The 144,179-nt window shown below is 33.1% G+C and overlaps 2 protein-coding genes across 2 annotated transcripts; one reads left to right on the top strand and one right to left on the bottom strand.

Moving 5' to 3' along the window:
- The first annotated feature begins 16,355 nt into the window (after positions 1-16,355).
- LOC139868476 (uncharacterized) lies at positions 16,356-16,796 on the top strand. Its single transcript, XM_071856811.1, has 2 exons — positions 16,356-16,491; positions 16,606-16,796. The coding sequence occupies exons 1-2, from the start codon at positions 16,356-16,358 to the stop codon at positions 16,794-16,796; spliced, it is 327 nt and encodes a 108-aa protein (XP_071712912.1).
- Positions 16,797-52,908: 36,112 nt separating this feature from the next.
- Positions 52,909-119,748, bottom strand: LOC139868475 (uncharacterized). Its single transcript, XM_071856810.1, has 5 exons — positions 119,464-119,748; positions 96,967-97,044; positions 53,304-53,490; positions 53,057-53,190; positions 52,909-52,956 (listed from the first exon to the last, which is right to left on the bottom strand). The coding sequence occupies exons 1-5, from the start codon at positions 119,746-119,748 to the stop codon at positions 52,909-52,911; spliced, it is 732 nt and encodes a 243-aa protein (XP_071712911.1).
- Between the last annotated feature and the right edge of the window lie 24,431 nt (positions 119,749-144,179).

The following is a 144,179-nucleotide window of genomic DNA, read 5'->3' as shown; positions in this document are numbered from 1 at the left end:
GGATAATTGTTGCGATTATTGTTGTAATTGCTGTTGTTGTTGTATTGGTGATTCTTATCACCGTTTTCCTCCCACTTTCTTTTAACTTGCTTCACATTGGCCTCTTCAGCAGTCTGTTCTTTAATTCTTTCTTCAATTTGGTTCACTAGTTTGTGAGCCATTCTACATGCCTGTTGTATGGAGGCGGGCTCGTGTGAACTTATATCTTCTTGGATTCTTTCCGGTAATCCTTTCACAAACGCGTCGATCTTCTCTTCCTCATCTTCGAACGCTCCCGGACACAATAGGCACAATTCTGTGAATCGTCTTTCGTACGTGGTAATATCAAATCCTTCGGTTCATAACCCTCTAAGTTCTGTCTTGAGCTTATTGACCTCGGTTCTGGGACGGTACTTCTCGTTCATCAGGTGCTTGAATGCTGACCACTGTAGTGCGTACGCATCATCTTGTCCCACTTGCTCTAGATAGGTATTCCACCATATTAACGTAGAACCTGTGAAGGTATGCGTAGCATACTTCACTTTGTCCTCTTCAGTACACTTACTTATGGCAAACACCGATTCGACCTTCTCGGTCCATCGTTTCAATCCGATCGGTCCTTCGGTTCCATCAAATTCCAAAGGTTTGCAGGCAGTGAATTCTTTGTAGGTGCATCCTACACGATTTCCTGTACTGCTAGATCCAAGGTTATTGTTGGTATGTAGCGCAGCCTGTACTGCGGCTATGTTTGAAGCTAGAAAAGTACGGAATTCCTCTTCATTCATATTCACGGTGTGTCGAGTAGTCGGTGCCATTTCCTTCAAAATAGTCAAATGGAACAAGTTAATCATACAGAATATTAAGAGTAGTTAATAGTATTTCGTAGCATAATATGAACTCATTTATAAAAGCTTTTTCTTCATATTAGCGTTTTATAAGTTTAAATTCGGGTAGTACCTACCCGTTAAGTTCATACTTAGTAGCTAATATACAATTCAACTACTACAATTCTATATGAAAAACTGATTATAATAATATTTCGCGTTCAAACTTTTACACAATATTTTACAAACTTACAATACCGCTTATTTTACATATAGCATGAAATATAGCACACAATAAATTTGATACAAGATAGGTGTGAAGATAATTCTAGCTAGTACACAAGTCGTTCAGCAAAGGCAATAAAGACACGTAATTCATACGTCCAGAAACAAGTCATGCATTCTGGTTTTACTAGGACTACTTCCCATCCTTGGTCTTGTGGAACATAACCGTTATGGCCGTTGATAAGACAGCGTGTTGTAACGTCGTCAAAGGGACGAGGGTTACGTAATGTCCAACAGTCCCGTAACAATCTAAAAACCTCATTTCTTATCCCAATTACCGACTCCATCACTTGTGGAAACGTTTTGTTTAATAGTTGTAGCCCGATGTTCTTGTTCTCACTTTGGTGAGAAGCGAACATTACTAATCCATAAGCATAACATGCTTCTTTATGTTGCATGTTAGCCGCTTTTTCTAAATCACGAAGTCCAATATTCGGATATATTGAGTCAAAATAATTTCTTAACCCGTTGCGTAAAATAGCATTTGGGTTCCCTGCAATATATGCGTCAAAGTAAACACATCGTAACTTATGGGTTTCCCAATGTGATATCCCCCATCTTTCAAACGAAAGTCTCTTATAAACCAAGACATTCTTGGAACGTTCTTCGAATGTCTTACAAACTGATCTCGCCTTAAATAGTTGTGCCGAGGAATTCTGACAGACTCTAGACAAGATTTCATCAATCATGTCTCCGGGTAGGTCTCTTAAAATATTGGGTTGTCTATCCATTTTGTGTTTTTAAACTGTAAAATAGACAAGAGTTAGATTCATAAAAAAAATACTTATTAATACAAGCAATTTTTACATATATCATAAAGCATAAGCACGCTATATTACATATATTACACCACACGAATACAACTATCTTATTCCGACTCGCTCGTTTCTTCTTCTTCGGTTTTGGTTCATTTTGCCAAGTTTCTAGGGATATATGATGTTCCCCTAATACGAGCCGTCGTTGTCCACATTGGTTTAGAAAAACCTGGTGGTTTAGAGGTTCCCGGGTCATTGTTACAACTTAAGGACTTCGGGGGTCGACGATACATATAAAGTTCATCGGGGTTGGAATTAGATATCTCTATTTTTATGCCCTTTCCCTTATTATTTTCTTTTGCCTTTTTAAATTCAGTTGGGGTAATTTCTATAACATCATCGGAATTCTCGTCGGAATCCGATTCATCGGAGAATTGGTAATCCTCCCAATATTTTGCTTCCTTGGCGGAAACACCATTGACCATAATTAACCTTGGTCGGTTGGTTGAGGATTCTCTTTTACTTAACCGTTTTATTATTTCCCCCACCGGTTCTATTTCTTCTTCCAGTTCCGATTCTTCTTCCGGTTCCGATTCTTATTCCAGTTCCGACTCTTCTTCCGGTTCCTCTTCGGGAACTTGTGAATCAGTCTACGAATCATTCCAATTTACATTTGACTCTTCATTATTATTAGGTGAGTTAATGGGACTTGTTCTAGAGGTAGACATCTATCACATAATATCAAACGCGTTAAGAGATTAATATATCGCATAATATTCACATGTTAAAAATATATAGTTTCCAACAAAATTTGTTAAGCAATCATTTTTCAAGTAAACATGGTCGAAGTCCAGACTCACTAATGCATCCTAACCAACTCGATAAGACACACTAATGCAAAATTCTGGTTCTCTAAGACCAACACTCTGATACCAACTGAAATGTCCCGTTCTTATTGATTAAAAACGTTCCATATTAATTGATTTCGTTGCGAGGTTTTGACCTCTATATGAGACGTTTTTCAAAGACTGCATTCATTTTTAAAACAAACCATAACCTTTATTTCATAAATAAAGGTTTAAAAAGCTTTACGTAGATTATCAAATAATGATAATCTAAAATATCCTGTTTACACACGACCATTACATAATGGTTTACAATACAAATATGTTACATCGAAATCAGTTTCTTGAATGCAGTTTTTACACAATATCATACAAACATGGACTCCAAATCTTGTCCTTATTTTAGTATGCAACAGCGGAAGCTCTTAGTATTCACCTGAGAATAAACATGCTTTAAACGTCAACAAAAATGTTGGTGAGTTATAGGTTTAACCTATATATATCAAATCATAATAATAGACCACAAGATTTCATATTTCAATACACATCCCATACATAGAGATAAAAATCATTCATATGGTGAACACCTGGTAACCGACATTAACAAGATGCATATATAAGAATATCCCCATCATTCAGGGACACCCTTCGGATATGATATAAATTTCAAAGTACTAAAGCATCCGGTACTTTGGATGGGGTTTGTTAGGCCCAATAGATCTATCTTTAGGATTCGCGTCAATTAGGGTGTCTGTTCCCTAATTCTTAGATTACCAGACTTAATAAAAAGGGACATATTCGATTTCGATAATTCAACCATAGAATGTAGTTTCACGTACTTGTGTCTATTTTGTAAATCATTTATAAAACCTGCATGTATTCTCATCCCAAAAATATTAGATTTTAAAAGTGGGACTATAACTCACTTTCACAGATTTTTTTACTTCGTCGGGAAGTAAGACTTGGCCACTGGTTGATTCACGAACCTATAACAATATATACATATATATCAAAGTATGTTCAAAATATATTTACAACACTTTTAATATATTTTGATGTTTTAAGTTTATTAAGTCAGCTGTCCTCGTTAGTAACCTACAACTAGTTGTCCACAGTTAGATGTACAGAAATAAATCGATAAATATTATCTTGAATCAATCCACGACCCAGTGTATATGTATCTCAGTATTGATCACAACTCAAACTATATATATTTTGGAATCAACCTCAACCCTGTATAGCTAACTCCAACATTCACATATAGAGTGTCTATGGTTGTTCCGAAATATATATAGATGTGTCGACATGATAGGTCGAAACATTGTATACGTGTCTATGGTATCTCAAGATTACATAATATACAATACAAGTTGATTAAGTTATGGTTGGAATAGATTTGTTACCAATTTTCACGTAGCTAAAATGAGAAAAATTATCCAATCTTGTTTTACCCATAACTTCTTCATTTTAAATCCGTTTTGAGTGAATCAAATTGCTATGGTTTTATATTGAACTCTATTTTATGAATCTAAACATAAAAAGTATAAGTTTATAGTCGGAAAAATAAGTTACAAGTCGTTTTTGTAAAGGTAGTCATTTCAGTCGAAAAGAACGACGTCTAGATGACCATTTTAGAAAACATACTTCCACTTTGAGTTTAACCATAATTTTTGGATATAGTTTCATGTTCATAATAAAAATCATTTTCTCAGAATAACTACTTTTAAATCAAAGTTTATCATAGTTTTTAATTAACTAACCCAAAACAGCCCGCGGTGTTACTACGACGGCGTAAATCCGGTTTTACGGTGTTTTTCGTGTTTCCAGGTTTTAAATCATTAAGTTAGCATATCATATAGATATAGAACATGTGTTTAGTTGATTTTAAAATTCAAGTTAGAAGGATTAACTTTTGTTTGCGAACAAGTTTAGAATTAACTAAACTATGTTCTAGTGATTACAAGTTTAAACCTTCGAATAAGATAGCTTTATATGTATGAATCGAATGATGTTATGAACATCATTACTATATTAAGTTCCTTGGATAAACCTACTGGAAAAGAGAAAAATGGATCTAGCTTCAACGGATCCTTGGATGGCTCGAAGTTCTTGAAGCAGAATCATGACACGAAAACAAGTTCAAGTAAGATCATCACTTGAAATAAGATTGTTATAGTTATAGAAATTGAACCAAAGTTTGAATATGATTATTACCTTGTATTAGAATGATAACCTACTGTAAGAAACAAAGATTTATTGAGGTTGGATGATCACCTTACAAGATTGGAAGTGAGCTAGCAAACTTGAAAGTATTCTTGATTTTATGTAACTAGAACTTGTAAAATATATGAAGAACACTTAGAACTTGAAGATAGAACTTGAGAGAGATCAATTAGATGAAGAAAATTGAAGAATGAAAGTGTTTGTAGGTGTTTTTGGTCGTTGGTGTATGGATTAGATATAAAGGATATGTAATTTTGTTTTCATGTAAATAAGTCATGAATGATTACTCATATTTTTGTAATTTTATGAGATATTTCATGCTAGTTGCCAAATGATGGTTCCCACATGTGTTAGGTGACTCACATGGGCTGCTAAGAGCTGATCATTGGAGTGTATATACCAATAGTACATACATCTAAAATCTGTGTATTGTACGAGTACGAATACGGGTGCATACGAGTAGAATTGTTGATGAAACTGAACGAGGATGTAATTGTAAGCATTTTTGTTAAGTAGAAGTATTTTGATAAGTGTATTGAAGTCTTTCAAAAGTGTATAAATACATATTAAAACACTACATGTATATACATTTTAACTGAGTCGTTAAGTCATCGTTAGTCGTTACATGTAAGTGTTGTTTTGAAACCTTTAGGTTAACGATCTTGTTAAATGTTGTTAACCCAATGTTTATAATATCAAATGAGATTTTAAATTATTATATTATCATGATATTATCATGTATGAATATCTCTTAATATGATATATATACATTAAATGTCTTTACAACGATAATCGTTACATATATGTCTCGTTTAAAAATCATTAAGTTAGTAGTCTTGTTTTTACATATGTAGTTCATTGTTAATATACTTAATGATATGTTTACTTATCATAGTATCATGTTAACTATATATATATATCCATATATATGTCATCATATAGTTTTTGTAAGTTTTAACGTTCGTGAATCACCGGTCAACTTGGGTGGTCAATTGTCTATATGAAACATATTTCAATTAATCAAGTCTTAACAAGTTTGATTGCTTAACATGTTGGAAACATTTAATCATGTAAATATCAATCTCAATTAATATATATAAACATGGAAAAGTTCGGGTCACTACATCTCTGTCGCGATACCTTCGTTGACAAGTCTCCTGATTTGTGCCGCTATAGATACCTTCGGAGGCATGATCTTCAACACAGAAAAATACACCAGGTCAGTGTCAAAACAACGCTATATATAAAAATATACTAGCAATGAGTAGTGAAGACTAGTAAATAATAATAATACGAAGAGATTCTTAGTAGTGAGAAGTAGTGGTAAGTAGTACTAGTAGTGGCAAGTAGTAACAGTAGTGACACTAGTGACAGTAACGATAGTAGTGACACTAGTGTTATGTAGTGATAGCAGTGGTAATGGTATTGGGTAGTGACAACAGTGATAATCATAGTAGTGTTCCTACAACACATGTAATTATCTATCACATAACATCGAGTAGTTAAATATGTAATACCACACAATATAAAGGTAAGTAATTATTCATAAATGATAAAGTAATCCACCATAATCAAAAAGTAATACAAAAGTAAAAAATCCAACCTAAATAAATGTTAAGTACTAATAGCCCGGTTTAAACCACCCGGTAAGTCTTACGCAAAATTAGTGGGAAGAATGATGAAGAATGAGAAGAAGAAAGTCCTAAGTCAAATGACTCCTTCACTTCTTCCCCTGCCTAGTGTGAAAAGCTAATCCATCACCCTTATTCTTGGTTAGAGCTGCCTATAGCTCAGATATCCTAGAAGCCTGTATTTCATTCAGCTTTTCTTGCGTGAGAAATCTAGCCTCAATCTCATACAGGTACTCATTCATAGACTTCACTTTTTCATGTAATCCCTCGATCACTTCGGGATGCGGGTAAACTTTTATGATATCACTGAGAGCATCCACACGATGTCGTATAAACAGGTTCCATTTGTATGGATTAAATCCATAACAAGAATGTTAACGGGATGATTAGGCATTGGGGCAGGTGCAGGGTTATCAGGTGCCAGAGCAGGTGCAGGTGCCACACTTGAATTGTTTGAATTTCCTGATGAATGCGTCATATATCTCAGTAGTACAAGAACAATTTGAGAAAGAAAATCAGTTAGATACAAAGTATAATCAATAAGTAATCATATAGTGACTAAGTTTAGGTCATAGTACAGACTCGCTAAAGTGTTCTAATGACTCGATCAGATACACTAATGCAAATCCTAGTTCCCTGTGAACCGTTAGCTCTGATACCAATTATAACACCCCGCCAAATTCCCATCTGACAGCGTGTTAATCATAGTACCCACAGTAACAGTTACGCCCTCTAAATGAGACGTTTCAAAAGCATTCGCATTTAATTTTATTAAAATAATTGACTTTAAGTCAATAACCAATAAGTAATACTATTGTGATCGTAACCACAAGCCAATAGTATTATACAAATGCAAAAGTTTAAATGCGAAAGTAATTAATGTCTTTATTAAATCATGCTGACTCCACTGCCAGACCAAAGCATCAAACAAATAGCGAAAGCTAGTACCTCTTATGGACCTGAGAACAAAACACGCAAAAACAGGTCAACAAAATTGTTGGTGAATCTACAGGTTTAAGTATGTAAAACAATATCAGAAAAACAGTATTCAGAAAAATAGTTCATTTGCATTTGACCACGAGATTTCAATAAGCATAACACAACGTTGCAAACAGTACATAATCCATGAGCACTTGAATACTAGCATAAAGATCTGCGTATAGTATACACTACACTTATCCTTTACCCCATAAAACGTATACACTTGTTCGAGCATACATAAAGTTCAAAGTAAATGCGCCACAGTTATAGTAGGGTGAGGTTTGTCTAACCTAACGAATCCGTCCATCTAAATTGTGCCTAACCGAAAGTAATAAAAGTATTCAAGCCAGGGGCTTTGTGAACAATAAATCAATAAGTATAATGGTACTCATGTCAAACGTAAAAACATTTGAAAAATGTAAATGTAATCAGCGTGTATTCTTATCCCAGAAAAAAATATGTAAAAAGTGGGACTGTAGACTCACCTTTGAAAAGCTCGGTATGAAAAGTAAGAAAAAATAGCTTGTACGGTTTACGGCCGAGTAATGCAACCTAGATATTCGTGTTTAGGTTGGTCAATAGATATATCATATATAATATCTACTTCATAGCGTAAGTGGTCCTATTTCTCGGACCGACGCGTTTCAATGTAAAAGTCAACACATAGTCAACTAGTTCAAGCAAGTTAACAAAAGTCAACCAAAGTCAAACAAAAGTCAAACTTGGTCAAAGTGGTCAACCAAAGTCAACACCTCAGTAGTTTCATGTCAAATCTTGGTCAAATAATCAAACTTGGTTCATATCATGCATTTTCAGTTTCGGTTTCAAGTTTCATCGATTTCCGACTTCGTTGTCATACCGCATGTTAAGTAGTGTGCAAGTAAAACACATATACAAATATGACAATCAAGTTCCACTTAAGACATGTAAATGTTCAATAGTCATTTTATAACCATTCACAAGTTCAAAATTATATCCTTAGCATGAAACACATAATCATATTCACAAAATACGTTGCATGAAATAAGTTTCAATCTGCGAATCAATCGCAAAATGGTCATAACCGGAGCTAGGAGCATGAAAATCAAGAAAGGTCAGTGGATAAATTTCAAGGACAAGTTAAACTACCACATATCAAAAGATGAGATGATTTGGTTTAGCCAATTAGTACAGTTTATTCCGACATGTCAAGCATTCTGTTTCAGTCCAAATCAGTAGTTTTCAAAACTTTGGCTTCATTGTGCATAATGTATCGGGTTTCAAGGTTTTCCATAAGCTAGAATTTAGTCACATATCATATAAATTAAAAATATCCAGAAGATCAAGTCCTCAAACTACTCACAACTCAACTTATAGGGCTAAAGGTGCATACTTAACAGATTCAGACAGAATTTAGGTTATCATTTTCGCACGCACATTACGCAAGCTACACATTACGCAAGCTATACAAATCCAAATAACAAAAGGCCTAGATGAAAAGCTATCTAAAACATATGAATTTTACAGATATGCAAAGACTTAATTCAATATCACATTTAAAATTGATTCTAAAATCTGTTTTAAGCTATCGAGCAAACTAGTTTTGTCAAGAACATTCGTTTAGGCATAACGTGAGCATTACAACTCCAAATAGCATGATATCCTAGTCCAAATTGAATGTTTCTAAATTATCTACACAATGGTGATCATTTCATAACTCAATTCCTTAATAATTTTTCCATAATTCATATTAATCACAGATTCGTCAACAAAACTTCATTTAATCATAACTTGCACATACGGTAACGAAAATAGGAAATTCCAAAGCCTAAATTTATTAATTTTTCGAGAGGATTCTAAAAATGTAATAATATTTAACATTCAACAAATTTAATTTTCTGTAACCATGCAAAACAAATTCGGGATTAACCCTAATCACATCAAACGAACAAATTAACGCAAGTAAATTACATGTACGCATATAGACTTGAGCAATTGACATCATACACTATGAAACTTCATCAAAATCAGATTTATAACAATTAAGGTTCATAGAATTATACCTTTGATCACGAAATTACTTATACCAATGTGTGGCTATCAATGCGAATTACAATTCTCGTGTTGAAGGTTTAATCTAAAAAGCACAATTTGATGGTGTTGTGTGTGTGATGATGATCGACAAACATGAGCAGGGAGGGAGGAAGTAATCCGCTGTGTGATGATGATCACATGCATAATATTCGCCTCACAAGTTAAAAACCTTTTAACTTGATTTTAATTATGTTTTGATTTTTGTTGTCACATGGCAAATTATACACAATCACATAACATATAAAATCCAACCAAACAAAATAAAACATAATAAGTATGTGCATAGCCTCAACCGATGAAAATCCTATGCTTGGTCTCACGAGCCATTATGAGAACCAAGTGATCAACTAAAGGGAAAATCACAAACGTAAACCCTAGAAGCTCCCACTTGCGTCAAAATCTCATGATGACCAAATGTGCTCTTTTACCGCATCTCTTACATCTTTTGTCAAACGACTTTACTGCAAGTGTGTCATGCTGGTCAAGTTCCGTTCACTTCAAGTCTTTTATTCCATCATGGAGGTTACATTTAATTAAAAAATTAAATACAACTAAACTAGAATTGTAAATTACATAATTGGCTCAAAATGGCCTCCCAAAATAAAAGATTAAATTACATCAATAAATGGCCACAAAACAATGGCATCCATACAACTACAAACATTCAAGATCACAACACATACACACGGTCTAGGTTTTCATCGGCTATGCACAAATATATCATCATAATAATAACATGATCATGACAATAACTATGGCTTGCTCCATAGCACAAGATGCATGTCTTGGCAATGGATATAAAAAAATAAAGCATGTAAATTTATACACAAGCCATTCACAAAACAACCACTCATGAAATTACTAACCGTGTAAAAATATAAGAGGCTCTTGATACCACTGTTGGTGATTTAGGGTTTTAAGAAAACGATTTTCTAATTAATTATTATTATGTACCTTCATATAATAATAAGAATAATTTAAGCGGAAGCATATTAATTATATTAATAATAAATCACCAAAACGGATCCATATGATTTATACGGTTAAATAAATAAATAACAAGGGAGTTTAAAGATTATACCTTTCTTGAAGAATCGGATTGAAGGAGGAGAAACTAACAACCAAAAGTATGATTGTCTCTAGGGTAGTCCACACTACACTTCGAACAACGTCAAACGGATGTGCTAGTCCCGTCTATTGGTTATTAATGCCCAAGACATAACTTATGTCTACACTACTAATAACATATGAACATATAGGGTCACACACAAAGAGAAATTATCTACCAAGTATATATTCAAATGTGATTTATATATATGATTAACCATAATTTGTATGATAACATTATTATTTGGATAAAATAATTATGTGTAGTGACGTATCAATATATGCACATAGTCTAGTAATGTTCCACGTAACATTTAAGAGTGTATGTTATATTTGTTTGACAAATATATGCGACAAATGAATGGATTAAGTTAAAGAGGTGGCCATGTCATAAACACCTTTACACACCATCTTTGCATATGGAGTTGATGGAAGAATAAACTTTATGATATCATTTTGTCTAGCATTTGTTGTTAGCTTTTGCTTTATGTTTTTTAAGTGTAGTGACACTTATTAAAAGGCTAATCAACTTACATATGCAATATACATATACGTGCACTTAAAATGAAATAGTGCAAGCATTTTCTTTCATACTTCTTACATACAAATTACTTTCATATAACTCTTTTAAGTTACTAAAGTGTTAGTTGTTCAAGTAAGATAATTAAAAGTAAAAGGATAGTAGATTGTTCTTCATCCTTTTTCTTATTAGCGGTTGAGAAGGACTAGCATCCATTTGGTATTGAAACTTTGCTCAAGTGTGGATTACCGATAGAGGGAGGCTACTTTGGTTCCTAAATTCTTAGCATCCATAACTTCTCAAGTTCAAAGTCTTCAAAGGTTGTAGTCTTTAAACTCACTATTTATTATTTAGTTTTCTTAACAACAAGCAATTGGAACCTTGGTGGGGAGTTTTTGAAAGGTTTAAAAATTGTTGTACATTCCGCTGCTAAATAGTTTAATGAAATTTCATACAAACCGCTTCAGTCTAAATTGAATGTTTCTAAATTCTCTACACAATGGTGATTAGTTCATAACTCAATTCCTTAATAATTTTTCCATAATTCGTATTAATCACAGATTCGTCAACAAAACTTCATTTAATCATAACTTGCACATACGGTAACGAAAATAGGCAATTCCAAAGCCTATAGTTATTAATTTTTTGAAAGGATTCTAAAAATGTAATAATATTTAACATTCAACAACTTTAAGTTTCTGTAACCATGCAAAACAAATTCGGGATTAACCCTAATCACATCAAACGAACAAATTAACGTAAGTAAATTACATGTACGCGTATAGACTTGAGCAATTGACATCATACACTATGAAACTTCATCAAAATCAGATTATAACAATTAGGGTTCATAGAATTATACCTTTGATCACGAAATTACTTATACCAATGTGTGGCTATCGATGCGAATTACAATTCTCGTGTTCAAGGTTTAATCTAAAAAGCAAAATTTGATGGTGTTGTGTGTGTGATGATGTTCGACAAACATGAGCAGGGAGGGAGGAAGTAATCGGCTGTGTGATGATGATCACATGCATAATATTCGCCTCACAAGTTAAAAACATTTTAACTTGATTTTAATTACGTTTTGATTTTTGTTGTTGCATGGCAAATTATACACAATCATATAAAATATAAAATCCAACCAAACAAAATAAAACATAATAAGTATGTGCATAGCCTCAACCGATGAAAATCCTATGCATGGTCTCACGAGCCATTATGAGAACCAAGCGGTTAACTAAAGGGAAAATCACAAACGTAAACCCTAGAAGCTCCCACTTGCGTCAAAATCTCATGATGACCAAATGTGCTCTTTTACCGCATCTCTTACATCTTTTGTCAAACGACTTTACTGCAAGTGTGTCTTGCTGGTCAAGTTCCGTTCACTTCAAGTCTTTTATTCCATCATGAAGGTTACATTTAATTATAAAATTAAATACAACTAAACTAGAATTGTAAATTACATAATTGGCTCAAAACGGCCTCCCAAAATAAAAGATTAAATTACATCAATAAATAGCCACAAAACAATGGCATCCATACAACTACAAACATTCAAGATCACAACACATACACACGGTCTAGGTTTTCATCGGCTATGTACAAATATATCATCATAATAATAACATGATCATGACAATAACTATAGCTTGCTCCATAGCACAAGATGCATGTCTTGGCCATGGATATAAAAAAATAAAGCATGTAAATTTATACACAAGCCATTAACAAAACAACCACTCATGAAATTACTAACCGTATAAAAATATAAGAGGCTCTTGATACCACTGTTGGTGATTTAGGGTTTTAAAAAAACGATTTTCTAATTAATTATTATCATGTACCTTCATATAATAATAAGAATAATTTAAGCGAAAGAGTATTAATTATATTAAAAATAAATCACCAAAACTGATCCATATGATTTATACGGTTAAATAAATAAATAACAAGGGAGTTTAAAGATTATACCTTTCTTGAAGAATTGAATTGAAGGAGGAGAAACTAACAGCTAAAAGTATGATTGTCTCTAGGATAGTCCACACTACACTTCGAACAACGTCAAACGGATGTGCTAGTCCTGTCTGTTGGTTATTAATGCCCAAGTCATAACTTATGTCTACACTACTAATAACATATGAACCTATAGGGTCACACATAAAGAGAAATTATCTACTAAGTATATATTCAAATGTGATTTATATATATGATTAACCATAATTTGTAAGATAACATTATTATTTGGATAAAATAATTATGTGTTGTGAAGTATCAATATATGCACATAGTCTAGTAATGTTCCACGTAACATTTAAGAGTGTATGTCATATTTGTTTGAAAAATATATAGGACAAATGAATGGATTAAGTTAAAGAGGTGGCCATGTCATAAACACCTTTACACACCATCTTTGCATATGGAGTTGATGGAAGAATAAACTTTATGATATCATTTTGTCTAGCATTTGTTGTTAGCTTTTGCTTTATGTATTTTAAGTGTAGTGACACTTATTAAAAGGCTAATCAACTTACATATGCAATATACATATACGTACACTTAAAATGAAATAGTGCAAGCATTTTCTTTCATACTTCTTACATACAAATTACTTTCATATAACTCTTTTAAGTTACTAAAGGGTTAGTAGTTCAAGTAAGATAATTAAAAGTAAAAGGATAGTAGATTGTTCTTCATCCTTTTTCTTATTAGTGGTTGAGAAGGACTAGCATCCATTTGGTATTGGAACTTTGCTCAAGTGTGGATTACCGATAGAGGGAGGCTACTTTGGTTCCTAAATTCTTAGCATCCATAACTTCTCAAGTTCAAAGTCTTCAAAGGTTGTAGTCTTTAAACTCACTATTTATTATTTAGTTTTCTTAACAACATGCAATTGGATCCTTGGTGGGGAGTTTTTGAAAGGTTTAAAAATTGTTGTACATGCTTCCGCTGCTAAATACTTTAATGAAATTTCATACAAACCCCTTCAGTGGTACAAGAGCCGCTTTTGCATGTGTTAAGAAACTTATGTTATATACAATAAGAACTTGTTCTTATTATTAGAAATGAACAACATTTTTTTTTCTAAAACGGAAAAGTTATAGATTTCTAAAATGCAACTTAGTTATTTTATTTGCTACAACCATTCCTTTTACATGTATGTATGGTTAAAGAAGTTGCTATATATATACTAGTTGATATATTAAGTTACATGGTGCATAGAAAGCCTTTAGACCATTTTGTAATGTTTAGTTGTGTTGAAATTCGATTGGGTTGTAAATTATTCTTTCATTTATAATGGTTTGTAATAATTTTATTTTTCATGTTTTGTTTAATTTTGAGATGTAAAAGTATTAGTGTAGACTTGTATATTTTATCTATAAAAATGTAACAAGACATGAAGAAAATTCAAGATGTAGTTCTAAGCAATTTTGGAGCCATTTGCAACACCAAATGTTGACTAGGCAAGTGGGAGCTTCAAGACATCACAATGGAGCATGGATATTTGTTATGTCCTTAGATTGACCCAGTCCCTTCGTTTGGCTCACGAAAACTGATTAGGAAAAGGCTTGGCTATGCACCTATTAATTGTTGTGTTTATGTTTGTATGTTGCGTGTTTGAATATAGGATATTTGCATGCTATAAAATAATTTTTTTTAAACAAATCAAACACAAATAAGAGTTTGGTAAATTTATATATAATTTTAAAAATGGTTTTTCGTAAAATTATAAAATGAGTTTTAATAAAAAGGAGTTTTTACATAAAGCTCAAAGTTAACATTGAAATTATGAATTTTAATAAATTATGAATTTAATAAATTTAAACCAAACTCTTGTATAAAGTTTTAAATAAAATGAGTTTTATTAGCAACTAAAATTGGTCTTAAGTTAACGCGCTCAATATATACATATTAATATAGTATATTAGTTTAAAATTGGACACGCCGTGAGTGACTAAAATAGAGATTCTATAAACTCAAGAGCAACATAAAAAATATGATTTTATCTAAAGTATACGTATAATATATTGTTGAATGCATGCAACAATTATTATACGAAATGTTTTGTCAAATTGAAATAATATAAAACACAAAATCCCTTTTAAAATGTAAGTTTATGCCATCCTTTTTAAGACACTCGCTTGTCATATGTACGTCATTGTGGAGAGAGCATCAGCCAACTACCACGGTCGTCTTGTGATTACCGAGATGGTGTTTCGCGATCCCCATGACAGTCTTGGACCGAACACCGTTAGTTTTAAATAGGACAACTTAATTGGTGCTTCTTGTGGAGAGAGCATCAGCCAAACACAAGATGCCCAAGGCATAGATGGGATTAAACATACCAGTTGACAATTGTTGTTAAGGATCCCATTAAGATATAGAAATTGTATTAGACTTGCAATTGGTAATCGCTACCTACCTTGTTGATTTAAACTTAGTGGAGAGAGCATCAGCCAACCACTCAAGGTTAAATGTAACTTGATTCTAGCCTTTTACAAATTAATTTTTCATAAGAAATTTAGGGTAATCAATTATTAAAGGATCAAATATTAAAATACTAAAAGAACTTTGTTAATTTTGTAGATGTCACCCAATGCAACTACACCCGTTCACCACCTTTCTCTAAGATCTGTCTTAGAGAAGGAAAAACTCAATGATACGAACTTCTTAGACTGGTATCATAATTTGAGAATTGTTCTCAAAGTCGGAAAGAAGTTGTATATACTTGATGGACCCATTCCCGAGGAACCCCCTGCTAATGCCACTAAGAGCATCCGAGATACTTGGACTAAGCATGTGGATGACTCCACAGAGGTAGCATGCCTCATGTTAGCCACCATGATTCCAGACTTGCAAAAGAACCTGGAACATCATGATGCCTTTGAGTTGCTTAAGCAGCTAAAGGAAATGTTCCAGCAACAAGCTAGGAAACAACGCTTTGAAACTGTCAGAGCGTTACACGCATGAAAGATAACAGAGGGGACATCTGTAAGCTCTTATGTTCTAAAAATGAAGAACTACATAGATCAACTTGAGAGGCTTGGATCTCCATTGGTCCTGAGTTGGCAATAAACTTGATCCTCAACTTACTACTAAAGTCATATGACACGTTCATCTTGAACTACAATATGAATAATTTGGAGAAATCTATCTCGGAGTTGCATTTAATGCTTAAGATTGCCGAGAAGAATATTCCATCCAAAACCTCTGAAGTCCTCATGATTCGGGAAGAAAAAATCAAGAAATCACAAGGCAAAGGCAAAGGTAAAGGCAAACCTAAGAGTCAAGGCAACTACAAAGGCAAAAAGTTTGTCCCAAAGGATTCTGTCTAGAAGAAAGAAAAAACTACCAAAGATGCCACTTGTTTCCATTGTGGAGAAATTGGTCATTGGAAGCGAAACTGCCCGACTTACCTTGCAGAGCTGAAGAAGACAAAGGCTAGCAATGCTAGCACCTCAGGTATCTATATGATAGAACTATTTGCTTTCTCTAGTAATTCATGGGTATTTGATACTGGTTATGGAACTCACATTTGTAATAATGCGCAGGGACTAAGAAAGATTAAGTAGCTAAAACCAGGCGATTCTAACGACCCGTCCTTGTCCATCTGGACGAATACATTACATTTGGTTACATCGCGAGGTACTTGACCTCTATATTGAAATGTTCCGTTCTTATTGATTAAAAACGTTCCATATTAATTGATTTCGTTGCGAGGTTTTGATCTCTATATGAGACATTTTTCAAAGACTGCATTCATTTTTAAAACAAACCTTTATTTCATAAATAAAGGTTTAAAAAGCTTTACGTAGATTATCAAATAATGATAATCTAAAATATCCTGTTTACACACAACCATTACATAATGGTTTACAATACAAATATGTTACATCGAAATCAGTTTCTTGAATGCAGTTTTTACACAATATCATACAAACATGGACTCCAAATCTTGTCCTTATTTTAGTATTCAACAGCAGAAGCTCTTAGTATTCACCTGAGAATAAACATGCTTTAAAAGTCAACAAAAATATTGGTGAGTTTTAGGTTTAACCTATATATATCAAATCGTAACAATAGACCACAAGATTTCATATTTCAATACATATCCCATACATAGAGATAAAAATCATTCATATGGTGAACACCTGGTAACCGACATTAACAAGATGCATATATAATAATATCCCCATCATTCCGGGACACCCTTCGGATATGATATAAATTTCGAAGTACTAAAGCATCCGGTACTTTGGATGGGGTTTTTTAGGCCCAATAGATCTATCTTTAGGATTCGCGTCAATTAGGGTGTCTGTTCCCTAATTCTTAGATTACCAGACTTAATAAAAAGGGGCATATTCGATTTCGATAATTCAACCATAGAATGTAGTTTCACGTACTTGTGTCTATTTTATAAATCATTTAAAAACCTGCATGTATTCTCATCCCAAAAATATTAGATTTTAAAAGTGGGACTATAACTCACTTTCACAGATTTTTACTTCGTCGGGAAGTAAGACTTGGCCACTGGTTGATTCACGAACCTATAACAATATATACATATATATCAAAGTATGTTCAAAATATATTTACAACACTTTTAATATATTTTGCTGTTTTAAGTTTATTAAGTCAGATGTCCTCGTTAGTAACCTACAACTAGTTGTCCATAGTTAGATGTACAGAAATAAATCGATAAATATTATCTTGAATCAATCCACGACCCAGTGTATACGTATCTCAGTATTGATCACAACTCAAACTATATATATTTTGGAATCAACCTCAACCCTGTATAGCTAATTCCAACATTCACATATAGAGTATCTATGGTTGTTCCGAAATATATATAGATGTGTCGAAATGATAGGTCGAAACATTGTATACGTGTCTATGGTATCTCAAGATTACATAATATACAATACAAGTTGATTAAGTTATGGTTGGAATAGATTTGTTACCAATTTTCACGTAGCTAAAATGAGAAAAATTATCCAATCTTGTTTTACCCATAACTTCTTCATTTTAAATCCGTTTTGAGTGAATCAAATTGCTATGGTTTCATATTGAACTCTATTTTATGAATCTAAACAGAAAAAGTATAGGTTTATAGTCGGAAAAATAAGTTACAAGTCGTTTTTGTAAAGGTAGTCATTTCAGTCGAAAGAACGACGTCTAGATGACCATTTTAGAAAACATACTTCCACTTTGAGTTTAACCATAATTTTTGAATATAGTTTCATGTTCATACTAAAAATCATTTTCCCAGAATAACAACTTTTAAATCAAAGTTTATCATAGTTTTTAATTAACTAACCCAAAACAGCCCGCTGTGTTACTACGACGGCGTAAATCCGGTTTTACGGTGTTTTTCGTGTTTCCAGGTTTTAAATCATTAAGTTAGCATATCATATAGATATAGAACATGTGTTTAGTTGATTTTAAAAGTCAATTTAGAAGGATTAACTTTTATTTGCGAACAAGTTTAGAATTAACTAAACTATGTTCTAGTGATTACAAGTTTAAACCTTCGAATAAGATAGCTTTATATGTATGAATCGAATGATGTTATGAACATCATTACTACCTCAAGTTCCTTGGATAAACCTACTGGAAATGAGAAAAATAGATCTAGCTTCAAAGGATCCTTGGATGGCTTGAAAGTTCTTGAAGTAGAATCATGACACGAAAACAATTTCAAGTAAGATTTCCACTCGAAATAAGATTGTTATAGTTATAGAAATTGAATTAAAGTTTGAATATGATTATTACCTTGTATTAGAAAGATAAACTACTATAAGTAACAAAGGTTTCTTGATCTTGGATGATTACATGGAATGGATTTAGAAAACTTGGAAGTAAACTTGCAATCTTGGAAGTATTCTTGATTTTATGAAACTAGAACTTTTGGAATTTATGAAGAACACTTAGAACTTGAAGATAGAACTTGAGAGAGATCAATTCGATGAAGAAAATTGAAGAATGAAAGTGTTTGTAGGTGTTTTTGGTCGTTGGTGTATGGATTAGATATAAAGGATATGTAATTTTGTTTTCATGTAAATAAGTCATGAATGATTACTCATATTTTTGTAATTTTATGAGATATTTCATGCTAGTTGCCAAATGATGGTTCCCACATGTGTTAGGTGACTCACATGTGCTGCTAAGAGCTGATCATTGGAGTGTATATACCAATAGTACATACATCTAAAAGCTGTGTATTGTACGAGTACGAATACGGGTGCATACGAGTAGAATTGTTGATGAAACTGAACGAGGATGTAATTGTAAGCATTTTTGTTAAGTAGAAGTATTTTGATAAGTGTCTTGAAGTCTTTAAAAAGTGTATGAATACATATTAAAACACTACATGTATATACATTTTAACTGAGTCGTTAAGTCATCGTTAGTCGTTACATGTAAATGTTGTTTTGAAACCTTTAGGTTAACGATCTTGTTGAATGTTGTTAACCCATTGTTTATTATAACAAATGAGATGTTAAATTGTTATATTATCATTGTATTATGATATATAATATATCTTAGTATGATATATATTCAGTTAAATGTCGTTACAACGATAATCGTTACATATATGTCTCGTTTCGAAATCATTAAGTTAGTAGTCTTATTTTTACATATGTATTTCATTGTTAATACACTTAATAATATATTTACTTATCATTTAACATAATTAACCAAGTGTATCAATATCTTAATATGATTCATATGTACCTAGTAACACGTTGTTATAACGATAATCGTTATATATATCGTTTTCGAGTTTCTTAAATTGATAGTCTCATTTTTATGTATATAACTCATTTTTAAATACCTAATGAGATACATACTTATAATAAAATCATGTTAACTATATATATAACCATATATATGTCATCGTATAGTTTTTACAAGTTTTAACGTTCGTGAATCACCGGTCAACTTGGGTGGTCAATTGTCTATATGAAACCTATTTCAATTAATCAAGTCTTAACAAGTTTGATTGCTTAACATGTTGGAAACACTTAATCATGTAAATAACAATTTCATTTAATATATATATAAACATGGAAAAGTTCGGGTCACTACATATATGATACATTTTACAAACATTGCATTCATTTTTAAAAGACAAACTTTCATTACATCAAAAGTTGACGGCATGCATACCATTTCATAATATATCCAACTATAATTGACTTAGTAATAATCTTGATGAACTCAACGACTCGAATGCAATGTCTTTTGAAATATGCCATGAATGACTCCAAGTAATATCTCTAATATGAGCAAATATACAGCGGAAGATTTCTTTTATACCTGAGAATAAACATGCTTTAAAGTGTCAACCAAAAGGTTGGTGAGATCATTAGTTTATCATAATCGATCATTTTCATCATTTTAATAGACCACAAGATTTTCATTTCAATTTCTCATAAATATACGTCCCATGCATAGAGACAAAAATAATCATTCATATGGATTGAACACCTGTTAACCGACCTTAACAAGATGCATATAGAATATCCCCTATCATTCCGGGACTCCCTTCGGACATGATAAATTCGAAGTACTAAAGCATCCGGTACATTGGATGGGGCTTGTTGGGCTCGTTAGATCTATCTTTAGGATTCGCGTCAATTAGGGTGTCTGTTCCCTAATTCTTAGATTACCAAACTAAAAAGGGGCATATTCGGTTTAATAATTCAACCATAGAATGTAGTTTCAATTACTTGTGTATATTTCATAAAACAGTTATAAAAGCAGCGCATGTATTCTCAGTCCCAAAAATATATATTGCAAAAGCATTTAAAAATGGAGCAAATGAAACTCACCATACTGTATTTTGTAGTAAAAATACATATGACGTCATTTAACAAGTGTAGGGTTGGCCTTGGATTCACGAACCTATATCGTTTATATGTATATTAATACATATAATCGTAATTGAACAATTTCACATATTATAACCTATTTTATATATTATATATATTTAATTTGTGTATATACATTTATAACGAATAATATATATTTATATAGTTATATTAATATATATTTGGTTAGTATTATATTAAAAATACTTAATTTGTTATATATAAATGTTTATATAAAAATGTTAATATGATTAATACATACTTAATGTAATATTACTAAATGTATATTTTTATATACAAAGTGGTTATTTGGTAACATAATATCAATAATAGTAATAAAAGTTGTTTTTGATTATAATGATAATAATACTATTAATAATAATAATTATAAAAATAATGATTTTACAAATAATAATAATACTAATATTTATATTAGTATCTATAATGATAATAATACTACTAATAATAATGCTAATACTTATAATAATAATAATAATAATAATAATAATAATAATAATGATAATAATAATAATAATAATAATAATAATAATAATAATAATAATAATAATAATAGTACTACATGATGATATTATTTAGTAATATCAAAAAAATGATAATAATATTAATCCTATTATTTATTTTAACATAATAGCGACAAATATTAATAATAATAGTAATAATAATAATAATATATTTATAATAATAATAATGATAATAGAAATGAAATGAGTGTATACCTCTTTGGAAGCCTTTTCAAAATTTTTTTTCCCCACACGAGACTCGAACCCACGACCTCCCGTTAACCACACAAACACCTAAACCACTGGTCTGCTGGTTACTTCTCTGTATTATCTCTTACACATAATTGCTTTAAGCTGAATCTCAGCCCAACTATCCAACAAACACAGCCCAACACTTCATGAGCCCACCATTTAACTATCTTGAAACCCATATAACAAACCCATTTTAGTAGAAGCCTGGTTAGGATTTGAAAGCCCAATGGTATAAATAATTAAAAAGGTTTCGGTGTTTATACTAGGAAACATAAACTGCAAGTGGGAATAAAGATAGCTCTTCATCACTTTCACTTTTTTTTTCTGTTGAGTCGCCATTATATCATCACTATCATCATCAACCATAATCATTGGACATCATCTTTATCATTATCACAGCATCTTCATCATCTAATCATTAACCTTATTCGGTTCGTTATCACAGAAACCATTATCATCATAACAACACCCATCATCAATACATCCGTAATATTAACATCACAGAATCGTCATCATCTTCATTAACCCATATCAATTTCTTCGAATCACCATCATCTATTTCAGGTATCATCATCGTCTCCCTCGCTATCATTCAGCGTTATCATCATGACTCATATCATCATCATCCTTATCGTTCGTAACATTAACAGAAATAATAAAAAAAAATATTTTTCGCAGCGGCAACAACAGTAGCAGACATGGTGTTGAGTTTACAGCTCGTTTGAAACAAATACATGAAAAAGAAATAAAGAAAGACAGGAAGGAAGGCAGCAGCCTATTTACGGTCATGGCTAGGGTTGGTTTACAATGGCCCGTGGTGGTGTTTTGGGTAATGAATCACTATAGAAAACAGTAGCACAGGAGACTGAAACAGAAATGAAAGTGAGATGGGTGTCAGTTATAAAAATTAGAAGAGAGAGCGAAGAGAGAGATGGTTGATCATAGGTGGTGATGGTTTTGGTTGTCACAAAGAGGAATTGTAGAGAGAGAGAGTAGGGTGGCGAGGTTGGTGTTTAGGTGGTTTGAAGCTGCAGCTAAAAGAGAAAAAAGAAGTAGCGGTTTTGGAGTGCTGTTCGAACGAAAAAATAGTAGAAACCTTCAAACGAAACAGAAACATTTAACAGCTCTAGCTGTGATTTTCTTGGACTGCATTTAATCAGAAAAATGATATCAACGTAGCAGTAAAAGCTGAAATTCGCAGGTGGTTTTTATGAGCTCACGAAGGAGAAATCATGAAAGAAGGAAGAGAGAGAGAAACGGCTTGGTGGTGTCTTCCGGAGACTCATTGGTGGACGATGGGTGGTGTGGTTTAGAGGTGAACCGGTTACTAGCAACAAGAGACCGTAGGTGGCGGTTGATAACACCTATCGGTTAATGATGATAGTGTTGTTTGATCGAAACAAGGAGTGTACCGGTTGTAAGTAATTAATCGATCAAGATGGAGGTTGTGATTTAATGATATCGATCAAGAAAGGTTTCATGGGTTTTAGAGGAAACAACTTAGGTGATAAAAATATCAATGAGTGATTGAAATGGTACATATCTAAAAAGCAGGAACTAACACAGAAAAGGCCAAATGGTGAGATCGATTAATTAAAATTAAAGACTAAAGTTTGATTTAGACAGAAAGAAAATGATGAGAAGTAGCCAAATTAGGCTGGAGAAAATGGCATCAATAATAGATGTATTATGGAAAAAAAGTGATGTATGAGTTGTAATCAAAATAGAAACGAAAACATGTGCTGGTAGTGGTGGTTTCCTTTTACCTCATCCCAATAAGTATATAATATATATATATATATAAAATAATAAAATAAAGTAATAATATAATACTTATTTTTAATATTAATGAAAATGAAAAAGAAAATAAAAATAAAAAATAAAAAAAACGTGAATTCATTAGCTGTCATGAATTGTTGATTTAAATTCTCTTTCACGGACTAGTTTTCGTGCTTCATTGTTAAACAGTGGCGGATAAAAGTTTCTAGAAAAATCTCATATTTTTAAAATTACTATATTTATTTATTTTGGTCATTATTGTATAATGTTCGAGCATCAACTCTTAATTAAAAATTACATTAATTATTCACTCCCAACCCCCAAGTAAAATATAAAAAAAATTTAATATTCAACAAGTATTTTCTAGATATATTTTAAATAAGCCTATTATTTATATAACTCATTTTTGGATCACTGTTTATTTTAAAATAATATAAGTTTGAATTTATCTTGTGTAATACCCATTGAATGGCGATTGAGTGTTACTGTCGTTTACTAAATAGATTCAAAATCACAAAATAAATATTCTCATACTTTATTTATATATATAGATATGTTGTAAATAATAATTATTATAATATCATATCTTTATCTTATTTTACATAATTAATTTTTAATACAACAACATATAATATTTAAAGTTAATTTCCAAATTATTATATTTATATATACATATATATTTAAATATACACAAATCTATTTACAATTATCTGTTCGTGAATCATCAAAATTGGTCGAAGGTCAATTGAATAGATGAAGCAGTTCAAAAATTTTGAGACTCAACTACACAGGCTTTGCTTATCGTATCGAAATCATATAAAGATTAAGTTTAAATTTGGTCGGAAATCTCTGGGTCGTCACAGCGATTTGGTATTGCATGTTGTCAACGGAGCACATGTTGCGGTCATAGCAATAGGCATTTATGAACTTTTATTACCAAATGGCTTGTACTTAATATTAAATAATTGTTATTATGTACCTAGTTTAACTAGGAACATCATTTCAGCTGCACGATTGTATGAATATGGTTACTCGTATGCTTTTTCTAATGGTAATATTTCAGTTTTCAATAAAGATGTTTTTTTATTTTGAGGCACGCCCTCACAATGGCATATATGAAGTTGACATACAAGATTCATCCAATAATAGTTCTATGTATAACATTAACACCAAAAGATCCAATTATGACTTGAATCAAACTTATCTATGGCATTGTCGTCTTGGTCACATAAACAAGAAATGCATAACTAAACTCCAATCTGATGGAATTTTAAAATCAACTAACTCTGAGTCATTTGATGTATGTGAATCTTGTTTAAGCGGGAAGATGACAAAGGTGTAGTGACCCGAACTTTTCCATGTTTATATATATTAAATGAAATTGATATTTACATGATTAAGTGTTTCCAACATGTTAAGCAATCAAACTTGTTAAGACTTGATTAATTAAAATAGGTTTCATATAGACAATTGACCACCCAAGTTGACCGGTGATTCACGAACGTTAAAACTTGTAAAAACTATATGATGACATATATATGATTATATATATAGTTAACATGATATTATGATAAGTAAGTATCTCATTAGGTATTTTAACAATGAGTTATATACATAAAATTGAGTTTATTGAATTAAGAAACTCGAAACGATATATATAACGATTATCGTTATAACAACGTCTTACTAAATACATAAGAATCATATTAAGATATTGATACACTATGTTTAATCATGATAAATGATAAGTAAACATGTCATTAAGTGTATTAACAATGAACTACATATGTAAAAACAAGACTACTAACTTAATGATTTCGAAACGAGACATATATGTAACGATTATCGTTGTAACAACATTTTAAATGTATATATATCATAGTAAGATATATTAATATATCATAATATCATGATAATGTAATAATTTAACATATCTTTAGATATAATAAACAATGGGTTAACAACATTTAACAAGATCGTTAACCTAAAGGTTTCAAAACAACATTTACATGTAACGACTAACGATGACTTAACGACTCAGTTAAAATGTATATACATGTAGTGTTTTAATATGTATTCATACACTTTTGAAAGACTTCAAGACACTTATCAAAATACTTCTAATTAACAAAAATGCTTAAAATTAAATCCTCGTTCAGTTTCATCAACAATTCTACTCATATGCACCCGTATTCGTACTCGTACAATACACAGCTTTCAGATGCATGTACTATTGCTATATACACTCCAATGATCAGCACTTAGCAGCCCATGTGAGTCACCTAAAACATGTGAGAACCATCATTTGGCAACTAGCATGAAATATCTCATAAAATTACAAAAATATTAGTAATCATTCATGACTTATTTACATGTAAACAAAATTACACATTCCTTTATATCTAATCCATATACCAACGACCAAAAACACCTACAAAAACTTTCATTCTTCAATTTTCTTCATCAAATTGATCTCTCTCAAGTTCTATCTTCAAGTTCTAAGTGTTCTTCATAAATTCTATAAGTTCTAGTTTCATAAAATCAAGAATACTTCCAAGTTTGCTAGCTTACTTCCAATCTTGTAAAGTGGTCATCCAACCTTAAGAAATCTTTCTTATTTACAGTAAGATATATTTCTAATACAAGGTAATACTCATATTCAAACTTTGATTCAATTTCTATAACTATAACAATCTTATTTCGAGTGGAAATCTTACTTGAACTTGTTTTCGTGTCATGATTCTACTTCAAGAACTTTCAAGCCATCCAAGGATCCTTTGAAGCTAGATCTATTTTTCTAATTTCTAGTAGGTTTATCCACAAAACCTGAGGTAGTAATGATATTCATAACATTATTCGATTCATATATATATAAAACTACCATATTTGAAGGTTTAAACTTGAAATCACTAGAACATAGTTTAGTTAATTCTAAACTTGTGCGCAAACAAAAGTTAATTCTTCTAACTTGACTTTTAAAATCAACTAAACACATGTTCTATATCTATATGATATGCTAACTTAATGATTTAAAACCGGAAAACACGAAAAACACCGTAAAACCAGATATACGCCGTCGTAGTAACACCGCGGGCTGTTTTGGGTTAGTTAATTAAAAACTATGATAAACTTTTATTTAAAAGTTTTTCTTCTGGGAAAATGATTTTTCTTATGAACATGAAACTATATCCAAAAATCATGGTTAAACTCAAAGTGGAAGTATGTTTACCAAAATGGTCATCTAGACGTCGTTCTTTCGACTGAAATGACTACCTTTACAAAAACGACTTGTAACCTATATTTTTGACAATAAACCTATACTTTTTCTGTTTAGATTCATAAACTTAAGTTCAATATGAAACCATAGCAACTTGAAACACTCAAAACGGATTTAAAACGAAGAAGTTATGGGTAAAACAAGATTGGATATTTTTTTGATTGTTGTAGCTACGGGAAATATTGTAACAATTCTATTCAAATCATATCCTGACTAACTTATATTGTATTATACATGTATTCTAATATATTATGTAATTTTGGGATACCATAGACACGTATGCAAATGTTTTGACATATCATATCGACCCATGTATATATATTATTTGGAACAACCATAGACACCCTATATGCAGTAATGTTTGAGTTAGCTATACAGGATTGAGGTTGATTCCAAAAATATATATACTTTGAGTTGTGATCTAGCCTGAGACGTGTATACACTGGGTCGTGGATTGATTCAAAATAATATATATCAATTAATTTCTGTACATCTAACTATGGACAACTAGTTGTAGGTTACTAACGAGGACAGCTGACTTAATAAACTTAAAACATCAAAATGTATTAAAAATGTTGTAAATATATTTTGAACATACTTTGATATATATATATATATGTATATATTTGTTATAGGTTCGTGAATCGACCAGTGGCCAAGTCTTACTCCCGACGAAGTAAAAATCTGTGAAAGTGAGTTATAGTCCCACTTTTAAAATCTAATATTTTGGGATGAGAATACATGTAGTTTTATAAATGTTTTATGAAATAGACACAAGTAAATGAAACTACATTATATGGGTGAATGATCGAAGTCGAATATGCCCCTTTTGCTTGGTAGCCTAAGAATTAGTAAACCGATCTACTAATTGACGCGAATCCTAAAGATAGATCTATTGGGCCTAAAGAACCCCATCCAAAGTACCGGATACTTTAATACTTCGAATTTGTTTTTATCATGTCCGAAGGATTTTCCAGAATGATAGGGGATATTCTTATATTCATCTTGTTAATGTCGGTTACCAGGTGTTCACCATATTAATGATTTTTATCTCTATGTATGGGATGTATATTGAAATATGAAATCTTGTGGTCTATTATTATGATTTGATAATATATAGGTTAAACCTATAACTCACCAACATTTTTGTTGACGTTTTAAGCATGTTTATTCTCAGGTGATTATTAAGAGCTTCCGCTGTTGCATACTAAAATAAGGACAAGATTTGGAGTCCATGCTTGTATGATATTATGTAAAAACTGTATTCAAGAAACTTATTTTTGATGTAATATATTCTTTTTGTAAACCATTATGTAATGGTCGTGTGTAAACGGTATATTTTAGATTATCATTATTTGATAATCTACATAATGCTTTTTAAACCTTTATAGATAAAATAAAGGTTATGGTTGTTTTAAAAATGAATGCAGTCTTTGAAAAACGTCTCATATAGAGGTCAAAACCTCGCAACGAAATCAATTAATATGGAACGTTTATAATCAATATGAATGGGACATTTCAGTTGGTATCCGAGCGTTGGTCTTAGAGAACCAGAAATTTGCATTAGTGTGTCTTATCGAGTTTGTTAAGATACATTAGTGAGTCTGGACTTCGACCGTGTTTTCTTTAAAAACGATTGCTAAACACTTTTGTTGGAAACTATATATTATTAACATGTAAATATTATGTGATATATTAACCTCTTAATGTGTTTGATATTGTGTGATAGATATCTACCACTAGTACAAATCCCATCGATTCACCTAATAATAATGAAGAGTCGAATATATTTTAGGAAGATTCACAAATTCTCGAAGAGGAACTAGAAGAAGAGGAACCGGAAGAGGAGGAACCGGAAGAGGAGGAACCGGAAGAAGAAGAGGTTCCGGAGGAAGAAATATTGATACATATAGTAAATCGGTTAAATAAAAGAAAATCCTCAACCAACGGACCAAAGTTAATAATGGTAATGGTGTTTCCGCCGAGGTAGCAAAATATTGGGAAGATTAACAATTTTCCTATGAATTGGATCCCGATGAGGATTCCGACGATGTTATAGAAATTACCTCGACCCAATTTAATAAAGCAAAAGAAAATAATAAGGGAAAAGGTATAAAAATAGAGAAACCCGATTCTAACCCCGATGAACTTTATATGTATCGGCAACATCCGTATTTTCTAAAATGTAACAATGACCCGGGAACCTCTAAACCACCAGGTTTTTTTAAACGATAGTGGAAAACGACGGCTCGTATTGGAGGAACACCATATATTTCTAAAAAATTAGGAAAACGAACCAAGTCTGAAGAAGAAGAAACCAGTGATTCAGATTAGGGGGTTGTAATCATGTTGTGTATTATATGTATTGTAGTGTGCTTGTACTTTTATGTTCTATGTAAAAATTGCTTATATTGTTTGTTAATTATCTTTTACGAATCTAATCCTTGTCTATTTTACAGCATAAAAACAAAATGGACGTTAAGGGTAGACAACCGAATATTTTAGAAGATCTACCAGAGGATATGATTGAGGAAATCTTGTCTAGAGTCGGTCAGAATTCATCAGCACAATTAATTATGGCAAAATTAACTTGTCAAACATTTGAAAGAATTTCCAGAAATGCCTTAGTTTATAAAAGGCTTTCCTTTGATAGGTGGGGTATATCACATTGGGGAGACCGTAAGTTATGCCGTGTTTTCTTTAAAGCGTTAAATGCGGGGAACCCAAATGCAATTTTATGCTACGGGTTAAGAACCTATTTTGACTCAACATATCCTAACATAGGATTTCGTGAATTAGAAAGAGCTTCTAACATGCAACATAAAGAAGCATGTTATGCTTACGGGTTAGTGATGTTCGCTTCTTACCAAAGTGAGAAAAAGAACATCGGATTGCAGGTTTTAAATAAAACCTTCCCACAAGTGACAGATTCAGTAGTTGGGGTGAGAAACAAGGTTTTTGGATTATTATGGGGCTGTTGGACATTACAAAACCCTCGTCCTTTTGACGACATTACAACATGCTGCCTAGCCAATGGTCATAATGGTTATTTTCCACAAGACCAAGGATGGGAAGTCGTCTTAGTAAAACCAGAATGCATGACTTGTTTTTGGACTTATGAATTACGTGTCTTTATTTCCTTTGCTGAACAACTTACGTATTAACTAGATTTATCTTCAAAACTTTCCTGTATCAAAGTGTACTATATTTCATGTTATATATAATATAGCGATGTTGTAAGTTTGAAAAATATTTGTATGTGATATATTATTATAATCAGCTTTTCATATGCAATTGTAGTAGTTGAATTGTATATTAGCTACTAAATATGAACTTAAAGGGTAGGTAGTACCCGAATTTAAACTTATAAAACGCTAATATGAAGAAAAAGCTTTTATAAATGAGTTCATATTTTGCTACGAAATACTATTGACTACTCTTAATATTCTGTATGATTAACTCGATTCAGTTGGCTATTTTGAAGGAAATGCCACCGACAACTCGACACACCATGAATATGAGCGAAGAGGAATTTCGTACCTTTCTTGCTGCAAACATAGCCGCAGTACAGGCTGCGCTACATACCAACAATAGCTCTGAATCTAGCAATGCAGCTAACGACGCAAGAAATTTTGTAGGATGCTCCTACAAAGAATTCACTGCCTGCAAACCTTTTGAATTTGATGGAACCGAAGGACCAATTGGATTGAAACGGTAGACCGAGAAAGTCGAATCAGTGTTTGCCATAAGTAAGTGTACTGAAGAGGACAAAGTTAAGTACGCTATGCATACCTTCACAGGTACTACGTTAACGTGGTGGAACACCTATCTTGAACAGGAGGTAGGACAAAATGCTGCTTACGCACTACCTTGGTTCGCATTCAAGCAATTGATGAACAAGCAGTACCGTTCTAGAAACGAAGTTAATAAACTCAAGGCAGAACTTAGAGAGTTACGAACACAAGAGTTCAACGTTACCACATATGAACGACGATTCACAGAATTGTGCCTATTGTGTCCGGGAGCATTCGAAGATGAAGAAGACAAAATCGACTCGTTTGTAAAAGGGTTACCAGTAAGGATTCAAGAAGATGTAAGTTCACACGAGCCCGCTTCTATACAGAAGGCAAGTCGAATGGCTCATAAACTCATAAATCAGATTGAGGGAAGAATTAAAGAGCAGGCAGCTGAAGAAGCCAACACGAAACAACTCAAGTGGAAGTGGGAGGAAAACGGTGAAAAGAGTCACCAGTACAACAACAACAACAATTACAACCACAATCGCAACAACTATCCCAACAACCGCAACAACAATCGCAACAATAACCGCAATCCTAACAATAACTACAACAAACATCCCACCAATAACAACAACTACAACAACCGTTTCAACAATAATAACAATCCCAATAACAACCTCAATAACAACAACGGCAATAAAAAACAAAAACAACCATGTCATAGGTGTGAAGAAAATCATCAGGGGTTTTGCACGACATTTTGCAACAGGTGTAAAAGAAATGGTCATAACGCGACAAAGTGTGAGGTCTACGAACTAAAGTTTAACAAAACTAAAGGAACAAATAATGTCGGAACAGGTAATGCCGAAACGAATAGTGTCGGAGCAAGTAATACCAACGCTGTTTGTTATAAATGTGGAAAACCAGGCCACATTATTAGAAATTGCCCGAATCAGGGGAATACTAATGGGCAGGGCCGTGGAAGAGTTTTCAATATTAATGCGGCAGAAGCACAGGAAGACCCGTAGCTTGTTACGGGTACGTTTCTTATTGACGATAAATCTTCTTATGTTTTATTTGATTCGGGTGCGGATAGAAGCTATATGAGTAGAGAATTTTGTGCTAAATTAAGTTGCCCATTGACGCCTTTGGATAGTAAATTTTTTCTCGAATTAGCAAACGGTAAATTAATTTCAGCAGATAATATATGTCGGGAGAGAGAAATTAAACTGGGAGATGAAACGTTTAAAATTGATTTAATACCAGTCGAGTTAGGGAGTTTTGATGTAATAATTGGCATGGACTGGTTGAAAAAGGTGAGAGCAGAAGTTGTTTGTTACAAAAATGCGATTTGCATTATGCGTGAAAAAGGAAAACCTTTAATGGTGTACGGAGAAAAGAACAACGCGAAGTTAAATCTTATTAGTAGTTTGAAGGCGCAAAAACTAATAAGAAAAGGTTGTTACGTCATTTTAGCACACATCGAGGAAGTTAAACCTAAAGAAAAGAACATCAGTGATGTTCCCGTCGCAAAAGAATTTTTTGATGTATTTTTGAAAGAATTACCGGGATTACCCCCACATCGATCCTTTGTATTTCAAATAGACCTTGTACCAGGAGCTGCACCAATAGCTCGTGCTCCATACAGACTCGCACCCAGCGAAATGAAAGAATTACAAAGTCAGTTACAGGAACTTTTAGAGCGTGGTTTCATTCGACCAAGTACATCACCATGTGGAGCTCCTGTTCTGTTTGTCAAGAAGAAAGATGGTACATTCAGGTTGTGTATCGACTACCGAGAGTTGAACAAACTTACCATCAAGAACCATTACCCATTACCAAGAATCGACGACTTATTTGATCAAATACAAGGCTCGTCGATTTATTCGAAGATCGATTTACGTTCTGGATATCACCAAATGCAGGTGAAAGAGGATGACATTCCGAAGACTGCTTTTAGGACGCGTTACGGTCATTACGAGTTTATGGTTATGCCGTTTGGATTGACTAACGCACCAGCTATGTTCATGGACCTCATGAACCGAGTGTGTGAGCCATATCTTGACAAGTTTATCATTGTTTTCATCGATGACATACTTATTTACTCAAAGAATGATCAAGAGCACAAAGAACATTTAAGAAAAGTGCCAGAGTTATTGAGGAAAGAAAAACTGTACGCTAAGTTTTCAAAGTGTGCATTTTGGTTGGAAGAAGTTCAATTCCTCGGTCACATAGTGAACAAAGAAGGTATTCAAGTGGATCTGGAAAAGATTAAAACCGTTGAAAAGTGCGAAACCCCGAAAACTCCGAAGCATATACGCCAATTTTTAGGACTGGCTGGTTGTTACAGGAGATTCATCCAAGATTTTCCAAAATAGCAAAACCCTTGACTGCATTAACGCATAAAGGGAGGAAATTTGAATGGAAGGATGAACAAGAAAAAGCGTTTCAATTGTTGAAGAAAAAGTTAACTACGGCACCAATATTGTCATTACCTGAAGGGAATGATGATTTTGTGATATATTGTGACGCCTCAAAGCAAGGTCTCGGTTGTGTATTAATGCAACGAATGAAAGTAATTGCTTATGCGTCTAGACAACTGAAGATTCACGAGCAGAATTATACGATGCATGATTTGGAATTAGGCGCAGTTGTTTTTGCATTAAATACTTGGAGGCACTACTTATATGGGGTCAAAAGTATTATATATACCGACCACAAAAGTCTTCAACACATATTTAATCAGAAACAACTGAACATGAGGCAGCGCAGATGGATTGAATTGTTGAATGATTACGACTTTGAGATTCGTTATCACCCGGGTAAGGCAAATGTGATAGCCGACTCCTTGAGCAGAAAGGACAGAGAACCCATTCGAGTAAAAGCTATGAATATAATGATTCACACTAACCTTACTACTCAAATAAAGGAGGCGCAACAAGGAGTTTTAAAAGAGAGAAATTTAAAGGATGAAATACCCAAAGGATCGGAGAAGCATCTTAATATTCGGGAAGACGGAACCCGGTATAGGGCTGAAAGGATTTGGGTACCAAAATTTAGAGATATGAGAGAAATGGTACTTAGAGAAGCTCATAAAACTAGATACTCAATACATCCTGGAACGGGGAAGATGTACAAGGATCTCAAGAAACATTTTTGGTGGTCGGTTATGAAAGTCGATGTTGCTAAATACGTAGGAGAATGTTTGACGTGTTCTAAGGTCAAAACTGAGCATCAGAAACCATCAGGTCTACTTCAACAACCCGAAATCCCGGAATGGAAATGGGAAAACATTACCATGGATTTCATCACTAAATTGCCAAGGACTGCAAGTGGTTTTGATACTATTTGGGTAATAGTTGATCGTCTTACCAAATCAGCACACTTCCTGCCAATAAAAGAAGATTACAAGATGGAGAAGTTAGCACGACTGTATTTGAAGGAAGTCGTCTCCAGATATGGAATACCAATCTCTATTATCTCTGATAGGGATGGCAGATTTATTTCAAGATTCTGGCAGACATTACAGCAAGCATTAGGAACTCGTCTAGACATGAGTACTGCCTATCATCCACAAACTGATGGGTAGAGCGAAAGGACGATACAAATGCTTAAAGACATGCTACGAGCATGTGTTATTGATTTCGGAAACAGTTGGGATCGACATCTACCGTTAGCAGAATTTTCCTACAACAACAGCTGCCATTCAAGCATTGAGATGGCACCGTTTGAAGCACTTTATGGTAGAAAATGCAGGTCTCTGATTTGTTAGAGTGAAGTGGGGGATAGATAGATTACGGGTCCGGAGATAATACAAGAAACTACCGAGAAGATCATCCAAATTCAACAACGGTTGAAAACCGCCCAAAGTCGACAAAAGAGATACGCCGACATTAAAAGAAAAGATATAGAATTTGAAATTGGAGAGATGGTCATGCTTAAGGTTGATCCTTGGAAAGGCATTGTTCGATTTGGTAAACGAGGGAAATTAAATCCAAGGTATATAGGACCATTCAAGATTATTGATCATGTGGGACCAGTAGCTTACCGACTTGAATTACCACAACAACTCGTGGCTGTACATAACACTTTCGACATCTCAAATTTGAAGAAATGTTTTGCTAAAAAAGATCTCACTATTCCGTTAGACGAAATCCAAATCAACGAAAAACTTCAATTCGTAAGAACCCGTCGAAATAATAGATCGTGAGGTTAAAAGACTTAAGCAAAATAAGATACCAATTGTTAAAGTTCCATGGAATGCTCGTAGAGGACCCGAGTTCATCTGGGAATGAGAATATTAGATGAAGAAGAAATACCCGCACTTATTTCCAGAAGATACGTCAACACCTCCAACTGCTTAAAATTTCGGGACGAAATTTATTTAACGGGTAGGTACTGTAATAACCCGAACTTTTCCATGTTTATATATATTAAATGAAATTGATATTTACATGATTAAGTGTTTCCAACATGTTAAGCAATCAAACTTGTTAAGACTTGATTAATTGAAATAGGTTTCATATAGACAATTGACCACCCAAGTTGACCGGTGATTCACGAACGTTAAAACTTGTAAAAACTATATGATGACATATATATGATTATATATATATTTAACATGATATTATGATATGTAAGTATCTCATTAGGTATTTTAACAATGAGTTATATACATAAAATTGAGTTTATTGAATTAAGAAACTCGAAACGATATATAACGATTATCGTTATAACAACGTCTTACTACATATGAATCATTTTAAGATATTGATACACTATGTTTAATCATGATAAATGATAAGTAAACATGTCATTAAGTGTATTAACAATGAACTACATATGTAAAAACAAGACTACTAACTTAATGATTTCAAAACGAGACGTATATGTAACGATTATCGTTGTAACAACATTTAAATGGATATATATCATACTAAGGTATATTAATATATCATAATATCATGATAATGTAATAATTTAACATCTCTTTAGATATAATAAACAATGGGTTAACAACATTTAACAAGATCGTTAACATAAAGGTTTCAAAACAACATTTACATGTAACGACTAACGATGACTTAACGACTCACTTAAAATGTATATACATGTAGTGTTTTAATATGTATTCATAAACTTTTGAAAGACTTCAAGACACTTATCAAAATACTTCTACTTAACAAAAATGCTTACAGTTACATCCTAGTTCAGTTTCATCAACAATTCTACTCGTATGCACCCGTATTCTTACTCGTACAATACACGGCTTTTAGATGTATGTACTATTGGTATATACACTCCAATGATCAGCTCTTAGCAGCCCATGTGAGTCTCCTAACACATGTGGGAACCATCATTTGGCAACTAGCATGAAATATCTCATAAAATTACAAAAATATTAGTAATCATTCATGACTTATTTACATGTAAACAAAATTACACATCCTTTATATCTAATCCATATAACAACGACCAAAAACACCTACAAACAGTTTCATTCTTCAATTTTCTTCATCAAATTGATCTCTCTCAGGTTCTATCTTCAAGTTCTAAGTGTTCTTCATAAATTCTATAAGTTCTATTTTCATAAAATCAAGAATACTTCCAAGTATGCTATCTTACTTCCAATCTTGTAAAGTGATCATCCAACCTCAAGAAATCTTTCTTATTTATAGTAATATATCTTTCTAATACAAGGTAATACTCATATTCAAACTTTGATTCAATTTCTATAACTATAACAATCTTATTTCGAGTGAAAATCTTACTTGAACTTGTTTTCGTGTCATGATTCTGCTTCAAGAACTTTCAAGCCATCCAAGGATCCTTTGAAGCTAGATTTATTTTTCTCATTTCTAGTAGGTTTATCCACAAAACTGAGGTAGTAATTATGTTCATAACATCATTCGATTCATATATATCAAACTACCTTATTCGAAGGTTTAAACTTGAAATCACTAGAACATAGTTTAGTTAATTCTAAACTTTTTAGCAAACAAAAGATAATCCTTCTAACTTGACTTTTAAAATCAACTAAACACATGTTCTATATCTATATGATATGCTAACTTAATGATTTAAAACCGAAAAACATGAAAAACACCGTAAAACCGGATATACGCCGTCGTAGTAACACCGCGGGCTGTTTTGGGTTAGTTAATTAAAAACTATGATAAAATTTGATTTAAAACTTTTTCTTCTAGGAAAATGATTTTTCTTATGAACATGAAACTATATCCAAAAATCATGGTTAAACTCAAAGTGGAAGAATGTTTTCCAAAATGGTCATCTAGACGTCGTTCTTTCGACTGAAATGACTACGTTTACAAAAAAAGCTTGTAACCTATATTTCTGACTATAAACTTATACTTTTTATGTTTAGATTCATAAACTTAAGTTCAATATGAAACCATAGTAACTTGAAACACTCAAAACGGATTTAAAACGAAGAAGTTATGGGTAAGACAAAATTTGATATTTTTTTGATTGTTGTAGCTACGGGAAATATTGTAACAATTCTATTCAAATCATATCCTAGCTAACTTATATTGTATTATACATGTATTCTAATATATTATGTAATTTTGGGATACCATAGACATGTATGCAAATGTTTTGACATATCATATCGACCCATGTATATATATTATTTGGAACAACCATAGACACTCTATATGCAGTAATGTTTGAGTTAGCTATACAGGGTTGAGGTTGATTCCAAAAATATATATACTTTGAGTTGTGATCTATCCTGAGACGTGTATACACTGGGTCGTGGATTGATTCAAGATAATATATATCAATTTATTTCTGTACATCTAACTATGGACAACTAGTTGTAGGTTACTAACGAGGACATCTGACTTAATAAACTTAAAATATCAAAATGTATTAAAAATGTTGTAAATATATTTTGAACATACTTTGATATATATATGTATATATTTGTTATAGGTTTGTGAATCGACCAGTGGCCAAGTCTTACTCCCGACAAAGTAAAAATCTATGCCCCTTTTGCTTGGTAGCCTAAGAATTAGTAAACAGATCTGCTAATTGACGCGAATCCTAAAGATAGATCTATTGGGCCTAACGAACCCCATCCAAAGTACCGGATGCTTTAGTACTTCGAATTCATTTTTATCATGTCCGAAGGATTTCCCGGAATGATAGGGGATATTCTTATATGCATCTTGTTAATGTCGGTTACCAGATGTTCACCATATGATTGATTTTTATCTCTATGTATGGGATGTATATTGAAATATGAAATCTTGTGGTTTATTATTATGATTTGATAATATATGGGTTAAACCTATAACTCACCAACATTTTTATTGACGTTTTAAGCATGTTTATTCTCAGATGATTATTAAGAGCTTCCGCTGTTGCATACTAAAATAAGGACAAGATTTGGAGTCCATGCTTGTATGATATTATGTAAAAACTGCATTCAAGAAACTTATTTTTGATGTAATATATTCTTATTGTAAACCATTATGTAATGGTCGTGTGTAAATGGTATATTTTAGATTATCATTATTTGATAATCTACGTAATGCTTTTTAAACCTTTATAAATAAAATAAAGGTTATGGTTGTTTTAAAAATGAATGCAGTCTTTGAAAAACGTCTCATATAGAGGTCAAAACCTCGCAACGAAATCAATTAATATGGAACGTTTATAATCAATATGAACGGGACATTTCAAAAGGCGCCTTTCTCCAGTTCCGGAGAAAGAACAAAGGATCTTTTGGCACTTATACATTCCGATGTATGCGGTCCTTTTAGAACTATGTCAAAAAATGGTGAAAGATACTTCATTACATTTACTGATGATTTTAGTAGATTTGGTTATGTTTACTTATTGAAACATAAGCATGAGGCATTTGAAACGTTCAAAGTGTTTCAAAATGAGGTTCAAAATCAGCTCGGCAAAATGATAAAGGTTCTTCGATTGGATCGAGGATATGAGTACTTATATCAAGAGTTTGACGATCATCTAAAGAATTGTGGAATTATTTCACAACGCACTCCACCCGGAACACCACAACATAATGGTGTTCCTGAGAGGAGGAACCGAACATTACTTGATATGGTTCTATCTATGATGAATAATACTACACTTCCTCCATCCTTCTGGACCTATGCCTTATTATCTGCTGCTCGCATATTAAATATGGTACCAACCAAAAAGGTGAATAAGACACCATACGAGTTATGGCATGGAAAAGTTCCAAATTTATCTTATTTGAAAGTTTGGGATTGGGAAGCTCATGTTCGACAAGAAACTTCCAACAAACTTGATCCCAGGTCTATCAAATGCATTTTTGTGGGATACCCAAAGGATTCTATGAGATATAACTTCTACAATTCTATCGAGAACAAAGTGTTTGTTTCTAGACACGCTACTTTTCTAGAAAAAGAGTTTCTATTAAATAAAGCATGTGGGAGTAATGTAGAACTTGAAGAAATTCAAGAACCACAAAATATCACACCTGAGGTTGGCACTAGCTATCAACAAACTATTGAAGAACCTGAACAATTGGTTGCTCAGGAACCTGAAGTAACACAAGACATTCGTAGATCTAGTAGACCTCGTCATAGTCCCGAAAGATATGACTAAATTTTCTTGGTGGATAAAAGTGAGCCCACTAACTACAAAGATGCTACATTAGATCCTAAATCTAAGAAATGGCATGAAGCCATGAATGGCGAGATGCAGTCCATGTATGACAACAAAGTATGGGACTTAGTTGATCTACCCCCTGACACCAAGGCATGCTAAAATCAATTAGAATACTCATTGCCATAGCCGCATATTATGACTATGAGATATGGCAAATGGATGTCAAAACCACATTCCTTAATGGACACTTAAGTGAAAATGTCTATATGGAACAACCAGAAGGTTTTGTAAATCCTAAGTATCCTAATAAAGTGTGTAAGCTTAAAAGATCCATTTACGGATTAAAGCAAGCATCTAGAAGCTGGAATCTTTGTTTTGATGAGAAAATAAAAGAGTTTGATTTTATCAAAAATGAAGATGAGCCATGTGTTTACAAAAGGGCTGGTGGGAGCATAGTAGTATTTTTAATCTTATATGTAGATGATATACTACTTATTGGAAATGACATCCCAACTTTACAAAAGGTAAAGTCTTCGCTTGGGAAGTGTTTTCAAATAATAGACCTTGGCTATGCTGCTTATATTCTAGGAATAAAAATTCATAGAGATAGATCAAAGCAGCTAATCGGTTTGAGCCAAAGTGCATATATTGAAAAGATTCTAAAAAGATTCAAGATGCAAGATTCCAAACGCGGATTTTTGCCAATGTCACATGTAACGATATTGAGCAAGTCTCAAAGTCCTAGTACAAATGATGAGCTTAGACGAATGAATGGAACACCATATGCTTCTGCAATTGGATCCATTATGTATGCCATGTTATGCACAAGATCAGACATATCGTATGCTTTGAGCATGACGAGTAGATACCAACAAAATCAGGTGAAAGCCACTGGATGGCTGTCAAGAACATCCTAAAGTACTTGAGAAGGACTAAAGATATGTTCTTGATTTATGGTGGTGTGAAAGAAGATCTTACTGTAAAGTGCTACACAGATGCTAGCTTCCAAACTGATAGAGATGATTCACGATCACAATCTGGATATGTCTTTATCTTGAATGGAGGAGCTATAACTTGGAAAAGTTCTAAGTAGAAAGTAGTTGCACAATCTACTACAGAAGCTGAATACATTGCTGCATCGGAGGCAGCACAAGAGGCTGGGTGGATGAAAAGGTTCATTATTGATTTAGGGGTGATGCCAAGCATAGAAGACCCCATAGAAATATTTTGCGACAATAATGGTGCTATTGCTCAAGCAAAAGAACCTAGATCGCATCACAGCACCAAACATATCCTTAGGAGATTCCACTACATACGTCACATAGTGGGAAATGGAGATGTTTGTATTCGTAAAGTTCACACAGATCAAAACCTTGCTGATCCTTTTACAAAGGCTTTGGCACAATCAAAACACGAGGGCCATGCTCGGTGCATAGGGCTTCGTAATGTTAATGATTGGAATGATTTGTAATTTATGTATTTGAATATTTGGAACATATAAGTGACATTTATCTTAAATGATATGATGTATTCGGATATAATCATCCTCATTAATAATTGTTGTGTTCCTTATTAGTGTGTTTAAATCCTTGAAAAACATTGTTATTCTAAAACGTCCAAAGTCGATCACAATTATGGGAATAATTATGAGTTAAGACTAATGTGAATAAGTTGGTTGATTTTCATGAAGATGAAAGTAGAGCAAGGGAGTCGCAACCAAATTCACCTATGTTTATTAGAGAATAAACATTGGACATGAACCGCTTTCAAGATCACTTCATGGATCGATGTCATAAGTGATTCTTGAAAATGGTAATATCTTTATATCCTTAGACCGTAGATACATATTGGGCCTTAAGTGTGAGGATTGTTATACTTTAACATAGTCAAGCGTTGTTCTTTAGCCAGGCAATTATAAAAGCTATTGTTAAGTATAATATGAGACACATGAGAGACGTGTGTAGTCTAGACGGGATTTGTTCCTCTCATCTGGATGAGTGATTGACATCTATGGGCCCCTCGATGATTTAAATTGATTAAGATGCGTGGCCACGCTTGATCAATCCTAGATTATCCAATTACGGTTAATCAAGGATTGAGTGCAATGAGGGGGTATAATGGATGTCGATTATGGTTTTGGGACCTTATTGTCATATTTCGTTAAGTGCTAAACGATCAACAACCATGTCCCAGTCTTCGTAAATTACCTTAACCAAATAATGATTTAGTCTCGGGAAAAGTCACGGGAGAAATCAAATTGGCTAGGGCAACCCTTCCAGAATCAACAACCTATAAATGAGAGGCCAAGCTCCCTATTTATACGTCCAGGAGTTATGCGGAAGTAAGACTATGCGGTCACTTAGGCATTCCACACAAATACTGCGAGAAGCCTTCGCACTCTTTAATGTTCTGCGCAACCCTACCGCATTTACACCGCGTTTATCTGTCTTGTGCGTTCGCCTCTAACCTATAAATGAGAGGCCAAGCTCCCTATTTATCTGTCTTGTGCGTTCACCTCTAAAAGGCCTTCTGCACTAAAAATATACATATACATAAGTATGTATATGATCAAGTTCCCCCAGTTTATTGTGTTACATTTTCGCAGAAAAAGTAAGACAATAAACTCTTAAAAAATAAAAAATTGTAGTGTTTATGGGGTTCTTCTTCTTTTTTTTTTTTAAAAAAAAATCATTCGCATAGCTTACGCAGTGTCGCACATTACGTAAATAATCGATCCGCATTGCAGTTTTCCTGCTAACCTCTATATTCCTAGCCGTTGCAATCCCTTTGTATTTTAATGACCTTTGGATTATCATGATTATTCTTAAATGGATATTTGCAATCGTGCAAGTATAAATAGAAAACATCACCGCATATGTCCATTTTCACTTTCTCACACTATTTTCTCTCTCTAAAAAAGCATACATACAATTTTCATCGCACTCAATCATCTTGCTGCGTTTTTCATTCTTACACTTAACCAAACCACATCCCTACTTTTATCATGTCTACGTCACAATCCCCAGCAACTTCCGGACCTTCAGTACATGACTTTAATTCGCTAATTACCAAAGAGTTGCTTGAGCAGATCAAACGTAACTATCCATCACTTGATCAATTCGCACCTATTGCACATGCAACAGGTGTTACTGCAGACAATCCTCCAGAAGGATATATTACGATCTACGAAACCTCCCTATATTCAGGCAATCTGAGACTTCCTTTCACTAACTTTTTCTTATCCGCATGTCAGTTTTATGCAGTTGGGCCTGGCCAATTGCATCCGAATGCGGTAGCTAAACTTATAGTGTTCGAGATGTACTACAATGCCATAAACAGGCCACCTTCTGTAGATGTATTTCGCAAATTCTCCTCCATCCTAACACATGATGCTAGCTGGTTTAGCTTCAAATGCCGCAATGGTGTCATGGATACACCAAAGGAAAATGTTGGCAAATGGCAACAATCTTACTTTTTCATAAAAAGAACCGCCCTCCGCGATTATAAAAAGATTAACACCTGGGTTAGCTCCTGCTCTGAAAACAGCAAGAATCGCATTACACTTGACGAGTATGAAACCGAGACTTTCCAACAGCTCGTCAATGCGCGTTTGCAGATTCGCCCATATGGGATCATGCCTCTTTATGTAGGCAGAATTTCCACATATTAGCCCTGGGCAAACCAGCTTGGCATCTTCAAGGATGCAGATGACAATGGTATACACTTGTTTTTTATTTCAATTTGTATTTTGTTACTGCGTATTTTAATATATACGACTGCGCAATAATTATTATAACTTTCGCAGAGATCTCCCTCGATCAAATTATGCGCCAGAAGAACATTCAAGGATGCACCTCATACCGTCATTCATTGGAGAATGATGAAGTTATTGATGTTGAGGAACTGTTGATTAATGAGAACCAGATTGCGGAAATCCACGATAAGGGTAAATGCAAAAGTTCTACCATTAACCCTGCCGCTTCAGGAAAGAAACGCGGAAAACAAGTCATTTAAGAAGATTCTGAAGAAGAAGAAGGTATGCAAAATATTTGCCGCAATTACTTTATACAAAATTCTTCATTATTAATGCGATTGTAACGTTCACTCTGCGTTTTATGCGTAACATTCATTATTGTAATTTTTCCGCAGAAACTATCGACCTTACTAAAGGTTCACAAGAAGGTGTGCAGTTCAATATCTCTCAGGATATTCCACACAATGTTTTCAGCAAAGAGTTCACTCCAGCAAGCCCTATTATATCAATAAAATTTGACAATTTTTATGAGCACATAAACATCGACCACGCAATAGCCGCAAATCAATTAGTGCAGCTGGCATCTGCGGTTCCTACAGATGTTCGTGCAGAATTTAAGAATTTTGACGATGAGACCGTGGAAAGTGCACGGGCGCAAAATTTATATACTGTGTTATGCCTTCTTGTGGATGATGTCCCCCACAGGGACAAGTTGGTGAAGGAGCTTATGGCTCAAGAAAAAGCTTTAAAGCAAGTTGATAAGAAGATTGCGCGTCTAGAGAAGGAAAACGCAACACTAAAGAAAGATCTTGGATCTTCTCAAACCGCACTTCATTCCGCGGAAGCTCAAGTGACCACACTGACTACCGCACTTGAGTCCCAGCCGCAAGCTGAAGCTACAGATGAGCAATTTAAACAACTCATCACGTATCTTCCCACACTTAGCCATAAGATAATGGATTCCAAACCTGTATCGCAGAAATTCCAAGAGTACCTTAATGCGGCTAAACTCTTTGAACGTTGCGAATTTCTGTCGATAATTGAAAAAGCTTATGGGATTGGTCCACCATATCTAGAGGCCATCGACAAGGAAGTATGCGATATAGAGGTTGCGAAGCAGATTTATGATGAAACCAGTAAAGGCATTTAGTGTATTGACATTCCGGCACTTTCTGCGCTTTGCCAAGAGGAAAATGTTACCATGCAAGATATTATGGAATTTAATTTGTAATGATGTAGTTAATCCGCAATAATGATTGCGTGTATTTTTGTTTGTAACACTTGACCGCAGTCATATGCGGGTTTTTAATAGAAAATGTTCATATTAGTTGCAACTTTTAATTTTTATAGCGCTTTAAGTACTTTTTAATATTCATAACCACTAGCATTGTCCTTTGTATGTTCACTGTTTATTATTGTGTACATAATAAACAATTACTTTATGCGAAACAACCTGTATGCGCGTGCTAATCTGCACATTATGAATCTTCTAAGTCCACTGAAACGATCCTTAGGCATATAAATTTGTGTTTTTTGTGAAGCATCCAAGTACGGCTAAATCTAATACTTTTTGCAAAATTTCCAATATTTACCTTTTCGCATACACATTCCATATGTTTATTACCAAACACTAAGTGGGCTTTGCCATCACTTATTCAATTTTGAACTTTGTATCCTCATGTTGCTAATGATTTATAATTTTCGCACAAATGCTCATTTATGTGCATTATTTAATTTCGCATAACAGAATTAATGCGGCTTCACAATGGTTAACATTATTTTGATGCAATCAACTGTATTCTTAGTTTCAACATAATACTGCATAAAGTGGTCTTTTCCATCACTTTTATGCCATACCTTAATAACTTTCTTGTTTTATGCGTCATAATTAACTTTACGCACAACAACATTATAAGAAAAATCAACACACTTTATTTATTTACATTTGATTGTTTTCAAACAACAATCAATAGGTGATAACACTTGGCATTGTTACTTTTAAACAAGAATATGCAAATTACAATTCAGATGATCTATCATTCGCATTAAACCTTCTATGCGGAACTTCAGATATTCACATTTTAATATCACTCAATCACCATGACATTTGCGTTTGTTACCACCATATGGCCTTCTGTTCCCGCATTATCATTCAACATTACAGATGCACATAATGACTGTTGAACCGCAGATGTAACTGTCGCAATGCCATTGGTTGTTGCAAACTTTACCATCCCATGAATTGGGGAGGAAACAATGCCCAGTCTGCAAATAGGTGTGCGCCCCAAAAGAATGTTATAGCGCGAAACAGTATTCATCACATACAAACTCAATTGAGCTTTACGCGAAAGACGTGCGTTTTGCTCATCAACAACCTCAAATTCCAATTCCAACTGCCCTATAGGCCACGCAGACTCACCAGAAAAGCCTGACAAAGACATTGTGGTTGGCCTCAACTTGGATTGAACATTTTTTTGGAAATTTGCGAAAACACTGGTTATACATAACATCAACACTATTACCAGTGTCTATGTGGACTTTCATCACTTGAATACCCAACTCCGCAATCTTGCATGATATAACAATTGGTTCCTCCAAAAATGCGCAACCATTTTCTGCCGCAAAAGTTATAGGCACAAGCTGCCAATTTTCATAGCTTTCCAATGGCTTTTGCTATTGTGTATCACCATTAACAGTCACCATGTTTATAACTTGAATTTGCTGCAAAGCATCCTTTTTCCCAACCACCTTCGCATCAGTGGAACTTGCTTCCTTGGTAATCAAAAGATGATTGAATTTTTCCTGTCCAACCGCGTCTGCGATTAACTCAACAAGGTCGCGACAACGATTTGTATCATGCCCATAGTCGTCATGAAAAATACAAAACTTTGATTTATCACGCCTATTATTATCACTCAACTGTGGTGGATCTGGAAATGCATTAGCAACACGCTCCTGCAAAAGGATCTCTTTTGGTGATTTTGTCAAAGTTTGAATTACCGCAAAGGAATCATTATTCCATTTACGCGTATAATTCTTGTCGCGATTATTATAACCTTGATTACCACCATCTCCCCCATTACGCTGTCGGTCATTGCGCCAATTTCCACCATTATTGTTCCTTCTTTGCTGACAAGATCAGCGGTTATAATCGCGGTAACCATCCCCGTTACCATCACGGTATGTGTCATTATCATCACACCAACTCCTGTCTTTGCCCCAGCCGCAGGTTTGCATTATGTTACTGTCTTCACCACAGCGGATGTAATCATATGTTTCTTACATGACTTTAGCAAAACTGTGCAGAACATCTCTATGAAGACGCCGCACAAGAGTTGGGTGTTTCTGCGGATTTATTGCATGTACAAAACCAGAGATTTTTTGATCCTCATGGAGATTTGGAATTTTTTGACACTCATAATTGTATCTTGTCAGCAAACTTCCTAATGTCTCTTTAAAGCCTTGTTTGATGTCATGGCACTCTATGTGGGTCTTTTTCTGCGGTAACAAGTTTTGAAATTGCAAGAGAAATTTTTCTCTTAAATCAACAAAACCCACAATGCTTCTTGCGTTTAGATTATGAAACCACTCGCGCGCTAATCCCTGCAACACCATTGGGAAAACGCGGAACGCAATTGCTTCATCCTAGTTATACGTGCTAACCACACCTTTAAATCTTTTCAAAAAATCAAGTGGATCTGTTAACCCTGAATATACACCCAAAGTTGCTGGCACAATGGGTGGTGTAGTGATTGGGTAATCAGATATGTGCTCCACAAACTTATCTATCGCGAATGTTATTTTACTTGCCTTTTTTGGCCACACTTCCTTATTTTCCGCGCAATACTTCTCAATCATTTGCTGTATAACATCTGGATGCTCAAATTTGTGTTGCATATCCCTTGGTGCTAATTTTTTGAACATATTCGCCAAAAATGTTTGCGCATTCTCCATTTTCGCAGCCTGAGATGTTTCTCCTTCTTCATAATAACGCGGAACAGGCGTGGAAGGCCTTTTACTTTTCAATTTCGCAATTTCTACCACTTCAGGATCACTTTCAGAATTTTCAAAATTATCTGAATTTGGCATTATAACTTTTGCGGTTTTTGCTTTCTTTAAAAGCAACACTGGCGAACCAAAAGCTCTTTGATCTTGCTCTTCATCACGCACTCTTTCATCATGTTGGATGATTAACCTTTGCGTATTCGGTGATGATTCATTAAGTGGCCGTTCAAAATTGTTTGGAATATGGAGGTCAAAACCTCTTTCTTTTAATAATTGCTTTGCCTCTAAGGGCGTGAGCACTTTTTTCGCAGTCTTTTTTGACGCTCCTTTTTCTGCGGTTTCAGCGCCACTATGCGCATTACCTTCATTGATCAAGGTTTTTTCTAATTTTGTCTGCGCACTTACAGAAGTTACTTTTGACCTCACTTCATCTGTTTTCTGCTCTTCACGATTCTGCGGCACATTTCGCCTTGCCGCATTCACCTTTTCAGTTGCAATATTCATTTGTGTTTCTTCCATTGCTTTAGCATTTACAGATGCTTTCAAAAGAAACTCTTTAGTTTGCTGGCTAACGTCAGGACTTGATTGAAAATCAAAATTCGAAGCATTTTTTGGATCCAATGCACCTATAGTGCTTGCATTCTTCTTTTTATTGCACATAGACATGTTTATCCAAGAAAATCTTGAAATTTTCACTTCTTGTGAATTAAAAACACTTTCCTGCAATATAAAACAGAGAACAACATGATTAGAATTAGGAAATGAGTTTAATAGCTCGATTAAAACGAACGCAAATTTCTCATTTCAATTTTATTCCTGTCCCACGGATGGCGCCAATTGATCAATCCTAGATTATCCAATTACAGTTAATCAAGGATTGAGTGCAATGAGGGGGTATAATGGATGTCGATTATGGTTTTGGGACCTTATTGTCATATTTCGTTAAGTGCTAAACGATCAACAACCACGTCCCGGTCTTCGTAAATTACCTTAACCAAATAATGATTTAGTCTCGGGCAAAGTCACGAGAGAAATCAATATGGCTAGGGCAACCCTTCCAGAATCAACAACCTATAAATGAGAGGCCAAGCTCCCTATTTATAGGTCCAGGAGTTACGCAGAAGTAAGACTATGCGGGCACTTAGGCATTCTGCACAAATAATGCGAGAAGCCTTCGCACTCTTTAATGTTCTGTGCAATCCTACCGCATTCACACCGCATTTATCAGTCTTGTGCGTTCACCTCTAACCTATAAATGAGAGGCCAAGCTCCCTATTTATCTGTCTTCTGCGTTCACCTCTAAAAGGCCTTCCACACTAAAAATATACATATACATAAGTATGTATATGATCAATGCTCAAACTATATTGATGTATTCAATGGTGTTTGTGTTATCACTTTCAATCTTGATCGAGTAACATAATGTATGAGCTAAATATGAGATTGATTACTATCCATGCCTCATGCTCAACAAGATGTCAGTAACAAAGGGATAACTGACACATTACCTATATATTGATTTGAAGTTTTAACTTGAGAATCAATGGATGCTCAAAATGACACATTTTCATGTGTTGTTAGGGGCAGTGGCATGTTGCTATACGTTTACCACTGTCTGTGTTGGCATATGTTGAATCTTGTGCAAGTGGGAGATTGTTGGTTATTAATACCCAAGACATAACTTATGTCTACACTACTAATAACATATGAACCTATAGGGTCACACACAAAGAGCAATTATCTACCAAGTATATATTAAAATGTGATTTATATATATGATCAACCATAATTTGTATGATAACATTATTATTTGGATAAAATAATTATGTGTAGTGAAGTATCAATATATGCACATAGTCTAGTAATGTTCCATGTAACATTTAAGAGTGTATGTTATATTTGTTTGACAAATATATGAGACAAATGAATGGATTAAGTTAAAGAGGTGGCCATGTCATAAACACCTTTACACACCATCTTTGCATATGGAGTTGATGGAAGAATAAACTTTATGATATCATTTAGTCTAGCATTTGTTGTTAGCTTTTGCTTTATATATTTTAATTGTAGTGACACTTATTAAAAGGCTAATCAACTTACATATGCAATATACATATACGTGCACTTAAAATGAAATAGTGCAAGCATTTTCTTTCATACTTCTTACATACAAATTACTTTCATATAACTCTTTTAAGTTACTAAAGTGTTTCTAGTTCAAGTAAGATAATTAAAAGTAAAAGGATAGTAGATTGTTCTTCATCCTTTTTCTTATTAGCGGTTGAGAAGGACTAGCATCCATTTGGTATTGGAACTTTGCTCAAGTGTGAATTACTGATAGAGGAAGGCTACTTTGGTTCCTAAATTCTTAGCATCCATAACTTCTCAAGTTCAAAGTCTTCAAAGGTTGTAGTCTTTAAACTCACTATTTATTATTTAGTTTTCTTAACATCATACAATTGGATCCTTGGTGGGGAGTTTTTGAAAGGTTTAAAAATTGTTGTACATGCTTCTGCTGCTAAATAGTTTAATAAAATTTCATACAAACCCCTTCACCGTCAAGTAATAATAAATAATCACAATGATTATTTATTTAATTCGTATAACCCAAAAATATAAATACTTCTTTTCTGTTCGACAGACTCAAAAAAAAAGGTGGATGGTTTTATTCTTCCGTCTAAATAAAACGTATAGATTTGTAGGGTTTTTCCGTGGAACAAAAATTCGTTGGGTTTTGTTGACGTCCAAAGCTTAAAACTTTTGTGGGTTATTTTGTTTGTCACAAAAACGAACGAAAACTTTGATGATAATTTCTTATATGTTCACACAAAACCCGAGAACCCCTATGGCTATTTATATTAATTTGTATGTCGGTTTATCAATCCTTCCTACAGTACAATATGTATCTCATATTACTTGGAGGATAATGTAATTAAATTTATGAAATATTAAATAAGATCCTGTTTCCTAAACGTATAGGAATTGCTAAGTTATACAAAATCTTATATTCATTAATTAATTAACTAATTAATTACTTTTATTTAATTACTTGAATAATATATACCATATATATTATTAATTGACGTCTAGGTGTATATGTGTATGACCTCGAAGGCTCAAATGAATTTAGCCATATAGTTATGTGTTGTACGTTGCGCATAAATCCTACAGTTAATATACCCCATGACTTCTTGTTGGATCTAAGTCCCTTATTAAACTATTAACAACAGTAGTAACAAATATATAACAAAGTTGTGTTTGGTTATTTAAGAGATATTAAAGAACAAAAAATGCAAACGGAAGGAACTGAATATTTTTATTCAACAAAGATCACAGCCACTTATATAGCTACCAAATAAGAGCATATCACCACTAGCTAACACCAAATATTCTGCCCAAAGATATCGGTATGCTCACACGTTTCTTTCCCCACTAAACCTTAAAACTCGGTCAACAAGACCACTTCCTAAAACTAGACGCTAATTAATTAAAGTAACAACTAAATTATTACTAAACAATTATTAATCAACATAACATAAACTAATACTAACAGTAGACACTAATATTAAATTAAACTTGTAACTATAACCCAATTAACCCCAACAATCACCACCCTAATTGGTTTATAGTAGTGCCGATTCTTCCTCATCCAAATTAGCTTTCTTCTTACGTGTAGGACATTCATGACGATAGTGACCAAGTTCTCCACACCGGTAACATTTCATGCGGCTTTTATCCCGGATCCGTTCACCACCTTCTCGACTCTTCTCGGACCCTCGACCTTTTCTCCGGTCAGTTCCATAGTCATCTTGGTTAGAACTCCCGTCGCTACAATGATTACACCCGTGTGTCTTCTCTTGACTAGCCAACAACAAACCACCTTGAGTGCCCTCCATTCTATCGGTTCCTTTTATTCGTTCTTCATACACCTTCAACCTTCCAACTGCTTCATCAAATAACATCTCATCCAACACGAAACATTATACAATTGAAGCCACAATTTGTAGAAATGACACAGGCATAGAATCAAGTAACCTTTTCACCAAGTCTACCTCTTCAAGCTCATAACCTAGACTCCTTGATTTTGAAGCCAAACCAGTTAATTTTGTAGCAAAATCATCAACCGATTCCCCCTCTTTCATCTTCAAACCTTCAAGCTCCCTTTTCAAGGTTGCAAGTCGAGCCGATCTCACTCGATCCACCCCCAAGTATCGTGTTTTTAAACCGTCCCACACTTGTTTTGGATCGGTATAACTCGCCATTTGCAACACTGATGGTGTATCCTATCGTATACACGCATAAAAAGTATAATGGTTGCATAAAAGTAGCATCAGGAAGACTGGAAACAACAGTTTTGTAGAATTATCCATCCAGCGTTCTCCGCTGTACAGGTTGCTCCGTCATGCGTAAACCCTGAAGGCCGCCTAGCGCGTAAGCCCTGGACAGCGAACGCCATTTTCAGCATAAATTTCATATCACAAGTAACAGAACGTATCATCATCTGACACGTGTCCCCAAAAAATCCGGTGGATCTGACACTATAAATAGACCCCTTGGGTCGTCATTTTACACAATTCAGACACTATGATAAACTTGAGAGCAGAGAATTCATCTCTTTCTCTCTCTAACACTTTCTCTCACTAGAAGTCATCCGTCTAGCAATTCTACGCTCTACAGACGATAGATTGGTTAAGCCACCCCACAAGTTTCTATACTTATGAACCGGGTCTGTAGGGATAATTTCCCAAGAGCAAACATCAATCGGAAACACTCGCCCACCTAAAGCTAGATTACTTCTAGTATCGTGTTGGCACACTAAGCCTTACCTCGTAAGGAAATAGGTGTTAACAATGGTGCCATCCACTAATGCAAAGAACACACGAAACGGAAAAGGAACGAAAACAACTGAAGCTCCATTCATGAATGTACTTGAAGTAGTCAATAATTCATTTCCTCAGGAATCGCTTGAAATAAAAAGGCAAGTGCTCGCTTTGATTTTTCCTGATCAATTTCCACACCTAGCATTCTTGGTTCCACCGTTTCCAATATTCAATAAGCGTCCATGATTGCCTTCACCTTGACAGCCCATACAGGGTAGTTTATAGCTGTTAAAATTGGTACTTGATATGTCAAAGAACTTCCATCTCTGGCTGAAACTAACGCCATATTTTTCAGCCTTTTGAGAGCTTAAAAAACAGCACCTTAACACCTCAATCAACACCTTCTTGACAGCTCCCAACAACACCCTTGACAGCTACAAAAGTACAATCTTTGACACCTACAATGGAACCTCTCAACACCTTTCACAGCTTCAACTTTGTGATCAAATTGCTTGAAAAAACTCTTCTACCACTCAAGAGGTTCTACCGATTTCTCGTCCTCGGTTTACTTTCTTATCACGAGCAACAACATGATCTAAGTTGAAGCTGCTACCAAGCTCTGATACCAAACGTAGGAACTAAGTCCTTTATTAAACTGTTAACAACAGTAGTAACAAATATATAACAAAGTTGTGTTTGGTTATTTGAGAGATATTAAAGAACAAAAAATGCAAACGGAAGGAACTGAATATTTTTATTCAACAAAGATCACATCTACTTATATAGCTATCAAATAAGAGCATATCACCACTAGCTAACACCAAATATTCTGCCCAAAGATATCGGTATGCTCACACATTTCTTTCCCCACTAAACCTTAAAACTAGGTCAACAAGACCACTTCCTAAAACTAGACGTTAATTAATTAAAGTAACAACTAAATTATTACTAAACAATTATTAATCAACATAACATAAACTAATACTAACAGTAGGCACTAATATTAAATCAAACTTGTAACTATAACCCAATTAACCCCGACACTTCTTTATAGTGTCAAAACAGCTTGTGCTTTCTCTCTTTCACATCATAACATAGCAAAACATATAAACATTTAAATTCAACACAAAACACAAATAAATTACTGAAAATTAGAGTGTGATTAAGATATTCACTAACTCTGAAATCACTAGAGACAATATCATAAAAAGTATCTAATGGCACAATACCCTCAAACTGTAGAATTGGTGATGATGAAGCAAGTGCATCTATTGCAATATGAGGATACTTGATCCTCATCCATGCTGCCAACACTAGAACAAACAAGCCAAGAAATAAAACTTTATCAAAAATAATAAATAAAATTTATTATAATTATTAATGATATAATATATATTATTTTTAGTAAAAAAGTTTTTTTTCTTACTTCCACCAAATGATCCACCAAACAAGATTACAAGGGAAGCCTGTGCAGACAAATTTCTTTTCAAATCAGGTATCAAAACAGCGGAGTCAGCAATCGCTTGTTCGGATGTTAGATATGTTAGAGTAGATGCGTTCTTATATGCTTCATCTCGAGTCCCAAATGGCAATGATTCACCATAATACCGATGCTACAATCCATAGTTATATTCAACCATTTATTTATTACCTTGGGGGAAGATTCAAAAGATAACCAACATAAAATTGACAATCGTGAGAACCACAAGATTATGTAATTGACTAATTGTTATTATGAGAATCAAAAATATGTTAAATACCATAACTGTATCTAAAATGACATTTATTCACATTTGAATGCTTAAACCACCCACATTGAAACAAAAAAGAATTGTGTTTAACAAGTAATAAAATAGAATGTACTTTTCATGGATGAAGCTTAATTCCAACAACTATAAACATGAGAATGGTTGACATGTTGTGTTGGGTCAAGTTGCCACATCTAAAGCCCCCAACTCGAACCCAACATGATTTGATAAACGAGTTGGTGGGTCATGTAGTGACTCGTCCTAATCCATAAGGACGAATACATTACATTTGGTAACATTGCGAGGTATTTGACCTCTATATGATACATTTTACAAACATTGCATTCATTTTTAATAGACAAACTTTCATTATAACGAAAGTTGACAGGCATGCATGCTATCTCATAATATATCAAAACTATGAATGACTTATTATCAATCTTGATGAACTCAACGACTCGAATGCAACGTATTTTGAAATATGCCATGAATGACTCCAAGTAATATCTTTAAAATGAGCAAATGCACACCGAAAGATTTATTTAATACCTGAGAATAAACATGCTTTCAAGTGTCAATCAAAAGGTTGGTGAGTTCATTAGTTTATCATAATCATTCATTTTCATCATTTTAATAGACCACAAGATTTCATATATTGACACGCGTAACTCGCGAATTAAAATTCATTCATATGGTGAACACCTGGTAACCGGCCTTAACAGGATGCATATAGAATATCTCCATCATTCCGGGACTCACATCGAACATGATAAATCGAAGTACTAAAGCAGTTCAAATTCTCTGACTAGGGCTTGTTAGTGAAATGTCCCGTTCTTATTGATTAAAAACGTTCCATATTAATTGATTTCTTTGCGAGGTTTTGACCTCTATATGAGACGTTTTTCAAAGACTGCATTCATTTTTAAAACAAACCATAACCTTTATTTCATAAATAAAGGTTTAAAAGCTTTACGTAGAATATCAAATAATGATAATCTAAAATATCATGTTTACACACGACCATTACATAATGGTTTACAATAAAAATATGTTACATCGAAATCAGTTTCTTGAATGCAGTTTTTACACAATATCATACAAACATGGACTCCAAATCTTGTCCTTATTTTAGTATGCAACAGCGGAAGCTCTTAGTATTCACCTGAGAATAAACATGCTTTAAACGTCAACAAAAATGTTGGTGAGTTATAGGTTTAACTTATATGTATCAAATTGTAACAATAGACCACAAGATTTCATATTTCAATACACATCCCATACATAGAGATAAAAATCATTCATATGGTGAACACCTGGTAACCGACATTAACAAGATGCATATATATAAGAATATCCCCATCATTCCGGGACACCCTTCGGATATGATATAAATTTCGAAGTACTAAAGCATCCGGTACTTTGGATGGGGTTTGTTAGGCCCAATAGATCTATCTTTAGGATTCGCGTCAATTAGGGTGTCTGTTCCCTAATTCTTAGATTACCAGACTTAATAAAAAGGGGCATATTCGATTTCGATAATTCAACCATAGAATGTAGTTTCACGTACTTGTGTCTATTTTGTAAATCATTTATAAAACTTGCATGTATTCTCATCCCAAAAATATTAGATTTTAAAAGTGGGACTATAACTCACTTTCACAGATTTTTACTTCGTCGGGAAGTAAGACTTGGCCACTGGTTGATTCACGAACCTATAACAATATATACATATATATCAAAGTATGTTTAAAATATATTTACAACACTTTTAATATATTTTGATGTTTTAAGTTTATTAAGTCAGCTGTCCTCGTTAGTAACCTACAACTAGTTGTCCACAGTTAGATGTACAGAAATAAATCGATAAATATTATCTTGAATCAATCCACGACCCAGTGTATACGTATCTCAGTATTGATCACAACTCAAACTATATATATTTTGGAATCAACCTCAACCCTGTATAGCTAACTCCAACATTCACATATAGAGTGTCTATGGTTGTTCCGAAATATATATAGATGTGTCGACATGATAGGTCGAAACATTGTATACGTGTCTATGGTATCTCAAGATTACATAATATACAATACAAGTTGATTAAGTTATGGTTGGAATAGATTTGTTACCAATTTTCACGTAGCTAAAATGAGAAAAATTATCCAATCTTGTTTTACCCATAACTTCTTCATTTTAAATCCGTTTTGAGTGAATCAAATTGCTATGGTTTCATATTGAACTCTATTTTATGAATCTAAACAGAAAAAGTATAGGTTTATAGTCGGAAAAGTAAGTTACAAGTCGTTTTTGTAAAGGTAGTCATTTCAGTCGAAAGAACGACGTCTAGATGACCATTTTAGAAAACATACTTCCACTTTGAGTTTAACCATAATTTTTGGATATAGTTTCATGTTCATAATAAAAATCATTTTCTCAGAATAACAACTTTTAAATCAAAGTTTATCATAGTTTTTAATTAACTAACCCAAAACAGCCCGTGGTGTTACTACGACGGCGTAAATCCGGTTTTACGGTGTTTTTCGTGTTTCCAGGTTTTAAATCATTAAGTTAGCATATCATATAGATATAGAACATGTGTGTAGTTAATTTTAAAATTCAAGTTAGAAGGATTAACTTTTGTTTGCGAACAAGTTTAGAATTAACTAAACTATGTTCTAGTGATTACGAGTTTAAACCTTCGAATAAGATAGTTTTATATATATGAATCGAATGATGTTATGAACATCATTACTACCTCAAGTTTAGTAGATAAACCTACTGGAAGTGACAAGAAATGATCTAGCTTCAAAGGATCTTGGATGGCTTGAAAGTTCTTGAAGTAGGATCATGACACAAAAACAAGTTCAAGTAAGATTTTTACTCGAATTAACATAGTTTATAGTTATAGAAATTGAATCAAAGTTTAGATATGAATATTACCTTGAATAAGAAAGATAACCTACTGTATATAACAAAGGTTTCTTGATCTTAGATGATTACTTGGAATGGATTAGAAAGCTTGGAAGTAAATTAGTAAACTTGAAGGGATTTTTGAAGTGTTCTTGAAGTGTTCTTCCGATGATGATTATAGCTTGATTCTTGAAGTGATTTTTGATGAAGATGATGATTAACTACTGGAAAAATACGTTCATAATAGTGTATGTATGTTGAGAGAGAATTAGAAAGAGAATTGGAAGTGAAATGGAGTGAATGATGAGTGGTAATTGGTGAGTGGTGAGTGGGGTTAAAAGGAGTTCTAGTTAGTTGACTAGCTCATGGTAGAAGTTAAAATTGATTAGTCATACATGACATAATCAAGAGTGGAATCCCATGCTAGTTCCTATTGGTATATACTCATAATAAGTACGTTTTAAAGCTGTGTATAATACGGGTAAGAATACAACTAGAATTCTTGATGAAAGAAAAGAATGGAAAAGTAACTGTAACCATTTTCGTTAAGTATGAGTGTTTTGATATATGTCTTGAAGTCTTCCAAAAGTATTTTAATACATCTAAATACACTACTTGTATATACATTTTAACTGAGTCGTTAAGTCATCGTTAGTCGTTACATGTAAGTGTTGTTTTGAAACCTTTAAGTTAACGATCTCAATTAATGTTGTTAACCCATTGTTTATTATATCTAATGAGATGTTAAATTATTATATTATCATGATATTATGATATATTAATATATCTTAATATGATATATATACATTTAAATGTCGTTACAACGATAATCGTTACATATATGTCTCGTTTCGAAATCCTTAAGTTAGTAGTCTTGTTTATATGTATATAACTCATTGTTAATATACTTATGGAGATACTTACTTATCACAATCTCATGTTAACCATATGTATATCCATATATATATCGTCAAGTCGTTTTTACAAGTTTTAACGTTCGTGAATCGCCGGTCAACTTGGGTGGTCAATTGTCTATATGAAACATATTTCAATTAATCAAGTCTTAACAAGTTTGATTGCTTAACATGTAACGACCCGACCAAATCGTCATTGACGGCGCCGTTAACTTAGGTCTCGTTGCGTGGTCGTAGTCCCTATATGAGACTCGTTTGACCAAAATTATGTCGCATTCATTTGAAAGGTACAAGACTTGCAAGTTTAGTTTACAAAACCGTTCGACAACAAGTCTAAGTTTACAAAAGTCATAAAGTATAAATGAAATAACTTGCGACATAATATAAGTTGAAAAACACAGTTGCTATAAATAGCGTAAGTATGTATGCTTGACCCCAGGCAAGAAATCAGAGTGTATGCATGTATGCTCGACTCCAAGCAAGTATGAGTGTACGCGGAAGCATGTATCAAATAGCCAAGTATGAACCTGAGAAACATATAGAAAACTGTCAACGAAAAACGTTGGTGAGATCATAAATGTATTTGTAAACGTATATTTTGAACCACAATAGTTTGTATAGATGATTATCCAAATCGTATTTATTCCGAAGAATGTAGTTTGTATTGCGAGCACCCAATTACCAAAGCTTAACTGAATCTTCCCTCTGAATTTTGAATATAGTGTTAGAACATACACTATGCACGTTGAAATTATATTTCATCCACTAACGGTAGCGAACCGTCTGAATGAGGGTTCGTTAAACCCGTATGGCCACACAACATAATCACTCGCTTACACTTACACCCTGCAAGTGGAACTAATGATAATTGGATTGAGGACTTTTGTTCTAACTCGCCTGTATCTCTGTATTTGTATTTGTGTTCAAAGTATAAAAGTATGAAAAGTATATATACATGTGAAATGTATATAAGTATGTAATGTCTATGTTTCTCAGCCCACGATTTAAAAGAATAAAAGTTGTTGAAAAGGTGGGACTATGATCTCACCTCGAGTGCACGAGTATAAAAGTACTTCACAAAGTAACTTATGCATGAAAGTTGCTTAGCCTTGACCTAAACAAATAAGTTATATCAATTAACCGGTTACGACACAAGGTCGGGTGAAATGTGTTCAATTAGTCCTATGGCTCGTTACGACTCGAATAGTATAGCATGTGAATCACGTTGTCAAGTTTCATACAAGAATCAAGTATAAAAGCATGTTAGAACGATTGTAATAAAGTTTGAGTTGACATTTCAAAACCTTACCATTAGAAAGGAAATCTTATTACGTTTCCAACGATATTTGATTCATCGAAAACGGAGTTACGGTCAAAAAGTTATGGCCAAAACAAGTTTGCTGAAGTTCGGATGAAACAGGCAATTGTCGCGGCGCGACAAATTGCTCCGCGGCGCGACAAATGCCTATGTTGAAGGTCAGAAAGCCTGAAAAACATGTTCTAAAATCACCCTTTGGGCCACGGCGCGACAAATTGCTCCGCGGCGCGACAAATAACGTGGTCTGGTGCCTGGTCAGTTTCAAAAGTTCAAGTCTTGATCCAAAATTCAATTTAGCACAAAACGCAAACCGTAAACACTTAGAATACGCATCTTATATCATTGGAAAGCTCTTTTGACAAGGAATACAATTAACTACCTTTCACAAGCACAAACATCAATTACTATAACCGAAAACTCGTCAATTGATCAAGAAGGGTTTATTTTCAAAGTTTCAAGTTCGTAAAACGTATTTTATGATTCGGGAATCCAATTTACACATACGATATGCCGTTTCGAAGGTAATTAAGCATACATTACAACTAATCACTAACAATTAACATTCCATGGCATTCAAGCATCAAAAGTTCATGTCAAGGACTATCAAACCCTAGTCAAACATCACAAAATCAATATTCATGTTTTTGAAGTTTTCTTAATCAACCTACGCATCAAAACGAAGCTAGTGATACTAGTAACACAATTAAAACATGCACTTTAACAATCTAACAACATTAACTCATCCAAAATCAAGGATTAAGCAAACCCATTTCAAATGTTCAAACTAGTTACTCAAAACAACAAATCGAGCAAGTAAATCATATATTCATGCTAGACACGAGCCATAGACACTAACTAACACCATTTCAAATCAAAAACACGAATTTAGAGAAATCTAGAGTTTTAGAAATGTTACCCAAACGAGATGAAGTTGGTATCAAATTGTAGAGGATGAAGAGAGGATTCCAAATATGTAATTTGTTTTGAAGTTTGCTTCCCGATCCGAATTTAGATGATGATTTATGTTTGTGTTCTTGAGAGAAAAAAAGAAAGAAAGAAAGAAGAAGAAATGGATGAATGAGGGGTGGAGGTGGTGAGTGGTTGACTAGTCAACTACTAGCCACCTCTTTGGTCAAGTGGCGGAACTAGTCCCTCAAGTTTCAGAGCGGGTGCGGGAATTAACCAAACGAATATTTTAAAAACGCTCGAGTAGACGAGTGATGTTATAATTAAATAACGAGAAGATTATAAATGTTAGTCAACGGAAATTGGGAATTTAAATGGCGAAAGATATTATTTAAAAAAAAAGACGGTGTTAAAAATAAATTTAACGGAAAAACGCGGGATGTTACATTATCCACACCTCAAAAGAAATTTCGTCCCGAAATTTAGTTGGAAGTAGTAGTTGTTGAATCTTCCTCGAGATTTTGTGTTGCCAATTCTACGAATGAGGGAGAAGTACGTTCTAGGGTATTTCAACGAATTTTGACTATCGGGATCATATGTTGTTTTAAGGTTTGGCTTCACGATTTATGGTTTCAACCGGTCCGCCTAGGAAGTGAGGGTTATCGTCGATAGTGAGTTCATCAAAGGAGATAACAAGTTCTCGTTTCGCAAAACACGTCTTTGAGTTGATACATCGAATGTAGGATAAACGGAGACCCAAAATGAGTCGGAAAAGTCTAAACGGCTAGCGACGGGTCCAAAACACCCCAAGAATTTAAAGGATCAAAATATCGCGGATTTAGCTTCCTACGTTTCCCGAAACGGATTGCACCTCTCCAAGGTGCGACTCTTAACGTGACGCGGTTTCCCACGTGGAATTTGAAATATTTACGTCTAACATCGGCGTAGCTCTTGGTGATTACGAGTCGCGTAGGGTTTTACCTGAATATGAATAAATTTTCTCGGTTGTTCATGAATAACCTCGGCCCCGGTGAATTGATCATCGTTTACTTGGTTCGACAAAGGAGAATGACGTTTCCGGTCACATGTGGTTTCAAAAGGGGTGACGTTAAAACTCGAATGAAAATCATTGTAGTACGAGGATTCGGTTAAAGGAAAATACTTTTCTCAAGTAAATTTGAAGTTGGTAATACAAACTTGTATTATGGTTTCCAAGGTTTAAATCGCATGTTTGTTCGGTCCGTCGGGTTGTGGATGGTACGCGGTACTCATGTCTAAACGCGGTCCCGAGGCTTTTTGTAAGGCACTCCAAAATCTAGAAGTGAAACGAGGATCTCGATCCCAAACGGGGTATATTTCCCTAAGGCATATTGAACAAGTTTGCTAGGAATTGAAAATGTTAGCTAGGACAAGTTTCTCAAGAAAATTCGCGTCGCGGAAAATTTATCGGTTTCCAAAAACGTTCGTCGGGGCAAGTTCTTATCGGGTTTTGAAAACGATTGTTAGGACTATCCACCCTCGCGGAGAATATTTGTACGACGTGAAGAGTCGCTCTCCATTGCGAATTTAGAATAAGGACCTCCTGAACCGGAAGTACGAGGGTGATGCAAAAGAAGTTCCCGCCCCGATGTGAGCATAACGAGTAAATTGTAGTTAGTCATTTAGACTGCGCGAGGACGAGCTAGTATACCCGTGTGACATACGGTTGAAGTCGAATGGAATCGGTAATTCATTCGGAAGCATAAATATAATTTGACAATAATTGAAGGCGTGTCCCCGGTATGGTTGTTATAAATATTCTCGGAGTTTTCGGATGTCCAACCATGAAAAGATGAAGTCATGTACATGGCACATGGTGGTGTTTAGGTTGATCGAGTCTAACCACCATCACGCGTCACTAGAACTTTGGTATGTCTTACCGTAATATAACTACGTTGATCGAGTGTAGTTATATTATGCTAACTCATACCTCCATTCCCACATCACTCCATAGATTCAAGTTCGTGTCATCGCGAAAATCTAAAATGAACAAAATGTAACGACGTCTCAAACGTGACTCGTATTAAATCGAAAGAATTTCTGCAACTCTAAGGAAGCGTTCCCCGAGGGAAGTGTATAAACGATTGTTCACGTCAATGCGGTTCGAGTCAGACAATAATGTATTTAGATATGAAAAGAGTAACGAGTCATGATAACAAGTAGTACGCAACCGTAGTGATAAACAGTGATGACGATACTCATCTAGAGTGGTGGTGGTAACTTTACAACACTTGTGGATAGTAAGCTGAGACGGGGTGGATAACAACCAAGGAGTCAGAATTCCCGAACTAGAGTGACTAACGAAGTCGTGGTCATCCGTACGCGTATGAACCTTGAATTCACGTGTGTTACCAAAAAGTGGCGGAATACGAGTTCGTATGATGAAGGTTGGGTACCATTAAAAGTTTGATTAAGAATGATTCAAGTATAATGCACAAGTAGTCAAGTAAGTGCTATCTATAGCAAATGTATGTCAGAATGCAATGGCTAACTATCCGGTTGTAGTCTAGATTCACTAATGCGTCCTAACGACTCTGTCAGACACACTAATGCACATCCTAGTTCCCTACAACCAACGCTCTGATACCATCTGTAACGACCCGACCAAATCGTCATTGACGGCGCCGTTAACTTAGGTCTCGTTGCGTGGTCGTAGTCCCTATATGAGACTCGTTTGACCAAAATTATGTCGCATTCATTTGAAAGGTACAAGACTTGCAAGTTTAGTTTACAAAACCGTTCGACAACAAGTCTAAGTTTACAAAAGTCATAAAGTATAAATGAAATAACTTGCGACATAATATAAGTTGAAAAACACAGTTGCTATAAATAGCGTAAGTATGTATGCTTGACCCCAGGCAAGAAATCAGAGTGTATGCATGTATGCTCGACTCCAAGCAAGTATGAGTGTACGCGGAAGCATGTATCAAATAGCCAAGTATGAACCTGAGAAACATATAGAAAACTGTCAACGAAAAACGTTGGTGAGATCATAAATGTATTTGTAAACGTATATTTTGAACCACAATAGTTTGTATAGATGATTATCCAAATCGTATTTATTCCGAAGAATGTAGTTTGTATTGCGAGCACCCAATTACCAAAGCTTAACTGAATCTTCCCTCTGAATTTTGAATATAGTGTTAGAACATACACTATGCACGTTGAAATTATATTTCATCCACTAACGGTAGCGAACCGTCTGAATGAGGGTTCGTTAAACCCGTATGGCCACACAACATAATCACTCGCTTACACTTACACCCTGCAAGTGGAACTAATGATAATTGGATTGAGGACTTTTGTTCTAACTCGCCTGTATCTCTGTATTTGTATTTGTGTTCAAAGTATAAAAGTATGAAAAGTATATATACATGTGAAATGTATATAAGTATGTAATGTATATGTTTCTCAGCCCACGATTTAAAAGAATAAAAGTTGTTGAAAAGGTGGGACTATGATCTCACCTCGAGTGCACGAGTATAAAAGTACTTCACAAAGTAACTTATGCATGAAAGTTGCTTAGCCTTGACCTAAACAAATAAGTTATATCAATTAACCGGTTACGACACAAGGTCGGGTGAAATGTGTTCAATTAGTCCTATGGCTCGTTACGACTCGAATAGTATAGCATGTGAATCACGTTGTCAAGTTTCATACAAGAATCAAGTATAAAAGCATGTTAGAACGATTGTAATAAAGTTTGAGTTGACATTTCAAAACCTTACCATTAGAAAGGAAATCTTATTACGTTTCCAACGATATTTGATTCATCGAAAACGGAGTTACGGTCAAAAAGTTATGGCCAAAACAAGTTTGCTGAAGTTCGGATGAAACAGGCAATTGTCGCGGCGCGACAAATTGCTCCGCGGCGCGACAAATGCCTATGTTGAAGGTCAGAAAGCCTGAAAAACATGTTCTAAAATCACCCTTTGGGCCACGGCGCGACAAATTGCTCCGCGGCGCGACAAATAACGTGGTCTGGTGCCTGGTCAGTTTCAAAAGTTCAAGTCTTGATCCAAAATTCAATTTAGCACAAAACGCAAACCGTAAACACTTAGAATACGCATCTTATATCATTGGAAAGCTCTTTTGACAAGGAATACAATTAACTACCTTTCACAAGCACAAACATCAATTACTATAACCGAAAACTCGTCAATTGATCAAGAAGGGTTTATTTTCAAAGTTTCAAGTTCGTAAAACGTATTTTATGATTCGGGAATCCAATTTACACATACGATATGCCGTTTCGAAGGTAATTAAGCATACATTACAACTAATCACTAACAATTAACATTCCATGGCATTCAAGCATCAAAAGTTCATGTCAAGGACTATCAAACCCTAGTCAAACATCACAAAATCAATATTCATGTTTTTGAAGTTTTCTTAATCAACCTACGCATCAAAACGAAGCTAGTGATACTAGTAACACAATTAAAACATGCACTTTAACAATCTAACAACATTAACTCATCCAAAATCAAGGATTAAGCAAACCCATTTCAAATGTTCAAACTAGTTACTCAAAACAACAAATCGAGCAAGTAAATCATATATTCATGCTAGACACGAGCCATAGACACTAACTAACACCATTTCAAATCAAAAACACGAATTTAGAGAAATCTAGAGTTTTAGAAATGTTACCCAAACGAGATGAAGTTGGTATCAAATTGTAGAGGATGAAGAGAGGATTCCAAATATGTAATTTGTTTTGAAGTTTGCTTCCCGATCCGAATTTAGATGATGATTTATGTTTGTGTTCTTGAGAGAAAAAAAGAAAGAAAGAAAGAAGAAGAAATGGATGAATGAGGGGTGGAGGTGGTGAGTGGTTGACTAGTCAACTACTAGCCACCTCTTTGGTCAAGTGGCGGAACTAGTCCCTCAAGTTTCAGAGCGGGTGCGGGAATTAACCAAACGAATATTTTAAAAACGCTCGAGTAGACGAGTGATGTTATAATTAAATAACGAGAAGATTATAAATGTTAGTCAACGGAAATTGGGAATTTAAATGGCGAAAGATATTATTTAAAAAAAAAGACGGTGTTAAAAATAAATTTAACGGAAAAACGCGGGATGTTACATAACATGTTGGAAACATTTAATCATGTAAATATCAATCTCAATTAATATATATAAACATGGAAAAGTTCGGGTCACTACAGTACCTACCCGTTAAATAAATTTCGTCCCGAAATTTTAAGCTGTTGAAGGTGTTGACGAATCTTCTGGAAATAGATGCGGGTATTTCTTCTTCATCTGATCTTCACGCTTCCAGGTGAACTCGGGTCCTCTACGAGCATTCCATCGAACCTTAACAATTGGTATCTTGTTTTGCTTAAGTCTTTTAACCTCACGATCCATTATTTCAACGGGTTCTTCGATGAATTGGAGTTTTTCGTTGATTTGGATTTCATCTAACGGAATAGTGAGATCTTCTTTAGCAAAACATTTCTTCAAATTCGAGACGTGGAAAGTGTTATGTACAGCCGCGAGTTGTTGAGGTAACTTAAGTCGGTAAGCTACTGGTCCGACACCATCAATAATCTTGAATGGTCCAATATACCTTGGATTTAATTTCCCTCGTTTACCAAATCGAACAACGCCTTTCCAAGGTGCAACTTTAAGCATGACCATCTCTCCAATTTCAAATTCTATATCTTTTCTTTTAATGTCAGCGTAGCTCTTTTGTCGACTTTGGGCAGTTTTCAACCGTTGTTGAATTTGGATGATCTTCTCGGTAGTTTCTTGTATAATCTCCGGACCCGTAATCTGTCTATCCCCCACTTCACTCCAACAAATCGGAGACCTGCACTTTCTACCATAAAGTGCTTCAAACGGCACCATCTCAATGCTTGAATGGTAGCTGTTGTTGTAGGAAAATTCTGCTAATGGTAGATGTCGATCCCAACTGTTTCCGAAATCAATAACACATGCTCGTAGCATGTCTTCAAGCGTTTGTATCGTCCTTTCGCTCTGCCCATCAGTTTGTGGATGATAGGTAGTACTCATGTCTAGACGAGTTCCTAATGCTTGCTGTAATGTCTGCCAGAATCTTGAAATAAATCTGCCATCCCTATCAGAGATAATAGAGATTGGTATTCCATGTTTGGAGACGACTTCCTTCAAATACAGTCGTGCTAACTTCTCCATCTTGTCATCTTCTCTTATTGGCAGCAAATGTGCTGATTTGGTGAGACGGTCAACTATTACCCAAATAGTATCAAAACCACTTGCAGTCCTTGGCAATTTAGTGATGAAATCCATGGTAATGTTTTCCCATTTCCATTCCGGGATTTCGGGTTGTTGAAGTAGACCTGATGGTTTCTGATGCTCAGCTTTGACCTTAGAACACGTCAAACATTCTCCTACGTATTTAGCAACATCGGCTTTCATACCCGGCCACCAAAAATGTTTCTTGAGATCCTTGTACATCTTCCCCGTTCCAGGATGTATTGAGTATCTGGTTTTATGAGCTTCTCTAAGTACCATTTCTCTCATATCTCCAAATTTTGGTACCCAAATCCTTTCAGCCCTAAACCGGGTTCCGTCTTCCCGAATATTAAGATGCTTCTCCGATCCTTTGGGTATTTCATCCTTTAAATTTCCCTCTTTTAAAACTCCTTGTTGCGCCTCCTTTATTTGAGTAGTAAGGTTATTATGAATCATTATATTCATAGATTTTACTCGAATGGGTTCTCTGTCCTTCCTGCTCAAGGCATCGGCTACCACATTTGCCTTCCCCGGGTGGTAACGAATCTCAAAGTCATAATCATTCAATAATTCAATCCACCTACGCTGCCTCATATTCAGTTGTTTCTGATTAAATATGTGTTGAAGACTTTTGTGGTCGGTATATATAATACTTTTGACCCCATATAAGTAGTGCCTCCAAGTCTTTAATGCAAAAACAACCGCGCCTAATTCCAAATCATGCGTCGTATAATTTTGTTCGTGAATCTTCAATTGTCTAGACGCATAAGCAATCACCTTCGTTCGTTGCATTAATACACAACCGAGACCTTGCTTTGATGCGTCACAATAAATCACAAAATCATCATTCCCTTCAGGCAATGACAATATAGGTGCCGTAGTTAGCTTTTTCTTCAATAACTGAAACGCTTTCTCTTGTTCATCATTCCATTCAAATTTCTTCCCTTTATGCGTTAATGCAGTCAAGGGTTTTGCTATTCTGGAAAAGTCTTGGATGAACCTTCTGTAGTAACCAGCTAGTCCTAAAAACTGGCGTATGTGTTTCGGAGTTTTCGGGGTTTCCCACTTTTCAACAGTTTCTATCTTTGCCGGATCCACCTTAATACCTTCTTTGTTCACTATGTGACCGAGGAATTGAACTTCTTCCAACCAAAATGCACACTTTGAAAACTTAGCGTACAATTCTTCCTTCCTCAATACTTCTAACACCTTTCTCAAATGTTCACCGTGTTCTTGGTCATTCTTTGAGTAAATAAGTATGTCATCAATGAAAACAATGACAAACTTGTCAAGGTATGGTCCACACACTCGGTTCATAAGGTCCATGAACACAGCTGGTGCATTAGTTAAACCAAACGGCATGACCATAAACTCGTAATAACCGTAACATGTTCTGAAAGCAGTCTTTGGAATATCATCTTCTTTCACCCGCATTTGATGATACCCGGAACGTAAGTCAATCTTTGAATAAACAGACGAGCCTTGTAGTTGATCAAATAAGTCGTCGATTCTCGGTAGTGGGTAGCGGTTCTTGATGGTAAGTTTGTTCAACTCTCGGTAGTCGATACACAACCTGAATGTACCATCTTTCTTCTTGACAAACAAAACAGGAGCTCCCCACGGTGATGTGCTTGTTCGAATGAAACCACGCTCTAAAAGTTCTTGTAATTGGCTTTGTAGTTCTTTCATCTCGCTGGGTGCGAGTCTGTAAGGAGCACGAGCTATTGGTGCAGCTCCTAGTACAAGATCTATTTGAAATTCAACGGATCGCTGTGGGGGTAATCCCGGTAATTCTTTCGAAAATACATCGGGAAATTCTTTTGCAATGGGAACATCATTGATGCTCTTTTCTTCAGTTTGTACTTTCTCGACGTGTGCTAGAACAGCATAGCAACCTTTTCTTATTAGTTTTTGTGCCTTCAAATTACTAATAAGATGTAGCTTCGTGTTGCCCTTTTCTCCGTACACCATTAAGGGTTTTCCTTTTTCTCGTATAATGCGAATTGCATTTTTGTAACAAACGATCTCTGCTTTCACTTCTTTCAACCAGTCCATACCGATTATCACATCAAAACTCCCTAACTCTACTGGTATCAAATCAATCTTAAATGTTTCGCTAACCAGTTTAATTTCTCGATTTCGACATATATTATCTGCTAAAATTAATTTACCATTTGCTAATTCGAGTAAAAATTTACTATCCAAAGGCGTCAATGGACAACTTAATTTAGCACAAAAATCTCTACTCATATAGCTTCTATCCGCACCCGAATCAAATAAAACGTAAGCAGATTTATTGTCAATAAGAAACGTACCCGTAACAAGCTCCGGGTCTTCCTGTGCCTCTTCCGCATTAATATTGAAAACTCTTCCGCGGCCTTGTCCATTCGTGTTCTCCTGGTTCGGGCAATTTCTAATAATGTGGCCCGGTTTTCCACATTTATAACAAACTACATTGGCATAACTTGCTCCGACACTACTTGCTCCGCCATTACTCGTTCCGACACCATTTGTTCCTTTCGTTCTATTAACCCCTGGTCCGTAGACCTCACACTTCGCCGTGCTATGACCATTTCTTTTACACTTGTTGCAAAATTTGGTGCAGAACCCCGAGTGATACTTTTCACACCTTTGGCATAGCTGCTTCTGATTGTTGTTGTTGTTGCGGTTATTATTATTATTGGGATGATTGTTGTAGTTGCTGTTGTTGTTGTTGTTGTTGTTGTTGTTGTTGGGCCGTTTGTTGTAGTTACGATTGATGTTACGATTGTTGGGATAATTGTTGCGATTATTGTTGTAATTGCTGTTGTTGTTGTATTGGTGATTCTTATCACCGTTTTCCTCCCACTTTCTTTTGACTTGCTTCACATTGGCCTCTTCAGCAGTCTGTTCTTTAATTCTTTCTTCATTTGGTTCACTAGTTTGTGAGCCATTCTACATGCCTGTTGTATGGAGGCAGGCTCGTGTGAACTTATATCTTCTTGGATTCTTTCCGGTAATCCTTTCACAAACGCGTCGATCTTCTCTTCCTCATCTTCGAATGCTCCCGGACACAATAGGCACAATTCTGTGAATCGTCTTTCGTACATGGTAATATCAAATCCTTGGGTTCGTAACCCTCTAAGTTCTGTCTTGAGCTTATTGACCTCGGTTCTAGGACGATACTTCTCGTTCATCAAGTGCTTGAATGCTGACCACGGTAGTGCGTACGCATCATCTTGTCCCACTTGCTCTAGATAGGTATTCCACCATGTTAACGCAGAACCTGTGAAGGTATGCGTAGCGTACTTCACTTTGTCCTCTTCAGTACACTTACTTATGGAAAACACCGATTCGACCTTCTCGGTCCACTGTTTCAATCCGATCGGTCCTTCGGTTCCATCAAATTCCAAAGGTTTGCAGGCAGTGAATTCTTTGTAGGTGCATCCTACACGATTTCCTGTACTGCCAGATCCAAGGTTATTGTTGGTATATAGCGCAGCCTGTACTGCGGCTATGTTTGAAGCTAGAAAAGTACGGAATTCCTCTTCATTCATATTCACGGTGTGTCGAGTAGTCGGTGCCATTTCCTTCAAAATAGTCAAATGGAACAAGTTAATCATACAGAATATTAAGAGTAGTTAATAGTATTTCGTAGCATAATATGAACTCATTTATAAAAGCTTTTTCTTCATATTAGCGTTTTATAAGTTTAAATTCGGGTAGTACCTACCCGTTAAGTTCATACTTAGTAGCTAATATACAATTCAACTACTACAATTCTATATGAAAAACTGATTGTAATAATATTTCACGTTCAAACTTTTATACAATATTTTACAAACTTACAATACCGCTTATTTTACATAAAGCATGAAATATAGCACACAATAACTTTGATACAAGATAGTTGTGACGATAATTCTAGCTAGTACACAAGTCGTTCAGCAAAGGCAATAAAGACACGTAATTCATACGTCCAGAAACAAGTCATGCATTCTGGTTTTACTAGGACTACTTCCCATCCTTGGTCTTGTGGAACATAACCGTTATGGCCGTTGATAAGACAGCGTGTTGTAACGTCGTCAAAGGGACGAGGGTTACGTAATGACCAACAGTCTCGTAATAACCTAAAAACCTCATTTCTTACCCCAATTACCGACTCCGTCACTTGTGGGAACGTTTTGTTTAATAGTTGTAGCCCGATGTTCTTGTTCTCACTTTGGTGAGAAGCGAACATTACTAACCCGTAAGCATAACATGCTTCTTTATGTTGCATGTTAGCCGCTTTTTCTAAATCACGAAGTCCTATATTTGGATATACTGAGTCAAAATAATTTCTTAACCCGTTGCGTAAAATAGCATTTGGGTTCCCCGCAATATATGCGTCAAAGTAAACACATCGTAACTTATGGATTTCTCAATGTGATATCCCCCATCTTCCGAACGAAAGCCTTTTATAAACCAAATCATTCTTGGAACGTTCTTCGAATGTCTTACAAACTGATCTCGCCTTAAATAGTTGTGCCGAGGAATTCTGACCGCCTCTAGACAAGATTTCATCAATCATGTCTCCGGGTAGGTCTCTTAAAATATTGGGTTGTCTATCCATTTTGTGTTTTTATACTGTAAAATAGACAAGAGTTAGATTCATAAAAAAAATACTTATTAATACAAGCAATTTTTACATATATCATAAAGCATAAGCACACTATATTACATATATTACACCACACGAATATAATTATCTTATTCCGACTCGCTCGTTTCTTCTTGTTCGGTTTTGGTTCGTTTTGCCAAGTTTCTAGGGATATATGATGTTCCCCTAATATGAGCCGTCGTTGTCCACATTGGTTTAGAAAAACCTGGTGGTTTAGAGGTTCCCAGGTCATTGTTACAACTTAAGGACTTCGGGGGTTGACGATACATATAAAGTTCATCGGGGTTGGAATTAGATTTCTCTATTTTTATGCCCTTTCCCTTATTATTTTCTTTTGCCTTTTTAAATTCAGTTGGGGTAATTTCTATAACATCATCGGAATTCTCGTCGGAATCCGATTCATCGGAGAATTTGTAATCCTCCCAATATTTTGCTTCCTTGGCGGAAACACCATTGACCATAATTAACCTTGGTCGGTTGGTTGAGGATTCTCTTTTACTTAACCGTTTTATTATTTCCCCCACCGGTTCTATTTCTTCTTCCGGTTCCGATTCTTCTTCCGGTTCCGATTCTTCTTCCGGTTCCGACTCTTCTTCCGGTTCCTCTTCAGGAACTTGTGAATCAGTCCACGAATCATTCCAATTTACATTTGACTCTTCATTATTATTAGGTGAGTCAATGGGACTTGTTCTAGAGGTAGACATCTATCACATAATATCAAACACGATAAGAGATTAATATATCACATAATATTCATATGTTGAAAATATATAGTTTCCAACAAAAATGTTAAGCAATCATTTTTAAAGAAAACACGGTCGAAGTCCAGACTCACTAATGCATCCTAACAAACTCGATAAGACACACTAATGCAAATTTTCTGGTTCTCTAAGACCAACGCTCGGATACCAACTGAAATATCCCGTTCTTATTGATTAAAAACGTTCCATATTAATTGATTTCGTTGCGAGGTTTTGACCTCTATATGAGACGTTTTTCAAAGACTGCATTCATTTTTAAAACAAACCATAACCTTTATTTCATAAATAAAGGTTTAAAAGCTTTACGTAGATTATCAAATAATGATAATCTAAAATATCCTGTTTACACACGACCATTACATAATGGTTTACAATACAAATATGTTACATCGAAATCAGTTTCTTGAATGCAGTTTTTACACAATATCATACAAACATGGACTCCAAATCTTGTCCTTATTTTAGTATGCAACAACGGAAGCTCTTAGTATTCACCTGAGAATAAACATGCTTTAAACGTCAACAAAAATGTTGGTGAGTTATAGGTTTAACTTATATGTATCAAATCGTAACAATAGACCACAAGATTTCATATTTCAATACACATCCCATACATAGAGATAAAAATCATTCATATGGTGAACACCTGGTAACCGACATTAACAAGATGCATATATATAAGAATATCCCCATCATTCCGGGACACCCTTCGGATATGATATAAATTTCGAAGTACTAAAGCATCCGGTACTTTAGATGGGGTTTGTTAGGCCCAATAGATCTATCTTTAGGATTCGCGTCAATTAGGGTGTCTGTTCCCTAATTCTTAGATTACCAGACTTAATAAAAAGGGGCATATTCGATTTCGATAATTCAACCATAGAATGTAGTTTCACGTACTTGTGTCTATTTTGTAAATCATTTATAAAACCTGCATGTATTCTCATCCCAAAAATATTAGATTTTAAAAGTGGGACTATAACTCACTTTCACAGATTTTTACTTCGTCGGGAAGTAAGACTTGGCCACTGGTTGATTCACGAACCTATAACAATATATACATATATATCAAAGTATGTTTAAAATATATTTACAACACTTTTAATATATTTTGATGTTTTAAGTTTATTAAGTCAGCTGTCCTCGTTAGTAACCTACAACTAGTTGTCCACAGTTAGATGTACAGAAATAAATCGATAAATATTATCTTGAATCAATCCACGACCCAGTGTATACGTATCTCAGTATTGATCACAACTCAAACTATATATATTTTGGAATCAACCTCAACCCTGTATAGCTAACTCCAACATTCACATATAGAGTGTCTATGGTTGTTCCGAAATATATATAGATGTGTCGACATGATAGGTCGAAACATTGTATACGTGTCTATGGTATCTCAAGATTACATAATATACAATACAAGTTGATTAAGTTATGGTTGGAATAGATTTGTTACCAATTTTCACGTAGCTAAAATGAGAAAAATTATCCAATCTTGTTTTACCCATAACTTCTTCATTTTAAATCCGTTTTGAGTGAATCAAATTGCTATGGTTTCATATTAAACTCTATTTTATGAATCTAAACAGAAAAAGTATAGGTTTATAGTCGGAAAAATAAGTTACAAGTCGTTTTTGTAAAGGTAGTCATTTCAGTCGAAAGAACGACGTCTAGATGACCATTTTAGAAAACATACTTCCACTTTGAGTTTAACCATAATTTTTGGATATAGTTTCATGTTCATAATAAAAATAATTTTCTCAGAATAACAACTTTTAAATCAAAGTTTATCATAGTTTTTAATTAACTAACCCAAAACAGCCCGTGGTGTTACTACGACGGCGTAAATCCGGTTTTACGGTGTTTTTCGTGTTTCCAGGTTTTAAATCATTAAGTTAGCATATCATATAGATATAGAACATGTGTGTAGTTAATTTTAAAAGTCAAGTTAGAAGGATTAACTTTTGTTTGCGAACAAGTTTAGAATTAACTAAACTATGTTCTAGTGATTACGAGTTTAAACCTTCGAATAAGATAGTTTTATATATATGAATCGAATGATGTTATGAACATCATTACTACCTCAAGTTTAGTAGATAAACCTACTGGAAGTGACAAGAAATGATCTAGCTTCAAAGGATCTTGGATGGCTTGAAAGTTCTTGAAGTAGGATCATGACACAAAAACAAGTTCAAGTAAGATTTTTACTCGAATTAACATAGTTTATAGTTATAGAAATTGAATCAAAGTTTAGATATGAATATTACCTTGAATAAGAAAGATAACCTACTGTATATAACAAAGGTTTCTTGATCTTAGATGATTACTTGGAATGGATTAGAAAGCTTGGAAGTAAATTAGTAAACTTGAAGGGATTTTTGAAGTGTTCTTGAAGTGTTCTTCCTATGATGATTATAGCTTGATTCTTGAAGTGATTTTTGATGAAGATGATGATTAACTACTAGAAAAATACGTTCATAATAGTGTATGTGTGTTGAGAGAGAATTAGAAAGAGAATTGGAAGTGAAATGGAGTGAATGATGAGTGGTAATTGGTGAGTGGTGAGTGGGGTTAAAAGGAGTTCTAGTTAGTTGACTAGCTCATGGTAGAAGTTAAAATTGATTAGTAATACATGACATAATCAAGAGTGGAATCCCATGCTAGTTCCTATTGGTATATACTCATAGTAAGTACGTTTTGAAGCTGTGTATAATACGGGTAAGAATACGACTAGAATTCTTGATGAAAGAAAAGAATGGAAAAGTAACTGTAACCATTTTCGTTAAGTATGAGTGTTTTGATATATGTCTTGAAGTCTTCCAAAAGTATTTTAATACATCTAAATACACTACTTGTATATACATTTTAACTGAGTCGTTAAGTCATCGTTAGTCGTTACATGTAAGTGTTGTTTTGAAACCTTTAAGTTAACGATCTCAATTAATGTTGTTAACCCATTGTTTATTATATTTAATGAGATGTTAAATTATTATATTATCATGATATTATGATATATTAATATATCTTAATATGATATATATACATTTAAATGTCGTTACAACGATAATCGTTACATATATGTCTCGTTTCGAAATCCTTAAGTTAGTAGTCTTGTTTATATGTACATAACTCATTGTTAATATACTTATGGAGATACTTACTTATCATAATCTCATGTTAACCATATTTATATCCATATATATATCGTCAAGTCGTTTTTACAAGTTTTAACGTTCGTGAATCGCCGGTCAACTTGGGTGGTCAATTGTCTATATGAAACATATTTCAATTAATCAAGTCTTAACAAGTTTGATTGCTTAACATGTTGGAAACATTTAATCATGTAAATATCAATCTCAATTAATATATATAAACATGGAAAAGTTCGGGTCACTACAGTTAGTGCCCATAAATCTATCTTTAGGATTCGCGTCAATTGGTGGCAATTATCATAAACACCAATTCTTAGGCTACCAAGCTAAAAAGGGGCATATTCGGTTTGATAATTCAACCAAAGTATATAGTTTCGATCACTTGTGTCTATTTCATAAAGCATTTATAAAAATAGCGCATGTATTCTTAGTCCCAAAAATATATATTGCAAAACCATTTAAAAAGGGAGCAAATGAAACTCACGATCCAATATTTTGTAGTGAAAATATTCATACGACGAAATTGAACAATGCAGAGTTGGCCTCGGATTCACGAACCTATATTAGTTATATATATTAAAATGTATAATTAACATGTAATAATAATCAAACTAGTTTATATATATTAATTATATAATATTTTAATATTTATAATGTATTTGTTATTTCAAATGTTATATATATATATATATATATATATATATATATATATATATATATATATATATATATATATATATATATATATATATATATATGTTACTTTTATATTAAAATAGTAGATTAGATATACTTATGATATATGTACTAATTATATATTTATAAAAATATCTTTTATTTTTTAAAATAATAATTATAATAGTACTAAAATAATTTGTTGTAATAATAATAATAATAATAATAATAATAATATTAATATTAATAAATAATAACAATAATAATAATAATAATAATAATAATAATAATAATAATAATAATAATAATAATAATAATAATAATAATAATAATAATAATAATAATAATAATAATAATAATAATAATAATAATAATAATAATAATAATGAGTAATAAGTAAACTACCTCAAAGAAGTAGTCCTTAAAAAATGCTTAAGTCCGGGTTTGAACCCGCGATGTCCCGCTAACCCGATAACATCCTTAACCATTAATCTATATGTTTCAATTATGAAGTAACACCCAACTTAAATTGTTTTTAACCTTTACTTCTGCATCCTTCTTCTTCCTTTTTCTAAAAAAAATGTCCGTGCCCGGGCTCGAACCCGCAACCTCCCATTCACTAGACACATGTAACGACCCGGAAAATTTCGACTAATTTTTTTTAAACCAAACTCTCGATATGATTTCGTAGTCTTGACACGATAAGAGAAATCTGTTAGGTTGAGTCTCAAAAATTTCGAACTGTTTTATATATTCGTTTGACCTACGATTGTGATTAGACGAATTTAATACCTCAGGATGAACTTTAGCATTTCGTATACGTTACTTGAGAATTGAACGCTATTAATCGATCAACTTTTAGGAATGATTTTCAACAAATAATGGTCGAATTATTCAAACATAACTAATATATGATCTTTCTACGTACTTTTATACGCCATTGTTGAACAACGGAGCACGATATACTCTCCGTGTTAAAATCGCCGAGAATTATAAAATACATTGGGGACTGCTAATTCATTCCACACGTTTATTATTATATAAACAATATTATTTTATTTTTTTTGTTTTCTAATGGCTAAATTTATCCGTGATTCAAATGATTGAATTGGTTACTGTGTTTAAATATTACTTTTACATAATATATATGAATCTAATACGTGTGCATATGGAAAAACACATATTCCTTCATCTTAAACTACTCAATCATCTCCAAACTTATCATCCTTCTTTGAGCTTCACCCTCAACCACCGGCAATCCACTCTTAGCCATATCAATCACCATGACCATCAATCGTCATGAACACCATAACCGAAAACCCACAAGCTCGATTATTATGTTTCTTGTTCGATATAACTTATACAACCACAACCACAACCATCGTAACTAACTCCTCGCCACCCCTACCATCTACAACCGTCACCTTCAAACACCACTTGAAATCATCATCCTCCACCAATCACCACCGGGAACCTTCACCATCTTCACCCATCTACATCACCCCCGTCACCTTAAAAACTAACCGCTATTGTTGTTTTTTTTTTATCGAAACCAAATTGAAGCTAAACTTCAACAAACTACCACTGTTACACTCCCATCAAAACCGTCACTCTTACTCTACTCTCTCTCATCTAATCTTGTTCGAAACCCACCACAACACCTCAATCGAACACCACCACTAGTCAAACACCTCCTTTTCTTTTCTTCTTTTCCTTTTCCTGTTTCAAACACCCGTTAATCCACCATACCCATCACCATAACTGAATCCATGATGATTACTGAAGAGAGTTGTCATCACAACCGCTAACCGTGACCTAGTTACGACCAAACCAATCAAGGCTACTGCTATTGCTTCGGTTACAACCCCAACGAACCCTCACCTCCTAAAACCACCATCGTAAACCGCCTTCCATCTCCATTCATCACCTACACCCTCAGACATCTCTCTCTCTAACACTTCTATTTTTTTCCTTCTTCGATTCCTGCTGCTACTGCTTTTACGCTATTAATTCTTTCTGTTTTGGCAGCCGTGAAACGACTTTAAACCATCACCAAAACCACCGCACAACCACCACTTCTACTGCAATCATGTTATTTTTTTTTTTTTTTACTGATTCCGTCGAGCAAGCCAAACCACGATTTGCTATTTCTTTTTTTTTTTTTTTTAAAAACGTGAATGGAAGTGGTAAACATTAATGAGCTGTAAAGATAATTTATTTTTAAAGATGATTGATGGTGAGCTGTAAAATAGCACTTTCCATTTTATCTCCACCAAATTCTCATATCACGGACGTATCATTATTTTCTTGTTATATACTAATTTAATTTGGGCCGTAAACTTTATACTTTGGGCTTCTTGTTTGGGCTGAATAAACCGAGACTCAAGGAATAAAAGGAGTATGTACGGGTTTTTGGTTGAACCATTATACACATGAAATAATAAAAGGGTGTTAAGATGATGAAGAAAAACCGAAACATAGGATAAAGGAATTAAAATCCTTATAGTAACAAATAGTTACTGACAGAGGGATGGTTTGGAATATGTGTGTAAAACGGGCGATCACGGGTTCGAACCCCGGTTGTGGTATTTCTTTTTTTTTTTTTTTTTTTGAAAAAGAAGAGAAAATATAGAGACTGAAATAAGAGGGTTAAATGAATTTAGTTGGGGTTCAAATCAGAAAAGAGGCAACAGCCCAATGGATAAGAGTGTTAGCAGAGAGTGGGAGGTCATTGGTTCGATTCTCAAATGGGACAATTCTTTTTAGAAAAAGTTTCTCAAGGGTATACACAATTCCTTTTACTTCTATTATTATTATTATTATTATCGTTATTATTGTTAATAATTATTACCGTTATTAGAAAGATCATTACTATTATAGTTATTATAATAATAATTATTATTTCTATTATTATCTTTTTTATCAAAATTTATATTATTAATAAAATTATCATTTAGATGGTTATTTGTATCAATATTATTATAACAAATAAGTATTTTTTTTATATATATAAAGTATATTTATTATAACTACCAAAATATTACATATAATTATATACATTAAGATTTTTATTTATATGTAACAAATTGTTGATTTTTAATATAATATTAATCATATGTATATATATATAACTATATAAATATTAACTATTTTAATTATATATACAAATTAAACATATAAGATACATAATTTAAAATATAATATACGAAATTGCTCAATTACGAATATATGTATTAATATATGAACGAATAATATAGGTTCGTGAATCCGAGGCCAACCCTACATTGTTTAGTTGTTAAATGACGTTATATGTATTTTTACTACAAAATACAATAGGTGAGTTTCATTTGCTCCCTTTTTAATTGCTTTGCAAATTACATTTTTGGGCTGAGAATACATGCGATGTTTTATAAATGTTTTACGAAATAGGCACAAGTACTAAAACTAATTCTACATGGGTTTGAATCAAAAATCCCCTAGCTTGGTAACTTTAACTATTGGTTTATGAACTGGTAGGCGCGAATCCTAAAGATAGATCTATCGGGTTTTACACCCCCACCCAGATGTTGTTCTAGTCACTACTAAACTAGAAGAACGGGTGTTTAGTACTTCGAGGTTAATGTAACGCACTTGATTCGGTGCAAATATTATTATAACTCAGGGGTACACACTCTTGTTAAGGCTAGTTACCGGGTGCCCACAACTTATAGAATGCTTTTATACACTTGCTAGTGTACGGATATTTATGAAACTGAAATCTTGTGGCCTATTATTATAACGGAAATGAAATGATTATTATGATAAACCTATGAACTCACCAACCTTTTGGTTGACACTTTTAAGCATGTTTATTCTCAGGTACAAATTAAGTCTTCCGCTGTGCATTTGCTCATTTTAAGGACATTACTTGGAGTCGATCATCGCAACGGGACCAGATGTTGATGATTTCGTCCAGGGGGATAAGGACGGGTTATGACATTTGGTATCAGAGCGTTGGTCTTAGTGAACCAGGTCTTGCATTAGTGTGTCTAACTGATAGTTTTTAGGATGCATTAGCGAGTCTGGACTTCGACCTTAGCTGCATATTATAAGTATTGTCTATCATTTCTATTGGAAAATTACCTGCTTATCATTCCTTATTTGATAGATAGTGTACAGATAAATTCATATCTTAGCGTATCTGTTACTATAGACTTTATCCGACACGTTTCCTTAAATTCTTTCGTAATCTACGGGATCTTCTGTACTATGTATAGGTATTCTATGTAATTAGAATATCATCCGCTATCCGAAATTCATTGCATACCAAAAACTCTTTATCTAACCGAGCAAAATGGAACTCACCACTAGTTCAAGCCTCTCGGATTCCGATATGGAATTTCACCTAAGCTCCGAAAGCAGCATAACCAGAATGAATCAATCAATCAACCATCCCCAATTCATCTGATGGGTTCGTAGTCGACTTAACCAATGGAGACGCAAAGAAGGTGATCCCTTCCATCCACTACATTTCCCTCTTGGCGAAGAACCTGAATCACTTACCGGCGAACCTATTTATAATACCATTTTCTCTCAATTCTAGAATATCTCGTCATGATTATATATCATCTCCAAACCTTATTCACTCGCCCGTTCCTACTGACAATCATTCCGGAGTAATAAGTCAACGAGCTTCGCGCACGAGTTGTAGCCTTGAAAAATATGGTGCGAAACGTATCAGCTTCAGCAACATCACCAGCACCAACAGTACTACCAACCACCTAAGTTTCAACACCACGTGCCCCAACATCTCATTCTGTACCTCGAGCATAATCATCGTTCTACGCATCGTTCTATCTACGTTATCTTCATTCTATATATCATTCTACATCGATTATCTTCGCTTTACGTATCGCTCTATCTCATATATCTTCGTTCGACATGACGATTATGTAATTTCTAGAGTTTTAGAGATTATATAATCTAGTATTAACGATAAATCAAATGAGTTTAATATCTTATTGACTCATTAATTCCATGATTACATTCGAAGAAAATATATATGCAAGTATATTTTCATAAAGATTGTAATTAAAAATTCTTTCGTACAAACTGTTAATGATGAAATTTTTTTTAACGGGTGGGTAGTACCCGAGGAATATTTGAGTTTCACATTAATAAGTTACACTGTACATTCTTCGAATCTGATTCAACGGTCATTTACTATCCTACCTACAACCACCGATATACGAATCCGTTCACTGCAGAATAACCATTTCCATTCAAATTACATATTTGGATTTTAACCTATCAGAATCCAACAAGTGGCATAATGAAGAAAACATTGGACAAAATAAAATTTGTTAGAAACAAACGGATTAACTAATTGAAATATTGTTAAGATTCCATGCTAACTGTTCCTAGCTAACTGTTCCCAGCTAACTGATTAACATTTAATTTATCGCAATTTACATTCTCGCAATTTTATTTATTGTTATTTAATTTTCGCACTTTACATACCGTCGGGACACATGTACAACAATACGTCGGATTAATTCTGAGACAACACGTTGTGCAATGGGTCATGATATATATTTATTTATTTTACGTACTATAAATAACGGGACACGTATGCAAGGTTTCGATCTATCATATCGACCCATCTATATATATATTTCGGAACAACCATAGACACTCTATATGTTAAGGTGGGAGTTGGCTATACAGGGTTGGAGTTGATTCCAAAATATATATATGGTTTGAGTTGTGATCAATACTGAGACCGGTACACGGGTCACGATACGTATTAATTAATTCGAATATTATATATTTAATTTATATATGAATTTATTGGACCATTGGACTATCGGACTGCTAACTTTGGACAATTAAAATGAATTAAAATATTGATTATAACATATGAAACTAAACAATTCTTCAAGTTGCCACTTGATTTCATCTTAAACCTCATTCGAATCTTGACGATTCCAATCCATGTTTAAATCTTTCATGATTCTTGAAAACACCTTGATCGAGAAGATGAACCAGTCGCACTTCATCTATGGAAGAAAAGATTGATGTATATAGTTATGCACCTGAAAAACTCTTGGAACCTGAGTAAAGGTTTAATACGTATCTGTGTTAATTCCTTTAGCGTTATTATTACCGAAAATAAATTTGCAAATCCTGTTCGAGATAACCAAATTTTGTCACAGCTCCAGCAAGTTGATTTCGACTTTTCGTTCAAAACAACCTTATAATAACCTCGGAATATATGCGTACTCTTTTATTGTTACCGGAAACCTTTTATATTTCATCATATTACTATCAGCGTTTAATCATCTAAAAACACAATTCTCCTGAAACCACCTATGTTTGATAACCGATGACCCAGATCCGTTAACTTTTAAAATGCTGACGAAGCAGCATGTAGTAGATGGCCTTAATGGCCAAAAGTTGATGATAAAGAAGGAAGTGTTAGGAACGTTCGATAGAAAATTTGGTAGAGAAAAACGGATTGAGCTAACCATGAAGGAGACCAAGGGCAAATACAAGGACCAAACCCTATATTCAAAGAATCCAGAAAATTCTGGATCCGCCGAAATCTTTAGAGAAAATCTTGCTTCAAAGCCATGTTAAAATCCTTGCGGAAACGTTTTCTACATCATCTTTCGATCTAGAAATTTCAAAAAAATCGTCATAAATATCTTCAATATTTCTGAAGATATCCTCATAAATATCTTCGTCCGAAATTACCTATCTTCTCGTGCTATCTATGTTACCTCATAAAAGAAACTGTTTCAGTTTCTATCATTCTATAAAATTGGAGTTTAAATTATGGATGATTTTTGAAGAAGTGTAGGGAATTGAAGCATGAGTTAGTATAATATAATGACGCCGGGCCAACGTGGTTATATTACAGTAAGTCATGCTAAATTTCTAATGTAATGTGATGATGATTCACAGATCTTATCCTCATCACGTGCCATGTTACACGACTCTATCAATCTACTTAATTTCTAAGCATATCACGGAAATATTTCCTTGATATTCCTGTTCTTCCGTAATTCCAACAGTTTGCTAATAAATCGTGCGATTACATTTTCTTTCTGATTAGAAGATTTCTATAAATTCCTTGAATTCTGAAAATCAACCATGATTACGTCAGAAGTTAAGACGAACTCTAATCACTTCATTTCACTATTTTGTAATAGCTTCACTCGTACGCTTCGCATGATCGAATCATTTTATCCATATTAATCGAAAATGATAAAACACTATTCATATTCGTCATGAAAAACATTCTTATTGTTAACCATGACCACCTCTATCAAATTTCGGGGACGAAATTTCTTTAACAGGTGGGTACTGTAACGACCCGGAAAATTTCGACTAATTTTTTTTAAACCAAACTCTCGATATGATTTCGTAGTCTTGACACGATAAGAGAAATCTGTTAGGTTGAGTCTCAAAAATTTCGAACTGTTTTATATATTCGTTTGACCTACGATTGTGATTAGACGAATTTAATACCTCAGGATGAACTTTAGCATTTCGTATACGTTACTTGAGAATTGAACGCTATTAATCGATCAACTTTTAGGAATGATTTTCAACAAATAATGGTCGAATTATTCAAACATAACTAATATATGATCTTTCTACGTACTTTTATACGCCATTGTTGAACAACGGAGCACGATATACTCTCCGTGTTAAAATCGCCGAGAATTATAAAATACATTGGGGACTGCTAATTCATTCCACACGTTTATTATTATATAAACAATATTATTTTATTTTTTTTGTTTTCTAATGGCTAAATTTATCCGTGATTCAAATGATTGAATTGGTTACTGTGTTTAAATATTACTTTTACATAATATATATGAATCTAATACGTGTGCATATGGAAAAACACATATTCCTTCATCTTAAACTACTCAATCATCTCCAAACTTATCATCCTTCTTTGAGCTTCACCCTCAACCACCGGCAATCCACTCTTAGCCATATCAATCACCATGACCATCAATCGTCATGAACACCATAACCGAAAACCCACAAGCTCGATTATTATGTTTCTTGTTCGATATAACTTATACAACCACAACCACAACCATCGTAACTAACTCCTCGCCACCCCTACCATCTACAACCGTCACCTTCAAACACCACTTGAAATCATCATCCTCCACCAATCACCACCGGGAACCTTCACCATCTTCACCCATCTACATCACCCCCGTCACCTTAAAAACTAACCGCTATTGTTGTTTTTTTTTTATCGAAACCAAATTGAAGCTAAACTTCAACAAACTACCACTGTTACACTCCCATCAAAACCGTCACTCTTACTCTACTCTCTCTCATCTAATCTTGTTCGAAACCCACCACAACACCTCAATCGAACACCACCACTAGTCAAACACCTCCTTTTCTTTTCTTCTTTTCCTTTTCCTGTTTCAAACACCCGTTAATCCACCATACCCATCACCATAACTGAATCCATGATGATTACTGAAGAGAGTTGTCATCACAACCGCTAACCGTGACCTAGTTACGACCAAACCAATCAAGGCTACTGCTATTGCTTCGGTTACAACCCCAACGAACCCTCACCTCCTAAAACCACCATCGTAAACCGCCTTCCATCTCCATTCATCACCTACACCCTCAGACATCTCTCTCTCTAACACTTCTATTTTTTTCCTTCTTCGATTCCTGCTGCTACTGCTTTTACGCTATTAATTCTTTCTGTTTTGGCAGCCGTGAAACGACTTTAAACCATCACCAAAACCACCGCACAACCACCATTTCTACTGCAATCATGTTATTTTTTTTTTTTTTTACTGATTCCGTCGAGCAAGCCAAACCACGATTTGCTATTTCTTTTTTTTTTTTTTTTTAAACGTGAATGGAAGTGGTAAACATTAATGAGCTGTAAAGATAATTTATTTTTAAAGATGATTGATGGTGAGCTGTAAAATAGCACTTTCCATTTTATCTCCACCAAATTCTCATATCACGGACGTATCATTATTTTCTTGTTATATACTAATTTAATTTGGGCCGTAAACTTTATACTTTGGGCTTCTTGTTTGGGCTGAATAAACCGAGACTCAAGGAATAAAAAGAGTATGTACGGGTTTTTGGTTGAACCATTATACACATGAAATAATAAAAGGGTGTTAAGATGATGAAGAAAAACCGAAACATAGGATAAAGGAATTAAAATCCTTATAGTAACAAATAGTTACTGACAGAGGGATGGTTTGGAATATGTGTGTAAAACGGGCGATCACGGGTTCGAACCCCGGTTGTGGTATTTCTTTTTTTTTTTTTTTTTTTTGAAAAAGAAGAGAAAATATAGAGACTGAAATAAGAGGGTTAAATGAATTTAGTTGGGGTTCAAATCAGAAAAGAGGCAACAGCCCAATGGATAAGAGTGTTAGCAGAGAGTGGGAGGTCATTGGTTCGATTCTCAAATGGGACAATTCTTTTTAGAAAAAGTTTCTCAAGGGTATACACAATTCCTTTTACTTCTATTATTATTATTATTATTATTATTATCGTTATTATTGTTAATAATTATTACCGTTATTAGAAAGATCATTACTATTATAGTTATTATAATAATAATTATTATTTCTATTATTATCTTTTTTATCAAAATTTATATTATTAATAAAATTATCATTTAGATGGTTATTTGTATCAATATTATTATAACAAATAAGTATTTTTTTTTATATATATAAAGTATATTTATTATAACTACCAAAATATTACATATAATTATATACATTAAGATTTTTATTTATATGTAACAAATTGTTGATTTTTAATATAATATTAATCATATGTATATATATAACTATATAAATATTAACTATTTTAATTATATATACAAATTAAACATATAAGATACATAATTTAAAATATAATATACGAAATTGCTCAATTACGAATATATGTATTAATATATGAACGAATAATATAGGTTCGTGAATCCGAGGCCAACCCTACATTGTTTAGTTGTTAAATGACGTTATATGTATTTTTACTACAAAATACAATAGGTGAGTTTCATTTGCTCCCTTTTTAATTGCTTTGCAAATTACATTTTTGGGCTGAGAATACATGCGATGTTTTATAAATGTTTTACGAAATAGGCACAAGTACTAAAACTAATTCTACATGGGTTTGAATCAAAAATCCCCTAGCTTGGTAACTTTAACTATTGGTTTATGAACTGGTAGGCGCGAATCCTAAAGATAGATCTATCGGGTTTTACACCCCCACCCAGATGTTGTTCTAGTCACTACTAAACTAGAAGAACGGGTGTTTAGTACTTCGAGGTTAATGTAACGCACTTGATTCGGTGCAAATATTATTATAACTCAGGGGTACACACTCTTGTTAAGGCTAGTTACCGGGTGCCCACAACTTATAGAATGCTTTTATACACTTGCTAGTGTACGGATATTTATGAAACTGAAATCTTGTGGCCTATTATTATAACGGAAATGAAATGATTATTATGATAAACCTATGAACTCACCAACCTTTTGGTTGACACTTTTAAGCATGTTTATTCTCAGGTACAAATTAAGTCTTCCGCTGTGCATTTGCTCATTTTAAGGACATTACTTGGAGTCAATCATCGCAACGGGACCAGATGTTGATGATTTCGTCCAGGGGGATAAGGACGGGTTATGACAACACACCCCTTAACTATTGAACCCTTAGATATTTCTTGTAATATGTCATCTTTTTAATTATATACATATATAAAACCATTATCCTTTTTCCTCATAAATTCAACACCTCCTTCTATCATTATCATATGATTACATGCCACTACCCATATCATCATCATCAATTATCATTATCTTTAATTTCATTACCGAACTAAAATCGTTATCATCGAGTCAATAGAAAACAGAAATGGAAAGGAAGAGTGTGGCCGCAAAAACTAATACAATTATGGTGGTGTTGGTTGTTAAATCGAAACAGAAATAACATACAATAGCTGCAGGAATATTTCGTGATCTTTCAAACAGAAACATGAAGTGTGCAGCCCAATTCATAAACAAGCTTGGCCCAACAGGCTATTAATAGTTCTCGGCCCACGAAAAAAATAATAGATCGCAGCCTAACAAAAAATTGCAATGGATTTCGGCCAAAAATAAAATAGCCACTTGATGGCCCATCAAACAATAAAAACATGGCAGTCCAAAGCAACACAATCGATGTGTTGTCTGGTTTTTTCCCCAAAGAGCTCGACGGAAACAGTGTATGATAGAAAAAAACGCATGCTACCATATCTCGTGACCTGTACCCCTATACTTTAGATTTAACCTTATTTAAACAACACGTGGGATCTTTGTTTGGAGATTGTCGGCAACTCAAGTGCATATATCACTTTAATAAAATAATGAAACACCACATTTCAATGTGTCGGCCATACCCTCTTAAAACGTCCCACATGCACCTTATTTCCCACAGTGTAGAGAAAAATATATAAACGCAGGTTGTTTGATTGTTTAACCAGAAAAATAGAGAGGAATAAAATAAAAGAAGCTAGGTGGTTGTTGAGTATTAATACAAACAAGAAGAGGATAGAGAGCCAAACAATAGTAACACATGGTTCATAGTTCGTGTATGTAATGGTGATCTCAAACAGAAAGGCAGCAAGAATGACTAGTTTTGGTGGTGATCAAAATGGATTGGTGGTTTCTAGCAACGGTAGTAGCAGTAAAAGAAGGCTGTAGGCTGGTGATTTCTTGAGTTGATGTTGTCGATGGTGGGTTGATAAGAGTGGTGGTATTTGTAGGTTAACGTGGGTGGTGATGGAATGGATGATACGATGGTGATCAAATGGGTGCTGAGGTGAGGTGGTTGTTCATGGTGCATCAAAAAGAAAACAGAAGTAGAGATCGAAGATGGTGTTGGGTTGGATTCCCGTTCAAGAAGATAAAAATTATAGAGGAGAAAAAGAGCATGTGAGAGAGATATGGCGGTTTTAGATGGTTGTACCTGGTGTCGATGGAACAACAAAACATTATGGTGGTGATGAGAAGGTTTCGGTTACAAGAGGGTCCTTCGAATAGTAGTGGCAAAGCCGAAGTGGGTTCGTGTTGTGGCGGTGATTGCTATGGTTACCGGAGATGGTTGTTTTGAATATACTCGTCAGAATCAAGAGTAAGAGAAGAGGAAGATGGATTGTGGTGATGTCCGTTTTGAAAGTGAGTCGATGATTGAAGCAAGAAGATGAAGTAATGTTTGGTGTCGAGTAGCAAACAAGAAAAATGGTGGATGTGGGTTTATATGTATATCTTATGCTTATATGTATACTCCTGTCATCTTGTTTACGAGGAGATAAGAAACAAAACTTAAGAATAGTATCAATCACAAAACATCCCCAATTCTCGGATGAATCAACAAGTTAATGTAATAATATAATATTAATAATAATTAATAATAAATAATATAATAATCATAGAATTATAAACGTGTAAATTGTTAGCCGTCGTTTACTATTGATTTAATATTTCATTCACGGACTGCAATTTGTGCCCCATTCAAAGTCAGTGGCGGATAAAAGTATTCAGAAAAATCCCATATTAAATCTCTTTATTTATTTCAGTCATTATGGTATAAAAATTCGATCATTAATTTATTAAATAAAAATTACGTCAACTGTCCCGCTCGATTCTGGGTAAAATATAAAAAGTGCTAAAATTTAATAACTAGATCCTAAATACATTTTTCTCATTTTCGGATCACCGTTTATTTTAAAATCATATAAGTTTGAATTAAACGTCTCTAAATAATAATCGAAATGTCCAACGAGTATTACAATCATTAAGTAAATTATATTTAATATACGCAATACATATATTTATATTTATTTTTATATGTATACACATTTATTTACAAATAATGGTTCATGAATCGTCGAGAATGGTCGAAGGTCAATTGAATATATGAAACTGTTCAAAATTTTTGAGACTCAACCTAACAGGATTTTCTTATCGTGTTAAAAATATTGAATCGTATTGAGAGTTTGGTTTAAAATTAGTCGAAATTTTCCCGGTCATCACAGGTCAAAAGTACCCAGCCTAGACAGGATCTTCTTAACCCGTTTGGTAAACGCGTTCATGGGTTGCCATGTTTGTTTCTGATTAATATGGTTTTCTGGTCAGCTGGATGAAATTTAATGGGTTACTTCTGAAGGATTAATGTGCAAGGTACAAAATATAACTATATGGCCAAATTCATTTGAGCCTTCGGGGTCACACACATATACACCGAGACGTCAAATAAAATATATATATATGATGTATATATATTACTCAAGTAATAAAATAGTAAATCGAAATTAATTCATTTACTATTCATATGAATAGTAAATGAAACGAAATTAATTAATTTACTATTCACATGAAAGCAACATGATAGAAATTATTAATTATAAGTTACATAATATACCACTAAAGTATTTGAGAAATACGACTTTGAAAATGATCTTGATTTCTTTTGATTTTCTTTTTGCAACCAAACAAATGAAGTATGATATTACATCAGACAAAGAAATCGAAAACAAGATTTTAAGAACGTGTTTTTTATTTTAGTTACCAACTTGTGAAGTCTTTTAGACTTATATATATATATATATATATATATATATATATATATATATATATATATATCCATTCTTTCTTTTGGTTTGAATGAGAGAATTGAAAGAGAGAAAGTAAGAAAAGAAATAACATTGTTTCATACGGAGTATTATTTTGGGTTCATAATATTAATCAAAGGTTGATTAATTATTACTTGGGTTTGGACTAGCATCCATTGACATTGTTTGAAGTGTAGTTTGGACTATCCAAAGAGACGGTCATACTTTTGATCGTAGGTTTCTCTCCGTTCATTAGTTTCTTCAAGAAAGGTATATCGTTTACTCCCTTTGTGAATTACATATTTTGACAATTATTAGTGGTGTAACTGGATCTCATTGGGATAAATTAATCGTGTGCATGTTTCATTAAATATATGAATATTTAATCTTGTAAATGTTTTATGAAATAATAAAAAGATTATTATTTTAACTATCCGCTGCGTTAAACTGATTTAAAAGTACACACGATTTTTCATCAGTGGTATCCGAGCCGCTTTTACACCATCTTAATTGTCGTGTAACTATTCTTTAGATTTAGCTTTGTGGTATATTGGTGAAAGTCAAAACCTTTTTGGTTTTTAAAGTCAACTCGGTTGATCTAGACTTAACCTCATGATGCACAAATATGATTGAAAGAATATCACCATTTTAAATTGTAGATTTAATTGTTATGGCTTGAATATCTATTATAATTATTGATTGTTATATTCCATGGTTATACACATGCATTATAACCATGGACAAGCCATATATAGGTTTAATAAGTAGTTATTAAAATTGTGATTGCATGCATAGCCCGTAATGCCCCGACCTATGTGTTTAATAATATGTGATTGTTGTGATTGTTGATTACGGCAATATTATGTCATGTTGATTATTTATTTTATTAGAAAGGCCATTTTGAAGCCAAAGTTGTATTATATTTATGTTTCATTTTCATAGTATTGTATTTAAGTTTATTCTAAATTGTAAAAGTATTATATTAGTTGTACTTTTCAATTTTAAATAAATGTAATAAGATGAAGATTAAAGATAAAGATGCAACGTGGATTTTGACTTAGAAGATGGCGAACAGGTCAAGTTGACAACGATGGCATTTGTCAGGTTTCACTTGATTCTTGAATTAAGTGGGAGCTACGATATTACCCTTAGTTTGACCTCTTGATCCCATGTCGGCTCATGGGATCAAGCATAGGATTTTTGGGCTAGGCTATGTGTGTGTGATGCATGGTTGTGTTTTATTTTTGCATTTATATATAATTATTGATTATAATATATGCTAAATGTTTATGAAAGGAAACATTAAATAAAACCGGTAACGAGTTTCAAATATTAAAATTGTTGATTTTAAAAAGTTAAACTCTAACGAGTTTAAAGTTAAATAATTTTGAGACTTAAATTACATATTTTTTTTTATGGAAACATTAAATAAAACTCTAAACGATTTTCAAAGATTAAAATTGATTATTTTAAAATAAGTTAAACTCTAACGAGTTTAATGTTAAATGATTTTGAAAGTCAAATAATATATATGGATGACATCTTTTAAAACTGTTTTAAAACGATACACGTTTGTGTATTTGTTATTTTTATATCCTATAAATTAAATAAAAAATTAGATCACAAACATAATCGACATATACAATTGGTTAAAATGTTTTTTAACTAATAGTGTAGCGAATCTTGTGTGCATGCATTATTCGTTGACACAAACTTTTTCCAAAATACCTGTCAAATTTAAGTCATGCCATCCAATGTGCTTGCAAACACTCCTCGTTATTTTTCTGATCTAGTGAGACTGGGCTGAATTATAGCCACGAGGTGGATTTTTCGATCTAGTGAGACTAGCGTGAATTTCCACTGTTTCCAAATTGGACGACTTAATCGTATTCACGGTGAGATCTGAGTTCGAGGCAATGATGGGACAAACATGCCATTAGATAATAGTGGTTTGTTGGACTACATATATCTCTAGGTCCCATAAAGATCTAAGAGTTATACTTGTAATGCAATTAGTACCCGCTACCTACCAATAGACTCCATAACTGCTAGCTGATCAACCGATGTGGCTATGGAACCTCTATGTGGATCTTAGGCTTTCGTAAATTAATTGTTTTTTAAAAATATTATAAAAACTTGGGTAGTTAATTTATTAAAGCTCAATATCGAAAATACTAAATTGAATCTTATATCTGTTGTAGATGTCAAATAATCAAAACGTAAACTAAAACATACTTCCTTCTTTGTTGGAGAAGGATAAACTCAATGTTCAAACTTCCTAGACTGACACTGCAACCTGAGAATGTTCTCATGCATAATTGGAAGTTAAATAAAGTTTAGAACCCATATCTTTTCTTCCTATTGTGGCAGTTACTGCTGCTCAGCAAAATGATTATCGAATGTTGTTCGATGATCAGAAAGAAATAGGATTGAAGGGTGAAAAAGAATAAGCCAAATACTTTTTGGAAATGACAAAGCATTTGCTAGGAAAAATATTCCACCTTCCAAGAAGGAAAGCCCAACAAAAGACGCCAAATGTTTCCATTGTGGAAATGTTGGCAATTGGAGAAGGAAGTTGTCATATCTTCCAATCTGAGCTGAGAAAAGGCAACGCTGGTGAGACTAGCAAATCAGGTATATTCCATATATGGCTATATACTTCTTCTAGTGATTCCTAGATCTTTGTTAACTAGTTGTGGCCTTCACACCTGTAACAATATGAAGGGAATGAGAAGAAGTAATAGACTGAAGAAAGACACACTGGATTTGCAAGTAGGCAATGGGGATCAAGCTTTTGTTAAAGCTATTGGTACCTCTGAACTTACTTCTCTAAGTGATCTTATTGTTTTATTGGAACAATAGCATTATGCTCTCAATACTGTGAGCGACATAGTTTGAAAGATGTTAGTATTGAGCTTGCTTTTACACACTTAGGTATTTCAGTTTCTAAGGATAATATATTTATCTTAATACCTATCCACGTGATGGTATTTTTGAAATTGATATGCATAGTGTAATTTCAAATGAGAATTCTGTGTATACCTACATCGCCAAAGTCTTCAAGCAAGACTTGAATAAGACCTATCTATGACATTGTCATATTGGTCATATAAACAAACAATGCATTTCAAAACTCCAATCTAATGGACTTTTGGAATCAATTGACTCTGAGTCATTTGATGTATGAGAATCATGTTTATGTGAAAAGATAATAAATGCTTCTTTCTATGATTTAGGTAAAAGAGCTAAAGATCTTTTAGGACTAATACATACTGTTGTATGTAGCCCTTTAAGAACAATGTATAGATTCAGTTAATTTTACTTCATTACATTTACTGATGAGTACAGTAGCTATGATTATGTTCACTTGCTGAAACATAAACATTAAGCTATTTTAACATTCAAAAGTATTCCAAAATGAAGTAGATAATCAGCTTGGAAAGACCATTAAAGCACTTCGCTCCGATGGAGTAAGTAAGTTTATGAATCAAGAGTTTTTTGGACCACCTAAAGAATAGTGGGATTGTCTCATAGTTCACTCTACCTTACACACCACAACACGATGGTGTGTTTGAGTAAGAGGAATCAAACTTTACTTGATATAGTTTGATTTATGATGAGTCTGATTTCTCTACTACCGTCTTTTAAGGATATGTATGAGAGTCTGCTGCAGGCATACTCAATGTAATTCCAATTATGAAGGTAGAAAAGACACCATATGAGTTATGGCATGGGAAGAATCCCAAGTTGTCTTATTTGAAAGTCTGGGATTGTAAAGCGTACGTGAAGTATGACACTTCAAACAAATTAAAATCCAGAACTATCTAATGTTACTTTGTACGATACATAAAGGAAACAATGGGTTACTACTTTTACTACCAAGCTGAAGACAACCTGTTTTCTGCTCAGTCTGCTGAATTCTTGGAAAGAGATCTTCTCTTACAAGAAGTCAGTGGGAGTAAAGTAGATCTTGAAGAAATTCAAGTACTTTAAAGTAACATACCTTCAGTAAGCACTAGAAATCCACACATTGAAACTGAGTGCACTGTTGGTGAGCCAGAACGTGTTACACCTGCACTATATAGATCTAGTAGAACTCATTGGCTTATGAGGTTTAATTATCTGCTTAATTCAGATAAACCTCAACTAAGGGATTATGATGAATCCTCTAGCTGCGTGAGGCCATATCAGATCCTGAATCTGAAAATGACTAGATTCTATGAATACAGATATGCAGTCCATAAAAGATAATCAAGTATGAGACTTGATTGATCTTCTACCCAATTGTAAGACAATGAGGTAAAAATGGGTCTTCAAAGGAAGACTGATATGGACGGTAATGTAAACACTTTTAAAGCTCGATTGGTTACAAAAGGTTATGATGAAAGTTTTTCACCAGTCACGAGCCTTAAAACAATTAGGATACTTATTGCCATGGTTACTTTTCATGATAATAAAATATGGCTAATGGATGTCAAAACCGCTTCCTAAATGGCGACCTAAGCGAGGATGTATATATGGTTCAGCCGGAAGAGTTTATGAATCCTAAGCATCCTAATAAAGTATGCAAGCTTCTAAAATCCATCTATGGATAAAAGCAAGCATCCAGGAGTTAGAATCTTAAGTTTAATGAGAAAATCAAAGTGTTTAATTTTTCTCAAAACCAAGATAAGCTCTGAGTTTACATTAGAGCTAGTAGGAGCAGAGTAGTCTTCTTGATCTTATATGTTGATGACATATTACTTATTAGAAATAACATTCCAACTTGCAAGATGTCAAGTCTTGGCTTGGAGAATGTATTTCTATAAAGGATCTTGATGAAGCTACTTATATTATTAGAATGAGGATCTATACAATAGATCCAATTGGATTATTGGTTTGAATCAAAGTACATACATTATCTTGCAGAGATTTAGCATGCAAAACTCCAAGCATGGAGCTTTGCCAATGCAAAAAGGCATAACCATGAGAAAGTCTCAAAAGTCCTATCACATCAGATGAGATGAGACGAATGAAATGTATCACATATGCTTCGGCTATATGATTCATTATGTATGTCATGATATGTACTATACTCGATGTTTCATTAGTTTTGAGTTTGACGAGTCATTGTCAACATAATCCAGGTGAAGTATATTGGATTGTTGTTAAGACTATTCTTTAGTATTTGCAGAGTACTAATGATATGTTCTTGGTTTAAGGTGGTTTGGAAGAAGAGTTAAGTATTAATTTTTTTACTGATTCTAGTTTCCAAACTGATCAAGATGATTATTGATCCAGTCACGTTGTTTCTTTGTCATGATGGGCAAGACAGTTGATTGGAAGAGCTCTAGGCAGATCACTACTGAACAATTTACAACAAAAGCAGAATACATTATTGACTGAGAAGCTACTCAGAAAGCTATCTGGATAAGGAAGTTTGTTGTTATACTCAGAGTAGTACACAACATTTAATCTTCTATAATATGTACTGTGATAGTTCGAGTGTTAATATACTTTTGAAAGAATCACATGTACATAAAAGTATCTGGCACATTCTTCAAAAGTTTGACTACATTCATTAAGTCATTAAGAGAAATGATATTAGTATTCTTAAAGGTTCATACAAATGATAATGTGGCTGACATGTTCACAAAGCCCATGATGCACAACAAGCATGATGATCATGCTAGTAGTATTGGACTTCGTTATGCTACTGATCTTTTTCATTTATAAATTAATATTTGGATATTTTTGGAACATTAAGCAGTTTTATATTGATGAATTGACATACTTGATATGGTCGTTTTCATTTATATCACCGTGTTCTATATTAGCATGTTTAATCCATGAATAATTGTTGATTATTCAAAATCTCCATAATCGGTCATGTTATGGGAATAACATGAATTAAGATTAATGTGAAATTTTAGTTATATTCATTGATGATGAATAGTTCACTTGTTGAGACCAAAATTCATATGTATTCATTGATGATGAATATTGGAATGACCCAACCATGAGATGTCACTACATGGATTGTAGTCAGTAGTAAATCTTTTAATGATTATGTCTTTGTGTCCTTAGACTTGAGATGCATGCCCGTCTTGATGAGTGTAGCATTGTACTTTGATATGGTTAAACGTTGTCCTAAAAAAGGCTATTATAAAGGCCATTATTGGGTATAATGTAAAGCTCGTGATAGACACGTGTATGCAATATAGGATTTGTTCCTCTAAAATGTTTGGAGTTAGATACTTTATGAGCTCCTCGATGAATGAATAAGATATTTGTGTGGCCGTACCCAGATGTAATTAAGATGATACTTAATTAATTTGGTGATCTAATTCAGTTCTAAAATCGAGAAACAAAATTGTTAAACAAATGAGAATGACCGATGATCCATATCTCAAGTTTAACTAAAGTATCTGAAACAAAAGGACGAATGACATTTAACACTTACCATAAACAGTTTCGAGAAACTACCCTCACGTGAATTTGGGGACAGTGACGTGTTGCTAGACACTTACCATTGTTTGTATAGTTACTTAGTGTTGTGCCATGCATAAGTAGGAGTCTGAAGGATTAATGTGCAAGGTACAATACATAACTATATGGCCAAATTCATTTGAGCCTTCGGGGTCACACACATATACACCGAGACGTCAAATAAAATATATATATGATGTATATATATTACTCTAGTAACAAAATAGTAAATCAAAATTAATTCATTTACTATTCATATGAATAGTAAATGAAACGAAATTAATTAATTTACTATTCACATGAAAGCGACATGATAGAAACTATTAATTATAAGTTACATAATATACCCATAAAGTATTTGAGAAATACGACTTTAAAAATGATCTTGATTTCTTTTAATTTTCTTTTTGCTACCAAACAAATGAAGTATGATATTACATCAGAAAAAGAAATCGAAAACAAGATTTTAAGAACGTGTTTTTTATTTTATTCACCAACTTGTGAAGTCTTTTAGACTTATATATATATATATATATATATATATATATATATATATATATATATATATATATATATATATATATATATATATATATATATATATATATATATATATATATATATATATGTGTGTATATATATATACATATATATATATATATATATCCATTCTTTCTTTTGGTCTGAACGATAGAATTGAAAGAGAGAAAGTAAGAAAAGAAATAACATTGTTTCATACGGAGTATTATTTTGGGTTCATAATATTAATCAAAGGTTGATTAATTATTATTTGGGTTTGGACTAGCATCGATTGAAGTTGTTTGATGTTTAGTGTGGACTATCCAAAGAGACGGTCACACTTTTGGTCGTAGGTTTCTCTCCGTTCATCAATTTCTTCAAGAAAGGTATATTGTTTACTCCCTTTGTTAATTACATATTTTGACAATTATTAGTGGTGTAACTGGATCTCATTGAGATAAATTAATCGTGTGCATGTTTCATTAAATATATGAATATTTAATCTTGTAAATGTTTTATGAAATAATAAAAAGATTATTATTTTAACTATACACTGCGTTAAACAGATTTAAAAGTACACACGATTTTCCATCAACTTCTGGGTTGGCTGGTTGAACCATTAGCTCAACCTTGACCACGCTTGATTCAAAAAATAAAACGGGTTGGCAGGTTTCATTTTAGTGAGTTGGCAGGACTATACAAGTTGTATATGTTGGGATAATGATAGGTCATAAAAAAGAAAAAAGTAAAAAAAGGTCATAATATCCATTAACTTTAATTTGTTCGAAATTGAGTGATTATAAGTGTTAATAATGAAATTATAGATTATAGAGTACCATTCATTAATCAACCCTTAAAGAGTTTTCTACTTCCAACAGGTTCTAAGTTAAAACTTCATCAAGATTTGGATTTCATCACATTTAAATTAACAGGTTCATTAATACGCAATAACCTGTTTCTCAGCGTCCACCCTTTATTTCTGTGTTTTTTCCCTTCTTTCTTAATAAGTGATAGGAATAGGATAGGAATTACCATAAGATATGAATATGATAACTAATTGATATAGATGTTAGTGTTAATATGACATTTTTATATTTAATATTGATAGAATGATAATAACAATAATAAAATAAAAAATAAAATATTTACTTCTGGGAAGATGATCATGGCACCGAAACTAAGGGCAATTTCCCAAACAAAACCAGCGTTGACAGTGAACCATTCGATGTGTGACGACCCAGAAATTTCCGACCAAATTTAAACTTAATCTTTATATGTTTCCGACACGATAAGCAAAGTTTGTAATGTTGAATCTCGAAAACTTTGGAATAGTTACAAGAATGCATTTGCCCTTTTGACCATTCCCGACGATTCATGAACAATTGTTGTAAATAAATATATGTATATATATATATATATATATATATATATATATATATATATATATATATATATATATATATATATATATATATATAAATGTATGTATTGAAAATAATAAAAGATAATTGATCATTAGAATTAAATATGTAAAATAAAATACGAGATAAGAAAATTATTATTAAAATAAATCTATGAATAGATATATATATGATTTTCTGTAATAATTATTATCATATGGATATTGTAATATATATATATATATATATATATATATATATATATATATATATATATATATATATATATATATATATATATATATAAATTATAAATACTATATGTTTAAATTATTTCTATGATGAGAGAATATTATACTAACAATACTATGACTACTTTCATTAATATTAAAACCTGTATTATTAATTAATAATTCTCAATATATAATATATAGATATAAAGTGGGATAAATATAAATTGTTATAATTACAAATATTATACTAAAATTATTATCATTAAAAATATTAGTATTATTATAATTAATATTATTAATATTATTAAAAAAATATTATAGATATATTATTATCAATAATAATATTATTATTATTATATATAATATTAAGAGTATTATTATTATAGTTATATTTATTAATAATATTAATTATAATCTATAAAAAATATAAATATAAGAGATATACATATATAGAGATAGATATATACAGATATATGTAATATATATATGCAGTTATAAACAGATATTTATATTAGGAAATCAGTATTATTTTTATTATTATTTCAATATAATTATAATTATTATTATTTAAAATTTATAAAATTCATTTTTATTAATATCTATTTATAACTAATCCGCAAATTTAGGGATTGAATCAATTCTAAATTGTTATCAATCCTGTACCTGATTTTGTCTTATATCTCAGAATTTGTTAAACATCAAAATCGTTCGTACAAATCAATTAAATTTATAAACTACTTTTATATATATATATATTTTTATTTTATTTATCCCTGATTGAATCTTTTCTGTCGACCCTTGCATTATTATATAATCGACCCATTTCAGTGATAAGTAAATGATTCCAACTTCTATCATCAACTAATCAATACTACTGATACAAATGGTTTAATTTTGTTAAATTAACCAAATTTTTTTATAAAAAGCTCATTATACTCTGTACGCGTAAGTTTTTTTAGGCAAAGCACGATTTCGAAATAATTTTCAAAATGTGTAAATGCAGTCATGTTAGGAATCTCTTCTTTAAACTATCTGCAAACTTTCAAAAGCCAATTTGTTGTATCGAGTACGAATTCGTGAGTCAAAGTTTAAATTCAAAAAGTCAAACAATTTGTTCATTATGAAATTTGAATTTGTTCGAATGTTTCTGATCAAATTGAGGATTTAGATAGCTTCTAGGAATGATTTAGAGTGTATTTCATATTATGATTATAAGCTAAAACGAACTAAAATTCAAAATCAGTTTTTATGTTCTTAAAAAAAAAATTTCAGCGAACTGTCTGTTTCTGTTTTTTTTTTCTTCTTTATTTATCTACTAACCACGACATCCCAATTAGTTAGTTAAGTTTCGATTTCATATTCTATTTAAGACTTTAAATTCACTATATTAAGTTGGTGATGGACTCTGGTCGATTACATGTTGTGAAGAAGAAGTAGGAAAACAGAAATAAGATAAATATAATTAAACTGTAATATAAATTAGAAAAGAAGGAGCAGTGGAATGGTTAAGGGCGTTTCCGGGTGAGCGAGAGGTCTTGGGTTCGAGCCCCGTCGTGGGCAATTCTTTTTAGAAAAGCTTTTAAAAAGGGTATACACTTTTATATTTTCATTTTCATTATTATTATTATTATTATTATTATTATTATTATTATTATTATTATTATTATTATTATAATTATTATTATTATTATAATTATTATTATTATTATTATTATTATTATGAATGTTGTTGTTATTATTATCAATTATGTTATTGTTAAAAGTTATTATTAATATTAATTAATGACTACTAATTATTATAATTATTATTATTAATATAAGTATTTGTTACCATTTATTATAATTAACATAAGTATAATTACAAGTATGGTTATTATTAGAAATATTGTTATTACTAATATTATTACCAATAACGGTATTATTATTAAGTAATATTATTATTATTAATATTATAATTAGTAACAATATTGTTATTGTTATTAGGTATTAGAAATTATTATAAAAAGTATTATTTTCATTATCATAATTCTTAAGCTTTTCTTTTTTATTAAAAATTACTGTTATCAACATTACTATTATTATTATTATTATTATTATTATTATTATTATTATTATTATTATTATTATTATTATTATTATTATTATTATTATTATTATTATTATTATTATTATTATAAGTATTATTATTATTGTTAATATTATTATTACTAATATTAGTGAAGAGGTTGTTATTTTAGATATTATTGTTATTACTATTATTATTGTTATCATTAAAATTATTAAAATCATTATCATAACTATCATTAACAGTAAAATTAATATTTTTACAATTATTATTATTATTATTATCACCATTATTATCACTAATAGAATTATTAACATTACTATCTTTATTAATAATATTAAGTATTAATGTTATTATTATTTTTACCATTACTAATATTATTTTTGTATTATTATAAATACTATTTTAATAAACAGATGATATTTATATAAAAATATATTTAATACATGTAATTAAACTATATTAATATCTTATTTACTAAATTATATAACATGATCAAATAATGAAATATACAAGTTATTGATATAAAAATTATATCACTAATAATAATATATATATATATTTGATCGATTTAAAGTATATGTTTTACAATATATATATATATATATATATATATATATATATATATATATATATATATATATATATATATATATATATATATATATATATATATATATATATATAAATGATATAGGTTCGTGAATCCAAGGCCAAACCTGCATTGTTCAGTATCGTCGTACGAATATTTTTACTACAAAATATTGTAACATGAGTTACATTACTCCTTTTTATATATATTTTTGGGACTGAGAATACATGCGTTGTTTCTATGAATGTTTTACGAATTAGACACAAGTGATCGAAACTACATTCTATGATTGGATTATCTAAATCGAATATCACCCCTTTTTAGATTGGTAACCTAATAATTAGGAAACGGGTATAGCCCCTAATTGACGCGAATCCTAAAGATAGATCTATAGACCTCGACAAGTTCCATCCGGGGTACGGATGCTTTAGTACTTCGAGATTATAATTATTATACAGATGAGAGGTTCTGTTTGGGGATATTCTATACATTAAAGTTAAATCGATTATCAAGCGTTAACCATATGAATGATTTTTAATTCGCAGGTTATGCGTACTATTTTGTACTCGGGTTACGTGTACAATAAAACATCCAAAATCTTGTGGTCTATTAAAATGATAAAAATGAATGATTATAATAAACTATTGGTTGATACTTGAAAGCATGTTTATTCTCAGGTATGAAAGAAATCTTCCGCTGTGCATTTTCTCATATTAGAGATATTACTTGGAGTCATTCATGACATATTTCAAAAGACGTTGCATTTTAGTCATCGAGTTCATCAAGATTATTACTAAGTGAATTATAGTTGGATATATTATGAAATGGTATGCATGCCGTCAACTTTCGATGTAATGAAAGTTTGTCTTTTAAAAACGAATGCAATGTTGGTAAAATGTATCATATAGAGGTCAAGTACCTCGTGATGTAACCAAATGTAATTTATCGTCCAGATGGATTAAGACGGGTCATTAAAGTTGGTATCAGAGCAGTGGTCTTAGCGAACCAGGTCTTGCATTAGTGTGTCTAACTGATAGTTGTTTAGATGCATTAGTGGGTCTGGACTTCGACCGTGTCTGCATGTCAAAAGTTTTGCTTATCATTTCGTGTCGAAAATCATCTACTTATCATCCCTAGGAAATTACCTGCTTATCATTCCTAGTCTAGACACATCTTACTGCATTGATTGTATGAATAGTGTATAGACAAAATTCATATCCTAGCGTTTCTGTTACTGTAGATTTGCCTGACAAATGCCGTAAATTCCTCCGTAATCTACAAAATCTTTTGTTCTATATATATAGATATTCTACTTAATTAGAATACCATCCGATAGCCAAAAATCATTTCATATTGAAAATCCTTTATTCGAAAGTACGAAATAGGACTCGTTACTAGTTCAAGTTCTTCGGAACCCGACAGTTATTTCGACATGGATGTTCACCTAAGCTCCAGAGGCAGCGTCACCAGAATGAATCAACCAATCAACCATCCCCAAATTATCTGATGGGTTCGTAGTCGACTTAACCAATGGATAAGGCGATCCTTTTCACCAACCAAATTCACCACTTGGCGAAGAATCTGAAACACTTACCGGCGAACCAATCCGAAACACCATTTTCACACTCATTTCTCGAGTATCTCATCATGATTATATACTATCTCAAATTTTGAATCTCATTCATCCACTCGTTCCGATCATCAATCATCCGGGAATAATGGAAGAAGTCAGCGAGCTTCACGCTCAAGTAATCAATTTGGAAAACGTGATGCAAAACCTTCCAGCTTCAGCAACAGCACCGGCAACACCAGTACCACTAACAACAACATCCGCAGCACAAGCCTCAACACATCATGCCTCACACTCACAGTCTGTACCTCCAGCATAATCATTATACTACATGATGTCCTACATCGATTATCTTCATTCTACATGACGTTCTACATCATTTATCTTCGTTCGACATGGTGATTATGTAATCTCTAATATTTTAGAGATTATATACTCTTGTTCTAACGGTAAATCAAATGAGATTAATATTATATTAACTCATTAAATCCATGATTATATTTGAAGAAAATATATATGTATATATATTTTCATAAGGATTGTAATAAAAAGTTCTTTTATACAAACTGTTAATGGTGAAAATATTTAACGGGTAGGTAATACCCGAGGAATATTTAAATTTCACATTAATAAGTTATACTGTACATTTTTCGAATCTGATTCAATAATCATTTACTATCCTACTTACATCCACAGATATACGAATCCGTTCACCACAAAATAATCATTTTCATTCAATTTCATATTTGGATTTTGACCTATCAGAATCCAACAAGTGGCATAATGAAGAAAACATTGGACAAATTAAAATTTGTTAGAAACAGACAAAATTAACTATGAGAAATTTTGTTAAGAATTCACGCTAACAAAATACTAGCTAACTGTTCCTAGCTAAATGTTAATTCCTTATTACATTTATTTATCGCAATTTATTTATTGCAATTTTAATTTTCGCAATTTTATTTATCGTCATTTAATTTATGTTATTTACTTTGCACACTTTAAATATCGTCGGATAAATCGGGACACATATACAATGTTTTGACATATCATATTGACGCATCTATATATATTATTTGGAATAACCATAGACACTCTATATGCGGTAATGATCGAGTTAGCTATACAGGGTTGAGGTTAATTCTCAAATAATGTATATACTTTGAGTTGTGATCGAGTCTGAGACATGTATACAATGGGTCACGATACGTATTAATAAATTCGAATATTGTATATTAAACTATATATGAATTATTGAATTATTAATTGCGGAATATTAACTGCGGACTGCTAAAATTGAACAATTAAAATGAATTAAAATATTGATTATAACATATGAAACAAAACATTTCTTCAAGTTTGCCACTTGATTTCATTTTAAACCTCATTTGTATCTTGACGATTACAATCTGCGTTAAAACCTTTCATAATTCTTGAGAACATCTCAAACGAGAGGATGAACTAACCGCACTTCATCTACGGAAGAAAAGATTGATGCGTATAGTTTTGCATCTGAAAAACTCTTGGAGACTGAGTAAACGTTTAACACATAGCTGTGCTAATTCCTTTGGCATTGTTATTACCGAAAATAACTTTACAATACCTCTCCAAGGTAGCCAAATTTTGTCACAGCTCCAATAAGTCAACTTCGACTTTTCAATCGTACTAGTCTTATTATAACCTTGATGTATATGATTGTCCTTTCATCATCGTTACCGGGGAACCTTTTACATTCCACCATATTACCAGCAGACATACCAGCAACCTCGTTGCTCCTTGACTTAAATCTCCCCGATAAATCACTATATTTATTCATCAAAACCCCGATAAATCACTATATTTATTCATCAAAACCCCATCATTTACTCATCTGCATCTTGTAACAAGAATTTCCATATGAATCATCGGGAATTAGCAATCAGTATTCTGGAAATTTCATAGCATGTGTACGCCAACAGTTATATGAGTACATATAACGTCTATCTCCTAGAGTTACATACTTTGAATGTGAAGTTTTTGAAAAACACCCTGAACTGCGAACTAGTTCTCGAAATGCTGATGAAGCAGCAAAAACTATAAACGACCTTAACAATAAAAAGTTTGATGATAAAGAATAGTGTGCTGGCAAAGCTCATAAAAAGAGAAGGTTTGGAACTGAAAAACGGATTGAGGAAAGTATGAAGAAGGATGTGGATAAATCACAAAGACTAAACTTCCCTTCAAAGAATCCAAATGATTCAGTATCTACTGAAGTCATTAACGAATACCTTGCTCCTGACTCTAAATCCCTGCAGACAATATTCTTCATCATCCTCTGATATTAGAAATTCTACGATATTATCGTATCTTTCATTATAAATATCATCGATATTTCTAAAGATATTTTCACAACTATTCTTATCTGAAATTATTTATCTTTCCGCGATATCAGTGTTACATCAGAAAGGAAACTGTTTTAGTTTCTAAATTCTGAAAAATTCGAATTTAAAATATGAATGTTTTTGAAGTGGTATTGGCGACTGAAGCATGAATTAGTATAATATAATGACACCTGATAAACGTGATTATATTACTGTAAGTCATGCTGAGTTTCTAAATGAAACTTGATGATTCATAGACCATAACGTCATCAGGTGCCATGTTACACGACTCTTGCATTATATCTAATCTATACCCAATCAAGAACATATTTTCTTGATAGTTCTTTCTTCTCCGAATTCTCTGGTAATTTAAAAAGTCAGAACATGCTATTACCAGTTCTTTCTTAGAACATTAGTCATGATCATTCGAAATTCAAAGATTTAATCTACAAATCCGAGACATCCTAATCGCTTTACTTTAAGTCGGGAAAAAACAAAAGCAAGAAGCTTCGAAATATAGGGGAGAATATAAAGCCCGATAACAACACATAAATTACAAACCGTGGATATCAATGTTTATCGTAACATAAAGACATGAGAGAATTAAAAACACTATAACCCCAAGGGCGAAGTAGAAGAAAACTGATTCCTCCGGTGGAAGTTGGAAGAGGAGAATGATTGTTGCGATAGTCAGAATAAGAACGATGATCAGAACTGGATTAAGCATTTTCATAATCTTTTGAATTAAGGAATTGAGTATAGGAGTGGTAAAAATAATGGAACGGAAAAAGTTTAATTTATAATGGAAATATCAGACAGAGTAATCGAGGCAGATCACTGTATTTAATTATAGAGATCCTAATTTTCTTATTCACCGAAGAATCAAATCTTTTAGATTTCGAAAATTTTCTTTAAATCCCTTGAATTCCGGAAATCAATCGTGACTAAGTCACCAGTTAAGACAAACCTGCATTTACTCATTTCACTATTTAGTGATAGCTTCATTCGTACTCTTTGAATAATCGAATTATTTTATCCTTATTACTCTATGGTAATAAGACTCTAGATACCAACTCATAATCGTCATAAAACATTTTTATTGTTAGCCATGACAACCTCGATCAAATTTTGGGACGAAATTTCTTTAACGGGTAGGTACTGTGATGACCCGAAAATTTCCGACCAAATTTAAACTTAATCTTTATATGTTTCTGACACGATAAGCAAAGTCTGTAATGTTGAATCTCGAAAACTTTGGAACAGTTACATGAATACATTTGTATAACAACCCTCATTTTTCCATTTTGAAATTTCCAAATTTGCCCTTAAAGTTTCATTGTCTTATTCGGTATACTGTTAGGGTTGGTATTCAAGTAATTAGTACTAAAACCCTAATATTATTCAAAACCCTAAACGTAACCTTATGCATTAAATGTTAAACCCTAATACCATTTAATATTCAATATTAAATCATAACCCTAATACTAAATTAAATGTAATAATACTAAGTGGTGACATTTATAAAATTTAAAAACTAATTAGAACCTAGTTAAAATTTATAAAGGTTAGGGACTAATAAATTAATAAAATGTATTTTATATAAATGTACCCTAAATAATAAAAATATATAATATATATAATTAAATACTAAAATTTTAAAAAAATAAAAAATAAATATAGATAATATGTATATGGGTCGGTTTTGTATAAAAGAAGTAGGAAACTAAACTTGATTATTTAGCAAATTCAATCCTAGTTTAATCCTAAGTTTAGAATCCTAATTACCCTCAAACTATCCCATCCTAATCTCATCTAAATACTTGATCACAACTATAAAAGGCATAAGTGTTTCCAATTGTTGCATCACAAATTCACGTAAAAAAAAAATCCCTCCCATTCCTAGTTGTTGTAGTCGACATCTGCTCAGCAATTTTCCCTCTCTCTTGTGCTTTCTAGTCAATAGATTCTGCACCCACAAAAACCACCTGCATCGACTCACAAGCAACCCTCCAAACATCCTGCAAGTCGACACAACAACCCTTCACTAATTCGACATCCCTGCTACTGTTTTCGGTCGACTTTAATCACCATTCCTGCTGCTATTTGCAGCTGTGTTTCGCCACGTAAACAACAGCCCAAACAGCCTTGTTGCTGCTATTTTCCTGATGTTATTCAGCTTCTGATTCACTATTAAATAGCCCAAGAGTCAACTTAGTTGCTATGTGTTCTTTTCTGCTTATTCTTTGCTGTAAACGTGAACAAACAGACCCATGTTGCTGCTGCCTGTGCTCTATCTGTCGTGATCAAGAAGACCCAATATTTGATCATTGTTGCTGCATTTTTCTGGATATTATTGCTGCTGCTTCTGCTAGAGTTCGTGACCTTCAAAACAGTCCAAGAAACCCTTCCTTTGAAGTCGTGATTGTTGCTTGGATCTTCCTGCTATTTCTACGAATCAAAATAGACCCAAAAGACTTTGTTTTGGGTCATGATTGCTAGCTGGAAGTCTGTTGCGGTTTCAGTTTTCATAATCATCATCTTCCCTTGATTTTAACCTCCTATAAGGTAGTCCTCAAACCTTAGTTCAATCCTAATTCAATCTCTTAAATTGTTATTAAGTTTTAAGTTAAGTATTATAAAGTTGATTAATAAATTAGTTAATATGAATAAGGTTATAAATAATTGATAAAGGTTGAATAAAGAGATTGTGTTAGGATTTAATAAGAATAGGCATGATAAATAAAGTATAAAAGATTTTGATTAATAAGTATGAGTATGATTTAACCATGAATAATGATAATGAATTAGGTTTGATCATGAAACAAGTTAAAAATAATAGTTGAAGAGGAAGATTGTGGTCATGATATAGATTAAAAGAATATGATGTTGGTTATGATAAAAGCCTTTTGGTTAAGTATTATTATGAAGTATTATGAATAAGTTGATGGTATTAAAAGATATGATTAAGGTTAAAGGATGTAATGAAAGATTATGATTAATGTTAATAAGTTAGGTAAATAAATATAAGATTAAAGTTATTAAGTTATGATGCTCATAAATCTAGTTTGATAAGTTAAAGCTTATGATTTTATGTAAGCTAGATAATGATAATAGTTATAAGATTATTATTATTAGTAAAAAAAGATAATGGTGATGATAATAAAAAAAAATGAACTAGTTAAAGAGCATGGTTAGGGTTGGTTGAATGAGTATGATATAGATAGTGATTATGATTATTATGATTAGGGTTTAGATATGATTATTGGAATAAATAAAGATTGTGATTAAAAGATTTAGGTTATGAATATGAATAAGAAGTTTATGGTCTAATGTGTTAAGTTAATAAGTTATTTAATAATAATAGACGAAGAGTATGATCATGAGTTAGATTATGAATTATGATTATGTATATATAAGTAAAGAGTTAGAAGATTTGATTAAAGTTTGATTATTAAAGATTAGGGTTGACGAATATTGTATGATTAATGTTGCTAGGTTAAGTTTATGATAAAAGGTTATGATTATGGATTAGTAAAGTAATTATGATCATGGTGTACGTGCATGCATGCATGCATACGTACATATGTGAATGTATACACTGTATATATACGTGTGTGTGTGTATATGAAAATATATACATAAGTGTATATGTATGTGTTTATATATATGTATATGTACGTTTGTGTATGTGTGAATGTGTATAAGTATCATCTATATATTATAAGAATTACAAAAGATGATAAGTAGTTATGTATATATATACGTATCATCTTACACTTATGTATATGTAACACCTACACCTAATATATATATATATATATATATATATATCATATAGTTATGAACACATACATGTATAATAATAAATAAAGAATATATATGTATGTATCACATAGATATTATTATACATGTAACATATTATGATAAGATACATAATAGTTGGATTAAAGTAAATAATAATACTATTATTAGTATAACCTATACACCTAATTATATAGTAACACTTAATAACACTAAGTATATTATCACTCATATGAATATAACTTTTCTCGAGAACGGTCACTGTTAATATAGTTTGCTATATTAATAAACAAACTTTATGTCTATTAGACATTAACTAATCGAACATAATATCTCTAGGTTGAGATCTTCGTGTTCAACACTCCGATCATATAACTTGCGTGGAATATCTATCTGCTATTAAGGTGAACTTCATAGCCCCACTTTTTAACTGTTTCTATTACTTTTTTTAACTTTGGGGTGAGACACATGCTTGCTTTCAAACTGTTTTACGCTTAGACGCAAGTACTCAAACTTTACTTTGATTAGTTCAAACTGTTTGCTAACATTTTTTGATTCATGCTAAATCCCTACCAATATCATTAATTGCTACGTATAAAGGCAAGCTTAGTTATTGTGAATAGCGCTATTGAGGGTGACGTCTCTATCCGGATGACCGTTGGTCAATGGATACATAATAATGATGCACAACACGAACGTGATGTGTTTAGGGTAACTTATGGTTAGTATCAATATCATATACACCAGCACTACTACCGAACTGATTAAACTTTATAATTAAATCTTGTGGTCTAAAAACTTATTATAATTGTTAAACCTATGTTGTTCACTCAACCATTTTGGTTGACACTTTAAGCATGTTTTGTCTCAGGTACTTAGATATTTTGCTTCCGCTGTAGAACTCTGCTGTTACTTAGAAGTGAAGCCGAGCACTGGGACCAGAGTTAACATCCGCATCAATGACGATTTTGGTGGGGTGTCACAGTTGGTATCAGAGCTCTGGTTATATGGAACTAGGTTACATTAGTGTGACTAACATGAATAGTTAGGATGCATTAGTGAGTCTAGTCTATAACCGAGTTGTTCATTTGCATTGATTATTTGCATTACATTCTAGATTATGTGCATTAAGTTCACTTATATTTGTTATGCCTAGAACTCCTATACCATTCAAAATCTTTAGAAACACTTTGCTATAGGAACTATACTTACACGTCTGACTCTTAGAATAAGAGCCATGACTTACTTGTATTCCAGCAATAGAATTCCACCATACCTATCTCATTATGTAATTTAAAAGAGCCAAGGCTTGTTATAGAGAACCAGGATTGCATATTATGTGTGCCTTATGTGTTAATTAGGTGCCTTAGCAATCTTTAGGTCTATAACCTTTCCTGCCTTAGTTTTAAGTACTTTCCCTTAATCTTTATACTGCCAAACCATCTTACTACATGCTTTTACCTCTTCTGACATTATGTATCCTTTCTTAAGGATGTCAAGCCAAAACCCTATCATCTTGCATGATCCCGACTCTGAAGGATCAGCTAATATGTGATTGTTATCATATCCAAACATATCCTATGACCTAACTTCGCCATTGTGATTCAAAGTATTCTTTGACTCACACGAAGGGATGTCACTCATGACTCAACATTCCCACGTCAACTATCTAAGTTTGATCACGTGTCCTGACCTTATGGAGTGACCTTGGAATGGAAGTATGAATTAGTGAAATATAATGACGCTTGGCCGATGTGATTATATTATAGTAATTCATATAGAAATTCCAATATCATGACATATGGAATAGAAAGTGGATCAAAGAAAAATTTCCAAGCCATTCATTCCAAAATCTCAATGTTATGAAGTGTAATTATCATCTGATTTATAGATATACGAAGAGATCGTTACGATCAAACTATCTATCTCATACCCATGAGTAGATTAATAAATCTCCTATGCCATAAAAGTTGTAAGGTTTAGCATTCTTAATCAACTTATCTCTTTGAAGCTTAATTGGAAGGAAGGATGCATGTTCTTAGGTGACATGAAGTGACACCCCCGAAATTTCTTCTAAGCATGCTTCCTGTTGTGTCATCTGCAATTACGATCCTAGTATAGATTTTCATAAACCCATTAGGAAACCCGTCTAAGATAGGCGACAACTACTCGCAAGATTTTCATTTGAATATTCAAACGAAGACATTATCACGTTCTCAAACTCTACCATTCATATCTCACTTGTCAGCAACAGCTTCAACATGAACATTTTGAATTCCAAGAACATATGTCCTAATAGTAGTCAACAACCGTATTTAAATACAATAGATTTCATTACCTCGCAACATTTTTGCTTAAAAGTAACTCGAAATTTTCAAAATTTCCATCACCCATCTGTTTCCAACTCGTAACCTCCGAAAAATGAAAATTTTGTTACCAAAATTTTTCACACACTATTTTATTGTGCGATCCTCTCAAATAAATTTATTTACCGCCATTCGTACAAATTTTATAAATCGTATATATAATAAAGTAAATAAAAATTTACCTTTACTTATTTTTGACTAGTACATATAAAATTATATTCTCACTTTTACAAATCAATTATTTTATTCAAACGATATTTTACTTAAAATAGTACATGTTGTACATAACTCTAGTTTTAATAAGAACTTCGTTCCTTTCTACATTGTCACTTTAAATGACTCGAACTTCTATAAAAATTTTCATTGCTTGTTTATATAAAATTTTTCATATTATACTACACCACGTAGTAATCACAATTCCTCTTGCCCTTCGAAACTTACCATTGAGTTCATCATTCAAAACTCTATGTTCTCAGTAACTTTTCCTTTGTAAGGTTGACCGTTGAGAAGATTTTACTTCTGATATCTCACGGCTAAACCACAGCAACTTCGTAAAATGTCAATTCTATGATTTAATATCTTTTTGACACAAGAAAGTATTTTTCGTAGATTTCCTCGCCTGTTGGAAATAATTTTTATAGCCAATGATTCACATTGATTCTCATCCGTACTTAAACACATAAGTGAATGATAGATCGACTCGCCATCTGAGCGAGAACGTCTAACTCGATCAGAGATCACACCTCCCATACGGTTTCCTTTTAGTAATGAGAATCTATAATCCTCGCTATCTTCTTTAAAGGAGATACCTTAAATGTATATGACATTTATTTGTTTACTCCAAATATCTCTCCTCGTTGGTTGCAACTAGATGATTATCCTAGATAAGGGTTCGACCTCTGTTTCGACCTAAAGGAAATCATAATCATAAAGTTACATTCGACAGTGTGCCTCCACAATTTCTTCCAAGAATAAGTTCACATGTATTGTAATATATTGGACAAAATTTTTTCCACAAGACCATTTTGAGGGCATCTTAGTAATCATGGCTTGCTTTGCATATAAGCCAGATTAATGACCCCTCGGCTGGCATCTCGTTTCGCCTTCCTTGAAAATCATAGGCATCATGCCTATGGTTAATCTTACGAAATTAAAATCTAAACACTAACCATATCAAACACAAGTCATGCATCAAACTACATGGATGTGATCTCCAAGTACTTCTCTCTGATTGTCTGCCCCAATGGCGTACGACTAAAATATCACAATCCATTTTAAGGAAATCTAGTCAGATGACACTCATGTTATCCCTTTGAATTACCACCGCATTGCTAATAAAATGCACTTCATAGAAGAACCTTTAGAAGTTATAGATTGTGAGATCAAACGCTTAAAACAGGACAACAGTTCCTATTGTTAAAATCCGTTGGAATTCACGTAGGGGCCCCGAGTATACCTGGGAACGTGAAGCCCAAATGAGATGAAATTATCCTCATCTTTGCTCAACCAAAACTTCGGGACGAAGTTTAAATTAACGGGGAGATACTATAACAACCCTCATTTTTCCATTTTGAAATTTTCAAATTTGCCCTTAAGGTTTCATTGTCTTATTCGGTATACTATTAGGGTTGTTATTCGAGTAATGATTACTAAAAACCTAATGTTATTCAAAACCCTAAACATAACCCTATGCATTAAATGATAAACCATAATACCATTTAATATTTAATATTAATCATAACCCTAATACTAAATTAAATGTAATAATACTAAGTGGTGACATTTATAAAATTTAAAAACTAATTAGAACCTAGTTAAAATTTATAAAGGTTAGGGACTAATAAATTAATAAAATGTATTTTATATAAATGTACCCTAAATAATAAAAATATATAATATATATAATTAAATACTAAAATTTTGAAAAAAATAAAAATAAATATAGATAATATGTATATGGGTCGGTTTTGTATAAAAGAAGTAGGAAACTAAACTTGATTATTTAGCAAATTCAATCCTAGTTTAATCCTAAGTTTAGAATCCTAATTACCCTCAAACTATCCCATCCTAATCTCATCTAAATACTTGATCACAACTATAAAAGGCATAAGTGTTTCCAATTGTTGCATCACAAATTCACGCCAAAAAAAATCCCTCCTATTCCCAGTTGTTCTAGTCGACATCTGCTCAGCAATTTTCCCTCTCTCTTGTGCTTTCTAGTCGACAATTATGCACCCACAAAAACCACCTTCATCGACTTACAAGCAACCCTCCAAATAGCCTGCAAGTCGACACAACAACCCTTCACTAATTCGACATCCCTGCTACTGTTTTCGGTCGACTTTAATCACCATTCCTGCTGCTATTTGCAGCTGTGTTTTGCCACGTAAACAACAGCCTAAACAGCCTTGTTGCTACTATTTTCCTGATGTTATTTAGCTTCTGATTCGCCATTAAATAGCCCAAGAATCAACTTAGTTGCTATGTGTTCTTTTCTGCTTGTTCTTTGCTGTAAACGTGAACAAACAGACCCATGTTGCTGCAGCATGTGCTGTATCTATCGTGATCAAGAAGACCCAATATTTGATCATTGTTGCTGTGTTTTTCTGGATATTATTGCTGCTGCTTCTGCTGGAATTCGTGACCTTCAAAACAGTCCAAGAAACCCTTCCTTTAAAGTCGTGATTGTTGCTTGGATCTTCCTGCTGTTTCTGCGAATCAAAATAGACCCAAAAGACTTTGTTTTGGGTCGTGATTGCTAGCTGGTAGTCTATTGCTGTTTCAGTTTTCATAATCATCATCTTCCCTTGATTTTAACCTCCTATAAGGTAGTCCTCAAACCCTAGTTCAATCCTACTTTAATCTCTTAAATTGTTATTAAGTTTTAAGTTAAGTATTATAAAGTTGATTAATAAACTAGTTAATATGAATAAGGTTATAAATAATTGATAAAGGTTGAATAAAGAGATTGTGTTAGGATTTAATAAGAATAGGCATGATAAATAAAGTATAAAAGATTTTGATTAATAAGTATGAGCAAGGTGGAAAAAGACGCGAGACGGGGCCGAAACGGTAGCGACCTCAAAACGTCGCAACGGAAAAAACGGGGCCGAGACGGGGTCGAAACGGATGTTGACTAATGTTGACTTATATATATATATATATATATATATATATATATATATATATATATATATATATATATATATATATATATATATATATATTACACATATTTTAGAACTAAAAAACCTTCGTTGACAAGTTTGTACCTATAATTGCTATTAGTGTTAATATAATACAAAATGGAATACCAAATTAAGTCAATTTTGATTGATTTGACCGACTTATGACCGATTTTAAAAGAATTTATGACTTTTGACTGACGTTGACCCAATTTTTCCTGCATTTGACCTGACTTTTGACCGTTGACCGGCTTATAAGAAAACGGGACGGAGTCGAAATGGTTTAGTCACCAAAATGCCGCAACGGGCGTCGCAACGGATGCAACGGACGCCGTTTACAACAGTGAGTATGAGTATGATTTAACCATGAATAATGATAATGAATTAGGTTTGATCGTGAAACAAGTTAAAAATAATAGTTGAAGAGGAAGATTGTGGTCATGATATAGATTAAAAGAATATGATGTTGGTTAAGATAAAAGCCTTTTGGTTAAGTATTATTATGAAGTATTATGAATAAGTTGATGGTATTAAAAGATATGATTAAGGTTAAAGGATGTAATGAAAGATTATGATTAATGTTAATAAGTTAGTTAAATAAATATAAGATTAAAGTTATTAAGTTATGATGCTCATAAAACTAATTTGATAAGTTAAAGCTTATGATTTTATGTAAGCTAGATAATGATAATAGTTATAAGATTATTATTGTTAGTAAAAAAAGATAATGGTGATGATAATAAAAAAAAATATGAACTAGTTAAAGAGCATGGTTAGGGTTGGTTGAATGAGTATGATATAGATAGTGATTATGATTATTATGATTAGGGTTTAGATATGATTATTGGAATAAATAAAGATTGTGATTAAAAGATTTAGGTTATGAATATGAATAAGAAGTTTATGGTTTAATGTGTTAAGTTAATAAGCTATTTAATAATAATAGACGAAGAGTATGATCATGAGTTAGATTATGAATTATGATTATGTATATATAAGTAAAGAGTTAGAAGATTTGATTAAAGTTTGATTATTAAAGATTAGGGTTGACGAATATTGTATGATTAATGTTGCTAGGTTAAGTTTATGATAAAAGGTTATGATTATGGATTAGTAAAGTAATTATGATCATGGTGTATGTGAATGAATGCATGTATACGTATGTATGTACATGTATACACTGTATGTATACGTGTGTGTGTATATGCAAATATATACATAAGTGTATATGTATGTGTATATATGCATGTATATGTACGTTTATGTATGTGTGAATGTATATAAGTATCATCTATATATTATAAGAATTACAAAAGATGATAAGTAGTTATGTATATATATACGTATCATTTTACACTTATGTATATGTAACACCTACACCTAATATATATATATATATATATATATATATATATATATATATATATATATATATATATATCATATAGTTATGAACCATACATGTATAATAATAAATAAAGAATATATATGTATGTATCACATAGATATAATTATACACGTAACATATTATGATAAGATACATAATAGTTGATTAAAGTAAATAATAATACTATTATTAGTATAACCTATACACCTAATTATATAGTAACACTTAATAACACTAAGTATATTATCACTCATATGAATATAACTTTTCTCGAGAACGGTCACTGTTAATATAGTTTGCTATATTAATAAACAAACTTTATGTCTATTAGACATTAACTAATCGAACATAATATCTCTAGGTTGAGATCTCCGTGTTCAACACTCCGATCATATAACTTGCGTGAAATATCTATCTGCTATTAACGTGAACTTCATAGCCCCACTTTTTAACTGTTTCTATTACTTATTTTAACTTTGGGGTGAGACACATGCTTGCTTTCAAACTGTTTTACGCTTAGATGCAAGTACTCAAACTTTACTTTGATTAGTTCAAACTGTTTGCTAACATTCTTTGATTCATGCTAAATCCCTACCATGATATCGTTAATTGCTACGTATAAAGGCAAGCTTAGTTATTGTGAATAGCGCTATTGAGGGTGACGTCTCTATCCGGATGATCGTTGGTCCATGGATACATAATAATGATGCACGACACGAACGTGATGTGTTTAGGGTAACTTATGGTTAGTATCGATATCATATACACCAGCACTACTACCGAACTGATTAAACTTTATAATTAAATCTTGTGGTCTAAAAACTTATTATAATTGTTAAACCTATGTTGTTCACTCAACCATTTTGGTTGACACTTTAAGCATGTATTGTCTCAGGTACTTAGATATTTTTCTTCCGCTGTAGAACTCTGCTATTACATAGAAGTCAAGCCGAGCACTGGGACCAGAGTTAACATCCGCGTCAATGACGATTTTAGCGGGGTGTCACAATTTGCCCTTTTGACCATTCCCGACGATTCACTAACAATTGTTGTGTATATATATATATATATATATATATATATATATATATATATATATATATATATATATATATATATAAATGTATGTATTGAAAATAATAAAAGATAATTGATCATTATAATTAAATATGTAAAATAAAATACAAGATAAGAAATTTATTATTAAAATAAATATATGAATATATATATATGATTTTCTGTAATAATTATTATCATATGGATATTGGAAAATATATATATATATATAAATTATAAATACTATATGTTTAAATTATTTCTATGATGAGAGAATATTATACTAACAATACTATGACTACTTTCATTAATATTAAAACCTGTATTATTAATTAATAATTATCAATATATAATATATAGATATGAAGTGTGATAAATATAAATTGTTATAATTAAAAATATTATACTAAAATTATTATCATTAATAATATTAGTATTATTATAATTAATATTATTATTATAATTATTAATATTATTAAAAAAATATTATAGATATATTATTATCAATAATAATATTATTATTATATATAATATTAAGATTATTATTATTATAGTTATATTTATTAATAATATTAATTATAATCTATAAAAACAATATAAATATAAGAGATATACATATATAGAGATAGATATATACAGATTTATGTAATATATATATATATATATATATATATATATATATATATATATATATATATATATATATATATATGCAGTTATAAACATATATTTATATTAGGAAATCAGTATTATTTTTATTATTATTATTAATATAATTATAATTATTATTATTTAAAATTTATAAAATTCGTTTTTATTAATATCTATTTATAACTAATCCGCAAATTTAGGGATTGAATCAATTCTAAATCGTTATCAATCATGTATCTGATTTTGTCTTATATCTCAGAATTTATTAAACATCAAAATCGTTCGTACAAATCAATTAAATTTATAAACTGCTTTTATATTTTTTAATTTTATTTATCCCTGATCGAATCTTTTTTGTCGACCCTTGCGTTATTATATAATCGAACCATTTCAGTGATAAGTAAATGATTACAATTTCTATCATTAACTAATTAATACAACTGACACAAATGGTTTAATTTTGTTAAATTAACCAAATTTTTTTATAAAAAGTTCATTATACTCTGTACGCGTAAGTTTTTTTAGGAATAATTTTCAAAATGTGTTAGGAAATAATTTCAAAATGCGTAAGTTTTTTTAGGCAAAGCACGATTTCGAAATAATTTTCAAAATGTGTAAATGCAGTCATGTTAGGAATCTCTTCTTTAAACTATCTATAAAATTTCAAAAGCCAATTCGTTGTATCGAATACGAATTCGTGAGTCAAAGTTTAAATTTAAAAAGTCAAACAATTCGTTCATCATGAAATTTGAATTCATTCGAATGTTTCTGATCAAATTGAGGATTTAGATAGCTTCTTGGAATGATTTAGAGTGTATTTCATATTATGATTATAAGCTAAAACGATCTAAAATTCAAAATCAGTTTTTATGTTCTTAAATTTTTTTTCAACGAACTGTCTGTTTCTGTTTTTTTTTTCGTTTCTTTATTTATCTACTAACCACGACATCCCAATTAGTTAAGTTTCGATTTCATATTCTATTTAAGACTTTGAATTCACTATATTGAGTTGGTGATGGACTATGGTCGATTACATGTTGTGAAGAAGAAGTAGGAAAACAGAAATAAGATAAATATAATTAAACTGTAATATAAATTAGAAAAGAAGGAGTAGTGGAATGGTTAAGGGCGTTTGCGGGTGAGCGAGAGGTCTTGGGTTCGAGCCCCGTCGTGGGCAATTCTTTTTAGAAAAGCTTTTAAAAAGGGTATACACTTTTATATTTTCATTTTCATTTTCATTTTCATTATTATTATTATTATTATTATTATTATTATTATTATTATTATTATTATTATTATTATTATTATTATTTTTTATTATTTTTTATTATTTTTATTATTATTATTATTATTATTATCATTATTATTCTTATTATTATTATTATTATTATTATTATTATTATTATTATTATTATTATTATTATTATTATTATTATTATTATTATTATTATTATTATTATTATTATGAATGTTGTTGTTATTATTATCAATTATGTTATGTTATTGTTACAAGTTATTATTAATATTAATTAATGACTACTAATTATTATCATTATTATTATTAATATAAGTATTATTATTATTGTTAATATTATTATTACTAATATTAGTGAAAAGGTTGTTATTATAGATATTGTAGTTATTACTATTATTATTGTTATCATTAAAATTATTAAAATCATTAGCATAACTATCATTAACAGTAAAATTAATATTTTTACAATTATTATTATTATTATTATTATCACCATTATTATCACTAATAGAATTATTAACATTACTATCTTTATTAATAATATTAAGTATTAATGTTATTATTATTTTTACCAATACTAATATTATTTTAGTGTTATTATAAATACTGTTTTAACAAACAGATGATATTTATATAAAAATATATTTAATACATGTAATTAAACTATATTAATATCTTATTTACTAAAATATATAAAATGATCAAATAATGAAATATACAAGTTATTGATATAAAAATTATATCACTAATAATAATATATATATTTGATCGATTTAAAGTATATGTTTTAATATATATATATATATATATATATATATATGAATGATATAGGTTCGTGAATCCAAGGCCAACCCTCCATTGTTCAGTATCGTCGTAGGAATATTTTTACTACAGAATATTGTATCGTGAGTTTCATTACTCCCTTTTTATATATATTTTTGGGACTGAGAATACATGCGCTGTTTTTATGAATGTTTTACGAAATAGACACAAGTGATCGAAACTACATTCTATGGTTGGATTATCGAAATCGAATATCAGCCCTTTTTAGCTTGGTAACCTAATAATTAGGAAACGGGTATGGCCCCTAATTGACGCGAATCCTAAAGATAGATCTATGGACCTCGACAAGTCCCATCCGGGGTACGGATGCTTTAGTACTTCGAGATTATTATTATTATACAGACAAGAGGTTTTGTTTGGGGATATTCTATGCATTAAAGTTAAATCGGTTATCAAGCGTTCACCATATGAATGATTTTTAATTCGCAGGTTATGCGTACTATTTTGTACTCGGGTTACGTGTACAATAAAACATCCAAAATCTTATGGTCTATTAAAATGATAAAAATGAATGATTATGATAAACTAATGAACTCACCAACCTTTTGGTTGACACTTGAAAGCATGTTTATTCTCAGGTATGAAAGAAATCTTTCGCTGTGCATTTACTCATATTAGAGATATTACTTGGAGTCATTCATGACATATTTCAAAAGACGTTGCATTCGAGTCATCGAGTTCATCAAGATTATTACTAAGTCAATTATAGTTGGATATATTATGAAATGGTATGCATGCCGTCAACTTTCGATGTAATGAAAGTTTGTCTTTTAAAAACGAATGCAATGTTTGTAAAATGTATCATATAGAGGTCAAGTACCTCACGATGTAACCAAATGTAATGTATTCGTCTAGATAGATTAGGACGGGTCATTAAACGATGTCGCCTTCGTTGCCACAGTAAAGAAAGATAGGGCTATCTGGGCCCACCCAGTGATCAGTGTTGATGAGATAACATTGTTTAAAACGTGGGAGATTATGAAAACTAAAATGATCCAGAGTTTGTTCAAAATATCGTATCTCATAAGTGTACTTTTGTTGTTGTTGTTGCTGTTTACCCAGATTATTATTATTATTTCGCATAAGATCATGAGGGAGATGACAAGATTCTGAAGATAAAGAGACGATTAAGATGAAGATGATGAAAAGGGGTATTCTCATTCTCATTGTGGCGATAAGTAGTCTGAACAGTGGAGGTGAAAGTATCCTTGTAGTGGACTGATTTATTTTTATGTTTGATTGTTTCTTTATTTATTATCTCTCCGTTGATCCTTGTATTATACCCATATTGTTAACGGTGTCCTTCGAATTTTTTCGAGTTTAGAATCTTTTATTTTTCAAGGACTTGCAATCAGCATACCTCCATCTAAATTTCGTCAAAAGATCCGTTAACCCTCAACACGTGCCTTGCATTTGAGGGTAAATTCTTCTTTTTACTCTTTTTCACTAAAAATGAGGGATCACCGACACAAAATAATTCTTATAATTATATATTTTAAATATCTAAATTCTTATATCTTTAATGTTTAATTTATAAATTATATATTCTTATAAATTTTTTTATTAAATTTTTTTCTTCATAATTTATACTCCAGTGAGTGGGTTTCTTGACTTTCAAAATTGAATCAATTATGCACTTAAAAGAATAAAGATTTTTAAATAATCATTAAAGCTTCATCTATTTACAAATATCAACTGTACATATGTAAATGAGTTTTAATGATGCGCATAGTTGCACATCTATTGCGCAATATCAAAACGATGTGCATCGCCTTTTATAATCGTGCAAGACCGTGTCTATGCGCTTGCTTACGAGCCATTTAATTATGCCTTAATAAAACGCTCGCAACATTGGCCGCATAGTTTAAACATGGCGCCATGTTTATGGCATAACACTAGGCTAAAAATGGGCCATGGCGACATTAAAGAAGAGAGGACACCTGTGGCAGGACGATACGATCCTGACATGTGATGACCCAAAAAAATTGCCATTGATGGCGCCGTCAACTTCGGTCCCGTTACGGGGTCATAGTCCCTAAATGAGACGCGTTTGACCAAAATTATGTCGCATTCATTTGAAACGTGCATGACTTGAAAAGTTTTAAGTAAACCAAACGGTTGGACAACAAGTATAAGTTTACAAAAGTTAATAAGTATAATTGAAATAACTTGCGACATAATATAAGTTAAAAAATCACGAATGCTATCAATAGCGTATGCATTTAAACATTAAGTTTGAATCCAAAGGTGCTATCACTAGCGTATGCATGTATGCTTGACACAAAGCAAGTAATCAAAGTGTGCGGAAGCATGTATCAAGTAGCCAAGTATGAACCTGAGCAACATATAGAAAACTGTCAAAGAAAAATGTTGGTGAAATCATAGGTTTAGTAAGTAAGTTGTATTGAACCACAAGATTTAATATAAGTTGATTATCCAAATCGTTTGCATTCCAAAGATGTTGTTGGTATCACGAGCACCCAATTATCAAGGCTATACTGAATGGTATATGTGCATCATAGTGTTAGAACCTACACTATACACGAAAATACGTTTCATCCGCTAACGGTAGCGAACCGTCCGAATGAGGCTTCGTCAAACCCCTATGGCCACACAACATAATTTCTCTCTTACACCCTACAAGTGTAACTAATGATAATTGGACTTGACGATTTTTGTTCTAACTCGCACGTAGAATGTTTGTTTTCGTACTTGTGTTCACTTTGTAAAACGAAACGTTTATGTTTTCTCATCCCAAGTATAAGTATAAAAGAGTAAAAGTGGGACTATGATCTCACCGTAGTTGCACGCCAAAGTATTTAAAATTAAACATTGTGCAAATGAAAGTTGCTTAGCCTTAACCTAAACAAATAAGTTGTATCAATTACCGGTTACGACATAAGGTCGGGCGAAATGTGTTCGATTAGTCCTATGGCTCGTTACGACTCGATTAATATAGCATGTGAATCAAGTTGTCAAGTTTCATGCAAGATATAGGTATAAAAGCACGTTAGAACGATTGTATAAGTGTTTGGTCAAGTTTGACTAAAAGTCAAACTTGGTCAAAGTCAAAATCAAAGTCAAAGTCAACGGGTCTGGTCGGGTATCCAACAATTTTCCTTCAATTAGTAATCATATATAAACATGTTGGCCAAGTTTCATGTTAATCAGAGTTACGAGTAAGCGGGGGTGAAAACGTGAAATCACAAAGTGAGTTTGGTCATCAGGAATCGGAGCTGAGCTCCAAGTGGTGCTCAAATAGGCATATGGGGGCCTTGAGCGGCGCTCCAGGGGCCTTGAGCGGTGCTCAGGGTGTTAGATCAGCAATCTGGGCAGTTTTGAACACTTAATGCACGAATCAAACTTCATTTTAACACAACTAATGAACCGTAAACACTCAAAACATTTATCTTATATCGTTGGAAAGGTAATTTAACGAGGAATACAACTAAACACATTTCATCAACCAAATCTAACATTTACGACAAATAAATCCTCGTTAAATGATCATTATTTAACATTTCAAGCTCATAATTGCAAATGGTGATTGGGGAACTTAACACATACATATAATACGCCGTTTCGTAGGTAATTATGCATACAATACAACTAAACATTTACCAACAACGCTAATTATCGTTTAAGACCTCAAATGTTCATATCAAATCTATCAAACCCTAACCAAGAATCATAAAATCAATAATCATGTTAATGTGAGGTTTTCATGTCATCCAACATACCAAAACGAAGCTAATGATGCAAGTAACACATTAAACACAAAGTCATTAACATCTAACAACATTTCAATTACTCAAATCAAGAATTTAATAAACCCATTTCAAGTGTTCATGCTAGTTACACCAAAATAACAAGATCGAGCATACAAATTACATTTTCATATAAGACTTGAGCCATAGACACTAACTAACACATTTATTAGTCAAGAACATCAAGAACAAGAAATCTAGTGTTTTAGAAAAGTTACCCAAAAGAGATGAAATTGGTATCATGTTGTAGAGGAAGATGCAAGGATTTCAAATATGCAATTTGTTTTTATGTAAGCTTGCTAGGTTGAATTTAGATGATGAATCTTTGATTGTGTGAGTTGAGAGCAAAAATGAAAGTATCAAAATGGAGATGGGAGGTGAAAATGAATGAGTGGTGGGGAGGGTGCTTGACTAGTTGACCTAGTCAACTAGTTTGGTTCCTTGGCAAGTTTAGTCCCTCCAGTTTAAAATCGGGTGCGTGAATTAACCGAAAGAGTTAATTTAAATACGTTAGAGTGAACGAGAGGTGTTATTATTAAATAACGGACTTTAAAATAGATAAACAGACGATACAAATATAGATAACGAAAGATATTATATAAAGAAAAAGACGGGGGTTAAAATAAATTAACGAAAAAATGCGGGTTATTACATGACATCGCAGGACGACCAGACAAGGATAGTAGGGTATAAAGGGGACAACACTAAAATAATGACAGTACTTGTACAAGTTTTTGGAATAAAAGGACAAAGACAATACAACGTGGCACCATCATGTCCTTTTGTCCCCTACGGGACAAAAGGTCACCTGTATATATAGATGCAGCTTGAGCCACAAAAAACACAACTTCGGAATTATATTCCATGGCACCAATAAATCATTCTTAGCCACATTCGATACCATAGCTAACCTGCGCGACCAGAATAGCTCTTCCATATACATTGTGGTTTCAGGTAACGTTCATACAACATAAATCCTAACACTGCCCTCGAGCCATCAATTCCGGCTAACCCGAATGATGGTGGGTCATGTTTAACCACCCTTTTCGAGATCATCATCTCGTATGAGGGTTACTCACGGTACTCCAGACCGGAGAGTTAAACACAAAGAACCCTTAAATCCTCCTTTATTGTTGATATCGCATGAACGGAACCCCTAGGACCATTTTATGCTTGATCAAATGGCACCATCCGTGGGACTCTAAGTTAAAATGTTTTTTTTTAAATATTTTTTCCTTAAAGTTCTTTACCTTCAAATGTTTCTTTTTGTGTGTGTTTCAGTCCTAGGTGATTCGAAGCATAGCGCGAGGAGATGACGAGTCAATCGAAGGTTTCAAAAGCAGTTTTGGCACGACCGCAATCATAACGAGTGTCTAAGCCAGCGAGTAAACAGGTGAGTAGTGGAACCAGTGCACTGCCAACAAGAACTACCCTCCCTCCTTCACCAGAGACTCCGGTACAAGGTTTCAAAACTCCTGAGATTACGCAACCAATACTGTGGGCAGCGAACACCACATATGTGGGAACCATTCCCATCTACATCAACGCCTCTGGGTCATCTGCGTATGGTACTACCACTGAGTTTTCAAGTATCGAATCGCGCACACCAACCACGCCTACCAGCGTTATAGAAGCCTTGCAAAAAATGGGCTTTGACACGCAAGAGTTAAACATTCAAAGCACTCAGCTGAGCTCGGGGTTGTATTAGATGGTACCGCCAATAGAACCGCGCCCAACCCCAACAATTTATGTCTCTTAACAGACGCCTCTCAACGCAGTGTCGAATTCTGTGCCAAGCACCCAAACACTTGAAGAGCGCGCCCAAAACCAAGCTAACTTGATTTATTCACTAATGAAGGTTGCACCAGATGATATGGCCAAAGAATTTGAACAATCAGGGAAGGCAGATCACATGATTAGGAACTTTTTTGCGTGCATGAAGTGAGTAAGTGTTAAGCCAAACTTTGAGACCACGCCCACTTCTGAAAAGTTTGCGTCTCACATACTTAACTACATTGCCCCTACCTTACCTGTAATACCGCTTACGTTAGGGTACTATGACAGACTTTTCGATTATGATGACTTCTGCAGAAATACGAAGGTGTCGCGCGCAATCAAAGGTGGGCCGATGAAACCAAATGCGCTGAATTCCCTCCCCTCCTTGAGGGAATAGCATATAAATGGTTCAATAACCTACCCGCGCCACTCATCATCTCCTACCATGATTTAAGGGAGCTTTTATTGCTCAAATTTCACAACATGAGAGCATCTAGGAGGACTAATTTCGAGTGTCATGACATCAAGCAAGGGTGCGGCGAGTCCATGTAACAGTTTATCGATAGGTACAGTCGAGAAGTTGCACGCATCCCTAATTTGGCAGAATCACAGAAGGTTTCAGGATTCATTCACGGAATCTGTAGAGAGCGCCACTTATAGTTGTGGTAAAAGCTGCGAAAGAGGCCATCAGAGACATTGGCTGAAACTATCAGAGAAGCGCACGAGCATTTTCGAGTAGATGAAGACACCATACGGCATACGATACTCATGATACGGAAATAATCATAGTCGTCGCGATGACCATGACTCACCTAGGGGAGGGCACAATTCGCATAACCCTCATAGAGGTTACCAAGATAACGACCCTTATCAGCACAATAATGATAACAGACGCGGACACACCCATGGGCATCATGGTAGCGACAATCAACGAAACAGAAATCGAGAACACAACTAAACACTCATAAAACCTGGCGAAGAATCTCAAGGAAATTCTCGCGACAGAACCAATATCGCACACTTTTGGCAGACCTGCGCGCAGGTTAGAATACGCAAGATGCGACAAGTCCAAGTTCTGTGACTTTCATACGACTACGGGCATGAGACTAATCAATGCGAAGCGTTGACGGATAAGGTGGTTGCATGCTTGAAGCAAGGCGAGCTTTAGAACTTGAAGGAACCTAAAGAACGATCACGCAAGGAAGACTATGATGAAAACAAGGAAAAGGGATAAGATAAGGTGATTCACGTTGTCACAAAAGAATGCACTGCTACGAAACTAAGACCTGCGCATCCCAGGAATACCTGCATATATTATTTTCAATCAGTAAAGTTCAAGAAGCCAAGAGTGACCTCATCATGTTTGGCGGATGTTTTCCTGAGTTAAGACTCAAGATTAGGCGCCTCAGCATAGACACTAGTAGCAGCACCGATATCATGTTTGAATGTTACTACAGGAAACTTCCTCACAAACTCAAACTTAACTTGAAGCAGTCGAAAGACAGGTTCCAAGGACTCTCCGGCGATCCACTACTGACCCTTGGAACCTTGGAGGTCGAACTACAGCTCGAGGATGATGACAATTAGGTAAAAAGGTGAATTGAGAAAGTGAAGTTTATCATCGTACATGTACCATCAGATTATGATGCCCTCTTGGGATACCCGTTGTTGCAAAAATTTGAGGTAGTGCTTTCCATCACGCATGGTTTGTTTTGGTTTCCCACAAAAAAGCAGGAATTGCAACGATGGTGTCAAGATCATCAGAAAGCAGTCACGATCAGATATTTCCTTTGATTTCATAATTGTAAGATGGGTCAAAAGGTTACTTGACCTGAATAGATGGTTAAACGCGTGAACATTTCAGCGCGCTTACCGCATTTAAATGAGCACAATCTTGTATAATCCGAAACATAAGACGCACACTCTGATGCACCTAACGCGTATTAACGCGCATTTTTTGATTTACAAAAAATAGCAAACAAGTCTAAACAGGTCCCAAGAAACCCGTCAATGGAAGATGGAAAAGAAGAAGAGAACATTTTGACAACGGGAGCAAAGTATGGTGGGAACTGCGACATTTAGGCATGGAGTTGCACAAACAAGTGCAAGGACACGTTTTTGGGACTTTGTATATTTTAGTCTTGTTTTTACATGTTGTTCCTAGAAGAAAGTCGTCGTGCTATCTATGTAACTGTGCTATCAGATAAACTATTATGATTAATCTTGGCAATGCGCCCATGTTTTCTTTATTTTCCTAGATATTGTCTGCGAAAATCATTGTGCCATGTATAATGCAAAGTAGTTCTTCAACTTGGACTGGTGCGCACGGTCGCGAATACCCCGCGTACTATTGCCTTTGAAGGGGTGTTTTCTTCAACTCCCGTGCGGCAGAAGCTTGTTTGGCGACAAGCTAGATATTATTATCGAAAGTTGATGGACATCGGTTTGTCCTAGCCACACCCACATAGAATACGAGATCTGCGAGTCATGACTATAAGAGATAGGGTTGGTCGGCCTTGACCTCAATCCTAAGTGTTGGCATACTTAGAAGGCTCTCGATGCGCAGCTATTAGGGTGTGTAGTTTAATTCTATGTTGTGAGCACAACAACATATAAGATAAACTACGCACTGACATGCCTTGAGTATGATATACGATTAAAAAATTTAACTTGTTTAAGCTACGCACATAACGTGCTTGAAACGATGAAGTCAATATACACGCAATTGGTGTCACCACAATTTACAAATGCAAGTCTATGTCCGGTATCATGCATATGCAATAATTGAATACAAGTAATAAAAGTAATAGCGCGATCAGCAAGAGACATCATTTAAAAGAACAATATTTCATTTCATAAGTGTTCATTACAAAAATCGCAATGCGCGTACAATATATAAACATAAAAACTACAAAACAACATTTAATAACTACTCGGTGGTAGCCTCATCATGCTGCATCATGCAAACAAGGTTGGGCACATCTACGTGCTCTAGCGCGAGCACAATAGCTTTCTCCTCCTCGGTAGTGCCTGAAGGCAGTTTCTTAGCCAGGACAGGTGGTAGTTCACTGGGAAGCTGAATATGTTTCTTTAAGAACTCCCAGAACCTACACCTCTCGACCGCCTTCATGGCACGCGCAGCCCTGTTGTATGCATCGTTCATGGCAGGAGAATTACAAGCACGAATAACTAACCCGGCAAGCCCGAGCTTCAGAGACATGAATTGATCCCAAGCGTACTTGCGCATCCCATCCAGTTCGGTAAGCTGCGCGGAATGCTGCTTTGCAGCTTTATGGAGATCGGCATTGGTGGCCAAGAGGTCGTTTTCATTGATTTTCAGTTGGTCCCTCTCAGCCTTTACCAACACAAGTTCCTTGGCAAGCGCTTCCTTTTCATAAGACGCATGCGTCACTGCAGTCTCAGCACTAGAACGTGCATGTTGTGTCGCCTTCACCTCATTGTGAAGTGCATTGAGGTGATTACGCGCCTCCTGCAAACTCAGGGCCTCCTGCCCCGAGCTGGAATTACCCTTCAGCAGAGCATACTTGTCTTTGATCCTACAGACATCGCGCAGGAAGCTGTTAAGTGACGTCTGCACGTCCATGAACAGGTCTGCCTCTAGATTCTCCTTCTTAAAGACCCTCAGTGTACTCGCTGGAGTGTAGTCCATCAAAAACTTCAGCTGTGACATGGCAGGGCCAGATGGCACGTCTAGGAACTCAGTCAGCTTGCTGAATTCCAGAAGCACATCTACGCAACAAAGGTTAGAAAACTATATGTTAAAAAAGCGATACAGAAACTAAAAGATAATAGAAGGCCATAAATAGAAGCGCGCTTACCATTCTTCTTCTTGTATGACTTCTCCCCACCCTTATCTGCATGCTTGCGCTTCTCATTACAAGAAAAATGGGCTTATAAGACCACCGCGAAGGTCCTATTATGTACTCGAATAGGACCTTTAAGCTGATAGGACCACTAACGAATTGGTCCTCCCACAGTGGCGTCCCAATAGACTAATAAGGGTCCTAACAACATATTAGGACCTTATTAGAAAAGGGTTTTAAAAAATGTATAAGAACCCTTACGAAAGGTCCCATGAACATATTAGGACCTTATTCTAGGGTCATATAATGCGACATCTAATATTTCAAAACATATAAGTACTTTATTTAAGGGTCCTAAAAAACATATGAGGATCTTTAAAAAAGGTCTTAATAGCTGAAAAAAGTTTATGAAACCTATGAATAAGGGTTCTATAATATCATTAAGGACCGTTAGGAAGGGTCCCATGAACATGTTAGGATCTTATTATAGGGTCATATAATGTGACTTCTAATATTTTAAAACATATAAGGACTTTATTTAAGGGTCCTAAAAAACATATAAGGATCTTTAAAAAGGGTCCTAATAGCTGAAAAAAGTTTATAAAACCCATGAATAAGGGTTCTATAATATCATTAAGGACGCTTAAGAAGGGTCCCATGAACATATTAGGACCTTATTATAGGGTCATATAATGGGACTTCTAATATTTTAAAACATATAAGGACTTTATTTAAGGGTCCTAAAAAACATATTAGGATTCTTAAAAAAGGTTCTAATAAGTTTATGAAACCCATTAATAAGGGTCCTATAATATCATTAAGAACCACACAAATAGTCCTAAAATAAGTTTTTTGAAACCCATAAATAGGGTCTTATAAACTAATTAAGGACCACACGAATAGAGTCCTAAATACTATATTGCGACCTTTCAATAGAATCCTAAAACACACAAAAAAGGTCCTAAAAAGCACATGTTAGGACTGTTAATGAAGGTCCTAATATCCTAACTAAGATGATGATACCCTTTTTAAGGTCCTATAATATAATTATTTACATTATAAATGGGTCCTAAAACATATATTAGGATCCAATAAAAAGGTCTTAAAAACATATATTAGGACCTTTTAAAAGGGTCCTTAAATTTCAAAGTAAAATTATGAAACCGATTTTTGGGGTCGCGAAATTCAGCTATAATGGTCATGATAAATATAAAATAATCATGGGCATGATATTAAAATTATAATTAAAACAAACAAATTCTATAAATGAAATAGACATCCAACAACCAATTTTTATTTAATAGCATACTCAGAATCTCAGATATGTTTCATCTGGAAGTAAACATAGCTACAAAAAATCAAATATAAAAGTCTAGTAACATTTGGCGATAATAATTAAGAAGTAAACACATGAATACTAAGAACGAGTAGATCAATCATGAAGCAATCTTCTTAATCAAGAGGTACTACCTACAAAAAAATATATATTTCATATGTTAGTTTTAAACCTTCGCGTTAATATAACTTATATTTACAAAAGCACACTTTAAGAAGGTCATACCTCGATAAAATTTCTTGGTCATGCAATAGGCGTGCCTATAGCTTCAATAATTGTGTCCATATGTCCATACGGCCTAACCAGCTCTTTGTATTTTTGAATTGCCAACTGAGGATTGACTGAATAGTATCTTGAACCAATCTCTTTTCCTCCCATCACATCTTTTGGATCTAAACTCAAAACCCATCCTCTTGCTACTATGTCAAACGGCTTGTGAATGCTCCTCAGATGTACTTCAGACTTAACCTGAATATCATTTTACAGCAAATAAGAGTTAAACTATACGGAGTATTTGTTAACATTGAGAAGACAAAGTTTTTTTATAACATAAACATACCCGTAAAGGTGGAGGTTCAACTACTGATGAGGTAACTGGGGAAATAGTTGAATCACTGTTTAAACGATTCTTTTCCCGATTCAGTTGTGCTGTTTCCGCCTCTAATTCCACGATCCTTGATTTCAACATTTGATTCTCTCCTGTGTAAGCAATACGAGCCGGTGTTACACCCCATAGATCAGTAGCCCGAACACCTAAGCCGTATTGGTCAGCATTTCCATATTTATCGTTTCCCTTCACCTTCGAGAAAATGTCATCTGGCCCAGGCTCATCGCTTGTACCAGGTGCAATGTTCTTTTTAAGTTCATTCATTTCACGCTGTATCAAGCATAATAAACATAGTAAGTCAGAATCCACATATTAAAAAAGTTTGATCAGCGTAACAAAAATATTACACATGAGCAAAATCATTCAGTCAAAAAATTGACACTAGTAACAATATTACTTACAATGGCATCTTGAGCTTCCAAGCAATTTATATTGCCATTATTAGAGAAACACTTTTCAAACATTTCAAAACGGCTTGGTTCTTGACCATTATTTTTTGCATGTTTCAATTAAATTAAAATTGGTTTAACAATAAATGATATCCACATATTATCATAAAATAACTTTTTCCCCTTTAATTAATTACCTTCAACTCTTCTTGAATACGTGCATAACTCTTTTTTTCAGTGAGTTGCAGCAGCTTCTTCTTCGCCCGGTTCGATTTGTTTTTTTCACTAACTTGCTGAGGTAGGAAAGTGATGTCTCATAAACGACAATACATTGATATAAGTAATAAATAAGATGTGGCAGAATAACAATTACATACCTTGTTGCGTCTTCTATTCCGATACCTTACAAGTTTTTGCCAATGATCTTCTTGGACTTGTGAACATCTAGAATTGTACTGTTCTTGGAGTGATAAAGTTGGATCATAGTATTGCTTTTTAATCTTGACCTCTAATTCTTTACCTTCCTCCCTAATGATCTCAAGATCCACCCTTCAGCAATAGCAGGAACATCGAATTTCGACTACAATAATAACATGTAACTTGATCAATTAAGTGCACTCGTAGTACAAATACAAAATTCTGAATATGTACCTTTACTACATTAAGCAATGAATTCTTTTAGCAACATGTTTCTTTTTATCAGAACTTAGTTTACTCCATCTCATGTAGATTGGGCAATATACGCTACTCTTGGCCATGGTTCCCAAGAAATGGGTGAGTTCACTAGTAGTTTTACTAACTGGTTACCCAAAATTATTAAACAAAATAGTGGTTCGAATTCCGTCTTCTTTTCCCCAAGTTGTTAGCATTTTTTTTGGGCCTCTTTTTCGTCTGATCTTTTTGCTCGTTTTTGCGTAATAAAATAAATAAATAGCCAACAATCCCAATCAATTAAATGAATCAAACAGTGCATATAAGCAACTAGATAGACAAAGATAACCTCCTGTAATTTCTGTGATGTCAACTGTGTCATCTTCGTCCATAAGTTGAAGCTCATCATCATCTTATGTTATTTCTGTAGTGACCCGAACTTTTCCATGTTTATTTATATTAATTAAATTTGATAATTACGTGATTAAATATTTCCAACATGTTAAGCAATCAAACTTGTTAAGACGTGATTAATTGAAATAGGTTTCATATAGACAATTGACCACCCAAGTTGACTGGTGATTCACGAACGTTAAAACTTGTAAAAACTATATGATGACATATATATGGTTACATATATAGTTAACATGATATTATGATAAGTAAGTATCTCATTAGGTATTTTAACAATGAGTTATATACATAAAATTGAGTTTATTGAATTAAGAAACTCGAAACGATATATATAACGATTATCGTTATAACAACGTCTTACTAAATACATATGAATCATATTAACATATTGATACACTATGTTTAATCATGATAAATGATAAGTAAACATGTCATTAAGTGTATTAACAATGAACTACATATGTAAAAACAAGACTACTAACTTAATGATTTTGAAACGAGACATATGTGTAACAATTATCGTTGTAACAACATTTAACTGTATATATATCATACTAAGATATATTAATATATCATAATATCATGATAATGTAATAATTTAACATCTCTTTACATATAATAAACAATGGGTTAACAATATTTAACAAGATAGTTAACCTAAAGGTTTCAAAACAACATTTACATGTAACGACTAACGTTGACTTAACGACTTAGTTAAAATGTATATACATGTAGTGTTTTAATATGTATTCATACACTTTTGAAAGACTTCAAGACACTTATCAAAATACTTCTACTTAACAAAAATGCTTACAATTACATCCTCATTCAGTTTCATCAACAATTCTACTCGTATGCACCCGTATTCGTACTCGTACAATACACAGCTTTTAGATGTATGTACTATTGGTATATACACTATAATGATCAGCTCTTAGCAGACCATGTGAGTCACTTAACACATGTGGAAACCATCATTTGGCAACTAGCATGAAGTATCTCATAAAATTATAAAAATATTAGTAATCATTCATGACTTATTTACATTTAAATAAAATTACACATCCTTTATATCTAATCCATATACCAACAACCAAAAACACCTACAAACACTTTCATTCTTAAATTTTCTTTATCTAATTGATCTCTCTCAAGTTCTATCTTCAAGTTCTGAGTGTTCTTCATAAATTCTATAAGTTATAGTTTCATAAAATCAAGAATACTTCCAAGTTTGCTAGCTTACTTCCAATCTTGTAAAGTGATCATCCAACCTCAAGAAATCTTTCTTATTTATAGTAAGATATTTTTTTAATACAAGGTAGTACTCATATTCAAAATTTGATTCAATTTCTATAACTATAACAATCTTATTTCGAGTGGAAATCTTACTTGAACTTGTTTTCGTGTCATGATTCTACTTCAAGAACTTTCAAGCCATTCAAGGATCATTTGAAGCTAGATCTATTTTTCACATTTCCAGTAGGTTTATCCATAAAACCTGAGGTAGTAATGATGTTCATAACATCATTCGATTCATATATATAAAACTACCTTATTCGAAGGTTTAAACTTGAAATCACTAGAACATAGCTTAGTTAATTCTAAACTTGTTCGCAAACAAAAGTTAATCCTTCTAACTTGACTTTTAAAATCAACTAAACACATGTTCTATATCTATATGATATGCTAACTTAATGATTTAAACCCTGGAAACACGAAAAACACCGTAAAACCGGACATACGCCGTCGTAGTAACACCGCGGGCTGTTTTGGGTTTGATAATTAAAAACTAAGATAAACTTTGATTTTAAAGTTGTTCTTCAGGGAAAATGATTTTTCTTATGAACATGAAACTATATCCAAAAATCATGGTTAAACTCAAAGTGAAAATATGTTTTTCAAAATGGTCATCAAGACGTCGTTCTTTCGACTGAAATGACTATCTCTCACAAAAATGACTTGTAACTTATATTTCTGACTATAAACCTATACTTTTTCTGTTTAGATTCATAAAATAGAGTTCAATATGAAACCATAGCAATTTTATTCACTCAAAACGGATTTAAAATGAAAAAGTTATGGGTAAAACAAGATTGGATATTTTTTGATTGTTGTAGCTACGGGATATTTTTTGATTGTTCTAGCTAACTTATATTGTATTATACATGTATTCTAATATATTATGTAATCTTGAGATACCATAGACACGTATGCAAATGTTTTGACATATCATATCGACCCATGTATATATATTATTTGGAACAACCATAGACACTCTATATGCAGTAATGTTTGAGTTAGCTATACAAGGTTGAGGTTGATTCCAAAAATATATATACTTTAAGTTGTGATCTAGCCTGAGACGTGTATACACTGGGTCGTGGACTGGGTCAAGATAATATATATCAATTTATTTTCTGTACATCTAACTATGGACAACTAGTTGTAGGTTACTAACGAGGACAGCTGACTTAATAAACTAAAAACATTAAAACGTATTAAAAATGTTGTAAATATATTTTGAACATACTTTGATATATATATATATATATGTACATATTTGTTATAGGTTCGTGAATCGACTAGTGGCCAAGTCTTACTTCCCGATGAAGTAAAAAATCTGTGAAAGTGAGTTATAGTCCCACTTTTAAAATCTAATATTTTGGGATGAGAATACATGCAGTTTTATAAATGTTTTACGAAATAGACACAAGTAAATGAAACTACAATATATGAGTGAATGATCGAAGCCAAATATGCCCCTTTTTGCTTGGTAGCCTAAGAATTAGTAAACCGATCTACTAATTGACGCGAATCCTAAAGATAGATCTATTGGGCCTAACGAACCCCATCCAAAGTACCAGATGCTTTAGTACTTCGAATTCGTTTTTATCATGTCCGAAGGATTTCCCGGAATGATAGGGGATATTCTTATATGCATCTTGTTAATGTCGGTTACCAGGTGTTCACCATATTAATGAATTTTATCTCTATGTATGGGATATATATTGAAATATGAAATCTTGTGGTCTATTATTATGATTTGATAATATATAGGTTAAACCTATAACTCACCAACATTTTTGTTGACGTTTTAAGCATGTTTATTCTTAGTTGATTATTAAGAGCTTCCGCTATTGCATACTAAAATAAGGACAAGATTTGGAGTCCATGCTTGTATGATATTATGTAAAAACTGCATTCAAGAAACTTATTTTTGATGTAATATATTCTTATTGTAAACCATTATGTAAACGGTATATTTTAGATTATCATTATTTGATAATCTACGTAATGCTTTTTAAACCTTTATAGATAAAATAAAGGTTATGGTTGTTTTAAAAAAGAATGCAGTCTTTGAAAAACGTCTCATATAGAGGTCAAAACCTCGCAACGAAATTAATTAATATGGAACGTTTATAATCAATATGAACGGGACATTTCAGTTGGTATCCGAGCGTTGGTCTTAGAGAACCAGAAATTTGCATTAGTGTGTCTTATCGAGTTTGTTAGGATACATTAGTGAGTCTGGACTTCAACCGTGTTTTCTTTAAAAATGATTGCTTAACACTTTTGTTGGAAACTATATATTATTAACATGTAATTATGTGATATATTAACCTCTTAATGTGTTTGATATTGTGTGATAGATGTCTACCACTAGTACAAATCCCATCGATTCACCTAATAATAATGAAGAGTTGAATATATTTTGGGAAGATTCACAAATTCCCAAAGAGGAACCGAAAGAAGAGGAACCGGAAGAGGAGGAACCGGAAGAGGAGGAACCGGACGAGGAGGAACCGGAAGAAGAGGAACCGGAAGAGGAGGAACCGGAAGAGGAGGAACTGGAAGAGGAGGAACTGGAAGAAGAAGAGGTTCCGGAGGAAAAAATATTGATACCTATAGTAAATCGATTAAATAAAAGAAAATCTTCAACCAACGGACCAAAGTTAATAATGGTCAATGGTGTTTCCGCCGAGGAAGCAAAATATTGGGAAGATTACCAATTTTTCGATGAATCGGATCCCGACGAGGATTTCTATGATGTTATAGAAATTACCTCGACCCAATTTAATAAAGCAAAAGAAAATAATAAGGGAAAAGGTATAAAAATAGAGAAACCTGATTCCAACCCCAATGAACTTTATATGTATCGGCAACGTCCGTACTTTCTAAATTGTAACAATAACCCGGGAACCTCTAAACCACCAGGTTTTTCTAAACCATTGTGGAAAACGACGGCTCGTATTAGAGGAACACCATATATCCCTAGAAAATTAGGAAAACGAACCAAGTCCGAAGAAGAAGAAACCAGTGATTCAGATTAGAGGGTTGTAATCATGTTGTGTATTATATGTATTGTATTGTGCTTGTACTTTTATGTTCTATGTAAAAAATTGCTTGTATTGTTTGTTAATTATTGAAAGGACCCGTTCATATATGTAGTGACCCGAACTTTTCCATGTTTATATATATTAATTGAGATTGATATTTACATGATTAAATGTTTCCAACATGTTAAGCAATCAAACTTGTTAAGACTTGATTAATTGAAATATGTTTCTTATAGACAATTGACCACCCAAGTTGACCGGCGATTCACGAACGTTAAAACTTGTAAAAACGACATGACGATATATATATGGATATACATATGGTTAACATGAGATTATGATAAGTAAGTATCTCCATAAGTATATTAACAATGAGTTATATACATATAAACAAGACTACTAACTTAAGGATTTCGAAACGAGACATATATGTAACGATTATCGTTGTAACGACATTTAAATGTATATATATCATATTAAGATATATTAATATATCATAATATCATGATAATATAATAATTTAACATCTCATTAGATATAATAAACAATGGGTTAACAACATTAATTGAGATCGTTAACTTAAAGGTTTCAAAACAACACTTACATGTAACGACTAACGATGACTTAACGACTCAGTTAAAATGTATATACATGTAGTGTATTTAGATGTATTAAAATACTTTTGGAAGACTTCAAGACATATATCAAAACACTCATACTTAACGAAAATGGTTACAGTTACTTTTCCATTCTTTTCTTTCATCAAGAATTCTAGTCGTATTCTTACCCGTATTATACACAGCTTCAAAACGTACTTACTATGAGTATATACCAATAGGAACTAGCATGGGATTCCACTCTTGATTATATCATGTATGACTAATCAATTTTAACTTCTACCATGAGCTAGTCAACTAACTAGAACTCCTTTTAACTCCACTCACCACTCACCAATTACCACTCATCATTCACTCCATTTCACTTCCAATTCTCTTTCTAATTCTCTCTCAACACACACACACTATTATGAACGTATTTTTCCAGTAGTTAATCATCATCTTCATCAAAAATCACTTCAAGAATCAAGCTATAATCATCATAGAAAGAACACTTCAAGAACACTTCAAAAATCCCTTCAAGTTTACTAATTTACTTCCAAGCTTTCTAATCCATTCCAAGTAATCATCTAAAATCAAGAAACCTTTGTTATATACAGTAGGTTATCTTTCTTATTCAAGGTAATATTCATATTCAAACTTTGATTCAATTTCTATAACTATAAACTATCTTAATTCGAGTAAAAATCTTACTTGAACTTGTTTTTGTGTCATGATCCTACTTCAAGAACTTTCAAGCCATCCAAGATCCTTTGAAGCTAGATCATTTCTTGTCACTTCCAGTAGGTTTACCTACTAAACTTGAGGTAGTAATGATGTTCATAACATCATTCGATTCATATATATAAAACTATCTTATTCGAAGGTTTAAACTCGTAATCACTAGAACATAGTTTAGTTAATTCTAAACTTGTTCGCAAACAAAAGTTAATCCTTCTAACTTGACTTTTAAAATTAACTACACACATGTTATATATCTATATTATATGCTAACTTAATGATTTAAAACCTGGAAACACGAAAAACACCGTAAAACCGGATTTACGCCGTCGTAGTAACACCGCGGGCTGTTTTGGGCTAGTTAATTAAAAACTATGATAAACTTTGATTTCAAAGTTTTTATTCTGAGAGAATGATTTTTATTATGAACATGAAACTATATCCAAAAATTATGGTTAAACTCAAAGTGGAAGTATGTTTTCTAAAATGGTCATCTAGACGTCGTTCTTTCGACTGAAATGACTACCTTTACAAAAACGACTTGTAACTTATTTTTCTGACTATAAACCTATACTTTTCTGTTTAGATTCATAAAATAGAGTTCAATATGAAACCATAGCAATTTGATTCACTCAAAACGGATTTAAAATGAAGAAGTCATGGGTAAAACAAGATTGGATAATTTTTCTCATTTTAGCTACGTGAAAATTGGTAACAAATCTATTCCAACCATAACTTAATCAACTTGTATTGTATATTATGTAATCTTGAGATACCATAGACACGTATACAATGTTTGGACCTATCATGTCGACACATCTATATATATTTCGGAAAAACCATAGACACTCTATATGTGAATGTTGCAGTTAGCTATACAGGTTTGAGGTTGATTCCAAAATATATATAGTTTGAGTTGTGCTCAATACTGAGATATGTATACACTGGGTCGTGGATTGATTCAAGATAATATTTATCGATTTATTTCTGTACATCTAACTGTGGACAACTAGTTGTAGGTTACTAACGAGGACAGCTGACTTAATAAACTTAAAACATCAAAATATATTAAAAGTGTTGTAAATATATTTTAAACATACTTTGATATATATGTATATATTGTTATAGGTTCGTGAATCAACCAGTGGCCCAGTCTTACTTCCCGACGAAGTAAAAATCTGTGAAAGTGAGTTATAGTCCCACTTTTAAAATCTAATATTTTTGGGATGAGAATACATGCAGGTTTTATAAATGATTTACAAAATAGACACAAGTACGTGAAACTACATTCTATGGTTGAATTATCGAAATCGAATATGCCCCTTTTTATTAAGTCTGGTAATCTAAGAATTAGGGAACAGACACCCTAATTGACGCGAATCCTAAAGATAGATCTATTGGGCCTAACAAACCCCATCCAAAGTACCGGATGCTTTAGTACTTCAAAATTTATATCATATCCGAAGGGTGTCCCGGAATGATGGGGATATTCTTATATATATGCATCTTGTTAATGTCGGTTACCAGGTGTTCACCATATGAATGATTTTTATCTCTATGTATGGGATGTGTATTGAAATATGAAATCTTGTGGTCTATTATTACGATTTGATATATATAGGTTAAACCTATAACTCACCAACATTTTTGTTGATGTTTAAAGCATTTTTATTCTCAAGTGAATACTAAGAGCTTCCGCTGTTGCATACTAAAATAAGGACAAGATTTGGAGTCCATGTTTGTATGATATTGTGTAAAAACTGCATTCAAGAAACTGATTTCGATGTAACATATTTGTATTGTAAACCATTATGTAATGGTCGTGTGTAAACAGGATATTTTAGATTATCATTATTTGATAATCTACGTAAAGCTTTTTAAACCTTTATTTATGAAATAAAGGTTATGGTTTGTTTTAAAAATGAATGCAGTCTTTGAAAAACGTCTCATATAGAGGTCAAAACCTCGCAACGAAATCAATTAATATGGAACGTTTTTAATCAATAAGAATGGGACATTTCAGTTGGTATCAGAGCGTTGGTCTTAGAGAACCAGAAAATTTGCATTAGTGTGTCTTATCGAGTTTGTTAGGATGCATTAGTGAGTCTGGACTTCGACCGTGTTTTCTTTAAAAATGATTGCTTAACATTTTTGTTGGAAACTATATATTTTTAACATATGAATATTATGTGATATATTAATCTCTTAATGTGTTTGATATTATGTGATAGATGTCTACCTCTAGAACAAGTCCCATTGACTCACCTAATAATAATGAAGAGTTAAATGTAAATTGGAATGATTCGTGAACTGATTCACAAGTTCCCGAAGAGGAACCGGAAGAAGAGTCGGAACCGGAAGAAGAATCAGAACCGGAAGAAGAATCGGAACCGGAAGAAGAAATAGAACCAGTGGGGGAAATAATAAAACGGTTAAGTAAAAGAGAATCCTCAACCAACCCACCAAGGTTAATTATGGTCAATGGTGTTTCCGCCAAGGAAGCAAAATATTGGGAGGATTACCAATTCTCCGATGAATCGGATTCCGACGAGAATTCCGATGATGTTATAGAAATTACCCCAACTGAATTTAAAAAGGCAAAAGAAAATAATAAGGGAAAGGGCATAAAAATAGAGAAATCTAATTCCAACCCCGATGAACTTTATATGTATCGTCAACCCCCGAAGTCCTTAAGTTGTAACAATGACCCGGGAACCTCTAAACCACCAGGTTTTTCTAAACCAATGTGGACAACGACGGCTCGTATTAGGGGAACATCATATATCCCTAGAAACTTGGCAAAACGAACCAAAACCGAACAAGAAGAAACGAGCTAGTCGGAATAAGATAGTTGTATTCGTGTGGTGTAATATATGTAATATAGTGTGCTTATGCTTTATGATATATGTAAAAAATTGCTTGTATTAATAAGTATTTTTTTATGAATCTAACTCTTGTCTATTTTACAGTATAAAAACACAAAATGGATAGACAACCCAATATTTTAAGAGACCTACCCGGAGACATGATTGATGAAATCTTGTCTAGAGTCGGTCAGAATTTCTCGGCACAACTATTTAAGGCGAGATCAGTTTGTAAGACATTCGAAGAACGTTCCAAGAATGCCTTAGTTTATAAAAGGCTTTTGTTCGAAAGATGGGGGATATCACATTGGGAAATTCATAAGTTACGATGTGTTTACTTTGACGCATATATTGCGGGGAACCCAAATGCTATTTTATGCAACGGGTTAAGAAATTATTTTGACTCAGTATATCCGAATATAGGACTTCGTGATTTAGAAAAAGCGGCTAACATGCAACATAAAGAAGCATGTTATGCTTACGGGTTAGTAATGTTCGCTTCTCACCAAAGTGAGAACAAGAACATCGGGCTACAACTATTAAACAAAACGTTCCCACAAGTGACGGAGTCGGTAATTGGGGTAAGAAATGAGGTTTTTAGGTTATTACGAGACTGTTGGTCATTACGTAACCCTCGTCCCTTTGACGACGTTACAACATGCTGTCTTATCAACGGCCATAACGGTTATGTTCCACAAGACCAAGGATGGGAAGTAGTCCTAGTAAAACCAGAATGCATGACTTGTTTCTGGACGTATGAATTACGTGTCTTTATTGCCTTTGCTGAACGACTTGTGTACTAGCTAGAATTATCTTCACAACTATCTTGTATCAAAGTTATTGTGTGCTATATTTCATGCTTTATGTAAAATAAGCGGTATTGTAAGTTTGTAAAATATTGTATAAAAGTTTGAACGCGAAATATTATTACAATCAGTTTTTCATATAGAATTGTAGTAGTTGAATTGTATATTAGCTACTAAGTATGAACTTAACGGGTAGGTACTACCCGAATTTAAACTTATAAAACGCTAATATGAAGAAAAAGCTTTTATAAATGAGTTCATATTATGCTACGAAATACTATTAACTACTCTTAATATTCTGTATGATTAACTTGTTCCATTTGACTATTTTGAAGGAAATGGCACCGACTACTCGACACACCGTGAATATGAATGAAGAGGAATTCCGTACTTTTCTAGCTTCAAACATAGCCGCAGTACAGGCTGCGCTACATACCAACAATAACCTTGGATCTGGCAGTACAGGAAATCGTGTAGGATGCACCTACAAAGAATTCACTGCCTGCAAACCTTTGGAATTTGATGGAACCGAAGGACCGATCGGATTGAAACGGTGGACCGAGAAGGTCGAATCGGTGTTTGCCATAAGTAAGTGTACTGAAGAGGACAAAGTGAAGTATGCTACGCATACCTTCACAGGTTCTGTGTTAACATGGTGGAATACCTATCTGGAGCAAGTTGGACAAGATGATGCGTACGCACTACCGTGGTCAGCATTCAAGCACTTGATGAACGAGAAGTACCGTCCCAGAACCGAGGTCAATAAGCTCAAGACAGAACTTAGAGGGTTACGAACCCAAGGATTTGATATTACCACGTACGAAAGTCGATTCACAGAATTGTGCCTATTGTGTCCGGGAGCATTCGAAGATGAGGAAGAGAAGATCGACGTGTTTGTGAAAGGATTACCGGAAAGAATCCAAGAATATATAAGTTCACATGAGCCCGCCTCCATACAACAGGCATGTAGAATGGCTCACAAACTAGTGAACCAGATTGAAGAAAGAATTAAAGAACAGACTGCTGAAGAGGCCAATGTGAAGCAAGTCAAAAGAAAGTGGGAGGAAAACGGTGATAAGAATCACCAATACAACAACAACAGCAATTACAACAATAATCGCAACAATTATCCCAACAATCGCAACATCAATCTCAACTACAACAAACGGCCCAATAACAACAACAACAACAACAGCAACTACAACAATCATCCCAACAACAATAATAACCGCAACAACAACAACAATCAGAAGCAGCTATGCCAAAGGTGTGAAAAGTATCACTTGGGGTTCTGCACCAAATTTTGCAACAAGTGTAAAAGAAATGGTCATAGCACGGCGAAGTGTGAGGTCTACGGACCAGGGGTTAATAGAACGAAAGTAACAAATGGTGTCGGAACGAGTAATGGCGGAGCAAGTAGTGTCGGAGCAAGTTATGCCAATGTAGTTTGTTATAAATGTGGAAAACCGGGCCACATTATTAGAAATTTCCCGAACCAGGAGAACACGAATGGACAAGGCCTCGGAAGAGTTTTCAATATTAATGCGGCAGAGGCACAGGAAGACCCGGAGCTTGTTACGGGTACGTTTCTTATTGACAATAAATCTGCTTACGTTTTATTTGATTCGGGTGCGGATAGAAGCTATATGAGTAGAGATTTTTGTGCTAAATTAAGTTGTCCATTGACACCTTTGGATAGTAAATTTTTACTCGAATTAGCAAATGGTAAATTAATTTCAGCAGATAATATATGTCGGAATCGAGAAATTAAACTGGTTAGCGAAACATTTAAGATTGATTTGATACCAGTAGAGTTAGGGAGTTTTGATGTGATAATCGGTATGGACTGGTTGAAAGAAGTGAAAGCAGAGATCGTTTGTTACAAAAATGCAATTCGCATTATACGAGAAAAAGGAAACCCTTAATGGTGTACGGAGAAAAGGGCAACACGAAGCTACATATTATTAGTAATTTGATGGCACAAAAACTAATAAGAAAAGGTTGCTATGCTGTTCTAGCACACGTCGAGAAAGTACAAACTGAAGAAAAGAGCATCAATGATGTTCCCATTGCAAAAGAATTTCCCGATGTATTTCTGAAAGAATTACCGGGATTACCCCCACAGCGATCCGTTGAATTTCAAATAGATCTTGTACCAGGAGCTGCACCAATAGCTCGTGCTCCTTACAGACTCGCACCCAGCGAGATGAAAGAACTGCAAAGCCAATTACAAGAACTTTTAGAGCGTGGTTTCATTCGACCAAGTACATCACCGTGGGGAGCTCCTGTTTTGTTTGTCAAGAAGAAAGATGGTACATTCAGGTTGTGTATCGACTACCGAGAGTTGAACAAACTTACCATCAAGAACCGCTACCCACTACCGAGAATCGACGACTTATTTGATCAACTACAAGGCTCGTCTATTTATTCAAAGATTGACTTACGTTTCGGGTATCATCAAATGCAGGTGAAAGAAGATGATATTCCAAAGACTGCTTTCAGAACACGTTACCGTCATTACGAGTTTATGGTCATGCCGTTTGGTTTAATTAATGCACCAGCTGTGTTCATGGACCTTATGAACCGAGTGTGTGGACCATACCTTGACAAGTTTGTCATTGTTTTCATTGATGACATACTTATTAACTCAAAGAATGACCAAGAACACGGTGAACATTTGAGAAAGGTGTTAGAAGTATTGAGGAAGGAAGAATTGTACGCTAAGTTTTCAAAGTGTGCATTTTGGTTGGAAGAAGTTCAATTCCTCGGTCACATAGTGAACAAAGAAGGTATTAAGGTGGATCCGGCAAAGATAGAAACTGTTGAAAAGTGGGAAACCCCGAAAACTCCGAAACACATACGCCAGTTTTTAGGACTAGCTGGTTACTATAGAAGGTTCATCCAAGACTTTTCTAGAATAGAAAAATCCTTGACTGCATTAACGCATAAAGGGAAGAAATTTGAATGGAATGATGAACAAGAGAAATTTCAGTTATTGAAGAAAAAGCTAACTACGGCACCTATATTGTCATTGCCTGAAGGGAATGATGATTTTGTGATTTATTGTTGAAATGTCCCGTTCTTATTGATTAAAAACGTTCCATATTAATTGATTTCGTTGCGAGGTTTTGACCTCTATATAAGACGTTTTTCAAAGACTGCATTCATTTTTAAAACAAACCATAACCTTTATTTCATAAATAAAGGTTTAAAAAGCTTTATGTAGATTATCAAATAATGATAATCTAAAATATCCTGTTTACACACGACCATTACATAATGGTTTACAATACAAATATGTTACATCGAAATCAGTTTCTTGAATGCAGTTTTTACACAATATCATACAAAAATGGACTCCAAATCTTGTCCTTATTTTAGTATGCAACAGCGGAAGCTCTTAGTATTCACCTGAGAATAAACATGCTTTAAACGTCAACAAAAATGTTGGTGAGTTATAGGTTTAACCTATATATATATCAAATCGTAA

This window comes from Rutidosis leptorrhynchoides, chromosome 9 (genome assembly GCF_046630445.1).
Source record: "Rutidosis leptorrhynchoides isolate AG116_Rl617_1_P2 chromosome 9, CSIRO_AGI_Rlap_v1, whole genome shotgun sequence".
NCBI lineage: Eukaryota > Viridiplantae > Streptophyta > Magnoliopsida > Asterales > Asteraceae > Rutidosis > Rutidosis leptorrhynchoides.
Note: the sequence above shows the minus strand (reverse complement) of the source record. Positions and strands in the feature narration are given on the sequence as shown.

Coding starts and splice junctions, on each gene's coding strand:
- LOC139868476 (XM_071856811.1), top strand. CDS start 16,356: ATGAATAATTTGGAGAAATCTATCTCGGAGTTGCATTTAATGCTTAAG. Junction 16,492..16,605: donor ATCACAAGGCAAAGGCAAAG/GTAAAGGCAAAC, acceptor TCCATTGTGGAG/AAATTGGTCATTGGAAGCGA.
- LOC139868475 (XM_071856810.1), bottom strand. CDS start 119,748: ATGAGAATGAGAATACCCCTTTTCATCATCTTCATCTTAATCGTCTCT. Junction 97,045..119,463: donor ACTGTGGCAACGAAGGCGAC/ATCGTTTAATGA, acceptor GGGTCGTCACAC/ATCGAATGGTTCACTGTCAA. Junction 53,491..96,966: donor CCATGATCATCTTCCCAGAA/GTAAATATTTTA, acceptor TATGGATTGTAG/CATCGGTATTATGGTGAATC.